A 144,179-nucleotide genomic window follows, 5' to 3' on the forward strand; every position below is an offset into this window, starting at 1 on the left:
ACCACAGACCTATTAAATAAACTATCAAACATAGGTCCCCTTCCAGATGGAATGGAAATGGTGTAAATGCCTGCCAGTTTTTCATGGAAAAGCGAGGTATGAACACTGAATCTGTGGTGAAACTCACAAAATTCATCCTCACCCATAATTACTTTTCTTTTAGTGACTGCATCTATTTAGAGCAGACCGGCACAGCAATGGGGAGTAAAATTCCACCACAGTACGCTAATCTTTTCATGGATAAGCTTGAGAGTGACTTCCTATCCACCTGCACCACTAAGCCTCAGGGCTACTATCGCTTCATTGATGATATCCTAATCCTTTGAACTGGGTCTGAACAACCTTCCATGAACATTGCAATCTGTTCCATCCCAACATCAACATGACGCTCAATTACTCCTTTACTGATATAAACTTCCTAGACACAGTCATCAAGATACAGAGCAATAAAATTGAGACATCGCTGTATCGTAAGCCAATTGACTGCCCAACTTACCTGAGATGAGTTTTTATCCCAAACGCATAAAGAACTCCATTGTCTACAGCCAGGCTATCAGATACCATCGCATATGTTCAGACCCTGTGGATAGGGACAAACACCTTGGCGGCCTCAAAAAAACATTCTTAAGACAGGGCTATCATCCAAGAACATTTGAAAACCAAATTACCAGGGCCACCAGAATACCAAGACTGGATTTATTAAAATACACTATCAAACAGGAAAACAATCGGGAGCCCCTGGTCATCACGTACAACCCATAGCTGGTGATGCTGAGAGGAATTACACGCAAACTACATCCACTATTGCAAAAAGAATAAAATCTATAAATCCGGTTACAATCCATATTTCCAGACCTCCATCTCCTGTGCTATAGACAGCCACCAAATCTCAGGAATATGGTTATTAGCAGCTCACTGTTACCTCCTACCACAACAGGAATGTTTGTGTGTGGACAGAAAAAGTGCAAAACATGCAACACATACTAACCACAGATAAAACAAAAATCCCATCTCTAACCAGGACTACAAGATCCCAGATACCTACACCAGCACCACACCTAATGTGGCGTATTTAATATTATGCACCAAATGGAGCCTATATATTGGGGAAACTGGTCAGAAACTTAGAATGCGGATGAATTCACACCGCCACACAATTACAGAGCAGGGAATGGACCTCCCTGTGCCAAAACACTTTTGCAATCAAGATCATGATATCATCAATGACATGATAATTTTGGTTTTAAGGGGAAACTTCAAATCCAAAAGAAGACAAGAAAGTGTACGAATATAAGCTTATGACTTTGTTTGACACACTCTGGGGGGTTTGAATCTGTCATATGGGTTTATGTTCTTCTACAGGAATAAGCCATCACATCACTAATCAAAACTATCATAAAGGCCGCTCTTTGAAGTGATAAGGGTCTTGTGAACTGATGATTTGTTTACTTGTGTGTGCCAATTACCATCTTCTCTCCCACCAAACATTCTATTCCTATGTGTCTCTTTTTGCATAAACATGCATCCTTCAGAAATTGTGTTTAAACTATGCCTGACGAAGGGACCTAAGAAGTCCCGAAAGCTTGCAATCTGTTATCATTTTAGTTAACCATTAAAAAAAGGTATCAGCTACTCTAGACTCTAAATTTTTTATATGCAAATCATTGAACTATTTCTCTGTTCGCATTTTATCAAGTTTGCCCTGTTTACCCTTCCTATAATAAACCAGCTAAGTAGTTTTACCCTCAACATTTGTGAGTGTGTACTGAGCTTAGGTGGGGGATTCCCAAGTCGACTCCTAGCAGAATAGGAAGACCTTCCTGAATTCCTACAGAGCTCCTAGCAAGATTTGGGTGGAGGCACTGCGCCATAGTGAGGTGAGAACTACAACACACCCTTCCTACAGAGGTCGGCCCAAAGGAGTGTTACATGGTGATTCAGAGCGATATAACATATTTATTGATACATTGGAGGTTATTTAATAACTGCCCCTTTTTTGGCCATACTTTTCGCAGGTGAGCCTTTTTTTAAACTAGTTTTACTGAGCACCTCCTTGTTAAATATTGTGCACATTAGTTAATTTAGATGCGCGGTTTTGGCCATATGCGTGTTGCCCCTTTTTGGTTAAAAAGGCGCAAAAAAGGCCCAATTGCTCCTTTCTAATATATTCTAACCTGACGGCTCTTTTATGTTGCCCATGATGCATTTGCCCCTTTTTTAACAAGGTGGAAGTCATAAATACAGCGTGAAAAAGATCTTCAGTTAGGCCACGCCTCTTTTATTGTCAGAAAGCAAAAGCAGCAAGAGCAGAATTACAGCGAGAAAAAAAAGGCACAAATGTTTCATAAATGAAGTGTAGTGCAGAAAAAGACCTCCAAAAAGGTGCAATGTACGCCAAAAAAAAGGCGCAAGTAGCTTCATGACAGTGCCCCATTGTGTGCACAGCTCACATACACAGCTAAACTCAACGGGAACCTTTCATACTAAAGATCCTGATGATAGACTGTGGAAGCAGGTATACATACATTAATACCTTCTACCCAGCAGTTCTGACACAACTCATTCTTAGCTAGCTAAAGCACAATAAACAGATTATCCATAATATAATGTTCTAAAACACTGTTAGAAGCTGCTGGGCGTAGTTGTGTTCCACTTTTTGGTGAATCAATTGCTCTAAGTAGCCCAGTTGGTTAAAAGGAAACCATTAACTGGTTGAAAGCATAAAAAGTCATATGTAAAATTAACCCAAGTAGTCATGGTGGTCAGGGAGCAGCTTCAACCTAATCTCATTGCCCCTATTTTAATAATCACATCTCCAAAGCATCTTTGACTTCTCCTTTGTTACATCAGAGGATACTGTAAGGGAGATGTCAATCATAATTAGCAAGTGGACAGCATGAGTAGCCTGAAGCTGCTCGCCGCCCCTATGACTACTTAAGTTAATTTGCCTATTACTTTTTTCAGACACCAGAGTATAATAATCGGAGACACAGGGGGAGATACAAACATAAAAACCACTGTAACTTACTTCTCCCGGGCTCCGATGCACTCCCCATTGATATCAGCCATCTTCAATGATGGAACATCACTAGAGGTTTCACTTGAGCCGGGGCTTGTGTTGCAAGGACACAAGCCTGGCCCATGTGACGTCTGGGACATCACACAAGTAGGTCTGAAGTTTTCTGGAGCCGGGAGAGGTAAGTAACCATGTTTTTTTATGTTCCCTCACCTCCCTTGGGTCTACAATCATTATATTCGGGGGGTCTGAAAGCAACCTCCCGAGTATAATGATAATGTTTGTGGGGTTCGCAGGTCCGCAGCTTTACTTACTGGCCCTCTTCCTGCTCACACCTGCCTCCACAGTAGGGGAAGCACCAGCGACCATGAGCAGGAGCTAGGATTGGGAAGTAAATAGGGCTCATTGCCTGCGGGAGTTACTCCAGCAGGTAACAGCCTATTAAAAAAAAAAATCTGCAGTGGTAGCGGCTGCCACAACTAATCCGGTAGTTATGCCCATGATCTTGTCGTAACCATAATAGTAAATCCGGGCCAATATTGTAACATGTTAACTAAACCCTGGACAAGCTGGAGCCAACATCCAACCATTGGGTCATTTTTTATTTTATTTTTTTAAATGTAGATTGTGAGCCCCATATAAGGATCACAATGTAGATTTTTTTTCCTAGCAGTATGTCTTTGCAGAATGGGAGAAAATCCATGCAAACACAGGGAGAACATACAAACTCCTTGCAGATGTTGCTCCTGGCAGGATTCAATCCCAGGACTCCAGCGCTGCAAGGCTGCATTGCTAACTACTGAGCCACCGTGTTGCCCCACCATTGGACCTTTTACAAGCAGTACGAGTACAGTAACTTCTCATTTCACTATGCTGTTCAAAGTGCTTACTCACATGAACATACCGTGCACTCAAGGGCATTTATTTTTATGCTTTACTTGTATATCCCCATCATATTCCACAGCACTTTACCATATAGGGCTCACAATCAGTTAAGGAAACCAACACAAACACAGAGAGAACAAATGTTGGCCTTGATTTGAACCTAGGATTCCAGCACTGCAAAGATGCAGTGCTAACCACTGAGCCACCATGCTGCCCAAAGTATAACCTCTTTTCTTAGATCCATTATAGACTTGAGGTTATTGAGACATCTATGATTATGGCCTGGGGAAAAAAAAATATAGCAAGGAGGAAGAAACAGAGTGCTGGAAGCTGCAAGGAGACCCAAAAGAGGTAACAGAAGTTGAGTATAAGTTTTTTCTAATTTTTGTCACCCCCTCCCAGACCTCTAGCTATTATACTCTGGGATCTGAAGAGACCCCAAAGTATACCTCCGGTGGTAATTTTAGTTCATCTGATAAAACTCCCAAATTGGATTTGGCCTGAATATTCCAAATTGCTAAATCCTTAACGACACCATACAATTTGTAATATTCAGATCAAATATGGTTAGTTGCGAAACAATTCACCCATGTCTAGTGGTGACTGTAAATAAAACAATTAGCCCACATCCAGCAAACCCTGTCGTGTGAATAAGCCCTAGAGCTACAAATACACATGAGATTTTTATCTATACAATACACATAAAGATACTTTTGTAAAGAAAAGTTTGTTAAAAATTCAATATACATGGAAAACTTTCATTTTAGAATATTTGTAACGCAGTACTATGGCATTAAAATTAGATTCAAAAATGTTTCTCCTTTCTAGTGATCATAAAGATATTAACGCCCTGTATGTATCTAAGGCTGCGGTTTATTTTTATGTTACATTTGTGGCTGTGACATCATTGCCTTGATGTTGTGTCTGTGACATCATTTCCTTGATGTTGTGGCTGTGACCTCATTGCCTTGATGTTGTGGCTGTGACATCATTGCCTTGATGTTGTGGCTCTGACATTATTGCCTTGATGTTGTGTCTTTGACATCATTGCCTTGATGTTGTGTCTTTGACATCATTGCCTTGATGTTGTGTCTGTGACATCATTGTCTTTATGTTGTGGCTGTGACATCATTGCCTTGATGTTGTGGCTCTGACATTATTGCCTTGATGTTGTGTCTTTGACATCATTGCCTTGATGTTGTGTCTTTGACATCATTGCCTTGATGTTGTGTCTGTGACATCATTGTCTTTATGTTGTGGCTGTGACATCATTGCCTTGATGTTGTGGCTGTGACATCATTGTCTTGATGTTGTGGCTGTGACATCATTGCCTTGATGTTGTGGCATATTTAATTCTTGACAGTAAAAGGATCTTTTCCCATTATTTAAACAAAGTGATATTTTCTATGGCGAGTTCAGTGAAAGGTCTCTATAAGATCAGATCATATTCTAATTACGGCACGGTTACTATCTGCTATGTAACTTTCTTGGTTACATCTATAATTGTCAGATAACATTGAATCGTTCTGTAGCTCTACCCAGGAGAGACTGCTTCATAGTAAAAATGATAACGATAAAAGGGATTGGAACAAGAATAACACATGTAAGATAGATTTCTAATACATAATAAAATTATCTATCACATATACACCACTGCTATGAGCACAGGCTAAATTTGTCATACCATACACGCCCCCATCTGGACAAAGACAACATTGCACATTTAGATTCCGTAACCTTTTTTTATTACTGTACCAGGGTTAATAGACTTGTTTGCTTAAGACGTAGATTGAATAAGTATTTTCAAACATGAAAGAGCACATTGATTCCTGCAGCAACATCAATACTTATAGAGCTGTTCTTTCTACATGTAATTTGGAGAATAGCAATATATACTGTCATTTCCATGTGTGATACTGAACTTACCAAACTATGTTTTTGTATGCATTTGTAAACTTTTTAATAATGTGTGTTTTTTTTTTTTTTTACAATTTACAGTTTTCCTCAATTTAGTCCCTATTGGGTATGTTCAATACATTACTTCTTCGACAGGACTAGTAACTTGTGACTGAATCCAGAATCATGACAATAACACCTGCTAATCCTCCTTTTATTCATGTCAGGTCTTCTGCTTGCACTTGTATTATGTGAAACATCCATTACGATTTATGATGAGGGCATCCCTCTAATTTGTAGAAATTCGTATGCTAGGGAATACTAAGGACAAATAAAATGCCGTAAGAAATAGCAGTTATCTGACAATTGACAACAGAAACTTTGTTGCTCAAGTTTGGGTCTTGTGATGAGAATAGCCATTTGTCATTGAACGAATTCGTCTTTGCTTTTTGAGGAATCATTCCTGCTTCATACATAAATTGCTCTGGTTTGCATCACTCTCAGTAAATAGACCGGTGTCTTCCATCATTACCGTTGCAGTATTTTTTCCTCTCCCTAGCATCCTAAAGAACAAGTGTAAAGAAAAGTACTGATAGCTTTCACCATGAGTCTTAGGCCTGCGTTGTGGCCTGTCCTCTCAGTGTCCTTCCACAGGCCCCAAGTCATGCATCACTCATCTTGTCACATTGAACTCCAGATGCTCCTACCCTGGAGAATGCTCTGACTCTGGCAATTTTTCTTCATTCTCACTAACAATTTGGTAATGAAATATTGATTTTTAGTTAGATTCATATTGATGCTATTAGGTTTGCATTGATAAATCATGCTGGACTCCTATCTGAGGGGCTAGAAAGTGCTACACTGAACCCTGGAGATTACAATCAACTCATTGATGTGTTAATTTGATGGATTTTTTGTTCTCTAAGAAGGAGTGGGAGGGAAGACAAGGATTTTTCTTCATAGCTCTTACAAAGTTTTCACAGTGAAAATGGGAAGTGTAATTGCAGGCCGCTCCGTACATTAACTTATAAAAGCATTTTGTGGCTTAGCATTTAAAGGAGAGGGTTAAAAAGGTTGTTAGCAGTGTTCTCGACTGCCGAAAATCTAATATGTGTTTAGGCTCAAACAAAAGCAGATAGAGAATCTCTGCACAGGGTCTTCTTCATATTAGATTTATTTTGTGCTGCAAGCTGTTTTTTTCTCTCTTTTTTCCCTAATGGCAGCATGCCACTTACAGTGTTTCCTCATTCATCTGAAGACTATTTAAATGCCTGGAAACTTGATTTATGTGATCTGTAAGTGTAATGCTTGTCATTAAGACATAATATATGTTGAATTACACATTGAACTGAATGATTATATTGTGATTCCTTCACATATAAATTAACTCCATATTTTCTTCTTATATTTTTAAAAACTCAATGCCCTATAAAGCAGAGGTAATGCATGTACTGTAGAATGATGTGTAATAGTAAATAGAATATATTTTTCCAGAATATATTACCTACCTCCATAGATAAGTAGTTATGGACATTTAGTAGTAATAGGAAAAAAATTAAAGTGGATCTTTGGTATCACTCAAGGAGTCCAGTCTAATGTAGGACATGTATTCACTATGCGTATATATATATATATTTATATATATATATATATATATATATATATATATATATATATACTGTTCATGTATGGGGTGTATTTCTTGGACTGACCACTGTGTGCATAGATCTCACCGCATCATAGTCAAGGAACTCCCAAACAGCCGAAGTACTAATCTGATAGCGTTATGTCAGTATAATACAGTAGTTATCAGGCTGAGATCACTGCATTATAACTGAATATGGAATATGGTCATATACATGGCCACTTATGCAGTTACTGAGATGTTACTTGTTTGCTGCCATTTTTCTTGTTCAATATATGTGTGTCAGAATTTGTGTCATAAAATAAACAACCCTAAAGAAATAGGATACTCTGTCACAAGACATATATGCTTTACATGTCTATGCATGGCCACCCAGTGGATAAGTTGGGATTTGTAGCCTGTCACTGTTTTTACTCTCATGTTACAGTATTGTATTAATATCATGAGAATTTAATAGAGAGTCCTAAACCAAAATATAGCTAAGGAAAGGGTGGACACATCTGTAGTTCTTTTTGATCAATAGATCTCACACTTTCAAGGTGTAACATATGTGCCTGTTCGGGTCTCTGCGCCACCCTCCGCTCATGCACTGCAGCACAGGAGACGTGCTCAGTTTAATTCTTTGCTTAGAGTTTTTTTGTTGCTCTGTCCAAACATTGTCCTATTTCTTCTCCTCTGTAATTCAATTTCCACCACACTCATCTCCTGCACCTTGTTTCCATCTGTACATCAATAGTTAATCTTAGTCTTGACTGTGTAATTGACATCTTGTCTACCAATCAAGTCTAGGGCAGGTCCTGGACTTCCTATATACAGGTCAGCAGCCCATACAGGTTTGCTGGCTATTGTGACTCTGTCCTGAGACTTTGTCCCTACTAAGCTCCTTTTTCTGTTATTATTGTGTTCTGACTTCTGACCTCTTCTACCCCTTTGACTATTCTCTCGAATTTAGATTCTGTACTGTGTTACTCGACTGTTACCGACTAGAGATGAGCGAACAGTGTTCTATCGAACACATGTTCGATCGGATATCAGGGTGTTCGCCATGTTCGAATCGAATCGAACACCACGTGGTAAAGTGCGCCAAAATTCGATTCCCCTCCCACCTTCCCTGGCGCCTTTTTTGCACCAATAACAGCGCAGGGGAGGTGGGACAGGAACTACGACACTGGGGGCATTGAAAAAAATTGGAAAAAGTCATTGGCTGCCGAAATCAGGTGACCTCCATTTTAGACGAATAGTGGATTTCAAATCCGGGTCATATGAGAATGTGAACTTTGTGACTATGAGACAGGGATAGCTGTACAGGCAGGGATAGCTAGGGATAACCTTTATTTAGGGGGGAATGTTATTAAAAATAACTTTTTGGGGCTCTATCGGGTGTGTAATTGTGATTTTTGTGAGATAAACTTTTTCCCATAGGGATGCATTGGCCAGCGCTGATTGGCCGAATTCCGTACTCTGGCCAATCAGTGCTGGCCAATGCATTCTATTAGCTTGATGAAGCAGAGTGTGCACAAGGGTTCAAGCGCACCCTCGGCTCTGATGTAGCAGAGCCGAGGCTGCACAAGGGTTCAAGCGCACCCTCGGCTCTGATGTAGGAGAGCCGAGGGTGCACTTGAACCCTTGTGCACCCTCAGCTCTGCTACATCAGAGCCGAGGGTGCGCTTGAACCCTTGTGCACACTCTGCTTCATCAAGCTAATAGAATGCATTGGCCAGCGCTGATTGGCCAATGTATTCTATTAGCCTGATGAAGTAGAGCTGAATGTGTGTGCTAAGCACACACATTCAGCTCTACTTCATCGGGCTAATAGAATGCATTGGCCAGCGCTGATTGGCCAGAGTACGGAACTCGACCAATCAGCGCTGGCTCTGCTGGAGGAGGCGGAGTCTAAGATCGCTCCACACCAGTCTCCATTCAGGTCCGACCTTAGACTCCGCCTCCTCCGGCAGAGCCAGCGCTGATTGGCCGAAGGCTGGCCAATGCATTCCTATGCGAATGCAGAGACTTAGCAGTGCTGAGTCAGTTTTGCTCAACTACACATCTGATGCACACTCGGCACTGCTACATCAGATGTAGCAATCTGATGTAGCAGAGCCGAGGGTGCACTAGAACCCCTGTGCAAACTCAGTTCACGCTAATAGAATGCATTGGCCAGCGCTGATTGGCCAATGCATTCTATTAGCCCGATGAAGTAGAGCTGAATGTGTGTGCTAAGCACACACATTCAGCACTGCTTCATCAAGCCAATACAATGCATTAGCCAGTGCTGATTGGCCAGAGTACGGAATTCGGCCAATCAGCGCTGGCTCTGCTGGAGGAGGCGGAGTCTAAGGTCGGACCTGAATGGAGACTGGTGTGGAGCGATCTTAGACTCCGCCTCCTCCAGCAGAGCCAGCGCTGATTGGTCGAGTTCCGTACTCTGGCCAATCAGCGCTGGCCAATGCATTCTATTAGCCCGATGAAGTAGAGCTGAATGTGTGTGCTTAGCACACACATTCAGCTCTACTTCATCAGGCTAATAGAATACATTGGCCAATCAGCGCTGGCCAATGCATTCTATTAGCTTGATGAAGCAGAGTGTGCACAAGGGTTCAAGCGCACCCTCGGCTCTGATGTAGCAGAGCTGAGGGTGCACAAGGGTTCAAGTGCACCCTCGGCTCTCCTACATCAGAGCCGAGGGTGCGCTTGAACCCTTGTGCACACTCTGCTTCATCAAGCTAATAGAATGCATTGGCCAGCACTGATTGGCCAGAGTACGGAATTCGGCCAATCAGCGCTGGCCAATGCATTCTATTAGCCCGATGAAGTAGAGCTGAATGTGTGTGCTAAGCACACACATTCAGCACTGCTTCATCACGCCAATACAATGCATTAGCCAGTGCTGATTGGCCAGAGTACGGAATTCGGCCAATCAGCGCTGGCTCTGCTGGAGGAGGCGGAGTCTAAGATCGCTCCACACCAGTCTCCATTCAGGTCCGACCTTAGACTCCGCCTCCTCCAGCAGAGCCAGCGCTGATTGGTCGAGTTCCGTACTCTGGCCAATCAGCGCTGGCCAATGCATTCTATTAGCCCGATGAAGTAGAGCTGAATGTGTGTGCTTAGCACACACATTCAGCTCTACTTCATCGGGCTAATAGAATGCATTGGCCAGCGCTGATTGGCCGAATTCCGTACTCTGGCCAATCAGCACTGGCTAATGCATTGTATTGGCTTGATGAAGCAGTGCTGAATGTGTGTGCTTAGCACACACATTCAGCTCTACTTCATCGGGCTAATAGAATGCATTGGCCAATCAGCGCTGGCCAATGCATTCTATTAGCGTGAACTGAGTTTGCACAGGGGTTCTAGTGCACCCTCGGCTCTGCTACATCAGATTGCTACATCTGATGTAGCAGTGCCGAGTGTGCATCAGATGTGTAGTTGAGCAAAACTGACTCAGCACTGCTAAGTCTGCATTCGCATAGGAATGCATTGGCCAGCCTTCGGCCAATCAGCGCTGGCTCTGCCGGAGGAGGCGGAGTCTAAGGTCGGACCTGAATGGAGACTGGTGTGGAGCGACCTTAGACTCCGCCTCCTCCAGCAGAGCCAGCGCTGATTGGCCGAATTCCGTACTCTGGCCAATCAGCACTGGCTAATGCATTGTATTGGCTTGATGAAGCAGTGCTGAATGTGTGTGCTTAGCACACACATTCAGCTCTACTTCATCGGGCTAATAGAATGCATTGGCCAGCGCTGATTGGCCGAATTCCGTACTCTGGCCAATCAGCACTGGCTAATGCATTGTATTGGCTTGATGAAGCAGTGCTGAATGTGTGTGCTTAGCACACACATTCAGCTCTACTTCATCGGGCTAATAGAATGCATTGGCCAATCAGCGCTGGCCAATGCATTCTATTAGCGTGAACTGAGTTTGCACAGGGGTTCTAGTGCACCCTCGGCTCTGCTACATCAGATTGCTACATCTGATGTAGCAGTGCCGAGTGTGCATCAGATGTGTAGTTGAGCAAAACTGACTCAGCACTGCTAAGTCTGCATTCGCATAGGAATGCATTGGCCAGCCTTCGGCCAATCAGCGCTGGCTCTGCCGGAGGAGGCAGAGTCTAAGGTCGGACCTGAATGGAGACTGGTGTGGAGCGATCTTAGACTCCGCCTCCTCCAGCAGAGCCAGCGCTGATTGGCCGAATTCCGTACTCTGGCCAATCAGCACTGGCTAATGCATTGTATTGGCTTGATGAAGCAGTGCTGAATGTGTGTGCTTAGCACACACATTCAGCTCTACTTCATCGGGCTAATAGAATGCATTGGCCAGCGCTGATTGGCCGAATTCCGTACTCTGGCCAATCAGCACTGGCTAATGCATTGTATTGGCTTGATGAAGCAGTGCTGAATGTGTGTGCTTAGCACACACATTCAGCTCTACTTCATCGGGCTAATAGAATGCATTGGCCAATCAGCGCTGGCCAATGCATTCTATTAGCGTGAACTGAGTTTGCACAGGGGTTCTAGTGCACCCTCGGCTCTGCTACATCAGATTGCTACATCTGATGTAGCAGTGCCGAGTGTGCATCAGATGTGTAGTTGAGCAAAACTGACTCAGCACTGCTAAGTCTGCATTCGCATAGGAATGCATTGGCCAGCCTTCGGCCAATCAGCGCTGGCTCTGCCGGAGGAGGCGGAGTCTAAGGTCGGACCTGAATGGAGACTGGTGTGGAGCGACCTTAGACTCCGCCTCCTCCAGCAGAGCCAGCGCTGATTGGCCGAATTCCGTACTCTGGCCAATCAGCACTGGCTAATGCATTGTATTGGCTTGATGAAGCAGTGCTGAATGTGTGTGCTTAGCACACACATTCAGCTCTACTTCATCGGGCTAATAGAATGCATTGGCCAGCGCTGATTGGCCGAATTCCGTACTCTGGCCAATCAGCACTGGCTAATGCATTGTATTGGCTTGATGAAGCAGTGCTGAATGTGTGTGCTTAGCACACACATTCAGCTCTACTTCATCGGGCTAATAGAATGCATTGGCCAATCAGCGCTGGCCAATGCATTCTATTAGCGTGAACTGAGTTTGCACAGGGGTTCTAGTGCACCCTCGGCTCTGCTACATCAGATTGCTACATCTGATGTAGCAGTGCCGAGTGTGCATCAGATGTGTAGTTGAGCAAAACTGACTCAGCACTGCTAAGTCTGCATTCGCATAGGAATGCATTGGCCAGCCTTCGGCCAATCAGCGCTGGCTCTGCCGGAGGAGGCGGAGTCTAAGGTCGGACCTGAATGGAGACTGGTGTGGAGCTATCTTAGACTCCGCCTCCTCCAGCAGAGCCAGCGCTGATTGGTCGAGTTCCGTACTCTGGCCAATCAGCACTGGCCAATGCATTTCTATGGGGAAAAGTTAGCTTGCGAAAATCGCAAACTGACAGGGATTTCCATGAAATAAAGTGACTTTTATGCCCCCAGACATGCTTCCCCTGCTGTCCCAGTGTCATTCCAGGGTGTTGGTATCATTTCCTGGGGTGTCATAGTGGACTTGGTGACCCTCCAGACACGAATTTGGGTTTCCCCCTTAACGAGTTTATGTTCCCCATAGACTATAATGGGGTTCGAAACCCATTCGAACACTCGAACAGTGAGCGGCTGTTCGAATCGAATTTCGAACCTCGAACATTTTAGTGTTCGCTCATCTCTATTACTGACCATTTGACTTGCTGACTCTGCTTTTGTGCTGTTTGTTTTATCTTGCTCTGTGCATACTTATTCAGAGAAGGGATCACCACCCAGTTGCTTCTGTCATTAGGACAGTTATGGCAATTAGGTAGGGACAGGGGCTAGATTGACTTTAGGGCTCCATCTCTGTCTTTCCCTTCTTCCATTGTTCCAGCAGTAGCACTAGGGAATTGTACAACTAGCAATTCCCTTACACAAGGACAACTACAACAAAGGTTCTCATATCATTCTTATATCAACAGTTACTTTCTACACCTTTGAGCAAATACCAGCTATAGACTAGGACTAGATGGGAGGCTAGGATTTGTTCATCAAATAGGGAGGATCAGTGAAGTAAGATACTGATTCTTACTCCTAAACTGTCTATCTGTGAGGGTATCTTTCTCTCCCAGCCCCACTTAATCCATAGAATTCAGTATATAAGATGCCAAGTTCATTGTATTGGTGTGAGACAGGATTGCAAATGTCCAAGGTGTGGGATTGAGGAAGGACACCTCATGAATGGGTGAATGTGGGAGTATTCTACAATGGATGGTTACTTGAGGGGCATCTCTCATCTGATTCACCCATGTCTACCCTACCCATTTATATTTTGTCAGAAGAGCTAAAAATCTACATTAGGTATTTTGTATGATGAACTTATTAAGTTATAGGACTCTCCCACATACCAATTCAGGTTACAATACCTATTGTTGACCCCTGAATTAAACCTCTGGGGCACGTAAATTAAATGCCCTTGCCTCACACTAAGTATACTGCTGAGAATAAACATCTTCCATGTCTAGACCAAATATTGGTTTGCCTGACCTACAGTGCGTAGAGTATAGTATGGCACATTTATTCGGTTTCTGTAGTAAAATCTATGAAAAAAAGTTGCTAATAATGATACATAGCCATTTGTTCATTTACTTTATTTATTTTTATGTATTTATTAATAAAGATGTTTGGTATTAATACTGTTTTTTCTATGTGCTTACGTTCATGGTACAGCCGTTTGTGTGCTAAAATTGTCAACTTTTAATAGTGGGCATGTCAAGGAAAATACTTAGCAGATGGGGGTGTAGCCTACCACGGCCTAACAAATTTACTATAAATTGCACTAGAAGCTGTCATAAATTAGATCAAATTGAAAGCAGCTCCTAGCTGGCATAGATGTGAAATTTAGGTGCATATAGGGCAGAAAATGTGCTTAAATTATTAAGAAGCATGAGCCTCAAGTATTGGGACAAACCTTATAATCAATGCCCCATTGCCACTGATGTATAAAGCCATGCAGGCTGCGTTTACAAACATTTGTGAAAGAATGGGACTGTGGCACTGTGATAAGTTGCCACTATTGCAAAAAGTCCATTCATGAGACAATTTTCCTTTTAGATATTCCATAATCAACTATGATGGGTATTATTGAGAAGAGGAAGAATTTCAGGACCACAGAAATGTCAAGATGTGGACTAAGTGGTGTAAAACATGTTGACACTGGACTGGATGTTATGGACTTGCCATTATAGCAATTTCCACTAGTGCATTTCCAAACAAATGCAGCGAATGGCAGATCTGAAAGGACTGTAGATCAAGAAATCTAAATCTCACACTGTGCTGGAAAATAGATCTAAGGCACCTCAAACTTTCTTCACCAGAGCCTGCCACAAAGTCGCTGGGACTAATGATGAATGTAGACTCAGGTTATTGTCTCAATAGCTAAGTGCAAGAAATAGACGTTCTACAATCTAAATACAAACCAAGACTCACGGTACTACTCACTAGGAAGATCAAAACAGGAGAGCTGAATCAAGAGTAAAAGTATCCAGAACAGGGTCAATACAAGAGGTCAGTCAGTGCCAAAATCAGAAGACAAGAGAATATCTGGTGAACAAGCCAAGGTCAGTATAACAGCAACAGGTCAGTATAAAAGCAACAAACAAATATGGTTATAGTTCTAAAGTCAAATTTAGTAATAATTAACTAATAGCAAGCACATGAGACATTGAAAAAAGACCTTAAATATCCCTCCTCAAGAAAAAGATTTATTTGTTGACATGACAGACGTAAAAGAGCAGCAAAAGTCAGAGCTGCACAGTAAGATTCCCAACAATGGAATCATGTAGTAAGGGAATTGCTAAAGGAGTAATTTCCCAATAGCTGCTGATGAACCCTAGGGGGCGGGGCACAAAAAGACAGAGAGCCCTAAGATGAACTCCCCCCTTTCCCTTCCTACTTGCTTGTCATTTCCTAAGTGACAGGCAACAACTAAGCGGCAAGACCCTACCTAGATTTAGGTGATGACACAGAATTCAGACAGGACAAACAACAACAAAGGAAGGTCAGTTAGCCAAGTGCTCGGTAAAAAGAGAATAATTACAGATAAAGCCAGAGCTCAGTAATACAATAGGAGCAGAAAGAGAAGCTTAGCAGGGACAAAGTCACAGGACAAAATCACAATAGCCAACAAACCTGTGTGGGTTGATGACCTGTAAATAGGAATTCCAGGACCTGCCCCAGACATGATTGGTAGACAGGCTGTCAATCACACAGGCAAGGCTAAGATTAACTATTTGATTGACAGAGGGAAACAGTGCAGGAGATGGATGTGGTGGAAATTTAATTACAGGGGAGTGGTAATACAGGAGTGTTAACACAGAGCAACAAAAAACTAAGTAAAAAATCAAACTGAACACGCCTCCTGCGCCGCAGGGTGGCACAGAGACCCAAACAGGCAGAGATGTTACACATGTACTATGGAGTGAGCACAAGTTTAGGCTTATTGAATACCAGAGGAATGTTAACATCCTGAACTTTGTGCTTACCCTAAAGTTTGTTGAAAAATAATAACAATACATTTTATTTATATAGCGCCAACATATTCAGCAACACTTTGCAAAATGTTGGGATCAAGTAGACACAAAAATATTAATTACAGAGAAATAGTCAATTCACTCAATGGGACTTAGGACCCAGCTCACAAGAGGTTACAATCTATGAAGTAGAGGGGTGCACAAGAGGCAGCCGGGCAGCATAGGAAATAGCATTGTTATACAGTGGACCAGATATTTTTGTGATAGTGGTTACTTTCATTACTCATAAAAAAGCTGTATGAGCCATCACCAGTCAGTGTTGTTTAATGTGCAAATGGTGCCTGAACATATAAAGTTACTGTCTGATATTGCATCATATCCTGTAGGGTAATGCGGAAGTGTGAGCAAAGGAGGGTTCATTTAGGCATCCTAACTATTGAAGGGTTTACATTAGGAATTGTTATAGGCCTGAAAAGATGTGTCTTTATTTTGGGCTTGAAGCTGTAGAAATTGGGAGTTAATCTGGGATAGAGCATTCCAGAGAATTGGTGGAACTTGGGAGAAGTCTTGGATATGGTAGTGGGAGGTTCTTATAATAGAGGATGTAAGTCTTAAGTCATTGAGTGAACAGAGAGCACGGGTTGGGCGATAGAAAGATGAAGGAGCATATGTAGGGAGGTGCAGCATTATGGAGAGCCTTGTGGATGAGTTTGATAAGTTTATATTGTATTCTGTAATGAAAAGGCAGCCAATGTAGTGACTGGCACAGACCGGAGGCATCGCTATAGCGTCTAGACCAGGGGTGCCCAATATGTCGATCGCGATGGACGTATGGGTCGATCGCGATGGACGTATGGGTCGATCGTGGGATGCAGCCAGGCATCCCCGCTGTCTGCTTCTTCACAGCGCAGGCTGAGAGTTATCTCTGGACACTGGCAGGCTGGGGCTGCGGCAGCCCCGCCTGCCAGTGTCCGTAGATGACTCTTGACCTGCGCTGTGAACAAGGCCGCTCTTAGGGATGGAGGGGGGCCAGGGTGCCGCTTGTTCACAGCGCAGGCTGAGAGTCATCTACGGACACTGGCAGGTGGGGCTGCCGCAGCCCCAGCCTGCCAGTGTCCAGAGATAACTCTCAGCCTGCGCTGTGAAGAAGCAGACAGCGGGGATGCCTGGGCGGCCACCTCTCATGATCCGCACGGCCCCGCCCACATGCCCCGCCCCGTTCAAATGATTCGATATAGGGGGTGTAGAGTTTAGGTGTCCCAATACTTTTGCATTTTTAAGACCTTGAGAACAGTTATTTTTGTAGTGAGAGCTGTACTAGTGAATACTACCATTTATTGGTACATATTACTTATTCGAGAGATGGGAAAAGAAAAAAAAGAATTCTGCAGTTACTTTTCTGTGTGTCATTTTTTTTGGTATTCACCTTGGTATGAATGTATTAACTTTATGTCAGTACAGTTATGGCCATACAAAAGCTATATTGATCAAATTGTGTTAGCCCATCTGCCAGCGAAAAGGCAACCTCTTTAGATGGGATGTTACTCTACAAAGATTCACTTCTATCTGTGCCTTGGCCTCCAAATAAATTCAGGAGAAGTATGGTTCAACCATATTGTGCTCAAATTAAAGTCAGCCTTGGGTGGTGTCCTGAGCAAAATTGAATCAACCACAACCTCATATACACAATGCAACAAACAAAAATAGACAGCATTGTCAAACAATATGAAGTATGTATGCAGGTGCACATTGCCATGTCTACAGTAAAAATGCAAACACCAAAAATTGCTCTAATACTCTGCTAGCACCCAAAGCATTACTGCTATACCTAATATTATATATACAGTAAGCATAATTATTAGGGTCTTGGTACTAGCAGAGTGCTAAGGTCCAGAGAGAGGGGATATTGTTGCTAGCAGATGGGCTTACACAACTTGAATAGAATCTAATTTTCATGCATGTATCTATACAGTAGGCATAGCAGTAATGCTCTTGGTGCCTGCAGAGTGCTGTAGCAACTTGCTGTGTTTTGGGTGGTTTGTTAATTTCATGTTTTGTCCCCTCTCTTGTAGTATTGTTTACATATGCCATATCTCATTGTAGTTCATCAAAAAGTATGATAAGATCTACAACAGAACAGCTGATATTAATCATGTAAATAATATGGGTTGTTACGAAATATAAAAATAATATGCATAAAAAGCATGTTATTTAATAGTATCAACCAATGGCATTACTTCCATATAGGATAGACGAAATTAATCAACACCCCCTGCTGGCCAATGCAAACTCAAAGGATGCTTAATGTAAATTGGAATAGATAAATTGAAATGCTTTGTAGGTGTATGCTGTAGATGTTATATGACTCTTCACATTACCATAAATTGAAAAGGTTTCCTATACTCAACCTTCACAGAGATATATAGCTTGCTACATCAGGAAGAGATCATCTCTACACTCAGTAGAAAATGGTCATGTTTGAAGCCGTATTTCACCAGGACTAGCAAGTATCACAGACAGCAGTAACCTCTTTGGCATTGCAGTGTTTGCAACATGCAGCAGAACTGTACATAAAAAGCAAATAAGCACCAGCAAAGAAATAGACGGAAACCAAGGAGATGTTTTAATGTGAATGTCTCCATGATGACTTCACTAATCCTACTAACAGACACATTTGCTTCTATTTCCTCAAGGTAGAAGCACATTTTGTTCTTGTGGCTGTAAATGACCTAGAATGCTCACATATTTTAAAATTAAGGTAAGCAAAAGTGAAAAATACAGCCTACAGGATAGTCAAGTGACAACAACTCATGCATGAATTTATAGTCATCAGTTTTATTATATACACAGTTTCAGACTTGTCCATGTCAAATCCCTTACCTGATTGTTGGTCAAATCATGCAATATTCTGACATTTACTCTTCGATGATAGATGTTCATCCTCCGGAGAGCATCACTTAACACATTTTGCAAACAGAGTATGCAACATTCTATCTCTCACCATAAAAGAAAGCACATTATTCATATTCGTCACAAAGTAATTCCACGGGGCAATCTAATAGATTGTCCACAACATTTTAAAATCCATAAATCATCTTTCCAGTTATTTTGGTAAAAATTATAGTCATTATACTTCAGCTATACAAACCTTAAAAGGCTAAAATGTTACATTAATGCAATAGAGAAGTCAAGTTATAGATATTAGAATTAAAACATAGAACTATCCCTGCGCTCGACTAAAAATTAGTTATACACAAGTTTCTGGTTAGACCAATGGTTCTCAACCTTTCTAATGCCGTGACCCCGTAATACAGTTCCTCATGTTGCGGTGACCCCAAACCAAAAAATAATTTTGGTGGCTACTTCATAACTGTAATTTTGCTGCAGTTATGATTTGGAATGTAAATTCCTGATATGCATTATGTATTCTCATTGCTACAAATCAAACATAATTTAAACATAGGCATACCTCCCAACTTTTGAAGATCAGAAAGAAGGATAAAATGTGCGGCGCGTGCTGTGGCAAATTTAGCTCCGCCCACTTTTATGTTGACTCCGCCCATTCTCATAAATTTTTCATGTGCTCTCACACAGTATAATCCTCCTACAGTCACCCGTAAATTATATGTCCCCCCTCCATCTCTCCCCCAGTTTCATATAACCCCTTCATCTTGCCAAAGTTTCATGCCTCCCCTACATCTCGGTCCCCAGTTTCATGTTCCCCCGTCTCTGCCCACAGTTTCATGTCGTTCTCCCCCCCCTTCATCTGCCCCAATGTCATGCCGTTCTCCCCCCCTTCATTTGCCCCAGTGTCATGCCGTTCTCCCCCCCCCCTTCATCTGCGTTCCAGCTGAATAGCGCTGCTGAAACCATTGCGCGGCTTCTCAGCAGCTAAAGCCATTGGAAATATGTATTTTCCGATGGTTTTAGGCGACCTGTGTTTTGGTCGTTCGATTCCCGCCGGGGTCGCGACCCACAGGTTGAGAACTGCTGGTTTAGACAAATGGAATCCAGGTTTAAAAAAAAAAAAATTAAATTTTTTCCTAAGTTGGTTCAGTTTTTCCACTTTTTTAATGTTCCCATCCACCTGCGGAAGTTAGGGAAAAGGAAATAAAAGAAGACATAATGTGACACAACTTCAGCGGGTTAACAGTAATGGTTCCAGCTTTATTAAACTCACAAACAAGCTTTCATTTCTAGAATATGAAATACAGTTACCATGTAAAAGTCCATGTAGAGCAGATTTGTGGAGACGGGGCAGAGGGGCTGATCCAAAAATGTTAGATTGCACATTTCTATTTTTTTCATTATAGCGTTCACTGACATTTAGTGGCATTTTTGGATGTAGCAATTAGAGATGAGCGAGTAGTATTCGATCGAGTAGGTATTCGATAGAATACTATGGTACTCAAAATACTCGTACTTGTTCGAATACTACTCCTATTCGCAGTAAAGATTCGATTCAGAACCAGCATTGATTGGCCGAATGCTATACAGTGTACAGCATTCGGTCAATCAACGCTGGTTCTGCCAGAGGCTCGTCTGTGAGGAGGTGGAGTCTAAGATCAGACCACAATGGAGACCGCTGTGGTCCAATTTTAGACTCCGTCTCGTCACAGACGATCCTCCGGCAGAACCAGCGTTGATTGGCCGAATGCTATACACTGTATAGCATTCGGCCAATCAATGCTGGTTTGGCAGGACGAGCAAGTATACATTAGTGCTTGCCTCCCATCCAGAAGGAGTCCGCAGGAGGACCTCCCTGAACAGAATATTAGTGCAACTGCAAGCACTGTGCAGTTAAAGCGCACGGACCCATTACTGCACAGCGCTCCTCCTAAACACTCTACTCCTGCTATTCGTGGACTTGGTGACTCTCCTTTAGTCGAATAGTGGTTTCCCCTGAAACGAGCATTTTTTTTCCCATAGACTGTAATGGGATTCAATATTCGATCGAGTAGTCGAATATTGAGGCTCTACTCGAAACGAATATCGAATCTCGAATATTTCACTACTCGCTCATCTCTAGTAGCGATGTTAATTTTATTTTTAAAACAGGTGATCTGAAATTGTATTACTTTTGGGGGTTTTTTTCATATTTTTTAAATTAATTTTGACTTCTCCAAGAATGGGGTTTGCGCTATCATCCAATAGACCAAAATATTGTACTCTTGTATTGCACAGTGGCTTATGGCAGGGTGTAATACAAGCTCTATAAAGCCTCGGAGCCCTTGATGACATTCTGGGGGTACAGAAATCTGTTTCAATATGATGGTGCCTGTGAACTGCAATCGCTTTGGTAACAATTGACCACAGCATCAAAGTGGTTAACAGGCACTATCAGTGCTGTCACCATTTGCTAGCATCTGCCATATATGGAGAAGACTCAGTTCAAACAACAGCAGGTCTCAGGCATACCAAGATGAAGCTAGCGCTGAGCACTCCACCATTAGGGTCCGCCAAGGGACCCAAACGACAGAGAGCCCATCTGCTAAAATAGCGGTTTCTAACGAACACCAGCAGACACAATGGGTGTCCCTTGGATTTCCAGAAATATAATATAGAAAATTGGCAGGACTTTTCTATCCACCAATTTTTGACAAAATCTGTGGCAGAGTCTCCTACTATCCTGTAGTTATGTGGATAAACTGCTTTGGATGTGATAGAAAGCTCTAAGGGCAGACAAATAGCTGTTTTTCTGGTGTTATCTCGTTCTCTTCCTGATCATTCCTCCCTATCCATCGACTTATGTAGAAATGATACATCTGAGTCATATGACCTACGATAATACAATGATACCTTCAGGGTTTTGGACCAATTGGGTATAGAGTAGTGGGGTGAAGTGCGCAGAAACCCAATCTTTCACAAGAATTCTTCGATATCTTTATTGAGTGCCAAGCACAACGCGTTTCGGGCTGGGCCCTTTCTCAAGTGCAATTAAAACTGGCTTGTAGCCTACCTGATAGGTTGAGCAAGTTATTGAAGAATTCTTATGAAAGTTGGGTTTGTGCGCACTTTACACCACTCCTCCATACCTGATTGGTCCAGAACCCTGAGGGAATCCTTGTATTGACAATCACGCAACCTTTGATTAGCGTTAAGGGGAAAGCTGCTGCCACCATCCGTGGGCTTATTACATGCTGTTATGGTGTTACCAGGAGGTAAGAGGCCATTCGTAGCCAGTGTTTCTCCATTGTATTATTATTTGTAATACTACACCATATTGACGCTTAGTGTCTCTCCTTTTTGTATTTCATATGACCTGTGATGCATCTTAATAAAGATATAGCGGTAATTTTCATAGTAAAACTGACTTTAACAGAGGGAAGGGGAGCACGGAAGCAGTCTGATAAGGGCAGAAAGTTTCTTAAAATTGCCTGTACTACTGTATTACTTTTATGGAAGGAGAAATGTCAAGACTTGACTACTTCGACTGCTTTCACTTGACCAGTTACTGGTCAGCCAGATGTTAGTTAGAAAGCAATAGGGGGATATAAAATGTACTACAAATAATGGGGGATTTTTGGTGGCATTTTTTCTACTGTTTTGTTGCGATTTATGGTCCATGGCATCGTGATATATTCATTGTGTTTCATTCAGACCCTAAAAAAGGGCCTTAGAGAAATGTGGTTATAGCAGCCTTTTTTGTTGCAGATTTTGTGATTTTTTTTAAACCAAAACCAGTAGTGGATTGAGCATAAATGAGAAGTATAAGAGCTTCCTATACATTCCCCATTTCTTTTTGTAGCCATTCTTGGCTTTGTCTTAAAATATCTCAACAAAAAAAAGTTGCATTTCTGCTTTGGCCTATAGCACAGAAATGGCAGCCAAAAATACTTGGAAAGAAAGGGTTTCTTTTGGTAGTTAGAAAAATACAGCAGAAAAGAGTGTATGATAAGGGAGCCTTAAATATCCCTACTGATAATAAGCCTAACGGTTTAGGAGGTATCTATGATATTTGTTGCAAAAGTTGCTTCGATGGCTTTTAGTCTTCTTGGTCCAGGGTGATATTTATATACAAGATTACAGGTTTGAATAAGACAATAACTTTTATTACATTGAGTTGTATTTGCTACTGTATACAGGGAATTCATTATCATTGATTTATACCATTTTATCTTCATATGACACTGTGAAACATTTGTAGCAGTACACCTTATGCTGCAATCAAAGAACTTGCAGCTTTATTTTGGGAGCTATAATAAACAACAAGTTAGGGTGGGTTCAAATCTGCACCTGGTCTCCCCCTATTTAGCCAATCCGGCCGGTTTCTGTCTTCTGCCCCACGAAACTGGACAGGAGACGGAAACCCTGCTGTCAGCTTTCAAACCCATTCACGTTTGTGCGTCTTCTGCTTCTCCGCGGGGAAACAGGACTTTGTGTCCCATTAAATAAAAACAGTTTTGCCGTGGAGAGGCAGAAGATGCACACAGGCGATCACCTCTGCAAACCCATTCAAGTGAATGGGTTTGAAAGCTGACCGCCGGGTCTCCGTCTCCTGTTTCGCGGGACAGAAGATGGAAACCGACCGGATTGGCTAAACTGGAGACTGGGCGGATTATAGTGGTGTACTATGTTAAAGTAGGCAACTAATGTTTTTAGAGAATTCCTATTTATATCCATTCAGTCCTTGAATAACAATAGGATATTTGTAGTTGAGGACTGTTAAATGAATGAGAATTGAGTCTTTACATTTTCCTTTAATATGTACAATTTTTCACAATCTATAGCGTTCCTGGGACATACATTATATGGCTTTTAGTCCCCTTGCCTGTGGCTGCTCAGGTTTCAGTACTAATGCCAGGAGGCAGGTGCTGATGAGAGGAGGTTAGCTGAAGATATCACATAGAGAGCAGCTTTGAGTCCAACTGTTCTGAAACCTGTGGTATGTACTACTGTAATAGAGAATAAATCAGCCATCAGCTGCATATGATGAATAAAAAGTTTAAGAACCAATGTTAACAAAAAGTATTTTATCTGAATTTTGCTAAAGTAAATAAAGGATTGGGCATTAATAATTTCTTTCTTCAGAGTCTTGGTAAGAAGAGTTGAAGAGATAGTTAATATAACTGTAGCGAATCTTTGGCATACTGCCCTTTTTTGCACCAAAGATCTGAGATTCTGCACCCCGCGAAGGAGGATTGAGTGAAATAGCCAGGAGGGCTGGTGTGGGAGCAACTCAGACCGAAAAATTAATAATAATAATGCTCAGTAAAAACAAGCGTGAATTATACAAGAAATCTGCAGACGTTACTAACTGGTGTAAATGTTTTATTTTGATGTGCAAGAGTTAACCTGGTTTATTAAGAGACTGGAGCCTCTTAATAATTCAGGAATGTCTCATACCAGTTGAGGGTCTTTATTAAGAATGATGTAAGAAACACCAGTTTTAATGAATTCCCCAAAGTTTTTAGGGGAACACTAAGCCAGGCCATCAGAAGTGGATGACAGCTGTGACACATAGTTGACATTCTTCACCAATGACTGAGAGAAGCTTAAACACTGTTCACGGCCGTTTAACCCCTTAGATGACAATATCATTATTGGTATATCAATGTCTGCTCCCTCATAGGCATCCACCAATGTGTTTCCATGCTGATGGCAGGTCCTGTGAAGGCTCCCACTTCACTGTCATAAGTATATCTAGAAGACTTTGCCTGAGCAAAAAAGCCATAGTTACACTATCACTTTCATTTTGCAAACATTACAATGCAATGCCGAAGTATAGCAATGGAATATTGTAGCAATCTCACCATGGGACTCAGTGTAAATGCAAACATGTAAAGTATGAAATGAAAAATAGCAAAAATAATATTTAACAGAAATATTCAATTCAAAATAGAATGTTATTTATCCCACACAGTGAGTGCTGTAAAAAATAAAAATATAAAGCAAAAAAAATGTTTTGTCACATTGCCTCCAAAATAAATGTCAAAAAGTCACATATAAGCCAAAATGGTAACAATATAGAGACAACAAGGACTCCTGTAAAAAACAAGCCCTTCCACTAATCCAGTGATGTAAAAATAAAAAAGACATGGCTTTTAGAATATGAACAATATCCATACTGGTAGGGCAAATACCAAACCCCAATAATGGATTCTGTGCTGTAAACAAATAATCCACACCCCACATAAATGAATACATGAAAAGAAGTAACTGAATAAAATGTGACTGGTGAAATGGTGCAGGGCGCAAGAAAATAAAAGTACAAAAATGAAATGTGGAAATGGCAATGTAATAATACATTGTGAATACATATCATAATAAAAATATTGTGCAATGCCAATCAAATACTACATCAATTCATAAATACATGTCACACTATAAAATGTTGTACAACCCACGATATGTGATGATGAAATGTATTATTACAAACTAGTACATCAGACTACAGGTGTACAAAGCATTGTAAATTCCTACCATTCAATTTTGAGAATTTTAATTTCTTCTGTTAGCTACAAGAAAATGTCCGGCTGCATTTTTTTTGTGAACCAAAATCTGTCACTAAAACACCAACAAGAGATTATGAAGATAATCTTGTTTCCCTTAGTCCTAATAGCGGCACAATTGGGGTTTTCTGCCCCTGTGTGCTGGTAGGACAGGCACATTTTAATTAGCCAGTATCAAATTCACGTGGCTGACCCCTTTAAAAGGGCACAGCTTCCTCCCCCCTGCGTGTAAATACAAAAGCAATGAAAACAGCAAATAATATAATATATAATAGGGTGGGAAGTCTTGTGCCGCTGTTAGGACTAAGGGAAACAAAATTATCTTCATAATATCTTCAACTCTTGTTCCCTGACGTCCGTACCAGCGGCACAATTGGGGAGATAACAAGTAATCTCTGTAGGGCTGGACATCAGCGCAGACTGAACTTAACACTGCTCTACCGAAATCAGTCGCCTCGGCGGCACGGGAGCCCAAGCGGTAGTGATTCACAAAGGTGGACTCCGACGACCAAGAGGCCACCGCACAAATTTTCTCCAAAGACAGAGCTCTATTCTCCGCCCAGGTGGTAGACATCCCTGGTTGAATGAGCCCTGAGAAGGGCTGGAGGGGACAGTCCTTGAACAGAAAAGAAAGTTTTTATGGTTTCTTTCACCCAGCGGGCTATAGACCCTTTAGAGGCCTTAAGGCCTTTACGAATGCCCATATAGTTGACCAGAAGATTTTCAGATCTTCTGAAGGGTCGGGTTCGACGCAAATAAATGTTGAGGCACCTGACCAAATCCAGGGTGTGAAATCTTTCTTCCTCCGGGGAGGAAGGAGAGGAAAAAAAGGTGTGTAAACAAATCAACTGGTTCATGTTGGTGCAAGAAGGAACCTTGGGCCTGAAGCCCGGGAGAAACCTAAGTTGCACCCGATCCTCAAAAAAAAAAAAAAAGAGATATACGGAGGTTCCGAGGAAAGTGCTTGAAGTTCACTTACTCTCTTCGCAGATGTTATTGCAAGAAGAAAGGTCACCTTGTGAGTCAGATTCTTCAGACTTACCCCCTCCAGAAGTTCGAAGGGATCAGAGCAAAGTGCTGAAGGGACCGTAATAAGGTCCCATTGGTGGACAGCAGTTGAAACTGCCAGTCTCAGCCTAGTTGCCCCTTTAATAAAGGTGCTCACTAAAGGATCCTGAGACAACCACCTCTCCAGATAGGCGGACAATGCTGCAACATGCACCTTCAAGGTGGAAGCAACGAGCCCCTTGTCTAGGCCGTCCTGAAGAAAATTCAGGATCACCCCCACAGGGAGATCGGAGGAGTCCACCTCATGGTCAAGACACCAGGCATGGAATATTTTACAGATTCTGCGGTAGTTCCTGTTTGTTGAGTCTGCTCTAGCGCTTGCGAGAGTCTTCAGGACGCCTTGAGACAGTCCTCTATTCCTTAATAGGGACTGATCAACCTCCAGGCTGTCAGGTTGAGTCTCCTCAGATCCTGGCATCTCAGCTCTCCTTGGGTCACCAGATCTGGAAGGGGGGAAAGCCTCCAATACATGCCTTGACTCATCCACATGAGCTGGGCAAACCAAGTCCTTTTCAGCCAGAACGGGATTATGGCGATTCCCGAGACTTGGTCCTGTCTTATTTTCATCAGTATCCTTGGTATGATAGGAATTGGAGGAAAGATGTATATCAGCCTGATCCTCCATGGGATGGACAGGGCATCCACTGCCAAGGGGTTGTCCTCCTGATAGAGAGAGCAGAAGGTCCTTACCTTGGCGTTGAGTCGGGTTGCCATAAGATCGACCTCCGGGAGACCCCATCTCTGGACAATCTGTTGAAATACGTCTTGATTGAGAGACCATTCTCCTGATACAGGGATACCCCAACTCAACTGATCCGCTACTATGTTCAGGGAGCCCTTGATGTGAACAGCGGATAAATGGGACAGGTTCTTCTCTGCCCATGAGAAAATCCAATTCGCCTCTCTCAGTAGGGCTGCAGATCTGGTGCCTCCCTGCTTGTTTATATACCTGCTTGTTTATATATATCACTGTGGTCATGTTGTCTGACCGCACCTTGACTGCATTCCCTTTGAGGAAGGGGGCAAAATTCCTCCACCAACCCTGAACGGTTCTGTTGTCCAGGTGGACTCCCCATCCCATATGAGATGCATCTGTTGTCAACAGGGTCCAACGAGGTTGAACCGAGGACCTTCCGTCTTTCAGGTGTCTCCACCATCTGAGGGAAAGACTGGTATTGGGAGAAAAGCAGATCTTCTTGTCCAGTCCCTGTGGAGACCTGTTCCAGGTGCTCAACACTTCCATCTGGAGGGGACGCAAATGTCATAAAGCCCACGGGACCACCTTGGCCAAGGATGCCATCAGGCTGAGGACTCGCATGGCGGTGTGAGTTGTGACCAGCCGGGTCCGAAGAAGAAATCTGGCGGAAGCCTCTATTCTGGCTTTCCTGGGGCTGGTGAGAAAGATCTGCATCTTTTGTGAATCTATGATGAAACCCAGGAAATTCTGGGTGGATGGCACAATGTCTGATTTCTCCCAGTTGATTTGCCTTACGCCTCTGCCTCCGCCCAAGCTTCAGTTTCCATCGCCAGTATAGAAGTGGCTGACAACATTCAAGCCTGGCTGGAGTGACTGGAACGGGACATTGACGCCGGGGTAAACCGTGACGACCTCATTGCCTCCATAGGCGATTTACATCTAGCCTCCGACTATCTGAGGGAGGCTTCCAGGCAGCAGCTCAAGCTGGCTTCTAAGTCAATGACCCTAACCACCGCCGCGAGGAGACCCCTATGGCTCAAGCCATGGAGGGCGGATGTCGTCTCAAAGTTTGCGCTGTGCTCCCTTCCCTTCGAACCCGGGAAGGTTTTTAGCCAAGGGCTTTATGATCTTATGGAGGGGCTAGCCAAGGGTAGAGCAAAATCGCTCCCGCAAACTTCCAGAGGAAGGAGACCTCCCTCGTCTAGAGGTCGAGGCTCTACCTCTTACTATAGATCCCAGCAGAGCCAGAGGCGTCCCAAGTATCGTCCGAAGTCCCTTATCCTCGCGCATCCCCACAGCATGATGCTGCCACCACCATATTTCACAGTGGGGATGGTGAGTTCAGGGTGATGTGTTCAGTGTTACTTTTCTGCCACAAATAACGCTTTGCATTTAGGCCAAAAAGTTCAACTTTGGTCTCATCTAAGTAGAGCACCATCTTCCACATATTTTCTTTCTCCCCTATATGGCTTGTTGCAAACTGCAAGTAGTACTTATTATGCCTTTCTTTCAACAATGATTTTCACTCTAGCTACTCTTCCATAAAGGCCAGATTCCTGGAGTGCTCGACTTATAGTTGTCCTATGAACAGATTCTCCCACATGAGCTATGGATTTCTGCAACTCCTCCAGAGTGACCATGGGCCTTTTTGCTGCTTCTCTGATCAGTGTTGTCTATGCTCGATCTGTCAGTTTAGGTGGATGGCCATGTCTTGGTAGGTTTGCAGTTGTAGAACACTTTTCCCATTTTTGGATGATGAATTGAACAGTGCTCCTTGGGATTCTCAAAGCTTAGGATATATTTTTATAACCTAACCCAACTTTAAACATCTCCAAAACTTTATCTCTGACTTGTCTGGTGAGTTCCTTGGTCTTCATGATGCTGTTTGTTCACTAGTGTTATCTAACAAACCACTGAGGCCTTCACAGAACAGGTGACTTTATACTGCAACTTAATTACACACAGCTGGACTCTTAACTTATTAAGTGATTTATGAAGGCAATTGATTGCACTGGATTTTATTTAGGAGTACAGGGGGCTTAATACTTTTGCACATCACGCTTTTCAGATTTTTCTTTGATTAAAACTTAGAAAACCATGTATCATTTTTATTCCACTTCTGCTATTTTGTGTTGGTCTATCACTTAAAATCTCAATAAAATACATTTAAGTTTGTGGTTGTAAGGTCACAAAATATGAAAAAGTTCATGTCGTATGAATACTTTTGCAAGCCACTGTAAGTAATACATGGTGTTGAACACAGTGTTGTCCAGATTTAATTATGACTATTCAGTAAGTACAATGAATATCCATCCTAACTAAATGCCAACTCAAGAAGATCTTATTACAGAAAGAAAATTTCTCCAGTGTGCCAGTTTCTTGATGACTTTATATCTTTTCTACACAATAGCGTCTATTGGCATTAGTGCAAATAGGGATCAGTTGCATTACCTGATTCTAGTACTGCCAGAAACAAGTGATGTCACAAAACACAGGCTTTCACAACTATTTTAACCATATTGCATATCATTACTACAAGCACCTACATTAACATGAGTATATACTATTACATTTTAACTTACACATTTAATTTACAAATAATTTATCAGGATAATGTGTGGCTCTGTATGGCATTATTCATCTGGACAATGTATGACTTGACTCTATATGCCCTATTTATCTGAATACTGTAAAATGCTACTATCTGGGTGTATTCTAGTATATTTGATAGTATTTATGTGGTCTTTGCATGTAGTTTATCTAGGCAGCTGTTCTGAGTATTGCAGCATTGTCCCACTCAAGTGAATAGGAAAACGCTGCAATTTTCAGAACAGCTGTTATGAAAAATATGCAATCAACAGCAATCAAAGCAAAGAAAGGGACCCCAGCAAGAGTCCCTTCAAAACAGCTGACCAGGGCATCCTTAAGAATAGGTATTAAGGTGGAAGGTTAGAGGGTACATAAAAAATTCTTGCACAGGGTTCCTTTACTCTGTGTCTTTTCTGGAAATCTCACAACCCCTCTGGCATCTCTCTGCTTGGTAACTTTTTCCAAAATCAACTTGATTCACTAGCCCTTTGCCTCAATTGTGCTATGTCTCTAGATGACTATTACCAACTACTCGTTCTTAACCCATCTGCCAAGTTCTCTATGATTGCCTATTGATGACCATGCCACCTATCTTTCTACACTGTATACCAATAAGTATTTAGACACCTGTGGTCTGAGCGGCATGAGCGGCAATTACAGCCTCAACCCGGCGGGGCATGCTTTCCACAAGTTCTTGTATGAAGGCTAGTGGTATTTTATTCCATTTGGTTTGGAGAAGACAAGTAAGTTCTTTCATTGATTTTAGACGGCAGCTGAGTTTGGCAATCCAACTCATCCTAGAGGTGCTCGATAGGGTTCAAGTCTGGGCTCTGGGCAGGCCAGTCCAGTCAGTTAACCTGATTTGTTACTGTAGAGCTCGCTACATGACAGCTGGCGTTGTCATCCTGAAACTAACATTGGTACGACCCATAGAACTGCCATAATGTAGGAAGTACAGTGTTATCTAAAATAGTGTAATAGGCGTTGGCGTTGAGTTTACCATGCACTGGGACCAAGGGTCCCAGCCAATACCAGGAAAAACACCCCCAGACCATAATTCCACCTCCGCCAAACTTTACTGGATGTCCAAATACTTATTGGAAGACAGTGTATATACCGATCTATCTATATGGACAGTCAGAGAATTCCATAACTACAAAAATGATACACATATGCTGATATACTCTAATTTATTATCGCTGTCCTGCTGAGTAAAATGTTTGATCATATCTCTCTATAGACTTGGTAATAAAATTTTATATAATAAACAGCACACAAAATTATATTGGATGTAGTGCATGTTAAACGATTGTAATGCACCAGTAAGCTCCTGAAGGAGGTCCAGGTTGTAAAATATTTAATACATTTTGATAAATTAAAGTTAAGCCATAAACTATGTCTGATGTATCCTTATCAGGGTTAGCACTCATTTCTGGACTAGGATAATAAATCATGTTAAAAATACACTATGAGTCAGTGAAAGAGAAGAATATCTCATGCCAAATATAAATAATGGAATTCTAGGTAATTTTAAAATTCATTAATAATTATTTTAAAATGGCCGGTGTTTTGTGATGATTTAGATGTTAAGCTTCTAATATTTTTAATGATATCTAATTTATTTTAGCACCAATGTACAGTAACATACTCAGATTCAAAAACAGCAATTCTGTTTAAGATGTTTTTAGAATATTTCATTGCTGTTCAAGTGGAAGCTTGCAGAAGTAACTATACAGAGATGTTATAGAAATGTTCTGTGAATCCCTCAGCAGACTACAACCTGTTCATAAGACAGGCGGCAGGCTACAGTCTGCTGATGTACTGACAAGGAAGCCGCAGGAAGTTCAAACTCCCATGGCTACGCTATCATATTATTGGCATGCTTCCTATAGTCACACTACATTATTATTACTCTGTTGGGTCTTTCTATCTCTGTATATCTACCTCACAGAGTGAGTTCACACTTCCCCCCATAGATTTCATCTAACAATATATATCTTAAACAAGATGGCACACTGGTGTTGCTAAACTCATGAAACTAAACCAGACACATAAATTATACATACATTCTTGTAACTATGGTCTACCACTGTCCCGCTACCTTATTTACAAACTTTAGCTAGTAGATGTTAACTTTATTTTGTTGTAAACAATGCCCCCCTCACAGTCACTTGTCATGTGCTTTTGCTTTCCTAAATGTTTGCTTCCGTTTAAAAAGCCTCTGCCATTTTTTATTTCCATGAAAACTAAACTATAAAAAATACCCAAAAATGGAAGAATGAAGCTGATGTTTACTGCACTTGTAGATTTCCCATGTCATTGACAAAAGTTTAGATTATGCATTGAAGTCGCTTTTTTCCAGATCATCTGTACTTTTTGGAATGTTTTTGGAATAAAAACAAAAAAATTCCCAATCACCTCGAAAAAAAAGGGAATAAAAAAGTTAATAATGCCGTTTATAAAATTACCATTAGATTGTCAAATGGGTTACAAGGGTTTTTAAAGACTCCAAGGGGCTCAAGGTGTCCAACACCCATCAATCTGATACTGATAAGCTATTAATATTGGATCTATGGGAGTCTGATATAGAGCCATTTAAACACGTTGGTGGGCCTAGTGCTAAGGTTTCATAAGTGGGCTCCCCATTACAACCACTAAATTACAACCATTACAACCTGCAAAAATTATAATGCCCCTTCAGCGGTCCCCACATAATATAATGCCCCTTAGTAACTCTCATATAGTACAATGCCTCCATAGTGGCCCTATACAATGTAATGCCCATCAGTGGCCCATTACACAATCAAATGCAGTGACATCATAAATTAACCTGTCGCTCTCCAGTTGTCCTTACAGTATAATGTTACTTTCCAGGTGTTCCCACACTATAATGTCACCCTCCAGTTTCCGCCACAGTATAATATCCCCCTCCAGGTTGCCCCTTCTGGTTGCCCCCACAGTTTAATTTCCCCTTTAGGTTTACCCAGCAATATATTTTAAGTATAGAAAAATAAACTAATTCCCCCCCCCTTCCTTTCCCCATTCCCCTGTTCTCTTCTGTTTTTGTTGCTGGCTATGCCTATGATGTCACTACATTGTTCCTTCTGCTTCCAGAACACCGGAAGCAGATATAGCACCTGAATGATGAAGCAGGGGACGGACCACCAGGGACTTTATCTTCTTTGCCCCACCAGGCACAGTCTGCCTACTTGACCAATCTGTCAAAGTTAATGGTACCACACTTAGCTGAGCCCCACAGGTCCATTGCCTTGGGATAACCTTTGACTCTAACTTATCGTTGAAGCCACACATCCAAGCCTTCAACTCCCCTTACTGCCTCCAACGTAAGAGCATTCATTGAATTCACCGTGGAAACTACAAAAATGCTAGTTCACGCTGTCATAATCTCTCACTTAAACTACTGTAATACTCTTCTCTACAGCCTCCCAGAAAATGAAATCACCCCCTCCAGACCACCCTAAACAGCTGCCTGCTAAAATCCACTTCTCTCTCTGTCTTTCATTAGCCACTCCCCTCTGCCAACACATTCACTGGCTACTAGAAATGGGCAAACCTCTCGGGTTTGGCTGGCTTGGGTCCCTCATTTGTTTCAGGATGAACAGGTTCAGTATAACGCACACCTTAAATTGCCTTAAAACATAGTGTAAAACACTCTCAGGGCTACTAGAAATCTACAGTGGGGAAAAAAAGTATTCAATCGGCCACCAACTTTCCAAGTTCTCCCACTTACAAAATATGAGAGAGGCCTGTTATTGACATCATAGGTAGACCTCAACTATGAAAGGCAAAATGAGAAAACAAATCCAGAAAATCACATTGCTTGATCTAGAAAGAATTTATTTGCAAATTATGGTGGAAAATAAGTATTTGGTCACCTACAAACAAGCAAGACTTCTGGCTCTCACAGACCTGTAACTTCTTCAAGAGGCTCCTCAGTCCAACACTCATTACCTGTAGTAATGGCACCTGTTTGAAAATGTTATCAGTATAATAGACACCTGTCCAAAACCTCAAAAAATCACACTCCAAACTCCACTGTGGTGAAGACCAAAGAGCTGTCGAAGGACACCAGAAACAAAATTGTAGCCCTGCACCAGGTTGGGAAGACGGAATCTGCAATAGCCAAGCAGCTTGGTGTGAAGACATCAACTGTAGGAGCAATAATTAGAAAATGGAAGACATACCAGACCACTGATAATCTCCCTCGATCTGGGGCTCCATGCAAGATCTCAGTCAAAATGATCACAAGAACGGCGAGCAAAAATTCTAGAACCACATGGGAGTACCTAGTGAATGACCTGCAGATAGCTGGGACCAATGTAACAAAGGCTACCATCAGTAACACACTACGTCGCCAAGGACTCAGATTCTACAGTGCCAGACGTGTCCCTATGCTTAAGCCAGTACATGTCCAGGCCCATCTGAAGTTTTCCAGAGAACATTTGGATGATCCAGAAGAGTATTGGGAGAACGTCATATGGTCAGATGAAACCAAAGTAGAACTGTTTGGTAGAAACACAACTCGTCTTTGTAGGAGAAAGAAAGCTGAGTTGCATCCAAAGAACACCATACCTACTGTAAAGCACAGGGGTGGCAACATCATGCTTTGGGGCTGTTTCTATGCAAAGGGACCAAGATGACTGATCCATGTACATGAAAGAATGAATGGGGCCATGTATCGTGAGATTTTGAATACAAACCTCCTTCCATCAGCAAGGGCATTGAAGATGAAACGTGGCTGGGTCTTTCAGCATGACAATGATCCCAAGCACACCACCAGGGCAAAGATGGATTGGCTTTGTAAGAAGCATTTCAAGGTCCTGGAGTGGCCTAGCCAGTCTCCAGATCTCAACCCTATAGAAAACCTTTGGAGGAAGTTGAAAGTCTGTGTTGCCCAGGGACAGCCCCAAAACATCATTGTTCTAAAAGAGATCTGCATGGAGAAATGGGCCAACATACCAGCAACAGTGTGTGCCATCCTTGTGAAGACTTACAGAAAACGTTTGACCTCTGTCATTGCCAACAAAGGATATATAACAAAGTACATATATGATAGTAATATATCTCTCGATAGATACCACATGACTATTAGGGAAATGGAACTGTGTAAGTGACAAAAGCTGTTACAACAACAGAGGAGGAATAGGAGGAACATACAGAACTTTGACTCAACATTTGTATTTCACTATTATTAAAAATTTTATTTTTACTCTCATTAAGAATAATGACCCTGCGGCTACTGGTAGGACTGCCAAGAATTAGTTTTGCTGTTGATATTTTTAATGTTAGTATTAGCACTTGCACTGGTGGGTGACATGACAGGTGTTTACTACTACTACTACTTTAGCCTGTCCCCTGACCTGTTTTGTCATTTTACTTTGCTGCTTATATAATAGGGTTAATGCGTTTCAATAGAGATAGTACAGGGTGTTATAAGACCATACATTCACTGCTAAGAATTATGGGTAAGGAAGCCAAAGGAATTATTTTGACTTGGCTATTATTCCCAGAATATGCCCTTAGGTTTCTTTGATAACCATGGATTAATCTATTTCATAGTTGCCCTCAAAAAGATGGCACTGGGAGCAAGTCTCTCTTTCTCATCAATGATGTATTATTTACATATTTGTAGCTTATATAATAATGATTGAGGAAAGTGTGTATATCTCTTAAAAACAAAACTCTAATGGAAGAAAATTAGGAAAGAATTGAAATCTAGCTTTGAAAGAGTAACCAGTATATAGTGGTCAGTATATATATAAGTCATTTTATCAATTTGATAAATGATGACAGATTTTCTGTATTTGTTTATAAAAAAAAACAAACACTATTTCAAGAAATAATTAACAAAATTATGTTAGCATTATAAAGTTGTCTTGGTCAATGAGTATTTTACTCTGTTATACTCTAAAACACACTGTCTGAGTCATATTGTTTTTTGTTTTGGGTTTTTTTGCCATCATAACTAGAGATGAGCGAACACTAAAATGTTCGAGGTTCGAAATTCGATTCGAACAGCCGCTCAATGTTCGAGTGTTCGAATGGGTTTCGAACCCCATTATAGTCTATGGGGAACATAAACTCGTTAAGGGGGAAACCCAAATTCGTGTCTGGAGGGTCACCAAGTCCACTATGACACCCCAGGAAATGATACCAACACCCTGGAATGACACTGGGACAGCAGGGGAAGCATGTCTGGGGGCATAAAAGTCACTTTATTTCATGGAAATCCCTGTCAGTTTGCGATTTTCGCAAGCTAACTTTTCCCCATAGAAATGCATTGGCCAGTGCTGATTGGCCAGAGTACGGAACTCGACCAATCAGCGCTGGCTCTGCTGGAGGAGGCGGAGTCTAAGATCGCTCCACACCAGTCTCCATTCAGGTCCGACCTTAGACTCCGCCTCCTCCGGCAGAGCCAGCGCTGATTGGCCGAAGGCTGGCCAATGCATTCCTATGCGAATGCAGAGACTTAGCAGTGCTGAGTCAGTTTTGCTCAACTACACATCTGATGCACACTCGGCACTGCTACATCAGATGTAGCAATCTGATGTAGCAGAGCCGAGGGTGCACTAGAACCCCTGTGCAAACTCAGTTCACGCTAATAGAATGCATTGGCCAGCGCTGATTGGCCAATGCATTCTATTAGCCCGATGAAGTAGAGCTGAATGTGTGTGCTAAGCACACACATTCAGCACTGCTTCATCACGCCAATACAATGCATTAGCCAGTGCTGATTGGCCAGAGTACGGAATTCGGCCAATCAGCGCTGGCTCTGCTGGAGGAGGCGGAGTCTAAGGTCGGACCTGAATGGAGACTGGTGTGGAGCGATCTTAGACTCCGCCTCCTCCAGCAGAGCCAGCGCTGATTGGCCGAATTCCGTACTCTGGCCAATCAGCGCTGGCCAATGCATTCTATTAGCCCGATGAAGTAGAGCTGAATGTGTGTGCTTAGCACACACATTCAGCTCTACTTCATCGGGCTAATAGAATGCATTGGCCAATCAGCGCTGGCCAATGCATTCTATTAGCTTGATGAAGCAGAGTGTGCACAAGGGTTCAAGCGCACCCTCGGCTCTGATGTAGCAGAGCCGAGGGTGCACAAGGGTTCAAGTGCACCCTCGGCTCTCCTACATCAGAGCCGAGGGTGCGCTTGAACCCTTGTGCAGCCTCGGCTCTGCTACATCAGAGCCGAGGGTGCGCTTGAACCCTTGTGCACACTCTGCTTCATCAAGCTAATAGAATGCATTGGCCAGCACTGATTGGCCAGAGTACGGAATTCGGCCAATCAGCGCTGGCCAATGCATCCCTATGGGAAAAAGTTTATCTCGCAAAAATCATAATTACACACCCGATAGAGCCCCAAAAAGTTATTTTTAATAACATTCCCCCCTAAATAAAAGTTATCCCTAGCTATCCCTGCCTGTACAGCTATCCCTGTCTCATAGTCACAAAGTTCACATTCTCATATGACCCGGATTTGAAATCCACTATTCGTCTAAAATGGAGGTCACCTGATTTCGGCAGCCAATGACTTTTTCCAATTTTTTTCAATGCCCCCGGTGTCGTAGTTCCTGTCCCACCTCCCCTGCGCTGTTATTGGTGCAAAAAAGGCACCAGGGAAGGTGGGAGGGGAATTGAATTTTGGCGCACTTTACCACGCGGTGTTCGATTCGATTCGAACATGGCGAACACCCTGATATCCGATCGAACATGTGTTCGATAGAACACTGTTCGCTCATCTCTAATCATAACCACACTTTTTCTGTACTGGTGAAAAAAAAATGCTATTGCCAAAAAAAGAAGAAACTGGCCGTGGGCATATACAGTCAGCTCAGAGTCAACTGCACATGCCTAGAAGTTTGAAGCCAGTGCCGAAAGAATACACAGGGAGAGGCCGCTCCAGATGAAGATAGAGGCATCACTGGAGATTTCTCTCGCAGCATTGGGGACGCGCCCAGTGCTGTTTGCGTGCTGGGGACTGCCCCCAGTGCTGTGAGAGAAATCATTTGCATAGAGAAGAAAACCAGGATTTCTACCGAACGGCAGTGGTAGGAGTTAGGGAGAAAAAAAGGGAATCCAATGATAGCATCCCTGTAAAGATCATTCTTTTAGTGTCCAATTTTCCTCCCATTATACTCTATGGAAGCTACCTCTCTATAAGCAGCACCCCCACACACACACTCCATCCATCCAAACACCACTTTCTTCAGCAAATTTTTCAGTCAGAACCCCTTAGAGAATTCCGCACATTGGACTTACATACACTGTGAGATAAATATGGACTCAAGTATGTACTGAGTCAAACCACTGGTCTACAGTAAGTAAGGGCATAAAACTTGCACCAGCATCACACTGGAGCAGAGCGTCCATGGCAAAGTCAATACAATCTACTATTGAAGTGGCCAGCATACAGTATATGTCAACAGCCCCAATACCAGGAAAATCTTAGAAACTGGGCCATAAAAGGGATTTGTTTTATGGATACCCACAACAAAACAGGCATTCTTGAGGTGTCCTCAGCTGGTCTCTAAAGTTGGATTTTGGCATATGAAATGTCAGTATGTATTGTGAGGGTTAGCAGTGAAGGGGGAATATGTAAAGGAAACTATGCTGGGATTTAGGAATAAGGTCGGTTGCAGATGACTGTGCTGCAACTGGCCTGCCGTGAATTAAAAGCAAAAAAAAAAAAAAAGTGTCAACCTTTCACTTCCAGTAACATTTCTAATATAAAACAAAATACAAAATGGTAATAACAAAAAAACAATAGAAAATTGTCACAAACTGGTTGCATAACTCTTGCTATAATCCATATGTATAGTCTGGCAGGTTTGCAGTCAGTCACCTATTTATCATAATACATTGTTTTCTATAGATGCTTCTGGATTAACAGTTAATTGTAACACACAATAAATAAGCAACAATTTCTAAGGAATCACCAAATATGTTTGTTCCTTTTTCATCCTTGCTATATATACACTACAGCCTGCTTTCAGGACTTCTAATAGTTAAATGTTACTTGTCACCTTGCTTCAGCTGAGAGAGCTTATATTTATTTATTAAAGTCAAGTGCAACTCGTTGCGATCTTCTGTATTTAATTTAACTTGGCAAAATTGCATTCTAATTTTCAGCTCCACCTCTGCTAGGTCATCTTCAGGTCAACAGATTAGACACATCAGCACAAGAAAGAAGACAGCGTGCTCCAACTGCAGGGCAGAATAACCTGGCGATCAATCAGTATGATGGCAGCAGTCGAACAATGACAGTCATCTGTCAGAAAACAGGAGGTGGCGTCTCATTAACACACCACTCACCTGCCCTGAGCTACAACTGTCTTATAATAATACCAATCAGTCACATTCCAAGGTGTTACTTCTCTCTTTTATACCATGCAATAGAGAAGCTTGCGTTGCGGTTCCTTTTCTGACTCCCTACTTCTGCCTTTCATTTCTGGTACACTCCTTTCTTCAGATTCATAATAGTTGACACTGTTTAGGTTGCCCTGGTAGAACTCATAGGATATAACAAAAGAGGGAGCAGAGACAACACTGCAGACAAACATTTCAGGCACGCCATTCTGAGGTAATGGACCATGGCAGCAAAATATACCTGTGCAACATTTGATAAAGATGAGCTGACATGCCAGTCCAAATAGGTTCTTTTGTGTGTCTGCATATGTCTATCCATCACTGCTTTCAGCTTAAAACAAGAAGGTAGCAATAACAGCAGCAGCTGGCAGGAACCATAAGGGGAAGTACAGCTCACACAATTAAACTCCGTTTACCCCTGGCCTTTATTTCACTCCTTCCCCCCAACTAATTTATTATGTTTTCTTTCTCTGCATGCAGAAAACATGAAGCTGATTTTTCTTACATTCTTTTGCTATCTAAATCCTTTTAGGGAGAGGCTCACCGGGACAATAAACTAAAATCCCCTGATATTATGCATTGATTCGCAGTTGAAAAAAAAATGTTGTTGTGGGGTTTTTGTCTCTCATGCTAGATTGATTAATGTAAGTCAGTTCAATGCCTGCACTTTCATAATATTACGTGAGCCAGAACTGTGATTTACTACTGAAACATCTTCCAATGTTTAAAACTGCACACAAAACAAAAAGGTATTATCTAGTCTTATAGCTCTTTCCATATGATTAGCAGCGACTGGAAACCAAGTTCTGCCCAAAAATATTTGTGTGACTCGCAGCTAATTGTAAAATGAGAATATTTCATTGTATTATTTAGTTTGATATCCTGTGTTTTATTATTTTGTTTATTTGTTTTTTTTTCGGTCCATGAAAGTTTATGTAAAAGAGGAAAAGGGGCCTCTGTTTTAGGGCTTATGCATATCGTGGAAGATCATCTGTATTATACAATCTGTATTATAGAAGCTAATCCCATCCTCACCTCAAGTCTAATGACCCTAATATTTATAGCATTTATTTCTGAAAAAAATCATTTTAATTGATTTTGAGAAAAAATAAGGCTCCGTTCTCACGGAGTAACTCGACGCTCATTTAGACACATATACATGTGTCAGACCGCGGCGCTTCAAAACAGATCCCATTGATTTCAATGGGTGCCGGTTTACCCGCGTAACACATTAAAATCAATCAGTTACAAAGCCTCCCATTGATTTCAATGTGTATACGTGTCTAAATGAGCGGCACGTTACTTCGTGAGAATGGAGCCTTAAAATTTTAATATCTTGGCTTTTCAGACAGATAGGGGCAAATTTATTAAGACTGGCATATCATATGCGAGTCTTAACAAATGGCCCAACTGGCGCAGGGACCAAGGGATTTCTGATTATCATAAATCTATTGGAGGGTCTTGGCATCAGAATGGAAATCTACTAAGATTTCCATTCTATCTCATGTCAGGGAAAAAGGCGTCTCAAAATGTGTCCTGAAAGTTCTCCTGGGACATACCCTGCATATGGATGTAAACAGAAAGGAAGAAGCATCACTTAGACTTTGGAGGGCAGATTTTGCTGAAATTGTTTTTAGGCACAATGACACATTTTGCAGAGCCCCTGAGAACCCGAATAATGGAAATCCCCAAGAAGTGACCCCATAAGGAGTTTCTCAAAAGTTTTAATTATTAGGTTTTTTTAAGGAATAAGACATTTTAGTGCCCAATAGGCCCATGCCCATTTAGTGCCCATGTGGTGTCAGCTCAGCAGTAGAGACACACACTCCTTAAATTTTTAAGTTGCCATTGAGGTGAATATAAACTTAAAAAATAATTACTCACTTGTTCTTCGACCCCTGTTTCTGGCCCTCAGTTTATGCGTCCCTTGGCTGCAGCCAATCACAGGCCTCAGCAGTCACAAACAGCAAGTTATAGCATTCCCCTAGCACAAATGGGATGTCACTGGTGAGGTCAGTCAGTGGACCTATATACAGAAGACCAGAAGACAAAGCTGCTGCCACTGGACACAGAGGTCCCAGGAGAGGTGAGTAATGGTTTATTAAGTTTATGGACCCCTCAGCAGAACAATTAAATAAGAATATGAGTCATAAGACCCCTTTAACGTTATCTTAGGTGTAATTTAAACTCTACCATTGCTTCTTTACATTTGAAATTTTCTTGCGGTCCACTGTGAACATGCTGTAACACATTACCTTTATTGTATGCAGTGGTACGATCACGAATATGGTTTTTTATGTTTTACTAATACCTTTACTATAAATCCACTTTGGTCAAAAAATTAACAGTTTTTGCTTTGCTGTCTTCTGAGAGGCATAACTTTTTTTATTTTTCTGTCTACAGAGCTGGTTCAGGGTTTATTTTTTACATACCAAGATGTACTTATGGGTGCATACCACTCTTTGATTACTTTATTCCAATTTTCTTTAGGCAAAGTAGCAAAAATTATTTCTTTTTTCATTTTTTTTTACAGTGTGGGTGAATAGTACTTTTTTATTGCACAATATTTATACACATTCCAGTCACTTTGATGTGACCACCTGTCAAAATCCAGAATAACCACCTTTCGCAAAGCGGACCACTGCGAGACGTGCAGGAAGAGAGAGGATGTTGTGATGATGTTCACTGGGATGTTGAGCCAAGCCAGCTAGGTTATGTGGTTGAGCATCCATGGAGCGAACAACCCAATCAAGGTGGTCCCATAGATTCTCAATTGGGTTCAAGTCCGGGGAATTTGCTGGCCAAGGGAGTACAGTAAACTCATCCTGGTGCTCTTGGAAGCACGCACGTACACTGCGAGCTTTATGACACATTGTATTGTCCTACTGGTAGATGCCATCATCCTGAGGGAAAACAATTTGCACGTTGGGGTGAACATGGTCCACAAGGATAGATGCATACCTGTGTTGATCCATTGTGCCTTCCACAATGATGAGTGCACCCAGATGGCTGATGACACGTGCCTTCTGCGATTGGTTATTTAAACGTTGATGTCAAAAGTAGGCGGTGGTCACATTAATGTGGCTGGACTGTGTATTTGCAATACTAAATATAATTATTTTTTTTTACATAATAAAGCATTGTTATTTAGTAAAAGAGCATTTTTTTGTGTTTATTTACTTTACATTTCTGAATATTTTAAATTCCACTATGGGACTTAATCCAGCGATTATCTGGTAGACAGATAGACTAGAGTATGACAACAGGATCACACACAGTAGAATTTGATTTTGTCTGATTTATTTACCATGTGGATAAATAAGTCTGAACAGGACCTCTAAAAACAAAGCATTTTCAATCAAAACCTATCTTTCATTTCTATTGGAACAACAATGAGCATCATGATCATACACTTTTACTGCGACACGTCTAAGTGACAATTTGAGTAAGATGATTTCTTATGCAAAATACTGAGATAATAAAAACAAATGAGATTATTATATATTTATATAGTATATGCATTAATGACTTATATGCAATTCTCTTACTGTAGCATATCCTTCCCTCACCATTATGTTGGATTCCACATACAGACATGAGAGTGAGACCTCATTGTCTACAATGCTTACTTTAAAAACAGAAAAAATTGCTTTGTACATTAGCTATTTTACAAAAATAATGCATTATAACTGGACCTATATCTACTGGTAAAAACAATGTAACTACAAAACATAAAGCATGATTTTGATAAAATGTTTTTGAAATAGTGTCCTAGAGAACTTTGCATCAGAACAGTCTATAGTCGTCTTTATAATCTTACTTCTTTCATCAAGAGTTGGCACAGAATTCTCCATTCAGTAAGTATATAATGAGACTTCCCATTAGGTAGTTGATGAGCCAGGATGCACTTGCTCTATTTCCTTGTATCTACCATGGTTAAGACAAGTGCCCAGGAAGACAATATGCTGACTCTGACCTATCCTTTTGGTACTGATCTGAAATAGCAGACAACACATTCTGGCAGTGATACATTAGTTTAAGAGTTATGAATCACTGCAGGAAGTATTTCCTGTTCTGCCATATAATCATGGTATTTCATTTATTCATTATTAATTTTACCTTTCAGATCGCTATTGGTTCCATGATGCTGTACATTAGTTTATACATAAAACAAGTACAATATTCACATAGTGACCAACTAGTACAGTGAGATAGTGATACAAGGGCTTACAATCTATAGGGAAGGGGGGGATATAGAGAGTAGCTAATGATAGAAGCTATTTAGATGGTGGCATGGTAGCAGCAGGGTTATTGAAAGTTGTAGGTTTTCCTGAAGAGATGAGTCATCAGGGTCTCTTGAAGATTGGGGGCTTGGATGTGAAAACACACCCTTGGGAACAGACCTTTGGGATTGGGGTAAGTGTGTCACCATGGGTTGGTTTCGGGGCTGTGTGAAGTGGGCGGAAGATGATGAACTCAATTTTGAGAAAGCAGTAGAAGAAAAACAAGGCCATGTTATCTAGACATTCTGGAACTCTGGATAGCAATGGTAACATCTGCATCATGGAGATATATTTCAGTGTGATAAGAACAGTAGTACTGAAAACCATCTCCTTATGAGTTGGCCAAGAACTGTATATGGAGAACAGTTGGAGTCCCAGGACAGAGCCTTGAGGTACACCTACAGTGAGAGCAGTGAAAGGGCTTGGTAATAAGGTGGTATGTGATTGGAAGATGCTAAATGTGTGGTTGGTGATCTCTGAAGAGATCCAGGAGAAGGCCAAGTGATGCCATGGGGTGAGAACGTTTGTAACAAGAGGTAGTGGTCAACTGTGGATTAAAGGAGGATTCAAATTCTAAGAGAAAAAGAACAAAGTAGTGCTGTTTGGCTTTGGCAGTTAGTAAGCCATTTGAAGCTTTGGTTAGGACGGTTTCATTGGAGTGATTGGGTTAAAAGCCTGACTGTAAACCGGCAAAGAATGATTTGGATGAGATGAGAATAGTTCCACATGGGGCCCTAAAAAAAGAAAATATAATGTGTGGGAGCCATAAAAGGGGCCATTATACTGTGTAGGGCCAATAAAGGGGACAATATACTGTGGGGGTCTGTAAAGAGGGCATTATACTGTGTGTGGGCAAAATAAGGAGATTTTTCAATCTTGAAATGGGAGGACAGTACCAATATACAGGGGGTGTGGCTAACCATTTTACTTAGGGGAATTACACAAACAAACTTTTTGAGTAGTGTTTGACTCAATCTTGAGGTAGTGCTTTTTAAAGTGTATTGTCTACACTAGTAATGTGTAAACTCATGGGCGTCATCATCCCTTAAATACTTGGGTATTCAGCTCACCTCTAAGGTCGAAGACTTATACGCTAGAAATTTTCAACCCCTCCTAGGGTCACTAAAGAAAGATCTGGAGTCCTACCAACACTTGCCCCTTTCCTGGTTTGGCTGGAAGAGCCTCATTCAAACTTACCTGGTGCCCAAGATCCTCTATAGACTGAACATGCTCCCAATCTATATACCTAAAGAATTCTTTGCAACGCTGCGTACCATGTTTGCGAAATTTATTTGGCGACACAAAGCACCCAGGATCGCATGGTCTCTCCTAGTCAAAAATAAGCTACAAGGAGGAATAGGAATGCCGGACATTCACCTTTATTACCGGGCGACGCAATTGGGCTGGTGGTCCCATATTCTCTTTCCGATTAAGTTGAGCACTGTCCATCCTCCTCCGGCGTTGATCAGAGATCTGTGGCTACCCCATAGGAAAAATCTCCACCCAGATGCTGAAAACCCTATCTTCAAAGGGGCCCTTGAGGTATGGAAGTCACTAAGCCAGACTCTCTCTCCAGGCCCGTCTCCGCTTCTTCCAGTGTACCTGATTCCAGCTTACCTTGGTGATTCACACCTCCAATGCAACTCAGCTTGGATTCCTCTGCGTTCACTCTGTCTGAGAGACATCTGGGATGATGATCGAAAAGCTACCATAACCGACCCGGCTCATTTCCCCCAGGTGACATCCCTTTCCTTCCTCCATACAGAACATATATGCTACTTCCTTACCAAATTTAGTGAGTCTCATGACTTGCGACTCCAGCTGACACCTTTTGAGAAGCTATTGATATCAAAGACGCGGATGTTGAGAAAGACCTCGGCGCTCCTACACCGATTTGTATCTCCGCTGACCAGCTACAAACCAGCTTACCTGACCACTTGGGAGAAAGACCTGAATATTCAGCTATCGCAGGAAGAGGCTGACCACACCCTGAAGTTTTCACAGGGATTCTCCACCTGCATACGCCTGAAAGAGAACGCATTTAAAATTTTGTCCCGATGGTACAAAACTCCTGAATGGATGGCCCGACGTGGACTTAGTAGCGACCCGACTTGCTGGAGATGCTCCACGCACACAGGGACATACCTACACTTGTGTTGGAGCTGTCCGGTGATTGAAGACTTCTGGAGAGAGATTACCTGCCGAATCAAACAAATCACGGGCGTTTCTGTGAAATTAACACCTGAGGCCCTCTTCTTGGCCCAGCCAAACTCTACTTACAAACCGACGAAAGACCTACTCACTCACCTACTAGCTGCGGCGAAACTACTTGTCCCCAGATACTGGCTACAGACTGTAGCGCCTCCCCTGAGCCTCTGGGAAAACACAGTCAACGAAATCGCCAGGCTGGAAGAACTACTGAGCTGGACCTGGCGAACACATGATAGATACGCAAAAACATGGAGTCCCTGGCACCTTTATTGGAGGAAGAAGCACCAATTGTGAAGTCCGACGCTACCCTGGATCACTGACAGAATCCCTTTCCCGGCCCCTCCCCCCCTTTTTTCTTTCTTTCCTCTCTTTACCGTGCTATTCCTAGACATTTTTTTTCGATCTTTATTTTTATCGTATGCATTGATTGCTAATGTGTATTTGTATTATTTTCCCTACAGCAATTTCTTGTACTAAGTCTTCGTACATCACTGTTACCCTCACGATTATATTTGTACAACGTTTTTACGCTGTTCCCCTTTCTGTTCTTATTTCCCTATATATCAAAAACCCAATAAAAATCTTTGAATTAAAAAAAAAAAAAGTAATGTGTAAAGTCATAGTTATTTGTGGGGTGTCTTTATATAGTTACCCTCAGGCAGCAGAGAGTCTTGGTTCAAGATGCTTTGAAGGAAATAGGACCTTGAGAGATGGGGAGATAGTTGGCATTGTTAAAGTTGCCCAGTACTAGTCCGAGTATCAGCAACTGTTTCCTGTACCAAACAAATTTCAGCTCCATCCCAAAAGTTCCCAGTAACAAACGCTATTCCCAAATTAGGCACTGTTTACTACACACCCAGTTCTCTATTGTTAGAAGGACGTTAAAGGGGTTGGCCACTTTCAGACCAATATTGACAAACAAATGTACAATAAAAAGATATACAATTCTCCAATATACTTTCTGTATCAGTTCCTCACGGTTTTCTAGATCTCTGCTTGTTGTCATTCATTCTGTTACTTCTAGGAGATAAACTCTGACCATGGTCATGTGATTTACGGTCCATGGTCATGTGATGAGCACACAGGTGCACAGCTGATTACCAGGCAGATGTCTGATTATTGTGCTGTGACTATAACGAGCGGCACCTGTGTGCTCATCACATGACCATGGACCGTAAATCACATGACCATGGTCAGAATTTTATCCTCTAGAAGTAACAGAATGAATGACAACAAGCAGAGATCTAGAAAACTGTGAGCAATTGATACAGAAAGTATATTGCAGAATTGTACCACTTTTTATTATACAAACCATAACATGTGTCTCTCAATATTGGTCTGAAAGTGGATAACCCCTTTACCTGTCATTTTTAGTACTTGTACCAATCTGCACAGAAGAATGTTTCTCTAGCTGAAGCAATCTATCTAAATCACTGCCTGCCATGTGTGGGCATATGTCCTTTTCGACTACCATGTTTGTATGCATGTCCTTCCATCTGTCATGTTAGATACCATGTCCTTCTGTCTAATATGTTTGGACAGATGTCCTTTACCCTGTGAAGCCTAGGCATATCTCTTTTACTTTGCTATGTATGTATCTCTTCCTGTGTGAAAGCATATGTCCTTCCATTATGTTTGGTTATCCTGTTGTCTCTGGGCTTCTGTTGTGTATGTACCTCTACTGCTTGTCCTGATGTCCTACTTTGGATTCCTGTTTTAGACCCAGCCTTGGTTATCTGATGATCTGGCCTATTATTAATTTACTATTATATATGGGCAAACTGACTTATACTGAGCTACATTTGATCCGAATGTTCCAAATTATTAGGTTTTTGTTTGTTTGTTTTTTTTACAAAACAAAAAGGAGATTAGTATTGGGTAAACTAAAATGGCGAAGTAAAATAGGTAAAGGCCCATGGGAGGTGATCAAAATAAAAAAATATTCATATTCACCTTTTGTTTCCTCTTTTGGGCCTTCTCGCAGTATCCAGTGCTCTCTTAGTGACATCATGCACCCTGGGTCACCTCTGAGGATGGATTGAACCACTAGTGGTCGCATGGACATGCTGAGCGTCAAGACATTTGGCATGGTCAGGTCACTGCTGGGCTCAATCACAGGCCTCAGTGGTGACCCCAGGTACATGACCTCTCCGAGGAGGCAGAGAGTCATAGTCATACCGCATATCACAAGCTGACAGGGATCCTGATGAGATAGTGGCATAATACAGGGACTTGGGCATGTTAAATGTCCCCAGACATGCTTCCTCTGCTGCCCCAGTTGCATTCCAAAGGTGTTGTCCTCATTTACTGAGATGTCATAGTGGACTTGGTGACTCTCCTGAGTCGAAGTGTGGCTTCCCCTGAAACAAAGCATTTTTCCCCATAAACTATAATGGGGTTCGATATTCGTTTGAATAGTCGAATATTGAGGGGCTATTCGAAACGAATATCAAATATTTCACTGTTCACTCATCTCTACTAACAACCTTTTTAATATATGTTTGAGAAGACAATTACTAGTCAGTAAACAGTATAGACAATGTTACTAGTGCCACAAAATTCAGACATATTGTAGCTAACCTGGTACCCAGTAATAATATATACTATATCAAAATGAAAGAAGAATGTTTTACCTGGTCAATATTTTGAGAATGGTAATATAAATTAGGCAAATAAAATCTGAAGATAAAACCTACAGAGTCAGTATCTGGTTGCTGTATATCTGAAAGTACCAGCGCAAGGTCAAGAGAAAACTATTTCTTTCTCAATCCTTAAACACGTACAAGAGTTGGGACTGATTTATGAATGTATTTCCACAATTTACTTGGAAATGTGTAATGTCTGTGCAACTTGGCAGAAAAAAAGTTGAGGGTAATTTGAAGGAATGTTTCTATTCCACTTTATTGTAAAATTATCCCATGTTACCTGCTTTAATCCCCTGAAAACAAATTAAATCCTCACTAAGATGACTTTAAATCAATAGTTTCATTTAAGAATGGTGTGACTTAATAAAAATAAAAAACTAACCGCTCCAGCCAATTTAAAAGGGAAATAAATCATTGCCCAATGAAAAAAGGCAGATTTGACTTGTATATCATGGAGGACTTTGTTGAAATAAAGAACCTGGTGTCTATATTTACTCCAGTTATGTTGCAAATCTCCAAGATATCATTAACAAAATCTCTATGGAGTGAATATGTTAAAATAAGTTACAAGAAAATGTGAACGAAGAAAGAAAAAGAGTAGGAATAAAATGTCCGCAAGTTCCCACTCGTTTACATATTGTCGTATGTAGGATCCTACTGCTAAGTAGAGATGAGCGAACACTAAAATGTTCGAGGTTCGAAATTCGATTCGAACAGCCGCTCACTGTTCGAGTGTTCGAATGGGTTTCGAACCCCATTATAGTCTATGGGGAACATAAACTCGTTAAGGGGGAAACCCAAATTCGTGTCTGGAGGGTCACCAAGTCCACTATGACACCCCAGGAAATGATACCAACACCCTGGAATGACACTGGGACAGCAGGGGAAGCATGTCTGGGGGCATAAAAGTCACTTTATTTCATGGAAATCCCTGTCAGTTTGCGATTTTCGCAAGCTAACTTTTCCCCATAGAAATGCATTGGCCAGTGCTGATTGGCCAGAGTACGGAACTCGACCAATCAGCGCTGGCTCTGCTGGAGGAGGCGGAGTCTAAGATCGCTCCACACCAGTCTCCATTCAGGTCCGACCTTAGACTCCGCCTCCTCCGGCAGAGCCAGCGCTGATTGGCCGAAGGCTGGCCAATGCATTCCTATGCGAATGCAGACTTAGCAGTGCTGAGTCAGTTTTGCTCAACTACACATCTGATGCACACTCGGCACTGCTACATCAGATGTAGCAATCTGATGTAGCAGAGCCGAGGGTGCACTAGAACCCCTGTGCAAACTCAGTTCACGCTAATAGAATGCATTGGCCAGCGCTGATTGGCCAATGCATTCTATTAGCCCGATGAAGTAGAGCTGAATGTGTGTGCTAAGCACACACATTCAGCACTGCTTCATCAAGCCAATACAATGCATTAGCCAGTGCTGATTGGCCAGAGTACGGAATTCGGCCAATCAGCGCTGGCCAATGCATTCTATTAGCCCGATGAAGTAGAGCTGAATGTGTGTGCTAAGCACACACATTCAGCACTGCTTCATCAAGCCAATACAATGCATTAGCCAGTGCTGATTGGCCAGAGTACGGAATTCGGCCAATCAGCGCTGGCTCTGCTGGAGGAGGCGGAGTCTAAGGTCGGACCTGAATGGAGACTGGTGTGGAGCGATCTTAGACTCCGCCTCCTCCAGCAGAGCCAGCGCTGATTGGCCGAATTCCGTACTCTGGCCAATCAGCGCTGGCCAATGCATTCTATTAGCCCGATGAAGTAGAGATGAATGTGTGTGCTAAGCACACACATTCAGCACTGCTTCATCAAGCCAATACAATGCATTAGCCAGTGCTGATTGGCCAGAGTACGGAATTCGGCCAATCAGCGCTGGCTCTGCTGGAGGAGGCGGAGTCTAAGATCGCTCCACACCAGTCTCCATTCAGGTCCGACCTTAGACTCCGCCTCCTCCGGCAGAGCCAGCGCTGATTGGCCGAAGGCTGGCCAATGCATTCCTATGCGAATGCAGACTTAGCAGTGCTGAGTCAGTTTTGCTCAACTACACATCTGATGCACACTCGGCACTGCTACATCAGATGTAGCAATCTGATGTAGCAGAGCCGAGGGTGCACTAGAACCCCTGTGCAAACTCAGTTCACGCTAATAGAATGCATTGGCCAGCGCTGATTGGCCAATGCATTCTATTAGCCCGATGAAGTAGAGCTGAATGTGTGTGCTAAGCACACACATTCAGCACTGCTTCATCAAGCCAATACAATGCATTAGCCAGTGCTGATTGGCCAGAGTACGGAATTCGGCCAATCAGCGCTGGCTCTGCTGGAGGAGGCGGAGTCTAAGATCGCTCCACACCAGTCTCCATTCAGGTCCGACCTTAGACTCCGCCTCCTCCGGCAGAGCCAGCGCTGATTGGCCGAATTCCGTACTCTGGCCAATCAGCACTGGCTAATGCATTGTATTGGCGTGATGAAGCAGTGCTGAATGTGTGTGCTTAGCACACACATTCAGCTCTACTTCATCGGGCTAATAGAATGCATTGGCCAATCAGCGCTGGCCAATGCATTCTATTAGCGTGAACTGAGTTTGCACAGGGGTTCTAGTGCACCCTCGGCTCTGCTACATCAGATTGCTACATCTGATGTAGCAGTGCCGAGTGTGCATCAGATGTGTAGTTGAGCAAAACTGACTCAGCACTGCTAAGTCTCTGCATTCGCATAGGAATGCATTGGCCAGCCTTCGGCCAATCAGCGCTGGCTCTGCCGGAGGAGGCGGAGTCTAAGGTCGGACCTGAATGGAGACTGGTGTGGAGCGATCTTAGACTCCGCCTCCTCCAGCAGAGCCAGCGCTGATTGGTCGAGTTCCGTACTCTGGCCAATGCATTCTATTAGCCCGATGAAGTAGAGCTGAATGTGTGTGCTTAGCACACACATTCAGCTCTACTTCATCAGGCTAATAGAATACATTGGCCAATCAGCGCTGGCCAATGCATTCTATTAGCTTGATGAAGCAGAGTGTGCACAAGGGTTCAAGCGCACCCTCGGCTCTGATGTAGCAGAGCTGAGGGTGCACAAGGGTTCAAGTGCACCCTCGGCTCTCCTACATCAGAGCCGAGGGTGCGCTTGAACCCTTGTGCAGCCTCGGCTCTGCTACATCAGAGCCGAGGGTGCGCTTGAACCCTTGTGCACACTCTGCTTCATCAAGCTAATAGAATGCATTGGCCAGCACTGATTGGCCAGAGTACGGAATTCGGCCAATCAGCGCTGGCCAATGCATCCCTATGGGAAAAAGTTTATCTCACAAAAATCACAATTACACACCCGATAGAGCCCCAAAAAGTTATTTTTAATAACATTCCCCCCTAAATAAAGGTTATCCCTAGCTATCCCTGCCTGTACAGCTATCCCTGTCTCATAGTCACAAAGTTCACATTCTCATATGACCCGGATTTGAAATCCACTATTCGTCTAAAATGGAGGTCACCTGATTTCGGCAGCCAATGACTTTTTCCAATTTTTTTCAATGCCCCCAGTGTCGTAGTTCCTGTCCCACCTCCCCTGCGCTGTTATTGGTGCAAAAAAGGCGCCAGGGAAGGTGGGAGGGGAATCGAATTTTGGCGCACTTTACCACGTGGTGTTCGATTCGATTCGAACATGGCGAACACCCTGATATCCGATCGAACATGTGTTCGATAGAACACTGTTCGCTCATCTCTACTGCTAAGCAATTGTGTACTAGAGATGAGTACTAAAGAATAGAGATAATACTGCAATAGAGAACGTGGTTAGAAGATGGTGGATATGCCAATAGGTATGCTATAAGTTACAAAAAAAGATACATTTTCCATTAATAAACATTGATTCTATACAAAAAGGGATTTCCAACATTTTTATATTCTCTTCATAATATTAGAGAAATTTATCATAATAATGAACATACTGATTTTTCCAATTGTTTGTAATATTACATTGTCAATTGGAAGTTGTTAATGCAGTCCAATATGATGAACACGCAAAAAAACACAAAACGGCTATATCAACACAAAAAAATAAATGCATTTAAAAAATTGTAAAAAAAATTAAAGTAAAGTAAAAAAAAAAACGTTTGTGCCCATGATGCTATGTTCACATCTGCGGACACCAACAATCCCTGACGTACCCCATTGACTAAAATTGGATCCATCAAGTGTCCATTTTTTTAAACGGAAAGTGCTGGATGAAAAAGTCAGACTTGTAGCACTTTTTCATCCACCAATTTTAGGCAGTCACTATAACGGAATCTCCAAACGCGAACGCATATATGAACCTAGCCTAAATTGTAAAGAGAATTTCAACCTAAAATATCATATTTGGATATACATAAATACATCTTAAGGTCAGGGTCCCATGGGATGGAAACACCGTGATTTACCCACTGTGGAAATGCCGTGGGAAAAATCACAGCATTTTACAGTAATGGCAAAGTGGATGAGATTTTAGCAAATCCCATGCCCTCTTCGTGGTAAAAACGCAAAGTGGACACGCCACGATTTCCAAAACGAGTGCAGTTTTGGAAATTGAAGTATGTCAATTATACCTACGGAAACGCTGGCGGTTTCCCCATAGGTATAATTGTAATAGAAAGTCCACCGAAGAAAACTCAAACTTACTGTCTAAAGCGCTGCGGCAAGAACCACGATGCGTTACCGCCGCGGTTTTTCCCGCAGCGTTTTATTACTGCATGACGTCCCATGGGGCCTTAGCCTCAAAGGGATTTTACCATTAAAATAATCATATGTAAATTTTCATTAAACATTTTTGCATTTTTTCTAAACACCTTAGTGGTGACAGTCTTTTGTCTTGATAGGTTACCAATGGCTATGGCCACAAATACAGGAACTAATCTATGGTCTGACACTTGTCAGAAACCCATCCATGACTTCCTTACTATGGTCAGGTTATCTTTTTATGCAGGAATACAGAAACAGACATAGACAGTGCAAGCACTTGTATATTTTAGTGTATGCAGATGTTAGCCGCCATTACACATGTGGCTGCCTAGTGAGCTACAACCAACAAGTTCCAGTATCACAGCTGTACCAATATATATGTACGGAGACCTCTAGAGGTCATACAACAAATTTAACTTATTGCTAAAGCCTCTATTAAGTTATAAAAGAAAAAAAAAATGTTCTCTAAATGTCCTCATTTCCTTGAAATAAATGTTTCCCAGTAAAAGCTAGGCATATTTCCAGAGGAAGGAATTGCATTCAAAGATTCTATTCTTGATAACATGCCTCAAGCTTTTGGCTATCCTTGGTGTGTTGGACAAGTTCCCACCTTAGTCACTTTGCCATACTTGATTATTTTTTAGACATAGCCAATGACAACAGATGTAAACAGAAATGATTTCAGGCATTCATTTACCTGAACCAGAAATGACAGGAACTGTATGGAAGGTAATAATTTCCTGCGAGCATCTTTACTGGGTTTTCCCACTTTTGTCTTCAGCCAAACTATAAAATATTCTGTTGAGAAAAAAAAAAAAAATCATCTCTTCTTACGATTTTGGTCATATTTACTTTTTAAATATATTTCTAAAGCAATATCTAATGTAAATCAATCAGTTTATTAAAACATTTTATTTAATGGAAAAATACCTGGAAAATAATGGAAAAATCTGCCATTTTACTCTTTTGCATCTACAATTCGTTTAGACCTTGTTTGAGGTACCGAACCCTCCAGTTTCATATGCACATTCACCAAACCCTTTTTTAGTGATAAATCATATATAATTTTTTTCCAAATTCAAGACATAGGTACATGTTTTTTTACTGGTATACAAAATGAACCGTGCATAGGGCCTAGGGGTCGATTGAACCCCGGTTAAGAACCACCGGTTTAGATACATATGTGTATCTATTGTTACAGGCCTTAAGCTATATTTGCAGTCTGATACTATAATAATGTTACTTTCTTCCATTTGCTCTCATCTACTGTATGTAGAATATTGATAAGGTTGTGGTGTAACACTACATTGCAGTCTGTAGTCAAGCATACAGCTATAGGTACATGACCACAGAGGTCGATCAGTGGCTTCACCAAAAGTGATGTGGGACTTCAATGCCTGCGAGCAGGAGCACCAGACCGCACTGGTAACAAGTGGGTATGAACTTTTTTTTAAAATTTCGCCTGCCGTGGCCTATTTTAAAAAGAATTAATTTGACGGGTCAAACTCTTTAAATCAAAGGAGACAGTGGGGGCATCGTTTTTATCAAAGAGCATAGCGGGTAAGCGTAAACTTAAATGGCACAGTGAATAGCGTTATATAGGGTGGAAATGTGGACATTTTTTATTCAGTGGGCTCAGTGGCAGCCTGATGACTTACAGGTGAGCACTACTGTCTTGCGGCACTGGGATCTTAGGTTTGTATCTACATGTTTTTCTTGTGGGTTTCCTCCCACATGCCAAGAATATGATAATTATTTAAAAAAAAAAAACCTTAGTAAAATGAAATGTTGCACTAAACGGACAGCCTTTGTCAGTAAAAACAGTGTAAGACACTCTGTGGACAGTCACAGACACAATGCAGCAACATACAATAATAGGCAACGGCAAATCTGACAAAGTATTACAAAAATGTTACTCTATGGCAAAAAAGACGGCAAACAGCCGGTCATAGTACAGAAATTCTCCCTCCCCCACACCTATAATTTTTCTGCCTATCTGTCTAAAATTGAATAAATCTAAGCAAACTATGCTCCACCAGCCCTACATCTATATTTCTGCAGAACGTTTATAATGTTTTCCCACTTGCAATAGCAGCAATTGCTATGGATCGAGCAGTGATGATAACATAGGGAAGAGCAAAAAATATATCCAGCGTCAACCAAGATACAAGCTACGCGTTTCAGGGTGTCTTGCCCCTTTCTCATGGCTTGAGGAAGGGGTAAGACGCCCTGAAACACATAGCTTCGATGTAATTTGAGACCAAAATCTTTTCCCACCAAGCTACTTTGTAACTTTTTTATTTCCCATGTGAATAAAAGTTATATTTTATATATACATTTTTATTGGTGGATCTTGGTTGACGGTGGATATATACATACGCTGACAGAAGTCCAGACAGCCTTTCCTTGCATTCTGGTCCACATTTATATTGAGTTTGGATATGGTGAGCTGAAAAATCCTCCTTTTTGTTTATTAAGTGATGATAACATGCCTGTCCCCTAGCTTGAATATAACAAAATTACTCTTATTCCTGCCCACAGCATCTTATATTCTATACAAGACATCAGTTCTGCAGCCACTCTACCTGCCACTCATGGTTGACTGAGAGGCTGTCAAGAGATGCCAGAAGCTAAGTGTAGCATGGTGGCTCAGTGGTTAGTACTGCAGCCTTGCAGTGCTGGAGTCCTGGGTTCAAATCCTGCCAGGAACAACATCTGCAAGGAGTTTGTATGTTCTCCCCATTTTTGCATAACTTCCTCCCATTCTGCAAAGACATACTGGTAGGGGGAAAAAAATGTGCATTGCAATCCCTCTATGGGGCTCACAATCTACATTAAAAAAGAGAGATGCCAGAATCCCACCTAGGTCACAGAAACCATGTGATTCTCCTTTTTCTCTGTAATTTAACTGTGTTCATGTCATGGAGGCCGTTTTAGTTTGATGAAATCTAATCACATAAGTTTTGGTTTCATTAAAAAATAAATACACTTTTGGAAAATTCGGGTCAAAACTAATGAATTACAAATTGGTTTGCTTATCTCAAGTGGAGAACACTTATTGCGATAGTATCTCTGGAGGATATATGAGAAATTGCAGGAGCTGACTGACCGGTAGAGATGACTGGAGCTCTCCCACTAAAATGGTCAGTGGAAGAAGGGGTAACACCCTATTTTCTAATTTAAATCATTCTCAAACCCCTATGATTAAGTGGACTAATCCCTTATGACAAATTCCTGAAATTCAGTTGCACAGTTGTATGGGTTGTGGTAAGGCAAAGTTAAGACTGCAATTAACACATCATAAAATAAAACATTTGTCACAGTTTTTCCAGATTTTCAAAAAAAAAAACAAAAAAAAAAACACACACATAGAAAGCCATGACAAAAACAACAAAATGTAAATATACCGAAAAAAGATTAAGCAGGCCTTACAGTTGGTGTGGGGGTGTGGCTGTGAGTATCCTTAGGTGAAGGCTTTGTTGTATAGTTTGATTGCCGAGGGAATAAACTATCTTCTTAGCCTTTCCGTAACACAGCGGAGTTGTTTGTACCTGCTGCTGAAAGAACCTGATTGATTTGCAATGACTTGTTGATCGGTGAGACTGATTGTCACTGATGGTTTTTAGTTTCGTAGAGTCCGCTTTTGTAGGCTGGCCTCCCATCTATCAACCTGGAGTCTGATTATCAAATGGAATTTTTTGACAAGCTTGTCGATCATAATCGCATATCTTGTATTGGCATTGCCACACAATGCAACAACCCCATGAAATAGGACTCTAGCCATAACAGTCTGATAAAAAGTTTCCAACAGGGCAGCACGCATTCTGAAAGATTTTATGTGTCAGAGTAGGAATATTCTGCTGGATGCTTTCTTTGTATCCATATCTGCATTAAGACTATTGATTTTACATGAAAGTCCCAATTTACCTTACTAGCCTCTGCCCATGACTTCACCTGCATGTTGTTGGCGTCGATGATCCGCCTATATTCAGCAAATTGCTTCCGTCGATGGTTCACCTGCTATGGCATTTTGGCAGTTCTAAAGCTGTCCTGCTGCTAAACTGGTTCCTTGCGCCATGCCTGTGATTGTTCCGGCATCTCAGCAGCTCAACTGTAACGCCATATAAAGAGTATGTTATTGGAGTCGATGATCCACCTGCTCCGGTATTTTGGCTGCTCTAAGAGCCATTTGAAGCCTAACTTGCTCAATCCTCCTGAGCTCCACTTGAGGAGAAGTCCGATTTCTGATTACCTTCATAGTTCTTATTGTTTTAGAATTTTGAGACAAATTCAATTTTCTTTTTCCCAGCATGTTTAAAATTGGCAAACAGCACTGGAGCAGATCAGATAATATGCTTGTACACATTGGACTCAGTGTTATCTATGTGTTTACATAGACCGATAACAGACCAGGCTTTATCAGCAACCTGCCATTAGCTGATAGTCCAGGCAGTAAGAGCAGTTTAATATAGTACATGAACATAAATTTATAACAGTCGTGAAGCCATGTCATTTACCGGGATAAAAAGTAAACACACAAAGACAAGCATAGCACAACAGCAAGGGAAGAAGATAGTGCAAGTACAACCTAAAGTTAGTCCCCTATTTGTAAATATAGAAGCCCTATTAACAATGTGTTCTTACCATAAACAATGGAACAAAACAAGGACCCAGAAGGTCAGGTAAGTATAATACTCAAATGGAAAAAATCCAAAGGCACATCATTGAAATGGGAAAATACAAAATAATTTTATTTGAAAAACACTAATGAAGATTAAAAACACCAAGGCACAATGACGACAATAAACACAACCATATTAAAGACCAAGATAAAAAGTAGCCTGTGATCATCGAGGTTACAACCTATCTATAAGCCAAATTTCATCTAAATCCCTTTCAGCCGTTTATGCATGATTGAGTAACAAACACAAACTTTCACATATACAATATTAGTAGGATTACTACTGTACAGTATTAGTTCATTGTTCCATCCCCTTCATTGTTTCTCCCTGTACTGCAGTTCTCCTGACTGCCAACTAAGGATACTACAGTGCTGAACCATTCTCTTATGGTAAATACACTATCTACCAATAAGTATTTGGACACATGTGGTAGAATAGAAAAACAACATTTATTCATATTCACTAGTTGGTAGAAACCAGCAGATATGCTTCCTTACGGATGGTATTGATTGACACAATATTCCCAGATGCCTGTTGAAACTCCTGGTGTATATGAGCCATTGGTTATGTGCGGTTTCTCTGGCTAGCACTCGTCGGTCTGTATCTGCCAGTTTCGGGGTCTGCCGACTCCGGGCACATTCTGACAATCACAGTTGACCTTCCACTTTGTAATCACATAGGCCACTGATGATTTTGGGTAATTCAGTTCTCTTGTTATGTCCCTTAATAATCGACCATTTATGTGGTACCCCACAATTACTCCTTTCTCGAAATCAGACAGCTCTGCACTTTTTGGCATCTTGCATGCGACTAATGCCAATGCACTAATGCTAATGCTGTTTCCTATTTAATGGTGGAAGGCGTGACATACATCACGACCACAGATATCTTCATTTATATGGTTTTCAAAATACGTATTGGTAGACAAGATGGTAACCCATCTTGAGGCAGGGTTACCATCCAAGAACAGTTGATAATCAAATCAAAAGGGCCACCAGAATACCAAGATCGGATTTATTAAAATACAATACAAAACAGGAAAACAATCAGGTGCCCCTGGTCGTCACATATAACCCACACCTGAAGACACAGAGGAATCACACGCAAATTACATCCACTACTGCAAAAAGACCACCGTCTAAAATCCATATTTCCAGACCCCCCTCTCCTGTGCTATAGACAGCCACCAAACCTCAGGAATATGGTTGTGAGCAGCTCACTGTCACCTCCAACTAACACAGGAACATTTCCATGTGGACAGAAAAGGTGCAAAACCTGCCCTCACATACTGACCACTGACAGGATAGAGATACCAAACTCTAATAGGGAATATAAAATCCCAGGTACGTTCACCTGTAACACACCTAATGTAGTGTATTTAATAATGTGCACCAAATGTCCCACAGAAATTCTGTATGTTGGAGAGACCAGCCAGAAACTCGGAATGAAAATTAATTCACATTGCCATAAAATTAAACAAAGAATGGACCTTCCTGTGCCAAAACATTTCTGCCAGGAAGATCATAATATCACCAATGACATGAAAATTTTGATTTTAAGAGGGAATTTTAAATCAAGAAAACAGCAACTGATTCATGAATACAAGAGCATGACCCTATTTAAAACTCTGGATAATGGAATGAATGCATCACATGGGTTCATGTCATTCTACACAAATCACTGAACTAAGACAGCCATAAAGATAAAGAACCTGGGGACTGGGAATTGTTTATTTGTTTTTATATGAATATATAAAAAGCCGCTTCCCCCTCCCTCCTGAAATCCTATCCCTATGTGTCCAGTTGTACATAAATATGCAGCCTTTAGAAAGTGTTTTTAGATATATCTGAAGAAGAAGCCAGGAAGCTTCGAAACATTATATTCTGTCATCATTATGAGTTAGCCATTAAAAAAAGGTATCACCTACTGAAGACTTGCAAGTTTTTTGTTTTTTTATATTTCATACCTACTGGCTACCACAGTACAAAAACATTTACCTTATACCAAGTTGTTTAACATGGTCATAACATTTAGTTATCAGTATTAGCAGATCGCTTTATTTCTGGTACTCACATTTGTCTCAAGAACGTAGATTCTTTGACCCCCGTCAAGACAGCTGTTGAATGCAGAGCATTCAGTTTGCTGTTTATGTAACTCCTTTGGTCGTGAATAGGAGATATATAAACTGTATACCACAGATAAGCCATTTTTAGTACTTGGGAAAGGTGGACCCTTCATCTATCATACAGTTATGGCATATTCATTGTCTACCCCTTTAAATATTCACAGAGAAACTATAAATGAAACTTAGATGATGAAGCTTAAACACGATAATGGTTTACCTACCCTATCAGATTACAGAGCTTTCTAAGCTATCCATTTGTTAAGTAGTAAATGTGTAGCTGAAGTGACATTTTCCTCATGCTCAGATTGATTCATTAGCTATCCTCTAGCTTTGATATACTGTAAGTGCATTCAAAGGATTATTAATGAAGAGTTATTTAGTGCAACACAGTTTATGCTTATGGTCTTCCTTTTCTTTCCAATTAACATCACAAGGTCATTGTCCTGGTATTGTCCTTCTGCAAACTGGCACTTGTCTGTTATTTACACTCTGATTTCTTTTTGGCCAGACGCCTAGCAGAGAAACAGACAAAAGACAATGAACAATACAAGTAAAAGGCAAACTTGTATAAACAAACTACATTATCAAAATCAGCACTGCAGTTTTATATAGTAGGGAGACATATATACCTCGTAAAATATTTGTGAATCTTCTAGATCCACTTTACAGGATCAATTTACAGGATCATACACCATGCACGTAAGCTAAAAATCGGCCATACTGTAGCCGATCAATTGATGGTCGAATCATCAGTATGAAAAATCCCACCATCAATATAAATGACTAAACTGTCTAATATTGGGGGGGGGGCAGTTTAGGAGGAAAAAAAAAAAGCAAAAAAGCCAATGAGCCAAATTCAACCAATCAAGTCAAACGCTGACTAATGGCTAAAAATCTGCAACGTGACAAAAGTTAATTACAAACAATTATTCGCTGTTTTTTTCAAAAAAATTATTGGCCAAAATTGTGAGTAGATTCAGTTTGACACCAGTATTTCTTGCTGCACTGTGCCTGTAACTCTCATTCACTTGTATAGATGACATTGCATATTTCTGGGACCCACAGTTGTTTCAAGAACGGAGATTCTTTGACCCCCCTCAAGGCAGCTGTTGAATGCAGAGCATTCAATATGCTGTTTATGTAACTCCTTTAGACATGAATAGGAGATATAGAAACAGTGTACTGCAGCAAGATAAACCACAACATACGGAAACAACATAACACAGTCCGCTTGTTATTTCCGTAACTATCGGCCATTGCATCAGACTGGAGAGGGCCAAGAGTACCCCTTGAGGTGGGGTCCCTATCCTGTGGAATTTCTTTTCTCTTCATTTATTGAGATCCTGTAGCCATAAAAGATGGACAGTAAGGAAGAAGACACCTTTACCTATGAAGTCTATAGCAATATTTCCCATACTGCATCCAGATGTTACTAACTTGTGTTACATATTACTAGAATGAGCGAACAGCGTTCGATCGAGTACATGTTTGATCAGACATCACGCCCCACGGAGCCCTCTGGGCCACTGACTACTAACCAACCTGGTGTGAACAAAGGCTAACAGTTCCTGTCACTGCAGCTAAATTAAATGACCAGGTGCGCTCTGTTGCAATTCACAGAGTCCTGTGCAGTCAGAGCAGCCGCACAAATAAACAAACTGGCTAGCCTGAACTCCAGGACTAGCCAGAGACCAAGTAAACCCTGTGTGTGGTAGTTCCACCCAACCACCCAGGCAACTACTGCCAAGCCCACTCCCAGTCACCCTGTCTGGGAAGTATTGCTAGCTGCCCCTACAGAGTTGCACCACAAACATAAAAGGCAGCATGCTGCCTGACTAACAGTGGCATTGCTAGCTCAGGGGTCATTTACTAGCTAGGGTCAATTCAGTTTTACAGGCTGGAACCCAAGCACACACACATCATTTCAGGTTTCAAATGTGATCATAGAGCGCCGGGCGTCCAGACCAGCCCCCTTATATAGGCAAGGGGCGGTCACCAGCAAATAGCCCAGCTGCCCAAACCGAGCGCCCATTGGTTGACACACATGTCGATCAACCAGTCGACCACACCCGGCTGTTGCAAGGCAGGTTAACCCTTGCAACCCTGGACTGTGCAGAGGAAATGACAGCGACGCCCATATCATGGCCGCAGTTACTGCACAATCCTAACATAATGTCACAAACATGTTATATACAAAGTTAAAAACTGAGACAGTAGTCTTATCTTACATTCAGTCAATCAAAGGTTCACATGTAGGGTAAGTCTGTAATAAGTTATATCAGAGGATGTTACTCACAAATGTCCTGAACTGTCAGAGCATGGGAATCAGCTAACCTGCCCTCCAGACAGCCAGAACTAAATAGACTACCTGGGCGACGCCTAGGCCTCGTGCATCATAGGAAGCGGGCGTTTACAGATGGATATGATTACGAGGAGGTGTATACGGGTGTGGAGGTGTATACAAGTGAGGAGGTGCACCATATACATATATATATACATATACAAACGCATGAAGCGGGAATCTAGGGAATTTATCCCTGTATACACCTCCTTATAATCATTCGCTAATTGTGAGGTTTTGTGTGGGTGTGCGTGTGTATGTGTGTGTATGTATATGTATATGTATGCGTTTGTATATGTATACAGTTAGGGCCAGAAATATTTGGACAGTGACACAATTTTCGCGAGTTGGGCTCTGCATGCCACCACATTGGTTTTGAAATGAAACCTCTACAACAGAATTCAAGTGCAGATTGTAACGTTTAATTTGAAGGGTTGAACAAAAATATCTGATAGAAAATGTAGGAATTGTACACATTTCTTTACAAACACTCCACATTTTAGGAGCTCAAAAGTAATTGGACAAATAAACATAACCCAAACAAAATATTATTTTTTTCAATATTTTGTTGCGAATCCTTTGGAGGCAATCACTGCCTTAAGTCTGGAACCCATGGACATCACCAAACGCTGGGTTTCCTCCTTCTTAATGCTTTGCCAGGCCTTTACAGCCGCAGCCTTCAGGTCTTGCTTGTTTGAGCAAGTGAAATGCATGCTCAATTGGGTTAAGATCTGGTGATTGACTTGGCCATTGCAGAATGTTCCACTTTTTTGCACTCATGAACTCCTGGGTAGCTTTGGCTGTATGCTTGGGGTCATTGTCCATCTGTACTAGGAAGCACCGTCCGATCAACTTGGCAGCATTTGGCTGAATCTGGGCTGAAAGTATATCCCGGTACACGTCAGAATTAGAGATGAGCGAACAGTGTTCTATCGAACTCATGTTCGATCGGATATTAGGCTGTTCGGCATGTTCGAATCGAATCGAACACCGCGTGGTAAAGTGCGCCATTACTCGATTCCCCTCCCACCTTCCCTGGCGCCTTTTTTGCTCCAATAACAGCGCAGGGTAGGTGGGACAGGAACTACGACACCGGTGACGTTGAAAAAAGTAGGCAAAACCCATTGGCTGCCGAAAACATGTGACCTCTAATTTAAAAGAACAGCGCCGCCCAGCTTCGCGTCATTCTGAGCTTGCAATTCACCGGGGACGGAAGTTTCCGTCCAGTTAGCTAGGGCTTAGATTCTGGGTAGGCAGGGACAGGCTAGGATAGGAAGGAGAAGACAACCAACAGCTCTTATAAGAGCTAAATTCCAGGGAGAAGCTTGTCAGTGTAACGTGGCACTGACGGGCTCAATCGCCGCAACCCAGCTTTCCCAGGATCCTGAATGGAATACACTGTCAGTGTATTCCCGTATACCCGATATATACCCCCGATACCCGTTCCAACGGTGTGCCCCCCCACCTTCACCCCAGAAATACCCTGCAAGTCCCCTAGCAATAGAATTGGGGCTATATACACCCACTATTTTTGCTACTGCCATATAGTGCCATTGTCTCACTGGGAATTCAAAGAATATATTGGGGTTACATATAACTTCAATTCCAGGGAGAAGCTTGTCAGTGTAACGTGGCACTACGGGCTCAATCGCCGCAACCCAGCTTTCCCAGGATCCTGAATGGAATACACTGACAGTGTATTCCCGTATACCTGATATATACCCCCAATACCCGTTCCAACGGTGTGCCCCCCCACCTTCACCCCAGAAATACCCTGCAAGTCCCCTAGCAATAGAATTGGGGCTATATACACCCACTATTTTTGCTACTGCCATATAGTGCCATTGTCTGACTGGGAATTCAAAGAATATATTGGGGTTACGTGCACCCACAATTTTTGCTACTGGTATATAGTGCCATTGTCTGACTGGGAATTCAAAGAATATATTGGGGTTATAAATACCCTCATTTCTTGCTACTGGTATATAGTGCCATTGTCTGACTGGGAATTCAAAGAATATATTGGGGTTACAAATACCCTCATTTCTTGCTACTGCCATATAGTGCCAGTTTCTGACTGGTAATTCAAAGAATATATTGGGGTTACGTGCACCCACAATTTTTGCTACTGGTATATAGTGCCATTGTCTGACTGGGAATTCAAATAATATATTGGGGTTATAAATACCCGCATTTCTTGCTACTGGTATATAGTGCCATTGTCTGACTGGGAATTCAAAGAATATATTGGGGTTATAAATACCCTCATTTCTTGCTACTGGTATATAGTGCCATTGTCTGACTGGGAATTCAAAGAATATATTGGGGTTATAAATACCCTCATTTCTTGCTACTGGTATATAGTGCCATTGTCTGACTGGGAATTCAAAGAATATATTGGGGTTACAAATACCCTCATTTCTTGCTACTGCCATATAGTGCCAGTTTCTGACTGGTAATTCAAAGAATATATTGGGGTTACGTGCACCCACAATTTTTGCTACTGGTATATAGTGCCATTGTCTGACTGGGAATTCAAAGAATATATTGGGGTTATAAATACCCTCATTTCTTGCTACTGGTATATAGTGCCATTGTCTGACTGGGAATTCAAAGAATATATTGGGGTTATAAATACCCTCATTTCTTGCTACTGGTATATAGTGCCATTGTCTGACTGGGAATTCAAAGAATATATTGGGGTTATAAATACCCTCATTTCTTGCTACTGGTATATAGTGCCATTGTCTGACTGGGAATTCAAAGAATATATTGGGGTTACAAATACCCTCATTTCTTGCTACTGCCATATAGTGCCAGTTTCTGACTGGTAATTCAAAGAATATATTGGGGTTACGTGCACCCACAATTTTTGTTACTGGTATATAGTGCCATTGTCTGACTGGGAATTCAAAGAATATATTGGGGTTATAAATACCCTCATTTCTTGCTACTGGTATATAGTGCCATTGTCTGACTGGGAATTCAAAGAATATATTGGGGTTACATGCACCCACAATTTTTGCTACTGGTATATAGTGCCATTGTCTGACTGGGAATTCAAAGAATATATTGGGGTTATAAATACCCTCATTTCTTGCTACTGGTATATAGTGCCATTGTCTGACTGGGAATTCAAAGAATATATTGGGGTTATAAATACCCTCATTTCTTGCTACTGGTATATAGTGCCATTGTCTGACTGGGAATTCAAAGAATATATTGGGGTTACATGCACCCACAATTTTTGCTACTGGTATATAGTGCCATTGTCTGACTGGGAATTCAAAGAATATATTGGGGTTATAAATACCCTCATTTCTTGCTACTGGTATATAGTGCCATTGTCTGACTGGGAATTCAAAGAATATATTGGGGTTAAAAATACCCTCATTTCTTGCTACTGCCATATAGTGCCAGTTTCTGACTGGTAATTCAAAGAATATATTGGGGTTATAAATACCCTCATTTCTTGCTACTGGTATATAGTGCCATTGTCTGACTGGGAATTCAAAGAATATATTGGGGTTATGTGCACCCACAATTTTTGCTACTGGTATATAGTGCCATTGTCTGACTGGGAATTCAAAGAATATATTGGGGTTATAAATACCCTCATTTCTTGCTACTGGTATATAGTGCCATTGTCTGACTGGGAACTCAAAGAATATATTGGGGTTACAAATACCCTCATTTCTTACTACTGCCATATAGTGCCATTGTCTGACTGGGAATTCAAAGATTATATTGGGGTTATAAATACCCTCATTTCTTGCTACTGGTATATAGTGCCATTGTCTGAATGGGAATTCAAAGAATATATTGGGGTTACGTGCACCCACAATTTTTGCTACTGGTATATAGTGCCATTGTCTGACTGGGAATTCAAAGAATATATTGGGGTTACAAATACCCTCATTTCTTGCTACTGGTATATAGTGCCATTGTCTGACTGGGAATTCAAAGAATATATTGGGGTTACAAATACCCTCATTTCTTGCTACTGCCATATAGTGCCAGTTTCTGACTGGTAATTCAAAGAATATATTGGGGTTATAAATACCCTCATTTCTTGCTACTGGTATATAGTGCCATTGTCTGACTGGGAATTCAAAGAATATATTGGGGTTACAAATACCCTCATTTCTTGCTACTGCCATATAGTGCCAGTTTCTGACTGGTAATTCAAAGAATATATTGGGGTTACGTGCACCCACAATTTTTGCTACTGGTATATAGTGCCATTGTCTGACTGGGAATTCAAAGAATATATTGGGGTTACGTGCACCCACAATTCTTGCTACTGGTATATAGTGCCATTGTCTGACTGGGAATTCAAAGAATATATTGGGGTTATAAATACCCTCATTTCTTGCTACTGGTATATAGTGCCATTGTCTGACTGGGAATTCAAAGAATATATTGGGGTTACAAATACCCTCATTTCTTGCTACTGCCATATAGTGCCAGTTTCTGACTGGTAATTCAAAGAATATATTGGGGTTACGTGCACCCACAATTTTTGTTACTGGTATATAGTGCCATTGTCTGACTGGGAATTCAAAGAATATATTGGGGTTATAAATACCCTCATTTCTTGCTACTGGTATATAGTGCCATTGTCTGACTGGGAATTCAAAGAATATATTGGGGTTACGTGCACCCACAATTTTTGCTACTGGTATATAGTGCCATTGTCTGACTGGGAATTCAAAGAATATATTGGGGTTATAAATACCCTCATTTCTTGCTACTGGTATATAGTGCCATTGTCTGACTGGGAATTCAAAGAATATATTGGGGTTACGTGCACCCACAATTTGTGCTACTGGTGTATAGTGCCATTGTCTGACTGGGAATTCAAAGAATATATTGGGGTTACAAATACCCTCATTTCTTGCTACTGGTATATAGTGCCATTGTCTGACTGGGAATTCAAAGAATATATTGGGGTTACAAATACCCTCATTTCTTGCTACTGCCATATAGTGCCAGTTTCTGACTGGTAATTCAAAGAATATATTGGGGTTATAAATACCCTCATTTCTTGCTACTGGTATATAGTGCCATTGTCTGACTGGGAATTCAAAGAATATATTGGGGTTACGTGCACCCACAATTTTTGCTACTGGTATATAGTGCCATTGTCTGACTGGGAATTCAAAGAATATATTGGGGTTATAAATACCCTCATTTCTTGCTACTGGTATATAGTGCCATTGTCTGACTGGGAATTCAAAGAATATATTGGGGTTACAAATATCCTCATTTCTTGCTACTGGTATATAGTGCCATTGTCTGACTGGGAATTCAAAGAATATATTGGGGTTATGTGCACCCACAATTTTTGCTACTGGTATATAGTGCCATTGTCTGACTGGGAATTCAAAGAATATATTGGGGTTATAAATACCCTCATTTCTTGCTACTGGTATATAGTGCCATTGTCTGACTGGGAATTCAAAGAATATATTGGGGTTACGTGCACCCACAATTTTTGCTACTGGTATATAGTGCCATTGTCTGACTGGGAATTCAAAGAATATATTGGGGTTACGTGCACCCACAATTTTTGCTACTGGTATATAGTGCCATTGTCTGACTGGGAATTCAAAGAATATATTGGGGTTACGTGCACCCACAATTTTTGCTACTGGTATATAGTGCCATTGCCTGACTGGGAATTCAAAGAATATATTGGGGTTATAAATACCCTCATTTCTTGCTACTGGTATATAGTGCCATTGTCTGACTGGGAATTCAAAGAATATATTGGGGTTACGTGCACCCACAATTTGTGCTACTGGTATATAGTGCCATTGTCTGACTGGGAATTCAAAGAATATATTGGGGTTACAAATACCCTCATTTCTTGCTACTGGTATATAGTGCCATTGTCTGACTGGGAATTCAAAGAATATATTGGGGTTACAAATACCCTCATTTCTTGCTACTGCCATATAGTGCCAGTTTCTGACTGGTAATTCAAAGAATATATTGGGGTTATAAATACCCTCATTTCTTGCTACTGGTATATAGTGCCATTGTCTGACTGGGAATTCAAAGAATATATTGGGGTTACAAATACCCTCATTTCTTGCTACTGCCATATAGTGCCAGTTTCTGACTGGTAATTCAAAGAATATATTGGGGTTACGTGCACCCACAATTTTTGCTACTGGTATATAGTGCCATTGTCTGACTGGGAATTCAAAGAATATATTGGGGTTATAAATACCCTCATTTCTTGCTACTGGTATATAGTGCCATTGTCTGACTGGGAATTCAAAGAATATATTGGGGTTACGTGCACCCACAATTTTTGCTACTGGTATATAGTGCCATTGTCTGACTGGGAATTCAAAGAATATATTGGGGTTACGTGCACCCACAATTTTTGCTACTGGTATATAGTGCCAATTTCTAACTGGGAATTCAAAATGCGCGAGGCTCCCGGAAAGGGACGTGGACGAGGCCGTGGGCGAGGTCGGGGGAATGGTTTTGGGGAGCAAGGTAGCAGTGAAGCCACAGGGCGTCCCGTGCCTACTCCTGTGGGGCAGCAAGCATTGCGCCACTCCACAGTGCCAGGGTTGCTTGCCACATTAACTAAACTGCAGGGTACAAACCTTAGTAGGCCCGAGAACCAGGAACAGGTCTTGCAATGGCTGTCAGAGAACGCTTACAGCACATTGTCCAGCAGCCAGTCAGACTCTGCCTCCTCTCCTCCTATTACCCAACAGTCTTGTCCTCCTTCCTCCCAAAATTCCCAAGCTTCACAGAACAATAACCCCAACTGTCCCTGCTCCCCAGAGCTGTTCTCCGCTCCTTTGATTGTCCCTCAACCTGCCTCTCCACGTCACGATTCCACGAACCTAACAGAGGAGCATCTGTGTCCAGATGCTCAAACACTAGAGTCTCCTCCATCTCCGTTCGATTTGGTGGTGGATGACCAGCAACCCACCCTCATCGACGATGATGTGACGCAGTTGCCGTCAGGGCATCCAGTTGACCGGCGCATTGTGCGGGAGGAGGAGATGAGACAGGAGTTGGAAGAGGAAGTGGTGGATGATGAGGACACTGACCCGACCTGGACAGGGGGGATGTCAAGCGGGGAAAGTAGTGTGGATGTTGAGGCAGGTGCAGCACCAAAAAGGGTAGCTAGAGGCAGAGGCAGAGGTCAGCAGCTTAGGCGAAGCCAGGCCACACCCGGAATCTCCCAAGATGTTCCAGTTCGTACCCAGCCCCGAAAAACTCCCACCTCGAGGGCACGTTTCTCGAAGGTGTGGAGTTTTTTCAAGGAATGCGCCGAGGACAGATATAGTGTTGTCTGCACAATTTGCCTCTCGAAATTGATTAGGGGCTCTGAGAAGAGCAACCTGTCCACCACTTCAATGCGCCGTCATTTGGAATCCAAGCACTGGAATCAGTGGCAGGCAGCAACGGCAGGACAAAGGCTGCCTGCCGTTCACGCCACTGCCACTGCCTCTGCCACTGCCTCTGCCTCTGCCACTGCCACTGCTGACTGTGCTGGCGATGCACTCCAGAGGACGAGCCAGGACACCACTTCATCTGCCTCCGCCACTTTGTTGACTTCTCCCTCATCCTCCCCTGTTCCTGTCTTATCTCCTTCTCCTGCACCATCAAAGGCACCATCAGGCGCTTCTTTACAACAACCCACCATCTCTCAGACATTGGAGCGGCGGCAGAAATACACTGCTAACCACCCACACGCGCAAGCCTTGAACGCCAACATCGCTAAACTGCTGGCGCAGGAGATGTTGGCGTTCCGGCTTGTTGAAACTCCCGCCTTCCTGGACCTGATGGCAACTGCGGCACCTCGCTATGCCGTCCCTAGCCGTCACTACTTCTCCCGGTGTGCCGTCCCCGCCTTGCACCAGCACGTGTCACTCAACATCAGGCGGGCCCTTAGTTCCGCGCTTTGCACAAAGGTCCACTTGACCACCGACGCGTGGACAAGTGCATGCGGACAGGGACGCTACATTTCACTGACGGCACACTGGGTGAATGTAGTTGAGGCTGGGACTGGTTCCCAAACTGGCCCGGTGTACCTCGTCTCCCCGCCTAACATTCCTGGCAGGGACACGAGAAGAACACCCCCCTCCTCCTCCTCCTCTACCGCCTCCTCCTCCGCCACCGCCTCCTCCTCCGCTGTTAGATTGACCCCAGCTACGAGTTGGAAACGTTGCAGCACTGGCGTTGGTAGACGTCAGCAGGCTGTGCTGAAGCTGATCAGCTTGGGGGACAGACAGCACACTGCCTCCGAGGTGAGGGATGCCCTCCTCGATGAGACGGCAATATGGTTTGAGCCGCTGCACCTGGGCCCAGGCATGGTCGTTTGTGATAACGGCCGGAACCTGGTAGCAGCTCTGGAGCTTGCCGGACTCCAACATGTTCCATGCCTGGCCCACGTCTTCAACCTAGTGGTGCAACGTTTCCTAAAGAGCTACCCCAATGTTCCAGAGCTACTGGTGAAAGTGCAGCGCATGTGCGCCCACTTTCGCAAGTCGACAGTAGCCGCTGCTAGCTTAAAATCTCTCCAGCAACGCCTGCATGTGCCACAACACCGGCTTTTGTGCGACGTCCCCACACGCTGGAACTCAACGTTTCAGATGTTGAATAGAGTGGTTGAGCAGCAGAGACCTTTGATGGAATACCAGCTACAAAACCCTAGGGTGCCACAAAGTCAGCTGCCTCAGTTTCACATCCATGAGTGGCCATGGATGAGAGACCTTTGTGACATCCTACGGGTCTTTGAGGCGTCCACAAGGAGGGTGAGCTCTGAGGATGCGATGGTGAGCCTTACAATCCCGCTCTTGTGTGTTCTGAGAGAATCCCTGATTGACATCAGGGATAACTCAGATCACACAGAGGAGTTAGGGATAGCATCCGATCCGTCACAGCTGGAGAGTAGGTCCACACATCTATCCGCTTCACTGCGTTTAATGGAGGAGGAGGAGGAGGAGGAAGAAGAGTTGTCCGATGATGTGATGGTGATACAGGAGGCTTCCGGGCAACTTCGAATCGTCCCATTGTTGCAGCGCGGATGGGTAGACATGGAGGATGAGGAGGAAATGGAGATTGAACTTTCCGGTGGGGCCAGAGGAGTCATGCCAACTAACACTGTGGCAGACATGGCTGAGTTCATGTTGGGGTGCTTTACAACCGACAAGCGTATTGTCAAAATCATGGAGGACAACCAGTACTGGATCTTTGCTATCCTTGACCCCCGGTATAAAAACAACATCTCGTCTTTTATTCCGGTAGAGGGGAGGGCCAATCGCATCAATGCTTGCCACAGGCAATTGGTGCAGAATATGATGGAGATGTTTCCAGCATGTGACGTTGGCGGCAGGGAGGGCAGTTCCTCCAATAGGCAACCAAGTTCTCACCGGTCCACACAAACGAGGGGCACACTGTCTAAGGTCTGGGACACCTTGATGGCACCCCCTCGCCAAAGTGCCGCCATGGAGGGTCCTAGTGTCACCAGGCGTGAGAAGTATAGGCGCATGTTGCGGGAATACCTTTCCGACCACAGCCCTGTCCTCTCCGACCCCTCTGCGCCCTACACGTATTGGGTGTCGAAGTTGGACCTGTGGCTTGAACTTGCCCTATATGCCTTGGAGGTGCTGTCCTGTCCTGCCGCCAGCGTCCTATCTGAGAGGGTGTTCAGTGCAGCCGGTGGCATCACTGACAAGCGCACCCGTCTGTCAGCTGAGAGTGCCGACCGGCTCACTTTGATAAAAATGAACCACCACTGGATAGAGCCTTCATTTTTGTGCCCACCTGTGTAAAGCACCCCAACATGAAACTCCATGTCTGTACTCAACCTCTCCAATTCCTCCGCATCCTCATACTCATCCACCATAAGCGTTGCACAATTCTGCTAATACTAGGCTCCCTCCACCCTGATTTCCCCCAACTCTGCTGGTTAGAGGCTCCCTCCACCCTGATTTCCACCAACTCTGCTGGTTAGAGGCTCCCTCCACCCTGCTTTCCCACAACTCTGCTGGTTAGAGGCTCCCTCCACCCTGCTTTCCCACAACTCTGCTGGTTAGAGGCTCCCTCCACCCTGCTTTCCCACAACTCTGCTGGTTAGAGGCTCCCTCCACCCTGATTTCCACCAACTCTGCTGGTTAGAGGCTCCCTCCACCATGAATTGGTCCAAACTGGGCTGTTTAGAGGCTCCCTCCACCATGAATTGGTCCAAACTGGGGTTTTTAGAGGCTCCCTCCACCATGAATTGGTCCAAAGTGGGCTGTTTATAGGCTCCCTCCACCATGAATTGGTCCAAACTGGGGTTTTTAGAGGCTCCCTCCACCATGAATTGGTCCAAACTGGGGTTTTTAGAGGCTCCCTCCATCATGAATTGGTCCAAACTGGGGTTTTTAGAGGCTCCCTCCACCATGAATTTGCCCAAACTGGGCTGTTTAGAGGCTCCCTCCACCATGAATTTGCCCAAACTGGGCTGTTTAGAGGCTCCCTCCACCATGAATTGGTCCAAACTGGGGTTTTTAGAGGCTCCCTCCACCATGAATTGGTCCAAACTGGGGCTTTTTAGAGGCTCCCTCCACCATGAATTTGCCCAAACTGGGCTGTTTAGAGGCTCCCTCCATCATGAATTGGTCCAAACTGGGGTTTTTAGAGGCTCCCTCCACCATGAATTGGTCCAAACTGGGGTTTTTAGAGGCTCCCTCCACCATGAATTTGCCCAAACTGGGCTGTTTAGAGGCTCCCTCCACCATGAATTGGTCCAAACTGGGGTTTTTAGAGGCTCCCTCCACCATGAATTGGTCCAAACTGGGGTTTTTTAGAGGCTCCCTCCACCATGAATTTGCCCAAACTGGGCTGTTTAGAGGCTCCCTCCATCATGAATTGGTCCAAACTGGGGTTTTTAGAGGCTCCCTCCACCATGAATTGGTCCAAACTGGGGTTTTTAGAGGCTCCCTCCACCATGAATTTGCCCAAACTGGGCTGTTTAGAGGCTCCCTCCACCATGAATTGGTCCAAACTGGGGTTTTTAGAGGCTCCCTCCACCATGAATTGGTCCAAACTGGGGTTTTTAGAGGCTCCCTCCACCATGAATTGGTCCAAACTGGGGTTTTTAGAGGCTCCCTCCACCATGAATTGGTCCAAACTGGGGTTTTTAGAGGCTCCCTCCACCATGAATTTGCCCAAACTGGGCTGTTTAGAGGCTCCCTCCACCATGAATTTGCCCAAACCGGGGTTTTTAGAGGCTCCCTCCACCATGAATTTGCCCAAACTGGGCTGTTTAGAGGCTCCCTCCACCATGAATTGGTCCAAACTGGGGTTTTTAGAGGCTCCCTCCACCATGAATTGGTCCAAACTGGGGTTTTTTAGAGGCTCCCTCCACCATGAATTTGCCCAAACTGGGCTGTTTAGAGGCTCCCTCCATCATGAATTGGTCCAAACTGGGGTTTTTAGAGGCTCCCTCCACCATGAATTGGTCCAAACTGGGGTTTTTAGAGGCTCCCTCCACCATGAATTTGCCCAAACTGGGCTGTTTAGAGGCTCCCTCCACCATGAATTGATCCAAACTGGGGTTTTTAGAGGCTCCCTCCACCATGAATTGGTCCAAACTGGGGTTTTTTAGAGGCTCCCTCCACCATGAATTTGCCCAAACTGGGCTGTTTAGAGGCTCCCTCCATCATGAATTGGTCCAAACTGGGGTTTTTAGAGGCTCCCTCCACCATGAATTGGTCCAAACTGGGGTTTTTAGAGGCTCCCTCCACCATGAATTTGCCCAAACTGGGCTGTTTAGAGGCTCCCTCCACCATGAATTGGTCCAAACTGGGGTTTTTAGAGGCTCCCTCCACCATGAATTGGTCCAAACTGGGGTTTTTAGAGGCTCCCTCCACCATGAATTGGTCCAAACTGGGGTTTTTAGAGGCTCCCTCCACCATGAATTGGTCCAAACTGGGGTTTTTAGAGGCTCCCTCCACCATGAATTTGCCCAAACTGGGCTGTTTAGAGGCTCCCTCCACCATGAATTTGCCCAAACCGGGGTTTTTAGAGGCTCCCTCCACCATGAATTTGCCCAAACTGGGCTGTTTAGAGGCTCCCTCCACCATGAATTGGTCCAAACTGGGGTTTTTAGAGGCTCCCTCCACCATGAATTGGTCCAAACTGGGGCTTTTTAGAGGCTCCCTCCACCATGAATTTGCCCAAACTGGGCTGTTTAGAGGCTCCCTCCATCATGAATTGGTCCAAACTGGGGTTTTTAGAGGCTCCCTCCACCATGAATTGGTCCAAACTGGGGTTTTTAGAGGCTCCCTCCACCATGAATTGGTCCAAACTGGGGTTTTTAGAGGCTCCCTCCACCATGAATTTGCCCAAACTCTGCTGGTTAGAGGCTCAATCCACCCTGATTTTCAAAACAAATGTTGGTGCCAACCTCAACTTACTACAAGGGCCAAATTCACTGCTGGTGACAAGCTCTCCTCACTGCAAGTGCCAAATACACATGTTTCAAGGTGTTTTCCTACTGTCAGAGAGGTGGTATTGAGTGTGTAAAGTGTGTAGTTGTTAGGCTGTGATGTTGGGGTAATAGAGGGTCTTTGGTGTGTTAGATGCCCCCAGACATGCTTCCCCTGCTGTCCCAGTGTCATTCCAGAGGTGTTGGCATCATTTCCTGGGGTGTCATAGTGGACTTGGTGACCCTCCAGACACGGATTTGGGTTTCCCCCTTAACGAGTATCTGTTCCCCATAGACTATAATGGGGTTCGAAACCCGTTCGAACACACGAACAGTGAGCGGCTGTTCAAATCGAATTTCGAACCTCGAACATTTTAGTGTTCGCTCATCTCTATTCAGAATTCATCCGGCTACTCTTGTCTGCTGTTATGTCATCAAAACACAAGTGACCCAGTGCCATTGAAAGCCATGCATGCCCATGCCATCACGTTGCCTCCACCATGTTTTACAGAGGATGTGGTGTGCCTTGGATCATGTGCCGTTCCCTTTCTTCTCCAAACTTTTTTCTTCCCATCATTCTGGTACAGGTTGATCTTTGTCTCATCTGTCCATAGAATACTTTTCCAGAACTGAGCTGGATTCTTGAGGTGTTTTTCAGCAAATTTAACTCTGGCCTGTATATTTTTGGAATTGATGAATGGTTTGCATCTAGATGTGAACCCTTTGTATTTACTTTCATGGAGTCTTCTCTTTACTGTTGACTTAGAGACAGATACACCTACTTCACTGAGAGTGTTCTGGACTTCAGTTGATATTGTGAACGGGTTCTTCTTGACCAAAGAAAGTATGCGGCGATCATCCACCACTGTTGTCATCCGTGGACGCCCAGGCCTTTTTGAGTTCCCAAGCTCACCAGTCAATTCCTTTTTTCTTAGAATGTACCCGACTGTTGATTTTGCTACTCCAAGCATAGTAGTAAAAAAGATATTCCAGTCCGCACTCCTGAGATTGACTAAAAACTATCCTTTAATTGTCCATAAAACAATGGGTGGATACAATATATAAAATAACAAGTGACAGTGATAAACGCAAAAGTGCATTAAAAACCCATGAACTGGCTTGAACTGGCTGACGCGTTTCTGGGTATGCTATACCCCTTAATCATAGCCTTAATCATAGCCTCCAAGCATGTCTGCTATCTCTCTGATGGATTTTTTTCTTTTTTTTTCAGCCTCAGGATGTTCTGCTTCACCTCAATTGAGAGTTCCTTTGACCGCATGTTGTCTGGTCACAGCAACAGCTTCCAAATGCAAAACCACACACCTGGAATCAACCCCAGACCTTTTAACTACTTCATTGATTACAGGTTTATGAGGGAGACGCCTTCAGAGTTAATTGCAGCCCTTAGAGTCCATTGTCCAATTACTTTTGGTCCCTTGAAAAAGAGGAGGCTATGCATTACAGGGCGATGATTCCTAAACCCTTTCTCTGATTTGGATGTGGAAACTCTCATATTGCAGCTGGGAGTGTGCACTTTCAGCCCATATTATATATATAATTGTATTTCTGAACATGTTTTAGTAAACAGCTAAAATAACAAAACTTGTGTCACTGTCCAAATATTTCTGGCCCTAACTGTATATATATGTATATGGCGCACCTCCTCACTTGTATACACCTCCACACCCGTATACACCTCCTCATAATCAAATCCACCTGTAAACGCCTGCTTCCTGTGATGCACGAGGCCTAGGCGTCGCCCAGGTAGTCTATTTACGTCTGGCTGTCTGGAGCGCAGGTTAGCTGATTCCTATGCTCTGACAGTTCAGGACATTTGTGAGTAACATCCTCTGATATAACTTATTACAGACTTACCCTACATGTGAACCTTTGATTGACTGAATGTGAGATAAGACTACTGTCTCAGTTTTTAACTTTGTATATAACATGTTTGTGACATTACAACTTGTTTCCTGCTCTGAAAATACCATAGACTGTTTCTATATTTGTAATATTTTTTTAGTTTTTGGCAATCTGCTGATCTGTGTATTTTCTACTACTATTGTTTTAGTGGCCTGAGGAAGACGCCCGTTCGGCGTCGAAACGCGTAGCCTACATTTCGCCTATTTTTCTACTGTCAATTGGAATCAATAAAGACTCAATTATTTGGTTTTACTTTTGCATGCAATTGGCTTCTGTTTTACTGTCACACAGTAGCGCTCTATAGGTATCCCGGGTTTTTATTTTGTATTTTCGTGTTCATATACCCTATATACACTTAATCCAGGGTTCAACAGTGTGTATCTCCCCCTCCCCCCAAAACTAAGGGGTATACACTGAAAATCTCAGCCCATATACACTATATAGACTTCATCCAGGTTGTCACAGTGTGTACCCCCCAAAAAGCAGTGGGATATACATTCTAATTCTCAGACTATAGATGCTTCATCCAGGTTGTCACGGTGTGTACCCACAAAAAAGCAGTGGGATATACATTCTAATTCTCAGGCTATAGACAATTAACCAGGTTGTCACGGTGTGTACCCACTAAAAATCAGTGGGATATACATTCTAGTTCTCAGGCTATATACGCTTCATCCAGGTTGTCATGGTGTGTACCCACTAAAAATCAGTGGGATATACATTCTAATTCTCAGACTATAGACGCTTCATCCAGGTTGTCACGGTGTGTGCCGACAAAAAAGCAGTGGGATATACATTCTAATTCTCAGGCTATAGACGCTTCATCCAGGTTGTCACGGTGTCTACCCCCAAAATATCAGTGGGATATACATTCTAATTCTCAGGCTATATACGCTTCATCCAGGTTGTCACGGTGTGTACCCACCAAACCATCAAAACCATCTAAAAATGCGCAAGGCTACCAATGAGGGACATGGATGAGGCCGTGGGCAAGGCCGGGGGCGTGGGAATGCTGCTGGGGAGAAAGGTCGTGGTGAAGCCACAGCATATTCCATGCCTACTCCTCAGGGGCAGCAAGCATTGCGCTTCTCCACAGTCCCCGGCTTGTTGGTCACATTAACTAGGCCCGAGCACCAGGAACATGTGTTACAATGGTTGGCGGATAATGCTTCCACCACATTATCCACCAGCCAGTCAGCCTCTAACTTAACTCCTCCTCCTACACAACATTCTGGTCAGCCTTCCTCCCAAAATGCCCAATCTTCCCAGCAGAGTAATCCCAACTTTCCCTGCTTCCAGCTGTTCTCTGGTCCTTTAACTGTCCCTCTCCCTGTCCCTCCATTTCCCAACACCACGGAGCTCCTAGATGACTTTCTGTGTCCAGATGCCCAAACACTGAAGTCTCCTCCATTTCCTGTTGATTTTGTGGTGGTTGACTAGCAACCCACCCTCAGTGACGATGATGAGACACGGTTGCCATCAGGGCAGCCTGTTGCCATGTGCGGTGTGCAGGAGGAGGAGGCGAGAGAGGAATTGGCAGAGGAGGTGGTGGACGATGAGGACACTGACCCGACCTGGACCGGGGGGATGTCAAGCGGGGAAAGGAGTGTTGATGTTGAGGGAGGTGCAGCACCAAAGAGGGTTGCTAGAGGCAGAGGCATGTCCAGAGGCAGAGGTCAGCTGCTTTGACAAAGCCAGGCCACACCCAGAATGGTTACCTAACACAGCCAGCCCAGAAAAACTCCCCCATTGAAGGCACGCTCCTCGATGGTGTGGAGATTTTTCAAGGAATGCGCGGAGGACAAATATAGTGTGGTTTGCATAATTTGCCACTTGAAACTGAGTAGGAGCTCTGAAAAGAGCAATGTTTCAACCACTTCCATGCGCCTTCATTTGGAATCCAAGCACTGTACTCAATGGGAGAGAGCAAACACAGGACAATCGTCGTCCGGTGTTGCCGCCACTGCCTCTCCCTCTGTTGCCAGTGCTGGTGCTGCAGTCCAGAGCACCAGCCAGGACACCGCAACATCTGGCTCCGCCACTTTGGGGACTTCTCCCTCATCCTCCCCTATTCCTGTCTCAGTTCCTTCTCCTGCACCATCATGCACCTCCTCCCAGCAACTCACCATCTCTCAGACATTTGAGCGCAGGCAAAAATACAGCGCTAACCACCCACATGAGCAAGCCTTGAACGCGCACATCTCCAAACTCCTGGCCCAGGAGATGTTGGCGTTCTGGCTTGTGGAAACTCCAGCCTTCCGGGACCTTATGGCAAGTGCGGCACCTCGCTATGCCGTCCCTAGCCGTCACTACTTCTCCCGGTGTGCCATCCCCGCCTTGCACCAGCACATGTCACTCAACATCAGGAGGGCCCTAAGTTCCGTGCTTTGCACAAAGGTCCACTTGACCACCAACGCATGGACAAGTGCATGCAGACAGGGACGCTACATTTCACTGATGGCACACTGGTTGAATGTAGTGGAGGCTGGGACTGGGTCACAAACTGGGCCGGTGTACCTCGTTTCCCCCGCCTATCATTCCTGGCAGGGGCTCTGAAACAACACCCTCTTCCTCCTCTGCCGCCGGTAAATTGACTCCAGCTACAAGCTGGAAATGTTGCAGCACTGGCGTGGGTAGATGTCAGCAGGCCGTGCTAAAGCTCATCAGCTTGGGGGACAGACAGCACACTGCCTCCGAGATGAGGGATGCCCTCCTCGATGAGACAGCAATATGGTTTGAGCCACTGCACCTGGTCCCAGGCATGGTCATGTCTGATAACGGCAGGAACCTGGTAGCAGCTCTGGAGCTTGCCAGCCTCCATCATGTTCCATGCCTGGCCCACATCTTTAACCTAGTGGTGCAACGTTTTTTAAAGACATACCCAAATGTGCACGAGCTACTGGTGAAAGTGTGGCGCAATGTGTACAATAGCCGCTGCTAGCCTCAAAAAACTCCAGCAACGCCTACATCTTCCTGAACACCGGCTGTTGTGCATCGTCCCCACATGCTGGAACTCAAAATATCATATGCTGAGCAGAGTGGCTGAGCAGTCAGCTCCATCAGTTTCTCAACCATGAGTGGCCATGGATGGGAGACCTACTGTATAGCAAAACCGATAATATACTGAAGAAGGACATAGACTGATTTCTCACTAGTGGTGTATGAGTGGAAAGAGAAGATGATAGTAGAATCAGAATACAGAGGTCACAGCAAGAATATGGACTTCTGTACATAAGTTGTAGAATGAGAGCACTCATATTATTCTTTTTGCTCTGGTTGTAAGCTTTATAAACATAAACCTTTGTGTCTTAGAAAATGTATGATCTCTGAAAGGAAAAGAAACATCAAATACGGACATCAAAAGCAAAACTGAACTGACTCAATTGAATTGGTTGGTTATTATATAAGTGATGCACAACAAGGCAGTAGCATGACATAGCAAAATATCAGAGAACAATCTGGTATATAATACATATATACTCTATATATTTTATTAATTTGCCATACTAACTGCAAATGTGCATAAAATCAAGCACATAGTAATGCAATGTCTATAAACAAACATTGCTAATATTCTGGGTCATACTCTAGGGCTCATTGACTATTATTATGCCAAAGTCATAGGATATCACATTGCCACAAGTGAGTTCATGAAATGTTAGATGTGCTAGATCAGCTCTTTGTAACTGTAAGTGCTATAATTGTCAAGTGCAAGCATCTAGGAATAGCACCAGCTGCCTGATGTTAGAGCGGGTGGTGTGTAAGTCACATAGCCTCTACTGTATCGCTTATTGCAAAGTGCCTCTGAAATAGACAATAGTAGAAGAGCTTTATGTCAGGAGCACCATAAAAATCACTTTTCGTATTTTAGCAGCCTAAGATGACTCTGGGCAATGCCAAAGCATCAGCTGAAGTGGTATAAAGTCAGAGCCATATTGTCATGCTGCCCTAGGCACTAATCCTGAATGCACCTCTATTAAAGATCCATGTACTGTACACTTGGCAATTATCATCATGATTTGCTCATTTCTAGGCAATCATAGCAATAATTGGTCATGTTAACAAAGTAGAAGAACAACAATAAAATTATCATTATTGTGGGACAATTGTGATCCCAGAAAAATAATTATCTGTGGCACGATTGATAAATGTAAATGCTGCCTAGCCACAGCTGGTCCTGGTGTTCAGTGGTATGGCTCACATCAGGACATACACTATGCTGTATCAAGATCGGCATGCCTAGATTAGCCCTACTCCCAAATGGTATATACAGCGATTTATCATTACACCATACAATCTAGATCAGTGCTTCCTAACCTTTTAGATTCAGTGCACCAAATAATTCTTACCAAAAGGCAAAACCATCCAAAGAATGCAGATATCATTACATGAAGAAAAAAGTTACAAAAGTCCTGCATCCTGCGTTATTATTCACGCTAAACTAAGGGACATGTGATGGATTTGGTGAAAAAGGACACTAATGGACAACAGATCAAATTCCATTGATAGCAATGGGATTTTTATCAGACTTGGATGGATATGGTAATGTCTGTTGTTAACGTTTTGTAACGGATGCTAGCAACAGACACAACTAACAGTAGTGTGAACACCACCTAAGACTCATATGCTCTTCCAGGAAATATAGGACATGCTATATTGTATCAGAATCTGGGATCCATATGCATAGATTACTCCCAAATAACATCAAATTATTACCACCAGCACCAAGCTGGCCCACCGGAGGAACGGAGCCCAGTGGGCTCAGGCAATGGTCATTGGCAAACCTGTCCTTAAAGGGGCTCTATCATAGGAAAAAGTCATTATTAACTAAACATATACTTGCATAGCCTTTAGAAAGGCTATTCCACACATAACTTTTGCATGTTAATCCTCTCAGTAGTTTTTGAATGAGACAATTTTTTCGTCATTTGCTAATTAGCCTCCAGTGTGCACCCAGAAGTCTTAGTGAGCACTCTTTGCTATGTGTGTGTGAGAGCAGGGAGGCTGCAGCTGCTGACTCATCAGCCTTCCCTGCTCTCACACATGGCAGAGTGTGCTCGCTGAGACTTCTGGTGCATGCTGGAGGCTAATTAGCATATGAGTAAAAACGGTCTCATTCAAAAACTGCTGAGGGGATTGACATACAAAGGGTATGTGTAGAATAGCCTTTCTAAAGGCTATGCAAGTATATGTTTAGTTAAAAATGACTTTTCCCTATGATAGAGCCCATCTCTCCAGAACCTCAGCCAGTATTAGACTTCCTGCTCTGACCCCTAACTCAACAACAGTACCTGAGCTTACTTGTGTTTAGCTATTGCTGTCTGAAACTGAGGAGTACTCTTATAGGCTGAGAGAGACAAGAAGGAGGTAGTGGCCTGTTTGTGGACAATGTGAACTATGTGGTCAACGGTGCCTTGCTAGGTATTAGATCTGGGATCAAAAATGATTAAATTAACTGCTACCTGAATCAGCTCTGTGAGCTATGGCAGTATGCACACATCCTGTCATGTACGGTCCTGCCTACCACATGATGTGGGTGCAGCTGTCAGGGGTAAACGCAACTACACTTACTCAATCTTGCACTCACCCTTCACTCTGGCTACAAATTGAGTGTAAGTTGCATCCCAGAACAGTCCACGCACCCCCAAATACACACTGCTGCCACCACTGCTGATTCAGGTTCAGCAGAAACCTCACTCACATATACACTTCAAAAAGATAATGGGTTCATAGAGCATATACAAAGAAAAATTTAAGATAACACTTTAGTACCAAGATGGTTCAGTGCTATATATATATAAAGAGAGATAACAAATGTCATACAATACAAACAGCTATAAAATAAAAAGGAATAAAGCAGAACAATACTTAAAAGTCTTTGATTCCAAGAAGCTTGGACGATCTTCTGTAGTGAAGTGGACATACCCAGCTCTGTTAGCTGCTTCCACGGATGTGACAAAGAATCTAGGTCTTTGTCTCATTTAAGACCAGTATCCAGCCACAGCTACATTCCAGGTAGCCCCTTCCTTTTACTGCCCACTGCCGGATTATGAGAATGAAGGATGTTTTCCTGGCTGCTGGAAAGCTGTGTCGGGATGAGCTCATGGTCATCAGCTCTCTTTATCTCCTTTGATACCTCTTTGTTCAGGAGTAGTAAAACTGGCTGGAGCCAGAAAGGGCAATCTCCCCTTGTATACACATAAAACCACTGAAGCGAAATGACCAGCAATGTAAACCCAACATAGGACTAACAGGATTACTAGTTATCTGTATATACAACACATATCAAAGAAAAATACATAACTGGGGGGGTCTTTCATCATCACACTTTCCTCCTCCTCATTTCTCCTCCCAAGTCTTCTGTTCATTGACAAGATCTTACATTCAGTGTAGTCATTATATCAGCTGCAGTGCCTGCTTATAGAGGACCTTTCACCACTTCCACCTAGTCCACCTCTTTACATAAATTGATAGCTGCTGTTCCACTGATTCCGACACTGTTGGAATTTTTTTCACTAGTCCCCACCATTCCTGAGTAATCAATGCTGTTAGTTTTGGTGTCTGATATACTATTTAGGTTCTGTACTGTCAGAAGGGTGGTGTCAGGCAGGAGCAGGCAAGGGGTGTGATTCTGAGCTCGGATACTCGCTTCCTCTGATTGGAGCTCTGAATCAGCCTCCCTGCCCCACCGCCCTTCTGACATTATAGAACTTAGAGAACACTCTGGGGGGCTGAGGAGATACAAGAGTATAATAGTGTTTCCTTCATGATGAACCCAAAAATTTAGGATTTGAGTCAAACCTAAAATACTTACAAAATACAGGTGGAATCTGAGGTTTACAAAGACATGAACTGACATGCTTGGAGGCGCCAACCATGTAGAACACCAGTGGAAGGTATTAAAACAGCATTTGCGATCTAAACCTTCCTATCCAAGATCGGTGGCTTATCACAAACATGAGCATTAGACTTACATTTCCTCATGGCCTTAATGTACATATTTATGATGTTTCTAGTTAGGGACATTAGATTTGTGTCCATAATATGGACTATGTAACAGGGACATCTTATTTTTATATGTAAAGAATAGTATGATAAACGGAAGCGTAATATTTTATCATGCCTGAAACTTCACCTATTATCCGTATAGCAGCCTTAGTCTTAAAAATAGTATGTGCTAGCTACATTTCCAACACTTTAATAGTCGATGCTCTCTCCTTTCTTGTCTCCTTCTGGTACTGAATAGAAGGCAGGCAGAATGATCAGTTAGGACTTAACATCTATTGTTGAAAAGACATCTATTTATACATTAACTTTATCTTAAATGATTTTGATTAATAGCCTTGGTGAACACCCCCTGATTTTTTGAAAAGAGATAATTTTTGCTGCCGCAGCTGTTTAACTTTCTAGGGACAGGAGCGGAGCAGTCTCTGAGCTCTCATATGATCAATGCCTGTCACAGCTGATTCCAGGTGAGAAATGAGGAGGGTGTTTTTTTGTAATCCCCACATTTTGTACGCTTCAGCCGAAGGATGTACTGGAAGCAATGATTCATAAGCAAAGGAGTAAACTCCTACAATTCCATGTTGTTTACATTCCTATGTCTTCTCCCATTGTCAACGCCGTGTTCCCATCATATTGAGTTAAAAACAAATTACTGTTATTGCAATGAAATAAAAACTTTTATTGACCTCCGGTGTCCATATAAGCATTGTTTTTTGCATAAAATAATGGCATATTTTTCCATCAAAAGTATGCGCAACCATTCATCCGTCATATATTCTAGATGAGTCTTTACAAAGTTTTGCAATTCACACTAGTACAGTCTACTTTTGCAGATTTCTTAGCACTGTCATAGTTTATGTGCCCATACAGTGGACCTTCGATGGCCACAGCCTTTCCTACTGAATTCCCCCTTACAAATGCATGCTTCTGTAAGTAATGTGTTGTAAGCAGAGAGAAGGAAATAAGTTACATCTGGTTCACATCTGTGGTAGGTATTCCATTCAGGGAGTCCACATGGAGACCCCCTAAATGGAATACCTAACACATTGACAAGCGGTGAGCTTATGAAAGCACACAGACCCCATAGACTTCAATGGGGTCTGTGTGTTTTCGCACAGAACATGTGGAGAGAAAAGTACTTCATGAGTTAGTTTCCTCTCTGCACGACTCTTTAGGACACCCGGATCCCATTATAGTCTATGGGGTCCATGTGCTTTCATTGCTCACCCCTTGCTAATGCGTTCGGTATTCTATTCGGGGGGGGGCCCCAAGCGGATTCCCCGAACGGAATACCAAACGCAAATGTGACCCAGGCCTTACTGTTTTAGCTACTCTAAGAACAAAACAATGAGGTGTTGAAATTCCATGTGCCAGATATTTCCTTCCTCCAATATTATCTGTTGAGGAGTGACGAGGCCCATATACACGTAAGATAGACAACCAGTCTCACCAAAATCATTGGTTTTGAATACACACGTGGTCGCAGTATTTTTAATGCAGAATTAAAATTTTAAAAATGAATAAATAAAAAGCAAACATCTCCAACAGTACCTTATAAATGCTTTACTGTATCTGTGTGCATTTACAGCAGGCAATACCCTTACAAATATTAACTAGGGCTCATTCAGATGCCCATGTGGCAGCCACATCATTTGAGTACAGGACAGTAGACTCATGGAAGTGACAACACCATAAGTCACTATGACACTTTAACTTTAGTTCAGACAGTCACGGTCGGTCAAGGAAATGCAGCTGTCACATGGACGGGGTTTCTCCGACCAAACACAGCTGTCTCAATGAACTGTAATTGGATATTCCATCAGAGCCTTGTCTGCATCCTACACAGATAAGGGTGTTTTAGCCTGCCTTTGTACAAGTAGGTATGGCCTAGTTCACAGATATATTATAAATTTGATCTTATTATCATCTATTTCCTTATCAATCCCAGGCCTCTGAACAAAAGATCCACCACTACCCTGCAGATGTATAAACACTAAGTTTTGCTGAGGACATAGAGTAATATCCATTCATCACCACTGTCATCTCACAGTCAGGAATTTTTTCGTAGATAAAAGAATCTGAAACGTCAGTTGAGTCTGAGAATGACAATAATAACTCAGATGGTCAAGTCAGAAGTAGAAGTCAGACATTAACTAAGGTGCAGAATAGTGTTTACTAACCTTTATAAACTCAGGGCACCCCTGTGGAAAAAAAACTCCACGGGACAACCACGCAAAGTTGTTTGTTTGTTTTTTTTTTTTTTTTTTTTGGGGGGGGGGTACCAAAAATGTCCTAAACAAGCAATGATGCTGCATGATGGTATGTGGTCATCTTCCCAACCAGAGTGTTGCGATTCCTGGTGAGTTTTGGTGTTACCTCCTTAGGGAATCACTAGTGTAGAAAATGGGCTAAGTCTAAGAAGTGAAAATACTGACTGTCTCCAAGGAAAAGTCTCCAGCATGCCTAGAACAGGATTTCACAAATGTTGTTAAACTTAGGAAGCCTGAACTACCGAGAGACCCCAGAGATATAAATAGTATGTACCCCAGGAGTTCTTACAGTCCAAGAAATTGTAACTGAACTGTAATTGGTTGCCACAAAGCAAGAATATTGGATTTTCTTTTTTTGTTTCTTTCATGTGGCAACATTTTGGCCAGGATTTGTAAACCAAAATCAGTAGTAGAACTTAAAATACTGTATAATGGAAACATTTGCATTTCTTTAGTATTTTAAATTTACATCCCTCCTGGATTTGGCTTACCAATACTGATCAAAACTACCAACTATAATACTTCCATGTGCTTGTGGCTTAAAGGGGTGTTCCAGGCAAAATAAGTTTTTTTAAAAAATGTCTGTTAGTGCTACTAATGGGTTAATAGATGCACCCATATACCTTTTTGCGTGTTTTGAGTGATTTCTGGGTGTCTCTGGTATCCTTCTTTTGTTCACATGCTCAGCTTCCTGCTATGTAACTTCCTCACTAACCCTCTCACCTTTCTCCCCCTTCCTCTCTCTCCTCCTATACACCCCCTCCCTGTCTCTCTAACTACCTACTCCCCACTCTTAACTACCAACTTAGCCGAAACCTTGACTCATATTATATACTTACCCCTCCATGCTTCTTCCAGCGAGATGGTCCCTCCTCCTGTATTGCTCTCATACACATGCATGGAAGCACAGTAGAGGTGAATTACCATTGGTGACGAAAGCACACAGTGTAGAAGAGTGCGCATCGCACAACAACATTGCAGGAGGAGGAGCCGTCTCACCAGAAGAAGCCTGAATGATAAGTATAATTGCTATTTAGAAGGTAGGTGGGGGGAGGGTGTTTAGAGTAGTGTATGGATTTCAAATTATCCCTGACAACACCTTTAAGGATGAAGCCACAAGGGGCATCACTGATAATGACACAAAACAGCTTAAAATCACACAATTTTGTAATTGAAACAATTGTTTTCTGGCAAAATCACGTGATCATTTAACAAACAGATTGCAGGGAAGATTTTGAACCCATCTGCTCACATATGGATTAACAACTAAAGAGAATGTGTTGCTGGAAAATGTTTCTACTGCTTTTATGTTAAACATATTTTAAGAATTTTTGGTAAAGTTGTTTTTAATCTTACAAATTAATATCTATAGTAAAAAAAATCCTAAATATCTAGCAATTCCAATGTTTGTCAATGAGCCTAAAACATTCTGTGACTTCCTAATTCCTACAGAAGAACCATGGACCATAGACACAATGGTCTGGAGCAGCCCCTATACACTTGTATGAGGTTTCTAGACATGCTCTGTAACCTAGGCAGAGGACCTTGTGTAGAGAAGAGAGTAGATAAATTGTGAAATCCTCTGTTGTGACTGTTGGATTATGTGTCTTATCTACATGTATATGATAGCTGTGGTCATCAGGGTGCTGAGAAGTGAGTGACTGCTGCAAACAAACCTCCTATAGAAAACAGGTCTCAGCATATTATATGGCCTAGTGGACAAAGTCAGAACTATAACATTAACATGGAAAATTCTACAAACCCCAAAAAGTTTTAAAAAATATAATTAACATAAAACATGGTTACAAATAATAAGTAATTTTTCCCATTAAGCTGTGTTCATACATTGAGTTCACATCGCAGCTAATTTTGGCCTGCAATGGGGCCAAAAGTTGGTTTAAAATTATTACAACTGAAAACACTATAATTTTTTATTAACCGCCATTTTACTATATGTTTTATTGTTTATTTGCAAAGCAACTTTTTAAATAGTCTTTATAAAATGCAGTATTTTTTAGCATTTGGTGCTGTAGAACAACTGTACAAATAATCCATAATACGTTAATGCAAATCCTCTATGGAAATGTGACATCCCAAAGACCATCAACCTGCAGATCTTCCTGCAAACCTTCAGGGCTACCTCTAAAGAACCAGGCTGAACCCTTTCTGCAGTTGACCCTCCCCTGACTTTGCTCTAGGACGTTTGTGGAATAATACGTTATTCTGTTCTAAACCCTTGCTGCAGTTTTGGCCTGGAATGGCTGTGGTTGGCTGAATGAATTAAAGATGAATTGCCTGGTCGTTGTCTACCCTCTTCTCTTGATGCTCTTACTTCTCTGGACATAGTTCAGAGAATGTGACATGGAGTACTCGCCCAGTGCTGTGAATCAGGGGACAGTTCCCAAACTCACTCCCTACTTTCGGAAACCCCTGCTCACTAATGCCAGTGGAAGTGCCAGGCTCAGATCAGGAGATAATCCGCAGATGCATGGTCAACATGTTCCACTACTGTGAGGAGAAGTCTCTCTACATTCGCAGTTGCCCACTAAGACTGGGTAACTCCAGTGCTTAGGGTTAGTAAAAGAGACTATCCTAAGGTATGAAGATCTGTCTCTAAAACTATGTCTGTTACTGCTATGTATTATGTAAAAACGGCCTTCCAGTACCTGCTGATCTGAATTCTGCTTTAGCAGGCAATTTCTTTTATTTTGATCTTATTGCTCAACTCAAAATTCCCACAATCCATAATTCTGGATAAATCCTCTTTCTGTGGTGCATTCTATCCTTCTCCAACCCGCTTCAGAGTCTTTCAAAGTCATGAACCATATCTAAGTACATTAGAGAGACTCTCGGGAGGGGGTCTATTCACAATAAGTCTTCACCAGATTTGCACTAGATTTTTCTTTGTTCTATATTCATGTATAGATAAATGGAGATTTAAAATTACTGTGAAAAATAAACACCCTCTGCTTTTACTTTTTGAACAATTTGATTATATTTGTGGAGACAAAATATTAACCAAACTGGACCTGCGAGGTTGCTACAGTTATATTGGTATCTGAGTAACAGACGGCATTCAATACCCGAAATGGCCATTGTGAATACCTGGTGATACCTTTCATTTGTGCAATGGAAGTCTTCTAGGAAGTTAATGATATTTTATTTGACTCCCCAGACATACTCTCTCATTGTAAATGTATCTGCTTGATCTTGTCTTACCTAGGTAAAAACAATTTTTATGCCAAGCTCGAGAAGTGCATATTTGAAAAGTCATCTTTGCCTTTTCTGGGATATATTGTGCCAGGTCTGTAGTCTTCAGAAAAATACATTCAAGATATATGTAATCCAAGATTCACCCTGTCTTCACGATCTTTGGGCTATTCAGAAATTCATTGGTTTTGCTACAGTTCATTCCAAGGAATTCATCTTTGGTGATCCAATAACCACCTTAACCAAGAAAGCAGTGAGTGTGATGAATTGGACCCCAAAGATCAAAAATGTCTTCTTGAAGCTAAAAAGAAAAGTCTTGTTTCTGCTTCTATTTTACTTCACTACAACTTCTGATGGCCATCATTTGGTAAAGATTTCCAGTATTTTGAATATGTCTGTTCAATATAATGCGAAATTAAAGTGTTGTATACCATTGTCAACCCCCAATGCCCTTTGGTTGCACATCGCAATAGATTACCATGTTCAACTGGTTGCACCACTACGTGGGTGGTAGAGGACCGATTAATGAAGATGCCCTATTTTACTTGTTTCCCTGGTTTTCTTTCTTTTACTCATATGGTTGATTCGTACAACATATCTTCTGTTTACAACTTCTCATAGGAAGCAATCAGCCAAGAAGAACAGAAGACACCGTCCTCTATTCTCTCCTGGAGACAAAATGTGGTTGTCTTCTAAAATTATGTGTATGAAGATCACTCCTTATAAGTTTGTTCCTTGTTTCCTTGGTTTCTTTGACTCAGTCTCCCCCAAGTTCTATCTGCCTACCTCTCTCCTGATACCCAATTCTGTCTGCTAAAGCTATTCTAGGCCTTCCAACCCATCACCAATATGAACTTTATATGTAATCACACAGGCTGTGGAACCCAGCAGACTCTGCAAGAAGAGAGGAGGAATCATATAATCTTCAGCATCAGTTTCTGGGAGACGACTAAACAGTAGAAATGGGCAGCAGAACAGAAATGAAGTTGTGCAGATACATGACAGCCAGGGAAGGCAGCAGCTTCATAAGAACATGGAACTTACATACACCATCTATTACGGAGAGCTCCCTATTGCGTGTCACTTGGTGTCCAATATTCCCTCTGTGACATGGGTGACCAATGATTTGGTAGGACTGAGAAGTCCTTTCAATTTTGATGTTTTTAATTGATGGATATTGTGATACAGTAGTGGATGTGGATTTTACCTGCATTGGAGTTTTTCCAATCTGTTCTTATCATATAAAAAGAATACATAGATCTATACAAATATCTAAAAGAGGGACAACACAATGAATACATAGATCTATGACATTACAAATGACATTCATACAAATCTCAGGTGGACAACAGGGGGTAGTGCCGTATTATCAGAAATATCTAAAAGAGGGGGCAACACAATGACTCAGTGGTTAGCATTACAGCCTTGCTGCACTGGAGTCTTGGGTTTGAATCCTGCCAAGGACAACACATGCAAAGAGTTTGTATGTTCTCCCCGTGTTTGCATGGATTTCCTCCCATTCTCCAAAGACATGGTGATAAGGGGAAAAAAAATGTACATTGAGATCCCTATATGGGGCTCACAATCTACAAAAATATCTAGAAGAGAAAACAGTAAACCACAAAGATTAAACTAAATAAACAGTGTAGGGGAGAAATGACAGGTAAAAAGCAGGAAAATGACAATAAAAAACATTAGAATACCTGACATTCTAGTTGTGTGATCACAGGAAGGATTCAGGTCAAGTATGAGGAATCTGAAAAATGGGGGAGCCTTTCAAAACTGGGAAAGAAAGGTGGCGCACTGCCAGGGTTCACAAGCTTTTTGGAATTTCTGCCTAAAACCCTGGTCCTAACTGCAGAGTTCCTCAAATCTGTAGAGTTGGTGTACTTTATCTTTCCCCTGCTGGATCTTGGGTGGGATCTATATCTCAGCACCTCAGAGAGATAAGATATTTACCTTCTTCGATAAACCAAGTGACTAAGCCATGCTTAGAGAATTTGAAATCTGATGTTGCTAGCCATAGTAGCACCATCTCAAGATGGAGGAATATTTCTCTATGGAAAATCCTTTTGACTTCACTTTTATTTACTTTCCACAAAAAGGCTTAATCTTAGTACACGGAAAATAGATAAGTGAAAGAGATCCTTCAGAATTTCCACATCTCTAGCAGCAGTCCAAGTTAGAGTTTTATTCTTTTCCAAAGATCTAGTTTGCAATTTGAGGCTTAAGCCTCACGCTGTGAAAACGCAGCATTATTGTTGTGGCAGAAATGCCACAGCAAAAAACAATGAGTTATACAGTACCTGCAAGTTGTATGGGATTCTGGCTAATCCCATCCACACATTGCAGAAAAAAATAAGAAAAATTGAATTGAGCAGAAGGTAGAAGTGTAAGGGGGAGGCCACACGGAGTAACGTGCCTCGTGATGTGGCACGTATACGCCGTGTGAGATTTTGAGCGCCGTATATGCTCCCATTGATTTCAATGGGAGCCGGGATTGTATACGCGGCGTTATTTTGCAGCCGTGATTTTGCGGCCGCAAAATAACGAGGCGTATATGCTCCTAACTCCCATTGAAATGAATGGGAGCATTTTGAGCGTGTCATCTGCTGGCACGTGTATACGTGCCAGATTGCGCTGCACTTTCCTCCGTGTGAACTTACCCTAAGAGTATCCTATGCATTCTCCAATCCTTTTGAAGCCATTCTTGACTTTGGCAAAATCTGCAACAAAAAACACAATTCCGCAATGTGAGGCCTTAGCCTTACAGTGAGACCCAGGACAGTGTGAAGAAGGGAGGGGGGACATGACTAATCTCCTGGGGCACAGGAGATCAACTTTTTAAGTAATATGAATCAAAATTAGATTTGAAAGGGAGAAATTGGGCAGGTTGTTTTTTTGTTTTTGTAAATTTAGTGCGCCATTACCTTTTTTAGGACATAGACTATTTAGACTAATCTCAAATTTCTTAATGGTGCTATTTTCTGGGGTACTTTTTACATTAATGAGATTTCCAAGATAATTCAAAAACTAACTGGGGGCTAAAAAAAATTTCCAAAAAAATTAATACTCACCTGGCCCGGTCCTTAGTTAGGACAGTAAATCCTCATTTTCTCTATTACACACACTCACGTGAGCACTACATCTAGTTACATATTAGGTGATGTATCAGCAGAGATGTCACTGGTACCCAACATGAGATAGCTGAGGCCAGCGACGTCCACAGTGGACACCTGAGCTTCTATGTATACCATTATGGGCTGCAGTAGTCTCCTGAGCAATTACCTTCCATTTATACGATGAATTGTTTTTGCTAGATGCCGTAACTTTTCTCTTTATTGGCATTAATCTTTTTCGCAAGGTTAGTTATATTTTTAATTAATAACATTTTTGACTGCCTCTAACTCATTGATTAACTTTTATCATGAGGTCTTGTGTTTTGCAGGACTAGTCATACTTACCTCTGTATAACTGCTGTGATGCTGCTTTTAATATTGACATCTAATAATAATAAAACTGATTGAATGAAAGTTACAGTAGCTTCAGTCTGAGTCATTGTATTAGAGTGTCTGCTGTTACACACCCAGTGAAGATGGTATAAGTGCAGGTCTAAAACCCACATCATCTTTGTGCTTCCTGGTGATAAAAAATAATAATGCTAGGGGCAACACGGTGGCTCAGTAGTTAGCACTGCAGCGCTGGAGTCCTGGGTTCAAATCCTGCCAGGAACAACATCTGCAAGGAGTTTGTATGTTCTCCCCAGGTTTGTGTGGATTTCCTCCGATACTACAAAGACATACTGATAGGAAATAATGTAAAGTGTAATCCCTATTTGGGGCTCACAATCTACATAAAAAATAAATAAATAAAAACAATGCTCTATCCTAACGATAGGTTGCTAACATCAGATCTGTTGGGAACATACATTGAATAGGACATATATACATGGATAATGACGTAGTAAAAAGGCAGCTCTATTCTCTTTGTAACGGCCGAACTGAGTCTCTGCAGCTTAGTCTAATTCAAAGAAATGGGAACTCATCTGCAGTACCTGATCTGGCCACTATACAAAGAATAGCGCTGTCTGCTTCCTGCTCTAGTCTCTAAGGACAGCTGATCAATGGGGGCACTGGGTGTTGGACCCCCACTTATCTGTTATTGGTGACCTATTCTTAGGAAAGGTCATCAATATTTTTATGTCACTGTTTTATAGGGTAACAATGGAGGAAAATCATTTGAGGGTTTTTATTAAGAAATTAGAAAACAGTACTTCAATCCATCATTTACTTTTTAGTGACAAAAAATAGTCTGGACTTCTGATTTTATTACCTTTCAATGCAGACGAAAAAAAAAAAATTTTTCTTGCTCTAATTGAATTTAAAGGAATGGTTGAACTTTCCATACAAAGCAATTAAGCGATTGTAAGCCAAGCCTCAGAATACCACTGGTGTGCGCATTCATGCATGGCGTGTTTACACAAACTCCAAAATACCACCTCCGCTCATCTAGAAGTATAATCACATCAAATGGCTCTGACAATGATATCTTGATGATGAAATTAGAATATTAATCAGATGTTATGCCTAAATTTGGGGTACGCATTTTGCAACTGAATATTACTTAAATTTAGGAAACAAATTTGGGTCACTCACTAAATTATATAATTGGATTTCTTGTCCAGATCCTATAAATAAAGATTTGACTGTAATAGCAAATCAAAAGTTTAATATGAATTGACTGAATAAGGCCAGATTGGATGTATTTCTATATTATAAAAAAACAGCAGCTACTTTGTGATTATATATATGTGTATGTGTGTACATGTGTGTGCGTATAATTATATATATATATATATATATATATATATATACAGTATATATATATATATATATATATATACACGCACACACACATACACACACGTTTGTAAATAGATAGATAGATAGATAGATAGATAGATAGATTAGAGAGAGATTCATAAGTATATTTCTACACATTATTTATTTAGGTATTAAATCTTCAAATCCCTCCAAACTTAAAGTGCAATATTTATCATTTATTGTGTTGGTCACTGGTCTCTTAAAAAAATTTTGAGCCATAGGTGTGACCTCTGTACCCCATTCTAATTACATTCCTAAAAGTAGTTTTATTCTGTATACTATCATGATTTAGGTTATGTAAACATCTAAACAGTCTATCAATATGTGGCAAAATTATCATTAAACTCCAAACCTTATTATATCTTGAAATTATTCTTAAAATTCCTATACACTTCAGATCAATGTCGTAAAGCAAAACATGCCTAACATTTAAGCTTGAGAATTGCTCTTTCTTACTGAAGTCTCTGTCATACCGGACCATTGACTTAATATTTCACTTTGAGTCAATACAATTGGTAAAAACCTTTTTTGTACATTTACTGGTAGATATTTGCAAGAATTACAATTATTATTTGATAAGGACATTTACAACCTGGAATTGTCAAAATGTTGAAGATCAAGAGCAGTGCTAGTGACATCTTGTGGTTGAAATGAAAACAGGCAAGGTTTTTCCCAGATACAACTTCTGTGTCATACTGTATATACACATTATCTGTGTATGTATACCAAGTAGGAGACATTGTGGTTTGGTTTCTATCTGTGTCTCTATTCTGTTTTGGCTTTAACAGAGAGTATAAATCTTATAGATACAAATGTTGATAGTGTAATGCTGAGTATATTCGTATCTGTAAATGAATAGTTTCACATATTCAACAGTGATAAGAATAACTGCAGCAAAATTGTAACAACATGTTAAGGATCTGTTCACATCTACACTGAAAAACAACAAAAAAGGCAATGCTGGATCCATTACATGATGGTCACTAGTGGTCTTGGGTTCCATGTTTGTCATTTTACCTGACAATATATTATTACTTTCTTAGGCATTAGTTATCAAATGTTCATAGGAGAACAAAAGCTAAACCCCACGAGCTGGAAACGCCACGCTAAAGCGCTGCGGGAACAATCACGGCGTGAATGCATCGCGGTTCTTCCCACAGCACTTTGAACAGAAAGTTCACGGAATTTTCCTCTGCGGACTTTCCGTTACCATTATGTCTACGGGAAAGTCGCCAGCGTTTCCGTAGATATAATAAACATGTTGCAATTTCCAAAACCGCACCGGTTTTGGAATTTGCAGTGTGTTCGCGATGTGGATTTTAACGCAAAGTGGGCATGGGATTCGCATGAATCCCATCCACTTTGCTCTTACTGTATAACACTGCCATTTTTCCTGTGGCATCCGGGTGAATCGTGGTGTTTCCAGCCCATAGGTCCCCAGCCTAAGGCTACTTTCACACTAGCTATCCATTTAGTAGTCTACAATTGTACATGCGAGTGTATATCCATGTATCATCTGTGTGTTATCCATGTGTCATCTGGGTTTTTTTTTTGGGGGGGGGTTCCATCACAGTGTATGGCAAGTGGCAGAGGTCAAGTCAAATTAGATGGCAAAAGCTAACAGTGTAGTATTAGTTTAATATAGAACTATAGTGTAAGCGGCGTAACTACTGCCATAGCAGCAGAGGCAGCTGCCACAGGGCCCGGGACATCAGGGGCCTGGTGACAATCGCTACCGCTGCGGTTTTTTGTTTTTTCTTAATAGGCCGTATAGGGCCCATAACGGGCCCTATTTACTTACCGATCCTGGCAGGGCCTGGATTGGTAAGTGACACCGCGGGCCCCTGCGTCCCGGGTCATGTGATGTCTGACGTCATTGAAGATGGACTTCAGCGGAGGCCAACAGTGTAGGAGCTGGGAGATAGGTGTGCAACAGAGTTTTTTTTATGTTTTTCTCCCCGTGAGTCTCCGATTATTATACTCTGGGGCTTCCTGCGTCAAAATCAGGACCAAAATACGCCATACTGTGCCCCGTGTGAACTGGGCCTTTAGCCACGTGGTGAATGGTACAAAATTGTAAAGTGTAAGGACACAGTGGTATAAATGATGGGGTTTTTTTTCTATTCAGTCCAGAAAGAGTTAATAAAAGTTAATCAATTAGATATATGTACAAAAAGGGGTGCCTTCTATTAGAGAGGATATAAAACATAACTTTTATTAAATATTGATTAAAAAGTGTTTGTGCCACAAGGCAGTGTTTCCCCTATTATAATAGGAAGGTTGACACCTATCACTGTCACCAGCAGACACGCTACTATAAAATTACTGCTGATAACCCTCACTAGTGAAAGGGTTAAACACAACTGTGGGTCTTGATTTGGTATAAGCGATAGATGTTACATGCATCGTATTGCGTTGCAGGAGGTGAGTATATACCAAAAACTAATCCCTTAATCATCAAATAGAGGGGGTGTATCAAAGAATGATATTGCGGGGTGGTAGAGAGTGGAACCGGTGTTATGGAATGATATGACAGACTCAATCTGATGGTAACTGGTCTGTGCTAATACCATCCGCCAGTATCCCACCTCCAGTTCCCCTATAGCTAAAACGAAAGCAGCTGGAGTGGCGACAGCAATAAGGGAAACCTAGCTAAACTAACTAACAGCTACATATCGTATCTCAGCTGTCTAGATCTTCACTATATGTGGATGATTAAAGTTTCACTTAAAGATATCTGACCGTACTGCATAACAGCTACATGGATGCCTAAATAGCTGCTACATTCAAGGTGACTGAAGTCTCGGTGACTGAAGTCTCAAGCCTCAACGCGTGTTAGGATTGGGTCCTGCAGGGTTCCCGTCCAGCGCATAGCGCCACCTGCGGGCCAATCCAACCCACCGTGCAGTGAAGTGTCTGGAGTCTAAGTCCAGCTTTCGGACCACTGAGCATGCTCAGACATTTTGGAGCCACTCAGAGGCTAAGTCTCGTTTTGCCCATACTGAGCATGATCGGTGACATCATGGGCACCACCCTGTTGGGCGGGGACTAGCCTTTATATGGTGTGAGCCGACGCCCGCCTGGGGCTCACACTTTGACTAAGTACCTTAAGACAGGAGGTTAGGGCCAGGTTCCAGTTAATGGTAGGAGCAGTCTCTAGGGATCTAGGTAGGATTCTTTGGCCCTGCCAGTGGGAATCAGTAGCCCATTTAAAGGGATTCTACCATTAAAAAACTTTTTTTTTCTAATTACCACATTGGAATAGCCTTAAGAAAGGCTATTCATCTCCTACCTTTAGATGTGGTCTCCGTCGCGCCGTTCCTTAGAAATACCGGTACCTACCGGTATGCTAATGAGGTCTCGGCAGCAATGGGGGCATCCTTCTTCTTCATCTGCCTCCTCCCCTTGTCTGTCGTCTTCTTTCTTCGTCATGTCTGATAACTGCGCAGTCGGCTCTGACAGCGAGACCCTGTTAGAGCTGACTGCGCATGCTCAGTAAGGTCCGTACAGCCCTCCGACGCGCGAGTGAACTCATCCAGGCGTCGGAGGGCTGTACGGAGCTTACTGAGCATGCGCAGTCGGCTCTAACAGGGTCTCTGACTGTGCAGGCATCAGACATGACGAAGAAAGAAGACGACAGACAAGGGGAGGAGGCAGATGAAGAAGAAGGACGCCCCATTGCTGCCGAGACCTCATTATCATACCGGTAACTACCGGTATTTCTAAGGAACGGCGCGATGGAGACCACATCTAAAGGTAGGAGACGAATAGCCTTTCTTAAGGCTATTCTGACGGTGTAATTAGAAAAAAAGTTGGTTTAATGGTAGAATCCCTTTAACTGTCTACTCACTTTGTAGCTCCTAGCTGTTGCAGGGGCATGTTTTGTTGCTGACCTGGGGTGAAGGTTAACCCTTGGCAGCCTTGCCGTTTCAGCTGTACTGTGCACCTGTCCAGTGAGGTTAACTGGCAAGGTGTTGTTGCAGCTTGTTTCACATTGTGTACCGTGCCATATGACTGCCAGTGCAGTTTAACTGGTAGTACACTGTTCAGACCTTACAGCCGCCCATCTGGGCCTGTGGACCTCGCTGCAGTGCCTTGCAGACTAGCGGGTCTGTCGTTTGAAAATATTATTTTTAAACATATACACAGAACCGTAACAACGCGTTTCGTTACTAAAGGAGACTATAGGATAATCCTGCCTACGATGAACAGGTTAAGATAGCTACACCCTAATAAGTGTTACGGTGTGTGGTCAGAAACGCAGTTCGCGGGACCCATATGGTAGGTGCCGCTACTTCCATAGAGACTGACACTGCATTCAGTGAGCCTCGCTCCTAATTATTACCAGAGCGGAAGGCTGGCCTGCCCCCTCCAGAGGATCGCCCAATCAGGTAAGATCAAGATTGGCACTGGTGACGTGTGGCCGTGTCATCTAGAGGGCGTGTCGTCGCCGTAATTAAACAAAGCACTGCAGAAGCAAGCCGGCGCTTCATCACGAAGAAAGAAGATAATCCAGAGGTAAGTATACTGTATGAAGTCAAAGGCTGCTAAGTAGCCCCGATCGCTTATATAAATGGTCACAATATGTCAAACATGTGCTAAACTAATAACTGAGCACCATATAGATTATGGACAGAGCTAGTTAACCCCTGCGTGTGGGGATAGAGTAGTGGCTATGTATGTTAGCCAGGAATGGATCCTCTAGCGCATCGGCAGAAGGTCACAATAAGCCGAGCCATACTTGCTAGAATACACTCATGATGTCCTCCCACCGTATCGTTGTGTAAATTATAGGCTGAGTAAATTAACCCTTGCATATGAAGATATACAAATATGCCTAAACAAGTAACACAATGTATTAACAGATATTGCATTAGTTACTACGACCAAACAAGTGTCCCATTTATCAGTCATATAGGTGCACCTCCTAGATTATTGCAAACCAGTAATGGGGGTGCTCCCATCACACAGATGCCCCATGGATGACATGTGGCAACTAGATTCTACATAAGGAACAGGGAGAGGGGACAAAGCAAAGCCAATCTTATCATACAATATTGATATTCATAAGAGGTGGACATAAACACCTGTCCCCCTCATTCATATTAGATAGAAGAACACAGCAGGGTTTAAATAAAAGGTAAAAAGGAGATGCCATCATTAAGACCTCTGGGCTTAATTGAAGAAAACTGAAATATCCAAAACACCTCACGGCGCAAAATCTGTTTATCCCAGTTGCCACCACGGACATGCCTGGGGACCCTTTCAATAACCTGGAATCTCCGAGCAAAGGGATCTCCTCCATGACAGTCCCAGATGTGTTTAGAGACTGGGGTGTTGACTCGTCTGATGGCATCGCCCACATGATCGAGTACTCTTCTTTGCAGCTGCCTGCGGGTCTTCCCTACATAATTCTGCGGGCACAGGCAGGTCATCACATATACGACCCCCTCAGTTTTGCAGTTAGAGAAGTCCCTTATGTGAAAGACGCGGCCCGTTGCACACGCGCATATTTGGGTCCCTCGTTGTATATAGGCACAGGCCCGACACAAGCCATATCTAAAAGTGCCTGCTATATGATTCTTACCCAGCCAAGTACCATCTCTGCACATTGGAAGAAGATGATTGTGTGTTATTGTGTATTTTTTTAATTATAATTAAAACGTTCATAGTAGGGACGACTCTAGTTATGTGTGTATATGGTCTATAAGCTAACCATAATGCCGGTTCCACTCTCTACCACCCCGCGATATCATTCTTTGATACACCCTTATGATGATTAAGGGATTACTTTTTGGTATATACTTACCTCCTGCGACACAATACGATGCATGTAACATCTATCGCTTATACCAAATCAAGATCCACAGTTGCGTTTAACCCCTACACTAGTGAGGGTTATCAGTAGTAATTTTATAGCAGCATGTCTGCTGGTGACAGTGATCGGTGTTAACCTTCCTATTATAATAGGGGAAACACACTGCCTTGTGGCACAAACACTTTTTAATCATTATTTAATAAAATTTATGATTTATATCCTCTCTAATAGGGGGCACCCCTTTTTGTAATTAACGTATTTTTCGTCGCCCTAGATCCTTGTCTTTGTGTTGGAGATATATGTACCGCCGTAAAATGGTGCTAATAAATTAAGTCTATCATAGCAAAAAAAAGTTTTTTAACTTATCACATTGTATTGTAGCCTTTATAAAGGCTATTCCAGCAGTACCTTTATTTTTAAGGTTTATCATGTAGATTTTGAATAAAGTGATTTTTCCTCTTTAGCTGCAGCATCTTCGGAGAACACAGGCAGCGGTTTATTTCTTCACAGAGCACAGCCACGTTTTTGCTGGATTCTGCCTATTTGTAGTTAGGCGCCATACTCCTCTGAACTCCATCTCTCTTGAAATCCCAAGCATGTGCATATCGTTCCGCCACTTCTTGTCGCGGGTTAGCATACTACGCATGCCCCGTGCACCATATTGGATTTCCAAACAAAGGAGCATACTGCACTTGCCCATTATGCTCAGTAGCTCATAAAACTACCAGAGCATATTGGGCATGAGCAGTACACTCCTTTGCTCAGAAATCCAAGATGGCACATGGAGCATGTGCAGCACCCTCAGCGGTGACCCGAAGTGGCCAAGTAAACTCCACATAAATGGGATTTCAAGAAATGTGGACTTCACAGCAACGCTGAGATGCTAGTGACACCACTAGCATGAAGACTAGGGTGAAAAAATCTACAATTAGAAGAGGACAGAGCCTAATGATAAATAGGCAGGATCCAGTGATGACACAGCTGTGCTCTGTGAAGAAAGAAAACGCCTCCTGTGCTCTCTAAGGATGCTGCAGCTAAGAGTCACTTCATTCAATATCTACCGGATGCATCTTGAAAGTAAAGATACTGCTGGAATAGCCTTTATAAAGGCTACAATGCAGTGTGATAAGTTAAAAAACTTTTTTTGCAGTGATCGACTAATACAGATACATTGATGAAAAGTAAAACATTTGTGGCTCTGGATATACAATGTTGGAAAAACTCAAAAAGTAGCATGGTCTTTAAGGGTAAGTTCATATGTAGGAATTTGCCACAGTTTTGGCGGCAGATTACACCCCCAAATCTGTGGTAGATTCTGCCCCATAGCCGCCTTCTATTTTTTGCAATAAGAGGCAGAGATCGCATTAGGATGGTAAGAAAAATCAGTGCCCTGCTCGATCTTGTCCGTGGTTCGAGACTCCCTTTTGGGCGTAATCAGCAGCAGAAAGCCGCAATGGAAAGCATATGCCCTGCATCGGCATTCTATCGCAGCTATACCATGGCCAAATACGATGTTGGAAAGTTAAGAGGGATTTCTCTTCATTTTCTGCAGTGTGGATGTACTCTAAGAGGTTAAACTGGGCAGCTATTAAGAGGTTATTTTTTTTTCTTGTTTTATAATCGCCACTTAATGATGGTGAAACAACTTAGGCATATACTGATGTAACTGGAGAACTTTACAACTTTACTGACGCCGGAAGCAAACGATAGCATGGTTGTTCATCAAAAGGTAAAGGGTTGACTCAAATTTGCAACACTTTGTTGTCACTTGGTTGAAATGTATGATACTCCATTGATATCTGTGACTACCCACATGCTCATACAATGTTGTGACCTGCCTGGTCCACCTTCCCAGTCAGACAGTCTTTCACACACAGTTATCCGTATCCTAGTTGTCTCTGACATGGCGCTCATCTTCATACTAGACACTGACTACCATACTTTGATGTGGCCCTAATATCTATATGCATTCTCTTTCTTAGGCTGCCTAAAGTATTGCAGGGTATTGAATATGCAACTAAACAAACAAAAAAAAAGGTGTTAAATATATTTTAAATCATCAAAAGTATTAACTCCTTCCTGCTCTGTAGTACAGTTTACACCAGGCTGAGCATATAGTTAACGCTCTATGAAGTACAGTGCTCTAATTCCGCAGGCTGCAGGCATATTTCAACTAGGACCTGGGACTAGCTGCAAGAGCTGGAAAATACTCAATTGACCTCCTGCCAATCCTCAGATCCTCTGCAACGAGATTGACGGGGTCCAAGAGGTTGCCATGTCAGGAGACCAAGCGATGAAGAACACCATAATGGCTGTGGCATGCAGAGGTCAACTGTTGGTCCCCACCAATAAGATAAGATAATCCTTTAATAGTACAATGGGGAAATTCAGTGTGATACAGCATCATGGATAGTATGATAAAACTAGCAAGATAGGAACACATACAAGCTTATGGCAGATTGAGAGATACTAGGAGTCATAGCAACTAAAAAGAAAGAAACAAAAGACAAACTGCAGTATCATTTAGTTCTCTGTAAGAAGTGATGTTGATAATACAGCCCGGGGCACAGGAGGGGGGCACAGCATGTAGACATAACAGGCAGAAACAGCTTGTTGCAGAGGTGGGGGACATATGCAGCTATCACGCTATCATGTGGTAGTTCCTTTGGTAAGTAGAAGGATCTCATGGTCATGGCTGATAGTTCAATATCTTTCATCAACACTATTGTTCATTAACCACAAAAATGTCCCAAAAAGTACCCCATCCCTCATCGCAAGCCCTCCTCCTATCTTCTGACCGCTGTAATGTGCTATGTCTGCCCAAAGAAGTGTGAAGCCATCCAGGTAGACAGGGTGCTGATTATTCCTCCATACTATCTGCTCTCTTGCCATGCATGCATCCTTACCTCGTGGGGGGGTAGATGATAACTGAGGCTGTAACAGAGTCCCATGTGTCCACAGTAAAAAAGATTTCAGTCAGCTGACCGGAGGCATCTTCCAACCTTAAACAATAGTCAACAAAAACATTTCCTTGAAAGAAATCCGCAATTTCATGCAGGTTTCTCCCCCATGCCTTGTCTATCTCATGTTGTCCATGCTTCTCTTAGCTCATGGGGGGATGGTAGCAAAGCACATATACACAGGAAATTCCAAATTCCATTCAGCCGACTGCAGCCATTTTCCAAGCATAAACAATAGAAACAAAGAAAATAGTCTGCAGGTTTCCATTCGAGATAGTTAGCTATTCATAGTGCTAGGTTATTTGAGTAGAGAATCCTTGAAGATCCAGACAAAAAGAGTGAAAAAGGAAAGATAAAAGTCACTAACCAGCTTGGAGCACTGTATCAAGGCTACCGCTCATGCTGCGCCATCTTGGAAGAATCAGATATGTATGGTCTATGGCAGGGGTAGGGAACGTACGGCTCTCCAGCTGTTGCAAAACTACAACTCCCAGCATGCATACTGGCTCTGCTGTTCTGGGAACTCCCATGGAAGTGAATGGAGCATGCTGGGAGTTGTAGTTTCACAGCAGCTGGAGAGCCAAAGGTTCCCTACCCCTGGTCTATGAGAAGGACAGCTCATTTAAAAAAAAAATCCAAAGGAGCCTGTTTAATATAAGAGGAACATTAGGGGGTAGTATTTAGGTAACGGAGCATCAGATGCATATCTAATACAAGGGGGGTATTATTCATTTCTGGTGAATTGGGCAGTATTAGTTTAAAGTGGACAATTATGTCCTCTCAGCTAGGTAGTGTTATATACATTATCAAAGCTGATGGTTCACTGAATTCACAACACTTTAAAATCTGCTAGTACCCTCACCATTGCAGAGATCAGTGTTGTTAGTTTCAGCTGCCTTTATCACTGCAAAGCCCATCCTTCTAACAGTACAGTGATGTCGATAACTGAACCTAATGCCATCGCTATCTCTATAAAGGGGGAAGATACCTGCAAAGCTCAAGTGAACCATCAACTTTGCTATGGCATATAACAATACCTGAGTATATGTTACTACCTACCTGAGAGGTAACAACTAGAGATGAGCGAACAGTGTTCTATCGAACACATGTTCGATCGGATATCAGGGTGTTCGCCATGTTCGAATCGAACACCACGTGGTAAAGTGCGCCAAAATTCGATTCCCCTCCCACCTTCCCTGGCGCCTTTTTTGCACCAATAACAGCGCAGGGGAGGTGGGACAGGAACTACGACACCGGGGGCATTGAAAAAAATTGGAAAAAGTCATTGGCTGCCAAAATCAGGTGACCTCCATTTTAGACGAATAGTGGATTTCAAATCCGGGTCATATGAGAATGTGAACTTTGTGACTATGAGACAGGGATAGCTGTACAGGCAGGGATAGCTAGGGATAACCTTTATTTAGGGGGGAATGTTATTAAAAATAACTTTTTGGGGCTCTATCGGGTGTGTAATTGTGATTTTTGTGAGATAAACTTTTTCCCATAGGGATGCATTGGCCAGCGCTGATTGGCCGAATTCCGTACTCTGGCCAATCAGTGCTGGCCAATGCATTCTATTAGCTTGATGAAGCAGAGTGTGCACAAGGGTTCAAGCGCACCCTCGGCTCTGATGTAGCAGAGTCGAGGCTGCACAAGGGTTCAAGCGCACCCTCGGCTCTGATGTAGGAGAGCCGAGGGTGCACTTGAACCCTTGTGCACCCTCAGCTCTGCTACATCAGAGCCGAGGGTGCGCTTGAACCCTTGTGCACACTCTGCTTCATCAAGCTAATAGAATGCATTGGCCAGCGCTGATTGGCCAATGTATTCTATTAGCCTGATGAAGTAGAGCTGAATGTGTGTGCTAAGCACACACATTCAGCTCTACTTCATCGGGCTAATAGAATGCATTGGCCAGCGCTGATTGGCCAGAGTACGGAACTCGACCAATCAGCGCTGGCTCTGCTGGAGGAGGCGGAGTCTAAGATCGCTCCACACCAGTCTCCATTCAGGTCCGACCTTAGACTCCGCCTCCTCCGGCAGAGCCAGCGCTGATTGGCCGAAGGCTGGCCAATGCATTCCTATGCGAATGCAGAGACTTAGCAGTGCTGAGTCAGTTTTGCTCAACTACACATCTGATGCACACTCGGCACTGCTACATCAGATGTAGCAATCTGATGTAGCAGAGCCGAGGGTGCACTAGAACCCCTGTGCAAACTCAGTTCACGCTAATAGAATGCATTGGCCAGCGCTGATTGGCCAATGCATTCTATTAGCCCGATGAAGTAGAGCTGAATGTGTGTGCTAAGCACACACATTCAGCACTGCTTCATCACGCCAATACAATGCATTAGCCAGTGCTGATTGGCCAGAGTACGGAATTCGGCCAATCAGCGCTGGCTCTGCTGGAGGAGGCGGAGTCTAAGGTCGGACCTGAATGGAGACTGGTGTGGAGCGATCTTAGACTCCGCCTCCTCCAGCAGAGCCAGCGCTGATTGGTCGAGTTCCGTACTCTGGCCAATCAGCGCTGGCCAATGCATTCTATTAGCCCGATGAAGTAGAGCTGAATGTGTGTGCTTAGCACACACATTCAGCTCTACTTCATCAGGCTAATAGAATACATTGGCCAATCAGCGCTGGCCAATGCATTCTATTAGCTTGATGAAGCAGAGTGTGCACAAGGGTTCAAGCGCACCCTCGGCTCTGATGTAGCAGAGCTGAGGGTGCACAAGGGTTCAAGTGCACCCTCGGCTCTCCTACATCAGAGCCGAGGGTGCGCTTGAACCCTTGTGCAGCCTCAGCTCTGCTACATCAGAGCCGAGGGTGCGCTTGAACCCTTGTGCACACTCTGCTTCATCAAGCTAATAGAATGCATTGGCCAGCACTGATTGGCCAGAGTACGGAATTCGGCCAATCAGCGCTGGCCAATGCATTCTATTAGCCCGATGAAGTAGAGCTGAATGTGTGTGCTAAGCACACACATTCAGCACTGCTTCATCACGCCAATACAATGCATTAGCCAGTGCTGATTGGCCAGAGTACGGAATTCGGCCAATCAGCGCTGGCTCTGCTGGAGGAGGCGGAGTCTAAGATCGCTCCACACCAGTCTCCATTCAGGTCCGACCTTAGACTCCGCCTCCTCCAGCAGAGCCAGCGCTGATTGGCCGAATTCCGTACTCTGGCCAATCAGCACTGGCTAATGCATTGTATTGGCGTGATGAAGCAGTGCTGAATGTGTGTCCTTAGCACACACATTCAGCTCTACTTCATCGGGCTAATAGAATGCATTGGCCAGCGCTGATTGGCCGAATTCCGTACTCTGGCCAATCAGCACTGGCTAATGCATTGTATTGGCGTGATGAAGCAGTGCTGAATGTGTGTGCTTAGCACACACATTCAGCTCTACTTCATCGGGCTAATAGAATGCATTGGCCAGCGCTGATTGGCCGAATTCCGTACTCTGGCCAATCAGCACTGGCTAATGCATTGTATTGGCGTGATGAAGCAGTGCTGAATGAGTGTGCTTAGCACACACATTCAGCTCTACTTCATCGGGCTAATAGAATGCATTGGCCAATCAGCGCTGGCCAATGCATTCTATTAGCGTGAACTGAGTTTGCACAGGGGTTCTAGTGCACCCTCGGCTCTGCTACATCAGATTGCTACATCTGATGTAGCAGTGCCGAGTGTGCATCAGATGTGTAGTTGAGCAAAACTGACTCAGCACTGCTAAGTCTCTGCATTCACATAGGAATGCATTGGCCAGCCTTCGGCCAATCAGCGCTGGCTCTGCCGGAGGAGGCGGAGTCTAAGGTCGGACCTGAATGGAGACTGGTGTGGAGCTATCTTAGACTCCGCCTCCTCCAGCAGAGCCAGCGCTGATTGGTCGAGTTCCGTACTCTGGCCAATCAGCACTGGCCAATGCATTTCTATGGGGAAAAGTTAGCTTGCGAAAATCGCAAACTGACAGGGATTTCCATGAAATAAAGTGACTTTTATGCCCCCAGACATGCTTCCCCTGCTGTCCCAGTGTCATTCCAGGGTGTTGGTATCATTTCCTGGGGTGTCATAGTGGACTTGGTGACCCTCCAGACACGAATTTGGGTTTCCCCCTTAACGAGTTTATGTTCCCCATAGACTATAATGGGGTTCGAAACCCATTCGAACACTCGAACAGTGAGCGGCTGTTCGAATCGAATTTCGAACCTCGAACATTTTAGTGTTCGCTCATCTCTAGTAACAACCTCTTTAATGTGACCCTCGGATGTATTATTAATTAGGAGACATTATTAATTGTAGGGGCACTATTAATTTAAGGGGGCATACAGGGGCATTACTAATTTAAAGATGCACAGGTATTATTTTTTCCATGGGATTTTTTATAATATACTAGTAAAAGGCCCCAGCTTTGACATGGGTTTATTTCATTTTTTTAAGTGTAGTGGCCCCATAAGAATTGACACTGGTCTATTTTGTATGTCGTTTGTGTGTAGTTTAACTACGTTTCAATTTATAAGAATGCTGACATCCAGTATGGCAGTCCAGTATAGGTACAGTCTATTTATGGCTGTGTTGTTATGGAAACCTGGTAAATGAAATGTGAAGTTATATGGGCTGATACACATCATACAACCGAATATTTAAGGACCTATGAACTGCTATTGACTAATACAGGTCCTGAACAGCTTGCTTGCTATGGAAATCTGGTGTAAAGCTGTGTGAATGTCGAGACTGAAGAACCTGCAAGTTTCTGGCAAGAAGAAATGGTCTTGGTGGTCAAATCCAAATGGAAGAGATGAACAATGTGAATTGTTATTACAGTAAGAGATGTTACCTGTAAGTCACTAAATGTGTCTTGTATTGTTTTCACTTATATGGTCTGCAGAGCATGTATAGAACTGATATCTAACACTGTATGGTGACAATATTGGTATACCTGAGTAGGGGGCCTACACAGTGTTTGTTCCCCCTGTGCTACACCCCTACCTATGCCTCTGAGTAAAGCATAAAAATATATAATTTAGTCTAAATTTAGAATTTCTGCAATCATACTGACTTACAAAATAAAGTTAAAGGGGTATTTCCATCTCAATCTCTCACAAGTTTGCCTGGTTGGTGGACTTTGACTGCTTGATAGATAGGACACTATGAAATACCCCAGTAGATATAAGCATTGCCTTTGCCATGAGAGATTATTTATTATAATTACTAAAAATTTTATATCAATGCAGATCAAATAATATGCACAGTAAATGTTTATTACATTACAATGGTTTGGAGATAAAAAAAACTTACATGCAGCCAAGAACCAGGACAAAGCCTGGGATTACATAAATCTCAACACTTATACCTGTGAGATAACAGACATTGAGTGAAACCTCTGATGGAGCCCTTATCAGCAAAATGTAATAAATTCACAAAGCTATTGAGCAGGCCATAGCTTTGAGAGAAAGCACAATTTGGAGAATTCAGCCTCCTTCCCCTACAGGAGAGCAAGTCAAGTCACCTGTACTGAGATCAGATAATAAGTCTGAGTCCAAGGAAACATAGAGTAAACAATAGAAGGAATAATTACACATAGCAATTAAACAAAACAACATTTCTAAAGCAAAGTATTTAGCAAAATTCTTGAATTTATATAAAATAGCAGATTAGATCTTTGAGATGATACATTACATGAAACATAAATTGTTGTTATTAAAAAATAAAATCTATTTAAAAAAAAACTAGATGGAAGAATAAAATAGATATTGCTCTTGTAAGGTGGTTAGGAAAAAAGAAATCTAAAAAAAAAGGCTGTATGACGAAGGGTTATTCTATAAATAAATGTTTCAGTGATAGGCTATCCTAGTGATATCACATAAAAATACGATTAGAATAGATTAATATACCTTGATATCGTATAACCTGGTTTGTATAGCAGCAATTGTACAAGACATTACCGCTGCATTAATACAGAAAAAGTTGACTGGCTTAGAAAAAGTGCACTAAATAAATATTTGAATAACAAGAATCTAAAGTGCATCTTGGCTATATCTAGGCATCATACAAGTTCAGAAACAATTAAATATATTTAGTTCTCTCTTAGATGTCAGCCTCTTTTACCCAGGTCAGTGAAAAATCACCTCCTGTGCGCTTGACCCGATCCAGTCACATCTCATCCCCAAGCTCACTGAAGTCATTACTCCGGCCCTAACCCATCTCTTCAATCTATCCCTAGCCAATGGATCCTTCCCCTCTGCCTTCAAACATGCCACTGTCACACCTATACTTAAGAAACCGTCCCTCGACCCGTCCTCCCCAGTCAACTATCATCCCATCTCACTGCTCCCATACGCCTCAAAACTACTTGAGCAACATGTCCACTCCGAACTCTCTTCTTATCTCTCATCCAACCTGCTCTTTGACAGACTTCAGTCAGGCATCAGACCCCAGCACTCCACTGAAACTGCCCTAACAAAAGTCACTAATGACCTGCTAACCGCCAAAGCTATGCGCCATTACTCTGTCCTCCTCCTCCTTGACCTCTCCTCTGCCTTTGACACAGTTGACCACTCCTTCCTGTTAGGAATTCTCTCATCCCTTTGTAACTCAGACCTGGCCCTTTCCTGGATCTCCTCGCACCTCACTGACCGCACATTCAGCATCTCCTACTCACACACCACCTCCTCACCACGCCCATTTTCTATAGGTGTCCCCCAAGGCTCCATCCTAGGACCCCTCCTGTTCTCTATCTACACCAGGGGTCTCAAACTCAATTTACGTGGGGGCCACTGGAGGTAGAGTCTGGGTGAGGCTGGGCCGCATCAGGTTTTCCACAAGCTATGCTCGCCGCAGCAAATTTAGCTCCGCCCAATTTTATGATGTCTCCGCCCATTCTCATTCATTTTTCATATGCCCCCACACAGTATAATCCTCCTACAGTTACCCATACATTATATGTCCCCACATTATAATGTTCCCTTCCAACTGTCCCACAGTATTAAACTGGGGGAAACTAGAAGGGGCATGAAACTGGGGCAGCTGGAGGGGGACATAAAACAGTGGGGCTAGTTGGAGGGGGGCAATAAATTAATGGCAGCTGAAGTGGGACATTAAACTGGGGGCAACTAGAGGTGGATATTAAACTTCGGAGACTAGAAGCAGACATTAAACTGTAGGGGTAGCTGGACGGTGACAATAAACTGGGGACAACTAGAGGCAGCCAGGTCCCCCTCCAGCTACTCCCACGGTTTACTGCCCCCTCCAGTTGTCCCCAGTTTAAGTGCCCCCCTTCATCTACCCCCAGTTTCATCTCTCCCTACCATTTCTCCCCCAGTTTGATATCCCCCTTCATTTGCCCCATTTTATGTCCCCCTCCATCTGCCCCAGTTTCATGTCCCCCCTCCATCTGCCCCAGTTTCATGTCCCCCCTTCATCTTCCCCCATTTTTATGTCCCCCCTCCATCTGCCCCCATTTTAATGCTCCCCCTCATCTATGTTCCCCTTCCATCTGTGGCCCCAGTTTCATGCCCCAGCCCTCGCCCTCCATCTCTGCCCCTAGGTTACTGACACACACACACACTCCACTCCGCATCTCACATTCCTCTCAGTACTACATCTCTTCATCTTCCGGCTGGCACATTAAGACATGCCTCCCTAGTCACGTGACATCTGACGTTACACACAGGTCCTTGAGTTTTAAACTTCAGTAGTACTAGCTTTCCACCGATCACCCACTTTCTATTGCTGTTATAAGAGCGGGGGAGTGATCGGAGGAAAGTTTAAGTAAAACCCTAAAGGGACATAGCGGGACATGCAGGGAGCTGCGCGGGAGCTGCAAAGTATCGTCCCGAGGACTGCAGTTGGCCCGCGGGCCGCAAGTTAGAGACCCCTGATCTACACCCTTGGCCTGGGCCAACTTATAGAATCTCATGGTTTCCAGTATCACTGTTATGCCGACGACACCCAAATCTACATCTCTGGACCAGACATTACTTTCCTGCTGGCCAGAGTTCCAGATTGTTTAGCGGCCGCAGCCTCCTTCCTCTCCTCCCGCTTTCTCAAACTCAACATGGAGAAAACGGAGTTCATCATTTTCACCCCATCCCGTATGGCCCCTCCACCCGACCCATCTATCAAAGTTAACAGAACCCCACTTACCCCTTCCCCACAGGCCCGATGCCTTGGGGGAACCCTGGATTCCGACCTATCCTTCAAGTCACATATTCAAACACTCAACACTTCCTGCCGCCTTCAGCTCAAGAACATCCACCGAATCCGCTCCTTCCTCACCCCGGAAACTACCAAGATGCTCGTCCAGGCCCTCATAATCTCCCGCTTAGACTACTGCAACACCCTTCTCCATGGACTCCCAGCTAACACCCTCACCCCCCTCCAGTCCACCCTAAACTGTTCTGCTCGTTTAATCCACCTCACCCCCCGATCCTCATCGGCTGCTCCCCTCTGCCAGTCCCTTCACTGGCTACCCATAGCCCAGCGAATTGAGTTCAAGCTACTAACATTAACATACAAAACGATCCACAAACTGTCCCCTCCATATATCTCTGAACTAATCTCCCGCTACCTGCCCACACGTAACCTCAGATCCTCCAATGATCTCCTACTCTGCTCTGCTCTCACCCGCTCCTCACACAACCGCCTCCAAGATTTTTTCCCGTGCATACCCCATACTCTGGAACTCCTTACCATGACACATAAGACTGACCCCCACAATGACAGGCTTCAAGAAGGCCCTGAAGACTCACCTATACAGGAAGGCCTACAACCCCCAATAACACTATCACTGCATTGCCATCTGTACAGTCTCCCCCTCTCCTTCTGTCTCTACCCCCTTCCCTCATAGACTGTAGGGCAGGGCCCTCTACCCCACTGTGCTAGCCGATCACTGTTAGTTTTATATCTACCTGTATATTTTGTGTATTGTATGTAAACCCCCAAATGTAAAGCACCATGGAATTAATGGTGCTATATAAATAAACAATAATAATAATTGCTTTTGAACACTGAAGACAGTTTTATCTTCAGGGCAACTTCTTTCTGCCACCCTTGTCCCAAGACATTTCTTTAGTGATATCTTTTTCATGTAAAATAAGTGCAATATCTTGTGTTTTAAGGAAAATGACACAGTATTAAAGAGTTCTTTTGGTTAAAAAAAGACAAAAAAACTTTTGTCTTAAAAGCTTTGAAGGCCCATAAAAGCCACAAAGGCTCAAAGATCCTTCTAATGAAGCCACCTTAGGAAAATATAAGTTCTATTGCAAAATACAATATGTTTAAATGCAGAGAAAAAGAGGTAAAGTAACTTAATTATTGGAAAAGCAATTAAAGTGAAGCAGCGTGGATTACAGTTATCGCGCACTATATCAAACTGATAATGCGCCATAGAGATATGATAAAAATAATACTTAGTAACTGAACCACACATCAAACCTTTCATAATGCACTACTGGATGGCACACTTTATTCTCCCTGCCACTACATTATATATTCTGCATTAAAAGCTTAGGTTAATCTGTTACATTTCCACAAAAAGAGAAAATTGATTGGAAAGTATAGGACTGAATAGAAGTGAACATCTTTTAACAGAAGTGTATTGCTCCATGGAAATACAAGAAATGATACTGTACTAATATCTTGTTGAAGAAACTTCTTTTTATCTTGGGGTTTCACTATTCACTATTGCATATAACAATTACTGTAGGAAACATATAAATAGTGTTTCAAATGAACAAAAAATCTATTTTTATTAGTTACATAGTAGACATGGAGCACTAAGCAATGTATAGGCAGAGTAGGTAGTTGCCTAAGGCACCCTTGAGAAGAGGCACACAGTTTATGGATTACATTAAATTGCAAAGGAAAAATTCTCTATTTTGCATTTAATTCTGTGTAATCCCTTGTTCACATCTGCGTTTGGTAATCCATTCGGGGAGTCCGCATGAGAACCCCACGAATGGACTACCGAACGCATTTGCAAGTGCTGTGCAGTGAAAGCACGCGGACCCCAAAGTAGATTGTGAAGTACTTTCCTATCTGCATGTTTCCTGCAGAGATCCCATTATAGTCTATGGGGATCCGTGTGCTTTTTGTAAGGATTGGAGTCAGGGTCAGGCAGTGCAAAGTGATACAGCTGGAAAGCAACACTGTGCAACTAATGACAAAAGGGGTCGCAGGCCCTGCAGCTATAACTATGCTGTAATATCTGAGATGAGGCAGACCAATGCACTTCCTAATTGAAGTGCACCTACCACGACTCCTTACGCTTCTATCCGGTGGCTAGGATAAGGGGAGAGGAGGCCCTGAAAGTGCTAGGGACTGGAGTCACAGGGGTCACACCTAAACAGAAAGCACAGTGTAACTGCAATGCAAAACAAAAGACTAGACAGCATGGAACCAGGGAGGACCACAAGTCCCAGCAAGACACAGAAGAGAAGGCGAGGTCAGACGAGCAAGAGGTCAAGCCAGGAGATATAATAAAGGTACCAAATCAAAAGACAAGGAATAGTCAAAAATACAAGCCGGGCAGATTAACCAAGAGAACAGACCGAATACAAACAGATAGGGAATCAGACTGAGCAGAGGAACCAGGAACCACAAAGTGAATGGCTGGCAAGGATCCATGCCTGGGTGGGGTTTAAATAGCAGCAGAGAACACACCTGATGGCTAACGGCATGGAGACTGAAAGCAAGGAAAAGATTAACCTTTAATGACCTAAGCACACCCAATAGAACTCCTAACATGTCTCCCAGGGAGACGCCGCGCAGCAAGGAGACCGCGGCGACTCCGTATCCTGACACTTTTACTGCACAGCTGTTATGGAATTGCTAGGACAGCAATTCCCCAGTAGCTGCTGGAAACCCTGGGGCGGGGCACAAGAGACAGTGAGCCCTAAGCTGAAGCCCCTCACTGTCCCTTCCTATTGCCAGGCCCTATCCTATGTAATAGGCGGCAACTCGAAGACGATCCCTTCCTATATATGTAATACACAAAACGCAGACAAGACGAACAACAACAAAGGGAGGTCAGCTAGCCAAGGGTCAGTAAACAGTCGAGTGATGCAGTGCCAAATCGGAGTCCAAAATAATAGTCAGTAGGGAAAGCCAGAGGTCAAGGATTAGAATACAAGTAATAACAGCGACAGAAAAAAGCAAGTACGCATAAGGCAATAGAAAACACCAGTGTGAATGTGAGCCTAGAATAAATAGGGAGGAAAAACCCACCCCGGTGATGATAGGCGGATAGGCCGTCTATCACAGGGCAAGACTGAAATTAACTATTAGAAGAGCAGAGGGAAATGAAATGAAGGAGATGGGTGTGGTGGAAAATCAATTACCAAGGTGAAAGAATAGGACTGTGTTCAAACAATGCAAGAAGAACCCAAAGAAAGAAATCACAGCTGAACACGCCTCTTGTGCCGCAGCATGTAGCCAGACGATGATGCCAAAGCCTGGACGGGTAAAGATGTTACAACAGCACTTGCAAATGCGTTTGGTATTCCGTTCGGGGGGTCCTCATGCAGACTTCCCAAATGAATTACCAGACACAGATGTAAATGACGGGTAATGAGGGGTTAGATAAGGGAATTGAATGACCCAAACACAGATGTGAACCGGGCCTGAAAATGTGATTCTTTTTGAATGGCTGCGTCTGTGTGTGCTGTGTGTCATGCAGTGTAGGAATATTAAAAGGCCCTATATGTTTGGAATTGCTGAACAGATTTGGAGCAAAACCTCAAAATAGTCCGGTGACATAGCCTATCAGATGATCTATGTCATTGGGTTTCTCAGACCTGGTGACAGATCCTATGTAAATACTTTTGTGTCAACAAAGACAAATATAGGTATGATACTTTTATTGGCCAACCAGAAACATGTGCAAGCCTTCCAAATACATGGCTTTTACTTCAAGCACATTTACTAATGGATGGCTGAGAAAAGAGAACAATATTTAGAAGACAAATTTGTCATCCAATGATACAGCAATGAGAATAACTGGGCAATAAAACTGAGCTTATAGGGGATCTGGAGTCAGTCTGATGGTAGTTTGTGAAGTGTAAACATGTAAGGTCCTATAATCCCAAGTGTTAGTTTCAGTCTTTTTGTCTAAGAAAGGAATCTTATGACAAGCTTAAATGTAACAATTTTTAAGGACTTTTACAACTGTAATACTGGGTCTAATGCAAAGAAGTGTTTCCCCCGTGGGTGCATCAAGCTACCGTTTTGCAAATATATGCAAAGAAAAATGACATCTTCATCTCCTTCCAGTAGCTCCCCTTTCTTTGCCTTCAATATCCCCTAAATGTTTACTAAGGTCTTCAGTGAGAAAAATCTGTGTGCAGTAAGATAGGTAACATCAGGGGGATGATGTTTAACTGGTCAGATCACACAACACATCAGAAAAAGCCTGCCTATTTAGGGTTACGGCGGGTTCACACCTGCGCTTCTCATCCAGTTTGTGCAATCTGGCCGGTTTCTGTCTTCTGCCCTGCAAAACTGGACTGGAGACAGAAACCCAGCGGTCAGTTTTCAAACCCATGCACTTTAATGGGTGTGCAAAGGTGACCGCCCATGTGCGTCTTCTGCCTGTATGCGGGGAAACCATTTTTTTTAGCCAAACACAAAGTCGGGCATGGAGAATTTTGTGTCTGGTTAAAAAAAAAGTCAGATTGCACAAACTGCCCAACGAGCGCAGGTGTGAACCCGCCCTTACATCCAAGGCATCCAATACATATTTGGAGGTAAGGTCACTTTTGTCATGATTTCTACGCAATGTAGTAAATTGTAGTTTTTAAAACTGTGACTTGTTATGATAAATCTTTAGGCGGGGAAATGTGTTGGAACGTTTTTTTGCACTTTTATTAAACAGGGCACTGTTAGTAATTTCCCCTTAGGGTCTCCCCCTTTTCTACTTTGAATTTGGTTTTGGTGACATATACTATATTAAACTGCTCTTGCTGCCAGGAATATCAGCTAATTGCACTTTGCTGATAAAGCTAGGTCTGTTATCTCTCTATGAAAACACACACAACACTAATTCCATTGTGTACAGTCATTTGCATATTATCTGATCTGCTCCAGTGCTGAGACACTGACATAGGAAAACCCCTTTAATCCAAATTGGCAGTTTGCCAATTTTAAGCATGCTGGGAAAAGAAAATCTAATTTGTGGCAAAATTCTAAAACAACAAGAGCTATGAAGGCTCTTAGAGCAGCTAAAAATCCAGAGCAGGCGGATCATTGACGCCATACAACACGCTCATTATATGGCATCACAGTGAGCTGCTGAGATGCCAGAACAATAACAGGCACAGAGTGAGGAACAAGTTCAGTAGCAGGACAGCTTGACAACTGCCGAAACACCGGAGCAGGCAAACCATCGACGGCAATAATTTGCTGAATATAGGCAGATCATTGACGCCAACAACACGCAGATGACGTCGCCGACATAGACGCTAGTTTCTAATCATAATAACAGGAAGAGCACACACAGCGTTATGAGTAGAGACCACAGAGTTGTTATGTCACAACAAATGCATGCACTTCTGTAAGAGACATGTCTGGAGAGGTGACAAGTCCTCTAAAATATTGTATTGTGCTATCTAAAATGTTATTTCTGCTGTAGAAATGGACATCTTGGTTTGATAATTTTATTTCCTTCCTAGACCTCCAATAAACAAATTATCACATTAAATAGATTGTTCACTTTTCAAAAAAAATTACCTGAAAATACTGTTGTCTCAATTTCTAAAAAAAAAGTTAACTCACCTACTGCTAGTTTGTTCCAGTTTGTTGCAGCTGTGACCTGAACTTATGTGAACCTAAATACCCTATGACAGCGAGATTATCTTTGGGAACTTGAGACAGTCCTGCATTTAAAATGCCACCCACTGTTCCAGACAGGGCCGCACCTCTAATGAGGCGGGGTGAGGTAGGGTGAGGCAGCCACCCCAGGCAGCACTATCAGGAGGGGCGGCATTTTGACTGATCTAAGCCAAAGACAGGCTGCTTTAAAAAAAAACAAGCTGAGCACGACCTTTCCTGGGCTGGCTTAGGATTTTAGACGGGGGGGGGGGGGCTGGTGGGGGGGGGGGAGAGCGATAGCTTGGGGCGACCATGTGGAAAGAGTGCTGCTTCATCAGTCACCTATTGACTGCAGCACTGCTCCAGTGGCCGACCACATCCTAAGTATTCACTTGGCCTTGCTCTCTGCCTTAGCCTAACACCAAACCCCCTCTGCCCCCCTCTTCCCCCCTGGTAATCAGTCCGGGGGGAGGGCGTCTTTCTATCATCCGGCTCAGGCAGCAGAGAGGCTAGGTTCACCACTGGTTCCAGACAGTGAGTCTGGGTTACCTGATACTTCCCAATTGTCCCAGATTCACTGGTACTGACCCAGATTTTGAGTGCTGACCCACTGATCCAGTCAGTGGAAAATATGTCCAGACTTCAACTGATTTGCGCCTGGAGAAGATGAATACAATGGTGAATATAATGGTGAAGTTGAATATATTATTTCACCATTTGGTCCCTTTTCTACTTCCAGTGTCTTAGGAGCAGTTGGAGTCATTAATTGATGTTATTTACATTGCGCCTTTACTTCCTTGAAGCCATCGGGAGCAGAGACAGAATTTTTTTTTTTTTCTGTTTGTTTGATCCTTTATCCTGTATATAGATATGCATATAGATATAGGTTGGAGACGTCACTTAGAGCAGGAGTAAAAACTTTAGTGAAGTTGGGAATGAGGAGCGATTGGATCGTGTTGAGAACACAGTTCATTGGTGATGGAAGTAAAACAGGTTATGGAGAAAGAACATCGAACAGTTGAGTAGATTAGTACTGTATATGACAACCACTTGGTGAATGGAGGGGAAGAAAATATGTATAGAGTGCACATTAAAGAAGGAGAGGTTAAGAGAAGTTATCAGAAAGGAGAAGGCCAACACCTTCGCCAGGTATAACTGAAGACTGCCATAGGAGTGAAGGAGGGGAGATAATGGCTGATGATGTCAGCTATGTTTGGTGATACCAAAAAAGAAAATTTTGTGACAAATGAAAAGATCATGGGTGTATTCTAGTTTCTTATATATGGAATGTATTTTCCACAATGCACCAAAGAGGTGGGGAAGAGGGGAAGGAGCAAGCAAAATCAATTTAAGGGGGTGTTCACACCTGCGCTCGTCATCCAGTTTGTGCAATCCAGCCGGTATCCATCTTCTACCCTGCGAAACTGGACAGGAGACGGAAACCCATGTGCGTCTTCTGCCTGTCTGCGGGCGGCAAAAACATTTTTTTAGCCAGACACAAAGTCGGAAATACAAAAACCAAAATTGGAAAAATTCCCAGCACAAAAGGTCTTATAATAAAACTTAGCTTTTATTGGAAAAGCATAAAAATAGGCACCAGATATAGAAGGCAAAAAACAAAACTTACATAATATGTTCCATAAGAACGTGCATGTTAAAGTAGAGCAGACAAGCCTACGCGTTTCAGGACATCCGTCCCTTACTCATGGCAATACCCTTGTGTCCATCTCATTAGAGCTATAAGTAATCAAGCTCACAGGTGTAAGTATAGCAATCAAATGGCATGTGATTAAAAACAATCAATAAAAAACAAAACATGCAGAGAAACATATGCACATGGTAAAGCACAAGATACACAGAGGACTATTCAAAAGAAAAAAAGAAAGAAAAAACAAGCAAAAACAACACATCGTCATCAAGTCCCCGCTCCCGGACCTCACCATATAATGTAGGTGTAACCAAGGAGGAAAAGAAAAGGACTACACTATATCCCCAAGTGAAATCGCTACGAAATCCAAAAGATTCCCAGAACCATAATTATAAAAATGAGAGCTAATACAAGAACACACATGTTCCATATTAAAGAGCTCACTTACCCGAAAAAATGAATCCCCGGTCTGTACATAACCGTTGTGTGACAGGAAGAGAGCGTCTCCATAACCAAAACATCCTGATAAAAAGACATGTGACTTTCATCCCACGATCACATGATACAAATCACATGATCGGAATACTATAAGAAAAGGGGGGGGCCGGCGTCCATATGTAAATAGAAAGAATTGTTCTATTATATAAATATGAGAAAACAGATACCGAAAAAAAAATTTCAAATGATGCATAGGGCAATTTTAATAAAAATAGATAAGATCCGATTTAAAATTTAACCCCTTAGGAAAACGTGTGCCAAGTTCGAATATCCAGAATGCCTCACGTTTCAACACCTTTCTCCGCCAATCCCCACCCCGGAATGGCCGGTCAACATGTTCGATTGCACAAAAACGAAATGACGATGTGTTGCCATTGTGGTGAAGAATAAAATGTTTAGAGGCTCCAGACACATTACTGGTTACAACCTTATTGCAGTCTGATAGATGCTCCGAAATTCGAACTTTTAAAGATCGAATCGTACAGCCTACATAAAAAAGGTTGCAGATGTTACACCATATTAGATAGATTACATGATCTGTTTTACAGTTCAAAAATTGTTTGATACGGTGCTTTCTATGAGTATGTATATTTTCAAAGGATGTAGATTTGACTGCAAACTGACACACCTGACATCTCGGGGCACCACATTTATAAAAACCTTGAGTATCGAGCCAGGTTTTTTTATTATCCCTAATAATCGAGTTAGTATACAGACTAGGGGACAAAAAACTACCCAACGATTTACCACGGCGAGAAATAAACCTACATCCCCTATCCAAAATTTTTGCAGCCACATCATCCTGCATGAGTATCGGAAGATGTTTTTTAATGATTTTCACTATCGCATCATAATCCCTGCTGTAATTTGTACAAAAATAAATATTATTCGAAACACTCTTGTCATTTAAATTTTTTTGATCTAATAACAAGGAAGATCTAGTTTTTTTCTTGACAATGGCCGATGCCCTCTGCAGCTGCCAAGAGGGGTAACCTCTGTATCTGAGTCTAGTGTGTACTACACGTTCCTGTTCCAGGAAATCATTGTCCAAAGAGCAAGCCCGCTTAGTTCTCAAAAGCTCCCCCACCGGGATAGATTGGATAGTATGGCGGGGGTGGCAACTAGTCGCATGTAAGACCGTGTTGCCAGATACACTCTTACGAAAAATCTTTGACAATACGATACCCTTCTCAGAATCACCAAGAAGGGAGACATCCAAAAAATCTATAGAAGCATGTTCAATTCTATAGGTGAATTTTAAATTCATATGATTGTGATTAAAGTATTCCATCAGCGCCGGTACGGCCGCCACATCGCCCGACCACACTAGGAGTAGGTCGTCGATGTAGCGGCCGTACCAGCGCAGGTTTCCCCCAAAAGGATTGATATCGCTATATACAAAAGTCTCCTCCCACCATGCCATATAGATATTGGCTAAGGTAGGGGAGAACCGGGACCCCATGGGGGCCCCGCAAGTTTGTAGATAAAAATCATTGTCAAATTTAAAGAAGTTGTGTTTCAATAAATAGTCTGTTAAAGAAATGACATATTCACACAACTCCTCAGAGAAATCCGAATGTTTATAAAGATGATTCGAAAGAGCCAATAAGGCTAAGTCATGGGGGATAGAGGAATACAAACTATTAACGTCACAAGAAATCCACACAAAGTTGGAATGCCATTGAAAATTATTAAACGTTTCAAGGACTTGTTTGGTGTCACGCAAAAAACCAGGAATTTTTTGAACCAAAGGTTGAAGTAAGGAATCCACCCACTCACTAGCCCGTTCGTTGAGTGAGTGGATGCCTGCTATAATTGGACGAAGAGGAGGGGGGCTGATGTTCTTGTGGACTTTAGGCAGTCCGTGAAAGATGGGGATCACCGGGTGTTTGATCATGAGATGTTCCATCTGATCTTCCCGGATGATCCCCAAATTCACTCCCTCTGACAATAGGTTCCTCAAGGTCATAGAAAAAATATGGGTGGGATCTGAGTTCAAAATTCTATAAGTAGACGAATCATTTAGAATTGACATGGCACTGTTATAATATTCCCTCTTATCCATCACCACAACTAAACCCCCCTTGTCCGCCATTTTTATAACCAAGGAGTCATTCTGGGATAATAAGTGAAGGGCAGACCTTTCCCCCTTGGTTAAGTTATTTCTCAAGTGCATATGTGTTGCGGATTCTGATAAATCCCTAAGATCCCTCTCCACAGCATATTGAAAGGCATCAAATGCCTAATTGCCTAAATGCCTAATTGCCATGAGTAAGGGACGGATGTCCTGAAACGCGTAGGCTTGTCTGCTCTACTTTAACATGCACGTTCTTATGGAACATATTATGTAAGTTTTGTTTTTTGCCTTCTATATCTGGTGCCTATTTTTATGCTTTTCCAATAAAAGCTAAGTTTTATTATAAGACCTTTTGTGCTGGGAATTTTTCCAATTTTGGTTTTTGTGTTGCTTTGCCCCAGCCGGGGGTGTACTTTTTCGTGCACTTAAGGTCTAGCTGACTCACGTTGATATTGGGGAGCTGTGGACTGTATGTTTTTTTCTTTACAAAGTCGGAAATGCAGGACTTTGTGTCCGGTTAAAAAAAAAACGGTTTCCCAGCGGGCAGGCAGAAGACACACAGGGGCGGTCACCTTTGCTCACCCATTCAAGTGAATGGGTTTGAAAACTGACCGCTGGGTTTCTGTCTCCTATCCTGTTTTGCGGGGCAGAAGATGGAAACCGGCAGGATTGCACAAACTGAACGAGAGCAGGTGTGAACCTGCCCTAAGTGGTTTAGTGAGCTAGAGGTGGTGTGTTAAGAGGAAGAGTGGGGATTTGCTGAGGTGGCCCAGGATTAGGAGATATGTCATCGGCACTAAGGAGAAGGATAGCAGGTGTGAGGAGGAGAGAATATGAGGTGGTTCTGTATGTCAGAGGTGAAAAGCTTTCAGATTTAGAAGTAGCTCCACAAAGAAGAATTTGTTACTAACTGTGGTGGTTGAGAGTGGAAAATCACTTTTAGAAGTAGGAGAATAACAGTGACTATTGGTGACTTGTGTGTAGAATTTATAGCAGTTACCTTTACAGATGAGCTAGTACTGTTCGGATCAGCCGATCCAAACAGCACGCTCCATAGAAATGAATGGATGCACCTGGTACTTCCGCTTTGACAGCGGCCGGCCGCTTAACCCCCCGCGTGCCGGCTACGTCCATTCATTTCTATGCGAGTGTGCTGTTCGGATCGGCTGATCCGAACAGTACTCGCTCATCTCTAGTTACCTTCAGCTTCCTTCTTGTTCAATTCTGGTATTTTTTGGGTTATTGCACCACAGAACTGACCAAGGCCAGAACTCTTGACACATCAATACAACTGAGTATTAAAGAGTGCTCTAAGACAACCTCTCCAGATAACTCTTTCCATTACTTTTATGCTGTTAATTTCATAACATATTTATGATACATATAACATTTATTGCACAGATTTCCAATTGTCTGGAATTGTCTCTTTCCCACACATGTATATTTATGATGAACTTTATGTGTGCACCCAGGGATTGTCTCTTTTGTTCTTCAATATCAAGTAACCTTCTCTTCTTATGAAAACTCGATCTCTCTATTAACTATTATGTGATTTGTCATAATGGTTTAATGTTTCTGACTAACATGTAAGGTTGTTTCAGCTACAATGAAATGTTCAACATTGCTGAAATCTGAGACTAAAAGTTTATAGAACGGGACCTCCATTACCAGACACAGCTCATGTACAGGCACTGCCCTTCCTTAATCTTAGATAACTCTTTTCAATTTGGGAATGCTTCAAGACATAGAAAGAAGCTGTGTTTCTATCTGAAGTTATATGGCTTTATTCCATTTTGCCATATTACATTTACTTGCACTAAATTAACACATTTTAACATTTAAGGGTGATCGCCTTCAACCCCAAAATAAGATTATTTCAGCCCCATTTATAATATGGTTTGATATCATGTGTTACTTTTTCAACAATAAAACCTCCTTGTTCATTAACCATAGTCTTAATCCATGAACCTTACTCACACAAATGCCTCCGTGCTGAATATATTTTTATATAAAAATAACATATTGAAGATTGAGCGGTATTATTTCCTGGAAATTAGCAGTATTATATTATATAATTGCAGTGTTGATTGAATGAAGGAGAGAAGTTATCTAAGAGCAGTCGGGGTTTTAATGCCCAGATTTTCATTATTCTCTCTTTGAACTCACACCTTAACATGTGCCAGAGAACCTCTGAGACACATTAAAAGCTTCAATACTTTTTATCATGCAGATTTAATTAAGCTAGCAATATTTTTAATTTTTTACCACCCATCCAGAGAATAAAGTTATTACATTGTACTTCTTACATTAATTAGTCTTTAAGAATAACATTTCTATTTAAACACCTTCAAATTCCAACATTAGAGGGAAGATTTCTAACATACATGGTATTTCCTTCTTCAGCTAAATGCTTTTAAGTACAATGAATGTAACGTCATGGCTAATTGACCATTCCAGACAAAGCAAGTAAAGCGAATGTTTCACTACGAATATTAGAAGCAACTCATTGCATTGTACAGTGTCAAATAATGCACTGAAAACCTGAAGACAAGGCTCATTCATAATGAGCAAAAGATTCTAAGATGTGGCATAAGATACTGGTCCCTGACGAAGTGGGCAAAACTATGTAACACAAAAATCAGGTTAGTTTAAGGACTAGAGCGAACAGTAAAATATTCGATATTCGTTTCAAATAGCCACTCAATATTCGACTATTCGAACGAATATCGAACCCCATTATAGTCTATGGGGGAAAATGCATTGTTTCAGGGGAACCCACAATTCGACTCTGGAGGGCCACCAAGTCCACAATGACACCCCAGAAAATGATGCCAACACCTCTGGAATGCAACTGGGACAGCAGGGGAAGCATGTCTGGGTGCATCTAACACGCCCAAGTCCCAGGATTACCCCACTATCATAGCCTATCAACTAGACACTCCAAACTCAATATGGAAAGTGGAAAAATATTTGGAAACCTTCTTTCCTCCACAATAGTAATGGACAGAAACACAAATTTAAGCTAAAGAAACATTAGCATGCACCCCTTTAAATCACGTTACCCATGACAACCACAGATGGCATAGGCAATGGGAAATCCAACAATACCCATTCTTGATTGTCATTGTTTATGTGTGTGTGTGTGTGTGTGTGTGTGTGTGTGTGTGTGTGTGTGTGTGTGTGTGTGTGTGTGATGTGGTGAGACCTCCAAAAATTACTTTTCTGGACCTTCACGTGAGCCCTTCCAAATTAAGTTAGAGGCCCTTAAGCTGAGCTACCAGCAGAGATTGAGGCCCTTGAGGTGACTTGAGCCTTTTACCAGCATAGTTTTAGGCCCTTTAAGTTAGTTCAGCCTTGCACCAGCGGAGTGTTAGGCCCTTTAAACCCTTCCCGACATCCGCCGTAATAGTACGGCGCTGCCGGGAAGAATTTTCTGCAAACCGCCGTAGTACTACAGAACCTGTGTGCGCACCATGCCCTGCAAGTGTCAGCTGTATGTTACGGATGCCAATGCCCTGTAACATCGGGTCCGATCGTGGATGTTAACCCCTGAGATGCTGGCGGATTCGGTTTCGATTGGTCCCAATCGGCACCCCCCGCGCTGGTTTCGGGGGGTGCTGGTGCTGGTAATGGGCAGCCCGGGGTCTGATCAGTGACCCCGGGTCTGCCCCATGCCGTTCCCTGCACGTACCTGGTTGGTCTTGCCAAAATGGAAGCTGTCAGCCCTGTACGTCTACACAGGCTGACAGCTTCCTATACACTGCAATACATGTGTAACACGTGTATTGCAGTGTACATCTAGTGAAACAGAGATCAGAAGATCACTGCTTCAATCCCCCATGGGGACAGAAAAAAAAAATATAAAAAAGTAAAAATAAAAAAGTTTAAATAAGTTTAAAAAAAATATAAAAAAGTAAAAATAAAAAAGTTTAAATAAGTTTAAAATAAATTAGAAATAAATAAAGCCCCCAAAATCCCATTTTCCCATATAAAATGTTTTATTATGTAAAATGAAGAAAACTAGAAAAAAACATTACATATTTGGTATCACCACGTCCGTAATAACCTGAACAATAAAATTAAAATATTATTTAACCCGAACGGCGAACGTCATAAAAAAATGGAGAAAACCGCACAAAATAATGATTATTCACCACCTCTGCCTTACAAAATGTTCAATAAAAAGTAATTAAATGGTCAGATGAAAACCAAAACGGTACCAATAGAAAGCAGAGGTCATCCCGCAAAAAATAAGCCCTCAACCAGCTCTGTCTACTGAAAAATAAAAATGTTATGCCTTTCAGAGTATGGCGGTGCAAAAATAATTGATTTTCTTCCCTGAATTGAATTTTATTCCACACAAATAGCAAAGCATTAAAAAATAATATAAATGAGGTATCGCCGTAACCGTAGCGACCCGCAGAATAAAGGTAACATGTTGCTTATGCTGTACGCTGCACGGGAAAAAAAATGCTAAAAAGCAATGCCAGAATTGATGTTTTCTTTTACATCCCACTCATAAAGAGTTAATAAAATGTAGTCAATAAGTTACAGGCACCCCAAAATGTACATCTAATACCGCAAACACCAAGCCCTCATATGGCCACATTGCCAGAAAATAAAAATAAAAATCTAGCTTGTACAATGTGAACACAAAAACCCTAAACGTCGCCAAATCATTAGGACATTAAGTGGCTGCGACTAGAAGGAAATGTGTAAGCTGTGCGAGCGTTTTCAGGGGACACCCCATATTTAGAGCTTATGAGAGATAATACACCAGCGCTGATCCCCCAGAATGCCCCTCTTCCCCGTCCGCGTCATAGGAACTAGTGGGAAAATAGAATGGGATTTGGTGTACCCAATTTACTCCACACAGCTTACATATTCACTTCGGGGTTACTAATGCTCACTACATCACTTGATAAATTCTTTTAGGGGTGCGGTTTTCAAAATGGGGTCACTTTCTAGAGGTTTCCACTGTTTTGATTCCTCAAGGGCTTTGTAAATGCGACATGGTTCCTGAAACTGATCACAGCCAGATCTGTCCTAGAAAAGCTCCTTGGCATGCCTTCCCTTCTGCGTCTCGCTGTGCGTCCATATATTAGTTTACACCCACAAGTGGGGTACTATGGTAATCCGGAGAACTAGCATAACAAATTGTGGGATGCGTTTTCTCCTTTAACCCCTTGTGAATGTGCAAATTCTAGGGCTAAACGAAAATATTCAAATCAAATCAAATCAAAAAAAGCTTTATTGGCACGTCCGAATAGATATTTGGCATTGCCAAAGCTAGTAAAGTGGGGGGGGGGGGAGTTGGACTCAGGTGGGTGAGTGGTGGGTATGGTGGGGGTGGGGTGGGTGGTTTGGGGTATAACAGTCCATGGAGTCTCATCTTCCTCTTCGTTGGTGACCGTTATATGGGGCGGTGGGGTGGGGCGGGGCGGTTGGTTTGGGATATAACAGTCCGTGGAGTCTCATCTTCCTCTTCATTGGTGACTGCTATATGGGGAGGTGGGGGTGGGGCAGGTGTTTTGGGATAAATATAACAGTCCGTGGAGTCTCATCTTCCTCTTGTTTGGTGACAGCTGGAAACGTATTGGGCAGTGATCTCCACAGTGGCCTCTTCTTCTCCCAGTAGGATGTAGAGTTTCCTCTTCTCGTCTGCAGATATGAAGTCTGGGATGTGGGCAGAGAGTCTTTGGTAGTAGACGGCCCTCACAGCTGAGTATTTGGTGCAGTGTAGCAGGAAGTGGGTCTCGTCTTCTAGGGCCCCCTGGTCACAGTGCTGGCACAGTCTGTTCTCCCGTGGCTTGTACGTCTGCCTGTATCGCCCCATCTCTATCTCTAGGTTGTGGGCGCTCAGTCTGTACCGGCTCAGGGTCTGTCTGTGCTTATGGTGGCATATTCTCTCCAGATAGGTGGCCATGGTGTAGTCCCTTTGTAGGGATTGGTACACGGTGAGTTTCTTGGAGTTATTTATTTCGTTTCTCCATTCTTCAATGTACCGCTCTCTGTTTGCCTCTGTGGTCGCCTTTATTTCGGCCTTGGTTATCATCTGTTGGTGTTTTTGGTTTGGTGGTTGGCTGTTGTTTGGTTGGTGAGTGTCTGGTTTGCTCAGGTGGCTTAGCCATGCTTGGTGGTGGTAGGAGTCAGGCTTGCTCCCCTGGATGTGTGCCTGGAAAGCTAGCGCCCTCTTTTGTATGGTGAGCCATAGGGGGAGTCTGCCTAGCTCTGCCCTGCAGGCCATGAAAATATTAGTAAAATAAAATCAAATTTGTAAATTTCGCCTCCATTTTGTCTTAATTCCTGTTAAGCACTTATAGGGTTGAAATACTTGTATATGTTGTTTTGGCTTATTTAAGGGGTGCAGTTTTGAAAATGGGGTGATTTATGGGGGTTTCTAATACAGGGGTCTTTCAAAACCCCTTCATAACTGGATCAATCCCTTAAAAAATGGGTTTTGGAAATTTATTGAAAATTTTGAATATTGTTGTTTGAATTGTAAACCTTATAATGTCCATAAAAAATAAAAGGGTGACTAAAGTTTGATGCCGACATAAAGCAGAGATCTGCGACATGAGATTTATGATATAATTTTGACGATCTGACTATCTGTATGCAATGCACATCATTTCAAACTTTATAAAAATGCATATTTTTCTAAATTTCCACCAAATTTCCTATTTTTTCATAATTAAACACAAAGCATATCAACCAAAATTTACTACTAACATGAAGTGCAATGTGTTACGAAAAAACAATCTCAAAATCACTTTGGTAAGTTAAAGGGGTTGTCCCATCACAAGGATCCTATCTATACTGCTTGTTAATGTGGATGTAAGACTTTTCCTAAATACACTGCTTCAGCAAAACTGCTTTGTTTGTCCACTATCTTACTTTATTCAATTCTTTGTGGCCACAGCCCTGACTTAGCTGCTCATGAGTCAAGTGATGTATCTGCTGCTCTCAGGGGGGAGGGAGGAGGGGCTAAGTGCACGGGAGCCAGCCTGTGTATCTAGCTATTCCTGTGTCTACACCACGTGACCTAGCTTCCTGTTAGCAGATAGAGGAGAGCAGCTGCTTTCATTTCTTCTGTTCTCCCAGCTATCAGGCTAGCTAATTCAGTTGTGCTCATTTATGGCAGAGACAGGCAGTCTCTGTATGTAACACAGAATGGAGTTACTGCTGCCTGTACTTCATAGTCCAATCTGGGTGGGCGGAGCTACATGCGAATTTGGGGGCGGGGCTAAACGGCAGGTTGCATGTGAAACCCCGCCCACCAAATGATGCAAGAAACCAGGAAGAAAGAAGATTTTACAGCAGTAAAGACTGATGAGTATGTGAGGTGGGAATACCCCTTTAAAGCATTCCAAAGTTATTGCCACATAAAGTGACACATATCAGTTTTGAAAAAATCGAGCTTGGTCAGGAAGTCAAAAAGTGCCATCGGCGGGAAGGGGATAAGTGAGTTACGCCTTTAACCAGCAGAGATTTGTTGGCCCTTTGGGTGAGTTGAGCCTTGCACCAACAGAGTGTTAGCTCCTTTAAAATTGTTAGCCCCTAAAATGGTGGTTCCAGAACCATCACTCTCATTGTGTTGGATTGATGCAGTGGATTGGACTGAGGACCCAGACATTGACCTTGATTTTGATTGTGAAATTGATAACATTTTGGCATTAAGTCCTGGGGGTAACTTTTATTTAGAGGACTGCAAAGGTGGCGAATTGGCTGAAACCACTACTACCGGTAATGGTCCTCTAATATCGGACTCTACATTACTTCTACAGGGTTGTGATCAGGTGTTAATAGACCAAACAACATGCTCCAGTACTTTAGATGTAGATCAGAAACCACTTTCCCTTCCGACACCAGATTTAACAAAGCTTCACCATCATCATCCTGCTGAGATGGAGCCACTAAAGGAAACCTTGCCTTCCAAGGCATGTTCTGGAGCTGCGACTGAGCCAAATCTAAACAATGAGTCGTTTGGAGCTGAACAAAATTCAAAGTGTCTTTAGAGACTGTTAAAATTCAAAGACTATTGAGACTGTTAAAAGTAATGGGATCCAGAATGAGGAGTTCATCACAAGGCTGACAGACCCAACTCCAAATGCTGTAGCACAAGCAACCAGCAGTCAGACTAAGATTGTCTCTTTTTCAAGTAAGACACAAGATTCTTTGGAACTAAAACAGGAAAAGACAGTGATTGCCATTGCAGCAATGCCTAGGCCATCTTTCAGAGCAGTTCATTCAGAGATTGAATTGGAGAAAAATGAGAACATTTACTGTAATCAAGTCTTCATGCACATTAGTGGGCATGGACAACCTATCGTAGAAGATCCTCATGCTGAGCTGGCCTCATTACTGAACAAGATCAGCCAGGATAATCAGGGCTAGAAACAGCTATCAGATCTTACCGAAAGGATTCACCCTCAGTTTGGAAAGAAGCCATCTAAACGTTGCACCTTTAATTGAGTTGAGCATTGCACCAGCAGAATGTTAGGCCCTTTGGGTGAGTTGAGCCTTTAACCAGCAGAATGTTAGGCCCTTTGGGTGAGTTGACCCTCTAACCAGCATAGTTTTTGGCCCTTTGGGTGAGTTGAGCCTCTAACCAGCATAGTTTTTGGCCCTTTGGGTGGATTGAGCCTCTAACTAGCATAGTTTTGACCCTTTGGGTGGATTGAGCCTCTAACCAGCATAGTTTTGGCCCTTTGGGTGAGTTGAGCCTCTAACCAGCTTAGTTGTTGGCCCTTTGGGTGGATTGAGCCTCTAACCAGCTTAGATTTTGACCCTTTGGGTGGATTGAGCCTCTAAACAGCATAGTTTTGGCCCTTTGGGTGAGTTGAGCCTCTAACCAGCTTAGTTTTTGTCCCTTTGGGTGAATTGAGCCTCTAACCAGCATAGATTTTGGCCCTTTGGGTGGATAGAGCATCTAACCAGCATAGTTTTTGGCCCGTTGGGTGAGTTGAGCCTTTAACCAGCAGCATGTTAGGCCCTTTGGGTGAGTTGACCCTTGCACCAGCATTGTTTTTGGCCCTTGGGGTGAGTTGAGCCTTTAACCAGCAGAGTTTTTGGCCCTTTGGGTGAGTTGGGCCTCTAACCAGCTTAGTTTTTGGCCCTTTGGGTGGATTGAATCTCTAACCAGCTTAGTTTTTGGCCCTTTGGGTGGATTGAGCCTCTAACCAGCAGAGGTTTGGGCCCTTTTGATTAATTGAGCCTTTAAACAGCAGAGTTTTAGTTATTGGCCCTTTGGGTGAGTTGAGCCTTTAGCCAGCAGAGTTTTCGGCCCTTTGGGTGACCTGAGCCTTGTAGCAGCAGAATTTTAGTTTTTGGCCCTTTGGGGGGAATTGAGCCTTTAACCAGCAGAATGTTAGGCCCTTTGGGTGAGCTGACCCTATAACCAGCACAGTTTTTGGCCCTTTAGGTGGATTGAGCCTCTAACTAGCACAGTTTTTGGTCCTTTGGGTGGATTGTGCCTCTAACATGCTTAGTTTTTGGTCCTTTGGGTGGATTGAGCCTCTAACCAGCTTAGTTTTTGGCCTTTTGGGTGGATTGAGCATCTATCCAGCATAGTTTTTGGCCCTTTGGGTGAGTTGAGCCTTTATCCAGCAGCATGTTAGGCCCTTTGGGTGAGTTGAGCCTTGCACCAGCAGTGTTTTTGGCCCTTGGGGTGAGTTGAGCCTTTAACCAGCAGAATTTTTGGCCCTTTGGGTGAGTCGAGCCTCTAACCAGCTTAGTTTTTGGCCCTTTGGGTGGATTGAGCTTCTAACCAGCTTAGTTTTTGGCCATTTGGGTGGTTGAGCCTCTAACCAGCAGTGTTTTTGGCCCTTTGGGTGAATTGAGCCTTTAAACAGCAGAGTTTTAGTTGTTGGCTCTTGGGATGAATTGAGGATTGTAGGAGCATAATATTATGCTCCTATGGGATGAATTGAACCTTTTAGGAGCATAATATTATTCTCTTGGTATGAATTGAGCTTTGTAGGAGCCTAATATTATGCTCTATGAATGAATAGAGCCTTGTCGGAGCATAATATTAGGCCCATGAGATGAACCTTTCCGATAGAATGCTGGCGGCAGGGCAGGACAGCACCTCCAAGTCATAAAGCGCAAGTTCCAGCCACAAGTCCAACTTTGACACCCAATAAGTGTAGAGCACAGAGGGATCAGAGAGGACAGGGCTGTGGACGGCCAGATATTCCCGCAACATGCGCCTATATTTGTCCCTCCTTGTGACACTAGGCCCCTCAGTGTTGGTAGTTTGGCAAGGGGGTGCTATTAAGGTGTCCCAGACCTTGGAGAGTGTGCCCCTGAGGGGTATGGACCGGATGGCAGTTGTTAGCTTCTTGGAGGAACTGTCCTCTCTGCCGCCGAGAGCTGATGGAAACATTTCCATCATATTTTGCACAAGTTGCTTGTGGCAATCATTAATGCGATTGGCCCTCCCCTCTACCGAAATGAAAGATGATATATTATTTTTATACCGGGGGTCGAGAATTGCAAAAATCCTGTATTGGTTGCTCTCCAGGATTTTGACAATGCGTTTGTCACTGGAAAAGCAGCCCAACATGAAGTCAGCCATGTGTGCCAGAGTGTTAGTTGGCATGACTTCACTGCCCCCACCGGAAGGATCACTGTCCATTTCCTCCTCTTCCTCCTCCCCTTCGCCCCATCTGAGCTGAAGCAATGGGACGCACTGAACTTCCCCGCTAGCCTCGTGTGTGACAATGATCTCATCTGCCACTTCATCCTCCTCCTCCTTTTCCTCCGTCATAACAGGCTGAGAAGCTGACAGGAGTGTGCACTGACTATCCTGCTGGGATGGGTCTGCTCCTATCCCAGATTCCTCAGTGTGCAATGCGTTATCCCTGATGACGATAAGGGATTCTCGCATCACACACAGCAGCGGGATGGTTACGCTCACTAGTGCGTCTGCCATGCATGACCACTCATGGTGCAGAAACTGCAGGAGTTGACTTTGAGGAACCCTTGAGTTTTGGAGATGGTACTCCATCAAGGGTCTCTGCTGCTCACACACCCTGCTCAACATGTGGTACGTCAAGTTCCAGCGTGTGGGGACGTCACACAACAGCCGGTATTCAGGAAGATGTAGGCATTGCTGGAGGGTTTGGAGGCTAGCAGCGGCTACTGTCGACTTACGAAAGTGGGCGCACAACCGCCGCACTTTCCCCAGTAGCTAATGAACATTGGGGTACGTTTTTAAAAACTATTGCACAACTAAGTTGAAAACGTGGGCAAGGCATGGAACGTGTTGGAGGCTGGAAAGCTCCAGAGCCGCTACCAGGTTCCGGCTGTTATCGCACATGACCATGCCTGGGCCCAGGTACAGCGGCGCACTCCACATTGCTGTCTCATCGAGGATGGCATCCCTCACCTCGGAGGCAGTGTGATGTCTGGCCCCCAAGCTGATGAGCTTTAGCACGGCCTGCTGACGTCTCCCCACGCCAATGCTGCAGTGTTTCCAGCTTTCAGCTGGGGTTGATGTTACGGCCGATGAAGAGGAGGAGGAGGAGGGTGGTTCTGAACCCCTGCCAGGAATCTTGGGTGGGAAGAGGAGGTAGGCCGCCGCACTTCACGACCTGGTCCCAGGTTCCACTACATTCACCCAGTGTGCCGTGAGTGATATGTAGCATGCACTTGTCCACGCGTCAGTGGTCAAGTGGACCTTAGTGCAAAGTGCGGAACTAAGGGAACGCCTGATGTTCCGCGACACGTGCTGGTGCAAGATGGGGATGGCACACCGGGAAAAGTAGTGACGGCTAGGGATGACATAGCGAGGTGCTACAGCTGCCATCAGGTCACGGAAGACCTGAGTCTCCACAAGCTGAACGGCAACATCTCCAGGCAGTTTGGAGATGTGCCCATTTAAGTCTTGGGCATATGGGTTGCGCTATATTTTTGACTGCACTCAAACACCTGGGAGATGGTGGGTTGCTGGGAAGAGGCGCATGATGGTGTTGGAGAAGGAGCGGAGGCAGGAAAAAGGGAGGATGAGGGTGAAGTCCCCAAAGTGACAGAGGCAAAGGCAGATGTGGAGGTGTCCTGGCTGGTGATGTGGACTGCAGCAACAGCACTGAACACAGTGGATGAGGCAGCAGGTAACGGCCTATTTAAAAAAAATAAAAAATCCGCAGTGGTAGCAGCTGTCATCAGGCCCCCTAGTATCCCAGACCCTGTGACAGCTGCCTCTGCTGCTACCATGGTAGTTACGCCACTGTACTGCCGTATATACTGGATGACAGTATACAGGATTGACTGAGTGAGTTGACAAACTGATGGATGGTATACAAATTTATGGTTTTTTGTATGCACAGAGGGTAGATATATTGGCCGTATATACTGCCGTATACACCAGATATAATTCAAAAAGGATTTCGTCCGGCAATCAGATTATTTAAAATGTAACTTTTACTTCATTAAATATAAAAAAGAAACATATACATGCTCCAGGAACAAGAAAAAAGGAAGCACAGCTTACGCGTTTCAGGACATGATGTTGAGTCCCTTAGTCATAGCACCAGATGACCGTATACAGCTTTCTTATCACCCCTATGGGACAGGTATATAGACTTTTGTGAAATTTCTGGAGCTTAGTGTATACACTAGTGGTGTATATACACTGTTTAATTAGTTTAGCTCTTAAAAAAGCTGTTGGTTTTAATTTCTCCTGCCTATCCAAACCTAAATCCTCTCTAGCCCTCAGACAACTTCCCACCCTATCTAACTCCAAACCGCAAATGACACGAATATGGCTGCCAATTTTCTTATAAATCGAAGGTCACCTGATTTCACCAGCCAATGACTTTTTCCCATTTTTTTTTTTTTTATGCCTACGTTTTCCTGCTTCCTGTCCCACCTCCCCTGCACAGTTATTGGTGCAAAAAAGCACTAGGTAAGGTGGGAGGGAATTGGAATTTTCACTGCGTTTACCGCGTGGCATTCAATTGGAATCAAATATCTCGAATAGCCTGATATTTGCTCGAATACCTACTCAATCGAACAGTATTTGCTCATCTCTAGTACTTACCTGTGGTGCTGCATTTTCTCCTAGAAAAAAATGCTTCTATGAAAGAATACCTCTGTACTGAGATGAACATGGATTCCTAAATGAATCCATGAGAAAAAGTTTGGAATCTATATATAGGTACAGAATCATCCTATAGAATGCATATACATCATACAGTATTGTGCAAACCTTTTAGGCAAGAATAAAAATGCTGCACATTAAAAATACTTTCAAAAAAAAGAAACGTTAATAGTTTTAGTCAATTAATAAAATACAAATTGAATGATCAAAAGAGAAATCTAAATTAAATCAATATTTGTTGTGACCTCCCTTTGGTTGCAAAACAGCATCAAATCTTCTAGGCAAACTTGAAGAAAACTTATGAAAGAACTTGGCAGGAAGGTTGTCCCAAACATCTTGGAGAACTAACCACAGATATTCTGTGCACGTAGGCTATTCCTTCTGTCTCTTCATGTAATCCCAGACACTCATGATGTTTAGATCAGGACTTTGTCGTGGCCATGTTACCAATTCCAAGACTCCTTGTTTTCTTTACCCTGAAGATATCGTAGTCCTTAATGACAATGGCTGTATGGCATCATAGTCCTGATGCAGAATAAATTTGGAATCAACCAGATGCCTCCCTGATGGTATTGTATGATGTTTAAGCATCTTCCTGTATTTATCATCATTGAGTACACCATTAAACTGCCTTACAGTCAAATATTCCAAATTTTGACTGATCAGCCTAGTGCACCCACTACCATATTACCAAATCCCAGTTCCTGTTTCTTGCATATTTGAGTTGTATGGCCACATTTTCACATTGAAGGTATGACTGCTTGGCCACAATTCCTCCATGAAGACCACAGGCGTGGGTATACCTGGGCTCCAGTCATATAGGATTAATGGTGTTGTCAATGTTGAAAAATACAACCTCCCTGTTGAGTTCCTTCAAGAACTATGTGCAAGCGTACCTAGAAGAAGTGATGCTATTTTGAAGGCAAAGGGTGGTCACCCCAAATATTTGTTACATTTAGATTTCTCTTCATTCCTTTGCATTTTGTTTAATTGACAAAAAAAAAAAAAAACTATTGAGACTTCTATTTTTGAAAGCTTTCTTACTTGGCAGCATTTTTAACACCTGCCTAAAATATTTGCACAGTACTGTTACAGATCTGTCTGAACCTCTATGAACCTGTAATAAGGCCATGAACACTTGATCCTGAGATTGCTGTGAGGCAGTAGATTTACCTGGTATTACAAGTATATACAATAGGTTTGGCTAGCATGTGATGTAATAATTCCTGTCTAGACTATCACCCCCATCCTTACAGGTTTCATTCCTGCTACATTGTCACTCATGTGTATTATCTGATATATGTAAGTATATTTAATATAGTAAAAGTCAGAATTGCAGTATAAATTCAATAATGGAGAGATGTATTCTTACAGTAGACTTAACCCATCTTCATGTATTAATATAAGCTTATATGTGCACAAAATAAAAAGTATAGCATTAGAAAGACGACTTCCCCCAAGGTTTTCTTTTACATTGAATTAAATGAATATACAATCTTCTGTTCCATCTAATCTTTTTATGCCGTGCCTTTGAGCCTTTACCTTTGTCAGATTTTCTAAAAACTTTCCTCATTATCAGACAGCAGCACTTAGTCTAACGTAATCTTATTTTACCTTATAAAGGCCAAAATAAGTGATTTCATATGATATCTGAAATAGCAAACGGATTTATTGTAGATGTTTGTTTCTGTGTAGATAACAGAACACGTTATTGCTCATGGATCTGAATTGCAGGTTGGTTATATTATTCAGGCAAAGCATGTTATTGTACAAAGGCCTGGATGTAAGAAATTGATAAGACTGTTGATTTCATTCCATGTAAAAGTTAAAGAGACCAATAAAATATACACAAAAATATTTTTTTAATTTATTAATAAAATAATCCATTCTATATATTATGCACTGAAAAGTGAAACATGAAAATGTTTTATTACCATACATATTATACTCCAATTTTAGTACAGAGCATCACAACTAATAATATGAGATTAGGTATAACCCAGCCACCGAGGAACAAGAGAAAAAGGTAGATGAGAAAGAATGAACACTCTATCTATAAGAATGTATTAGCCAGAAAACACTTCTATAAAGCCTCCTAACTACCAATGTTATACAATGGCTCTACCACCATAAAGTGGCTATTTAATATATTACACAGTCCTCTACAATGCCCCAATATCACCATAAACTAGTCAAATATCACCAATATATAGTGACTAAATAATTGCAATGGTATTGTTTTGTTTGAATAGATACCACCAAACGATGCTTATTTAATAGTGTCACACTATACATTATATACAGTACATAGTGGAGAAGTTAGCTCGGTAGAAGCAGTGGGGTGAACCCAAACAGTCAAGGCAGGGACACAAAATATGCAGCAAACTGGTTTATTTAGGAAAAAAAAACTGGAAAATAAATAAACCTTGACTTCAGGCACAAAATTAGCAAAACAAAATACAGCCTTAACTTCAGGCAAAAACAAAATAGAAACCTGCTCGTCTGAGCCACTAGCTAAACATAATGGATAACCTAACTATACATGTGGCTTTCTTTCAGCCACACAAACAAAACAGGTGCAATATATTTTCAACGGCCTCTGGGTTACAGGACAGAACCACACACCTCCTTTCACTTCATGGAACTGCACTGCAATACAGGAGCTGCAGCCCTTTTTTGGTCCAGTAATGAGCCAAGGATCTACACTTGGGCTGAGGCCTACTGCAGATCCACCCTGGACCACACATATGTCAGAAACCTGGGGCTGATATATCTGGACTCCAGCACTCTGCCTGTCACTTGCCCAAAGCTCTTCTATCTTTGTTATAAAGGGTGGAGTTAAATATTGTTATCCTATCCTTGAGAGAGGTCATCAATAACTGGGACCCGCACACTCATCAGCTGCTCATATCTCTCAGGCCAGTCGTGCCACATTCATTCAAACTGTGGTCTGTTTGCAGCTCAGTCCCACTCAAGTGAATTCTAAGCACAGCCCTATGCATTGTACAGCACTGTGCTTGGAATTCAGTGAAAGGCCGCCACACTAATCCAAATGTAGTCATCTCTTCCAACAGCTGGTTAGTGGGGGTCCTGAATGTCAGGCACCCACAAACCTTATACTGATATACTTATATCCCAGTTCCAGAAAACCCTTTAAATGCTTATTTTATCCAATATTGAGATGACGTTTATTCATTTGACAGTCTTTAGATTGTGAACTTGGATTGTACGAAATCCCCTCCATTTGTAAACAGATCAACATAACAGCTGGTTAATAAATCAAGACATTCATGTTAATACATTAGAAATTCAGCCTTCACATACCCAATAATTAGTAAATTCATGTGAATAACAATTGTAAATGATTGGTTATACTCATCACGGACTATGTCTTTACAGAACAAAAACACACAACAAAGGCAATGCTTCCTATTAAGCATTCATTCTCAGATATAAATCCTACAGCTATTCTAATACTATATATACTATATACTAATACTATATATATATATATATATATATATACACACACACACTATGATTCATATTCTCCAGTCTTGTACGGCTCTATTGCAGTCTACTGAAGAAGCTCCACTAATTCCTGTTTAGATTTAGCTGTAAATAACACTCATTGTGGATAAAGCTCCCCTTTTTACATTCATTACTGTCATATACTTGAAAGGGAAAAACATAGGTCATTCATTGGAGGTTATTTTACATGCAAAATACCCTGTGGTAGCTGTCACTCACCGCTACTTAGTGTACGCCCTCAGTCATCTATTAACAGGGCTTCAGGTCATAACCTTTTGTGGCATTTTGAATTCCAAAACCTCTTATTAGTGCAATATTTACATATCCTTCAGTAAAAAAAATCTTCGTTTATAGAAATGCATAATGTGCTGTAAATGTGCTTGGCCTTTTGTCTAGAATACTTAATTATAAATTTTGCATCATTCAAACCAGCGGACATGGAAATATATTTGTTTGTCGTTCAGTGGCATCTTAAACATGACACCGGTTAACCCATTAGACGAATTCGTCCACGCAATTGAATCCGGCAATTTGATATCATAGTAATAGCAATGAAGTCTCCTGGAATGACTTTAAGGGTCTACAATGTACTTTCTATATTTTACATTTTATATTCTTTTTGACTTGTTGTTTAGGACTTAATAGATTTACACCGGATTCTAAATGCGTTGAAGGTTGTTTCCTCCTACAATGTAAGACGTGCTCATACAATGCAAGAGTTACTCTTTTCACTGTGGTGCACAAACTGTATTCCAGGGATTCGGGAAATTCACTTTGGTCAAGCAATCACCTACTTACATGTAAGACTCTGTTCATATTGTATTCATGGTATGTGCCAAGTGTGTACATTTGATGTGTATGCTAGGTGTCTGCCTAGAATGTTGTATAATAACTCCCATTGTGAAAACAAAAATTTGTGTCACCCTTTGTATTGATAAGTATACTTGGCTAAGCTTTTGTAGGCTGTAAGAAAAAGTACGCCATTATATTTTAGGCAAGCATATGCAAAGTGTACATCCTCCTGGCAGGATCCCTGCTGATCAGCTGGACTGCAGCGCTCGTACAAGCACAGTGTTCTCTTCACTGTTCACATTGTACATGCATGACCATTATAAAACAGACAGTATGTAGTAAGTTCCACCTCTGCTTCAGCAGCCTGTTTGCCTGTGTCAGTGGCTGTGCCTTGGTTCTTCTGCACTCCACCATCTACATAGACTTTTATTGTGAGCTAATTTGACACATCAGTGAGTTGAAGTCAATTGAAGTCCATCTGCAAAATGGATTCAGTAGAGATTTTTTTGAGTGAGTTGAAAGAAGAATCGGCATTGGCAAGTGGTGAGCACTGAAAGCACAAGGACACCATAGACTATAATGAGGTCCGTGTGTTTTCCGCGTGGTGTTCGCACGAGTCATGCGTACTCACCAAACGGAATACCGATCGCAGATGTGAACCAGGCCTTAGTGGCAATATCAATATTTGATAGCATACTTTGTAAAGCTGAAGAAAATATAACCTGCCTAAATCCAACATGATAATCCCAGATTTTGAACACTGTCCTTCTTACCCAGGCTGCAAAAGACGTGTGACTATCTGCATTCTCAAGACATATAGTTGAATACAATGGTGGGTCAGCTCCCTGTTCCACCATTTACACTGCAATATGACATTTACCCAGGCGCACTGACTGACTGCTACAATTTCTCCATCAAATTCTGTAGCTGCCACTGCTGAACTAATAGCATAGCAACAAAATAAAAGAAAAGAAAAACATTGCTTGTTACCTTGTTACCAAACCAGCACCATGCTGATGCAACATTCTATTCCCAGAAATAGATACTATAGGCAGCTTTTTATTTTTTAAGCCACTTCATCACATTTCAACAAGGTACATAGCCACGATTATTTCATCACGATAACAAACCTGCCATGTTGATGCAGCTATCTATTCTCATATAGGCATACTATCTGAACGGCTGTTACGAACAGTGTTCGCTCATCTCTAGTTATGACGCATAAAAAAGTGACAGCGCAGTTTATGGTTAAACCAGCTCTTTGTATCCACTGCCTACCATCTGTTTTCCCATTTACATACACATTACTTTTTACTTGGACATTACTTTGGTTGTGTATGCAGTGGCGTAACTAAAGTCTTTTGGGCCCCGGTGCAATCTTTAGTCCTGGCCCTTACCTCATCCCTACAGCGAATTCTTGATAGTGATGGTTATGGGTGCTAAGGAGTAGAGATGTTCGATCGGATATCAGGGTGTTCGCCATGTTCGAATCGAACACCGCGTGGTAAAGTGCGCCAAAATTCTATTCCCCTCCCACCTTCCCTGGCGCCTTTTTTGCACCAATAACAGCGCAGGGGAGGTGGGACAGGAACTACGACACCGGGGGCATTGAAAAAAATTGGAAAAAGTCATTGGCTGCCGAAATCAGGTGACCTCCATTTTAGACGAATAGTGGATTTCAAATCCGGGTCATATGAGAATGTGAACTTTGTGACTATGAGACAGGGATAGCTGAACAGGCAGGGATAGCTAGGGATAACCTTTATTTAGGGGGGAATGTTATTAAAAATAACTTTTTGGGGCTCTATCGGGTGTGTAATTGTGATTTTTGTGAGATAAACTTTTTCCCATAGGGATGCATTGACCAGCGCTGATTGGCCGAATTCCGTACTCTGGCCAATCAGTGCTGGCCAATGCATTCTATTAGCGTGATGAAGCAGAGTGTGCACAAGGGTTCAAGCGCACCCTCGGTTCTGATGTAGCAGAGCCGAGGCTGCACAAGGGTTCAAGCGCACCCTCGGCTCTGATGTAGGAGAGCCGAGGGTGCACTTGAACCCTTGTGCACCCTCGGCTCTGCTACATCAGAGCCGAGGGTGCGCTTGAACCCTTGTGCACACTCTGCTTCATCAAGCTAATAGAATGCATTGGCCAGCGCTGATTGGCCAATGCATTCTATTAGCCCGATGAAGTAGAGCTGAATGTGTGTGCTAAGCACACACATTCAGCTCTACTTCATCGGGCTAATAGAATGCATTGGCCAGCGCTGATTGGCCAGAGTACGGAATTCGGCCAATCAGTGCTGGCTCTGCTGGAGGAGGCAGAGTCTAAGATCGCTCCACACCAGTCTCCATTCAGGTCCGACCTTAGACTCCGCCTCCTCCAGCAGAGCCAGCGCTGATTGGCCGAATTCCGTACTCTGGCCAATCAGCACTGGCTAATGCATTGTATTGGCGTGATGAAGCAGTGCTGAATGTGTGTGCTTAGCACACACATTCAGCTCTACTTCATCGGGCTAATAGAATGCATTGGCCAGCGCTGATTGGCCAGAGTACGGAATTCGGCCAATCAGCGCTGGCTCTGCTGGAGGAGGCGGAGTCTAAGATCGAACCACACCAGTCTCCAGGTCCGACCTTAGACTCCGCCTCCTCCAGCAGAGCCAGCGCTGATTGGCCGAATTCCGTACTCTTGCCAATCAGCACTGGCTAATGCATTGTATTGGCGTGATGAAGCAGTGCTGAATGTGTGTGCTTAGCACACACATTCAGCTCTACTTCATCGGGCTAATAGAATGCATTGGCCAATCAGCGCTGGCCAATGCATTCTATTAGCGTGAACTGAGTTTGCACAGGGGTTCTAGTGCACCCTCGGCTCTGCTACATCAGATTGCTACATCTGATGTAGCAGTGCCGAGTGTGCATCAGATGTGTAGTTGAGCAAAACTGACTCAGCACTGCTAAGTCTCTGCATTCGCATAGGAATACATTGGCCAGCCTTCGGCCAATCAGCGCTGGCTCTGCCGGAGGAGGCGGAGTCTAAGGTCGGACCTGAATGGAGACTGGTGTGGAGCGATCTTAGACTCCGCCTCCTCCAGCAGAGCCAGCGCTGATTGGTCGAGTTCCGTACTCTGGCCAATCAGCACTGGCCAATGCATTTCTATGGGGAAAAGTTAGCTTGCGAAAATCGCAAACTGACAGGGATTTCCATGAAATAAAGTGACTTTTATGCCCCCAGACATGCTTCCCCTGCTGTCCCAGTGTCATTCCAGGGTGTTGGTATCATTTCCTGGGGTGTCATAGTGGACTTGGTGACCCTCCAGACACGAATTTGGGTTTCCCCCTTAACGAGTTTATGTTCCCCATAGACTATAATGGGGTTCGAAACCCATTCGAACACTCGAACAGTGAGCGGCTGTTCGAATCGAATTTCGAACCTCGAACATTTTAGTGTTCGCTCATCTCTACTAAGGAGTTTAATCAACCTTAGTGTGGGTAGCAGAATCTGTTGATCTCCGTGGTTTATGGGCCAGATGGAAGCTGCAATCTCAATACTGGTGCCAGTGCTTATGGGCCCCCTAAGGCTCCTGGGCCTCGGTGCGACTGCACCCTCTGCACCCCCTCAAGCTACGCCCCTGTGTGTTTGTCTTAGAGATGTAGAATCTGCCTAGGAGCCCTGACAGTGTCATACACTATGGTGTAAGCCAATTTAAACTGATTCATAAGAAACTTATTTGACCCCAAATAAATCTTGGGAACGAAACACCAGAACCTGAACCAAAACAAATCTTTACAGAATGTCCCATCTGTAGTTATTTTTAAGGTAAGTCATTCTCAGTAAGAACCACTAAAAGAAAACTAAGAAAAATGAGTATTTATCATGTTATATGTATAACTAGCTGTACTGAACTTTATTTTACAACTTTGCGTACAATGGAAATAGTTCTAATACACTTTTACATATATTATTCAGTTCTATATTACTATTCTCCTTAGTTATATAAAATGATAATCTAAAGGTACATAGAAATATTATTCTTACAGAAAGAACACAAATATTCTATTTAAAGGTGACTTATTAACCACTACAGTGAGAAATGAAGCATATCTATGTCTTACTGGCAAAATTTACCTTTAATCCAATGGCCATAATGGATATATATTTCCATTTATATGTCATTAAATTACATGTAATTATACCAGATGTCATTAATTTATATGTAACCCCAAATATATGTTCCTACATGATAATTATCAGCTAATGAATATCTGCCAGTAACTACTAAAGCTGAAAGGATATGAATACCAATAGTAGTGGATGCTAAATGAATGCTATTGACATTGATAACTTAATGGTGATCATTTCAGTGACATTATTCTTGTAATGCGTTTCTCACACTTGTGTCATTGTTTTGGTCTTGTATCATGTCCATAGAAGTGCCAGTGATACATCACGGCTCAGAGCCTACAATTATATCATCTGTTGCTTGTGGAAGTACAAAAGTGACTGATCCAAAACACTATCTAGCTCTTATGATACATCAGTGATGTTCCCTCGTGGGGTCTAGAAATCTTTAGTTTCTGTGCTGCACTTAAAGGGTTTAAAGAAAGTATAGTGGATTCTTTATATAATGAAAGGTCATCCAAATTTTATACACTTTGTGCTTTAATTCTTCACAATTTCATCCTAGTAAAAGTCAAACATCATACATATCCAATACACTGCATGTACATGGGCTTCAACTTTACAGCGTTGTGCATGTACATCATGGGATTAAAATGCTATGAAATTAATAGAGACAATGGCGATGCCACTAAGTCTCCTGAACTGGGCAAACACATGAGAGTTGGTACAACTTTTCCCCATTCCCTACACTGATGTATCTATAAGATCTTAGCACACCCAGATTAGATTTCCTGTCATTGATGCCACAATAGGGAACTAAGTGAATAAGAGTGAATGTCCCTCAGGGTTTTTTTTTAACAAAAAATATATAAAAATGAGTTAAAAATTAAAATAAATATAAATACAGGTAGATATTATAGTTCAACGTAGCGGGAACAAAATAGTGAACCTAGTAACTTTTGGTACATACTCTATGTTCCCTGCTTGTCCACAGTACTATGCATGAGCTCTTCCTTCTGCTGTTTTTGCAGCTGGGCCCTTCCATAGGGGGAGTGCACTTCCCTCCTGATACTTAAAGGGTCAGTTTGTGTGTCAATAAACCTTCGCACCCAATCTCTAACAGCCTGTATGCCTGTGTCACCATCCAGAGCCACTAAATAGCTAGATTGAAAGTTATATTGCAAAAATAGGTGGCACTCTAAAGATATGGTGAAATTAGTGAGGACAGTTTACTGCCTTGTACAGCATATTGCATAGGCATTAAAGGGGTTGTCCCATCACAAGGATCCTATCTATACTGCTTGTTAATGTGGATGTAAGACTTTTCCTAAATACATTGCTTCAGCAAAACTGCTTTGTTTGTCCACTATCTTACTTTATTCAATTCACTGTTGACACAGCCCTTGACTTATCTGATCAAAGGTCAAGTGATGTATCTGCTGCTCTCAGGGGGGAGGGAGGAGGGGCTAAATGCACGGGAGCGAGCCTGTGTATCTAGCTATTCCTGTGTCTGCACCACGTGACCTAGGTCCTGCACTCAGATAGAGGAGAGGAGCTGCTTTCATTTCTTCTGTTCTCCCAGTTATCAGGCTAGCTAATTCAATTGTGTTCATTATGGCAGAGACAGGCAGTCTCTGTATGTAACACAGAATGGAGTTGCTCATGCCTGTACTTCATAGTCCAATATGGGTGGGAGGAGCTACACACTAATTTGGGGGCGGAGCTAAACGGCAGGTTGCATGTGAAACCCCGCCCACCAAATGATGCAAGAAACCAGGAAGAAAGAAGATTTTACAGCAGTGAAGACTGGTGAGTATGCGACGTGGGAATACCCCTTTAAACTATCCTCACTAATTTCACCATATCTTTGGAGTGTTGCTTATTTTCGCAATATATTTATTGGGACATTGGTCTGTACATTGGCACCCTTATTC

Source organism: Leptodactylus fuscus, chromosome 4 (assembly GCF_031893055.1).
Source record: "Leptodactylus fuscus isolate aLepFus1 chromosome 4, aLepFus1.hap2, whole genome shotgun sequence".
NCBI lineage: Eukaryota > Metazoa > Chordata > Amphibia > Anura > Leptodactylidae > Leptodactylus > Leptodactylus fuscus.